This window comes from Erpetoichthys calabaricus, chromosome 7 (assembly GCF_900747795.2).
Source record: "Erpetoichthys calabaricus chromosome 7, fErpCal1.3, whole genome shotgun sequence".
Lineage (NCBI taxonomy): Eukaryota > Metazoa > Chordata > Cladistia > Polypteriformes > Polypteridae > Erpetoichthys > Erpetoichthys calabaricus.
The window spans coordinates 163,097,975-163,219,870 of record NC_041400.2 but is presented as its reverse complement, the minus strand read 5'-3'; the positions used below and the strand labels follow the sequence as shown (position 1 = coordinate 163,219,870).

Here is a 121,896-nt window from a genome sequence, read left to right as displayed (position 1 = left end):
TCCAATTATCCTTGGGCCAGCAGCACCAAACATTATTTTACCACAATATTGTTAGGATTATGTAACATTGCGAATGCTATTTTCTTAGCAATTCAACCCCTTTCCATCTCAAGGTCCCAGTGTTCCTGTTCCTGTCCCAGTGGGAAGGAACTCTGCAAGGAGCGTCAGTGTCGCATGGCTAACCACCGCTCACAAATCACATTAACACTCAAAGAGGACCGATATGAAATCGTCTATCACGCCAATTTGCCGGTATGTACAAAATAAAAAAGACATAAACACAATTGCAGAACGCTTAGTTTTGCGCTGGATTTTTGAAATTGTGGCGCTTATCTACAATATCTTACTATTTGTTAAGACATACGTAAAAGTCACCGCTGCCATCTCCCAGCTCCGTGAATGTGTGTCCATTTGCCTTGCCAGTCTGCCAGCGTTATATGTTCACTCCTTCTGTGCACTCTAAGTTTAAGTTATCCTATCGTTATCGAATGCGAGTCGGTCGGTCCGTATGTTCCTGACTGTGTGCTTAATTAATGGGGTGGCGGCCCCTCCAGGACTGGCCCTTGCCTTGCGCCAGACAGGTATGGTTCTGCAGCGGGGGAGCTCTAATTATTACAGACATGTTGTCGTGGACTTACAGCACTGGTAAACCACGTCGAACTCTACCAACTCCCATCGGGTTAAGAAAACAGACAGATCATCGAAATCACAAGTGCATTCTCATATCTCATTATCTGAACGTTGACACAATATGTGACTTCTTGGGGACCCACTTAGTTCATACTTCTGCATCTCACACACCGGCTACTCTTCGTAACCTCTTGAGATGTATACTGGAAATGAGTTTAACAAAATGATACGATGTTGTATCACAGGCAGTTCACATTTGTTGCCAAAAAGCTGTAGAAGACTATTTACTGTAGGTCTTTCAACAAATACTATTGATTTACTAAATGGCTGTGAGCTATACGCATCTGTAATAAAAATGTTCATTTTTGTTAAGTAATACTTCTCTTTTAAACATGTAAAGCACCGTATGTGTTTTTATATAATGAAATGTGATATATATATATTGCGCTGATCGGCATTTTTGGAGAGCGTTTTAAAACGCACAACGTGCTTTGTAACCAATTTAGATGTAAGACAATAAAGTAAAACTTTTTTTTGATTTACATTGAATTATTTTATAACTTAATAAAGCCCGATTTCGCTTTATTAGCAAGTCAATGGTGATGGACGCCAACTTTATCTGAAATTCTTCCACTGCTGCGTGTAACGCACCCACAGCGTTTGGAGTGTGACGCCCACCTTATTGTTTGGATCGTGATTTTTCTGATTTATTGAACAAGTCACTTGTTTCTAACCCGCTTTTCTCAGGGTGCCCATCTCCGCCTATCTTTAAACAAAACGTGTCTCTCTTTTAAGAGGGCGGAGTCTACCTTTGAGTGACGTAGGAATATTAATATCAACTCGCCTTACAAAAATGCCCAGCGAACCGCCCCTTGTGGCTCCTCCATACCAAGCGGCTGGCTCATTTAAACGCGAGTAATTACCAGGGAAACGGCGAGAGCGTGAGCACGGGAAAGAAGGAGACGCGGGGCTTTTAGATGCAGCTGTGGCACGGCCTCTTGCTCACTCTTCAGAAACCTGGAGTCCTGCAAAATCGGCGCTGCTCCCTCCATTTAACTTTCAACGACCAGCCAAAACTTCAAGCACGCCGGTTGCAAAGACGCGGAGAAGCATACAAGTCTGCTTTGCCACGGAGTTGCTAAAAACACAGTAACAGTGCAAAATCAGCTAATAAAAGCTATTGTTTAAACAGAATAGACAGGAAGGAAACAAACACAGAGACAGATAGGGGAGAATCTGTCATTATGCCATGCCTGCCGTTATGCTGCCTGTGCGCTGCTTTAGCGCTGATGCCCGTCCAGATAGGCGCCCTCAGTGAAGACAGTGACATCGACGTGCTAATTCTTTTACCCAAAGATACCTCATACTTGTTCTCCATTCCCAGGGTCAAACCAGCTATAGAATACATACTGGACAGAATCAGGGGCAACGAGAGTCTCCATTCAGGATTCACCTTCAAGGCGCGCTATGAGAACTCCAATTGCGGCAATCAAGCCCTGTTCACCCTGGTGGAGCTGTCCTTCAAGAGGAAGCCCGACGTGATCCTGGGACCTGTGTGCGAATACGCGGCCGCACCGGTCATTCGATTGGCGTCCCACTGGAATATCCCAGTCATCTCGGCAGGTGCACTGGCTTCGGGCTTTGCCAGCAAGAGCCCTGAGTACACGCATCTGACTCGAGTGTCTCCTTCTTATCGCAAGATGGGGGAGACTTTCAAGGCAATGTTCCGCTACTTCGACTGGAAGAGAGCCTTATTCATCTACGACGACGACAATATGGAAAGGAACTGCTATTTTGCTACTGAAGGGGTGTACAATGCACTGGACGAGGACGGCCGCCACACTGTCACACATAAGATCGATTCCAGGTACCACGTTGACGTGGACGAGATCATCAAGCTGATCCAGGACAGCGAGAGTGGTAAGTCTTGAAGCCGTATTGAACAAAACATTTCGGAACGCCTTATGCCGTCGTTTTTTATCGATGATGGAAGACCTCCGCACCTTGTGCTTTAATGGGGAGAATAGTTGTTCATGGGTCATCTGTCTCTGACACCAATGCGCTGCTGCTTCCACCAACTCCACAAGTGTGATAGCTCGACTACCAGGAGGTTATTATTATTATTATTATTATTATTATTATTATATCAAGCAGTTTGGTGTTATGGCAGAGCTGTTGTATTTACAAACATCAGCCTTGTTGTTTCAGTACCAGGTGAAGATTCACCGGAGGACCGGTTAAGCAATCGCTTAACAAGCCTGTACGTCCAATGTGAAAAAAAAAGTTGTTTCTGGACTACTGCAACGCATCCCAATCTTTTAAATCGCTTGGACAAAGACGGGTTCAATGCTACAGGTGTCATTTATTACGTGTCTTATCCGACACAGTATTTTGAATCTGACTTTTTCCGTGCCATTTTTCCCATTACATGTCTAGTAGTTGGAGGTGCGTAGATTTGTATTACTGCTTGGGTTAAACTTTTTTTAGTTTCAGGCCGATCGCTTATTTACGCATTTTTAAGAGTATGTGATCCCTCTTTTGTATGCATTGTACCGCATTAGGTCAATGGGTCTTTTGAGCTTCATTCAGTATTTGAGTTTCATCTTAAGGATGCCCCCATACGCAGGTGTTATTTAAGGACTTTAAAAATAAACTCACATTGTGTGATGTTTAGGACAGAGTGAATAATTGTTAAATTGGTAGATAATAATAAGACAAGGAAGATAAATGGAGTTAAAAATGAGGAATTTAATTCTAGGTGTGGGTATGCTTCTAAAAAAAAAAAACTTTTTTCTTCCGACATTTTATCATTTTCAGCATAAAAAGGCCTAATCTTTTTCATTCCGCCGTAGCTTCGCCAGTTCAGTCAATCTTTTATAATAATAATAATAATAATAATAATTCATTATATTTATATAGCGCTTTTCTCAGTACTCAAAGCGCTATCCACACTTGTGTTGTTCACATCCCGCTCTATTTCATCGAATCTTACAGAATAACCAAACAAACAAAAAGAGAAACCAACCAGTAAAATAACGCGCACACCTCAGTATAGAAGTTGAAGTAAGAATGTACTACGGACACTAGGGGGCGCATGGAAAAGAGTTGACATTATGAAGCGAGAACTTCGCGAATCAGTTTACTGGCGGCGCGGTGCTGGCGTGCGTGTGGAGCTTTCCACGAGGCATTCCACTTTCTCTTATGGTTCTGTGATACATAGTTGGATGTGACATTTTAAATTGTCTTAGCGTTCTTGGGCACATTACCGTGCTCTGTCAGCACCGGGGTCCTATTCAGGGGGCTTCTTCATTATTAACTGATGTTGCAGTGTCTCTGTAAGGCTTTAAACGCGTACGAAAAACGAATGCTTGCAGACTGAGTAGCTAGCTTTAGCAAGTGCTGCTCAGTGCAGTAGTGAATGCCAAGAAGAACAGTCTCCTAGTGCAAAAACAAAAAGTGGGTGCTCAACCTGTTGGACCTTTAATTACAGGTGTTAGTTAAATAATGACTTTTAACTGTAGCTTTTATAGGCATTTGATATATTTTAGTTTCAGCAGCGCAAAGCTATGCATCTTAGCACTGCTGCCTCACACTTCCTGAGTCCTGGGTTCAAATCCTTACTAGGTCACATTTTCTGTGGAGTTTCCCACCATGGCTGTATGGGATTTTTCTCAGGGTACTCCAGTGTTCCTCTCACATCCCAGAGGTGTGATGTTAGGGTTAACTGGAGATTCTAAACTGATCTGGTGTGATGAAGTAGTGCTCTGCACAGGTTTGGTCCCAGCCTTCTGTCATGTGCTGCCATAGTAAAATCCAGCTCCTGTGTATTGAATGTGCAATGGGTGTTAAGAGCTTTATGTAGCTGTTATTCTGTGCCCTGATGAGTGCTCATTTTACTCTCTGTTGAGAGAAGGTCTTTACTTTTGATAAGGATTTGCCTTTTTAGGACAGAACAGTTGTTTCTTTATATATTGAATATGGGGAAATGCTAAATTAAATGGGAAAGATGTGCTTTGCTCATGTTATAGTTTTCTAAATAACGTAACAATTTTCTGATGATCAGTCATTATTTCACATTGGCCAAAACTAAAAATCATTTTTTTTATGTACAGTCCATTAATTCACATACAGTAAGCTGGGTGGCATTCTACTGCTGAGTTGTACCAATTTCTGTTGTGAAGAAAAGTGCATTAGTCTTCTTCTATACAAAAAAAAAGTAATTTTTTAAATAAATGTTACTTCAGTCATGAGCAAGCATTAGTTGGACAGAAAACTCTATGGTTAGTTTGGAGTATCCCCTCAACCTACAGCAAATGTTCACTAAAATATCGGTCCATCCTTTTTGTCAACCAAATGGGTGCAGGGGCCATTCAAAGCCCTGGCCCAAAGATCAGTTATTGCAAATGCGTAATCCAGAAATATAGATAGATAGATAGATAGATAGATAGATAGATAGATAGATAGATAGATAGATAGATAGATAGATAGATAGATAGATAGATAGATAGATAGATAGATAGATAGATAGATACTTTATTAATCCCAATGGGAAATTCACATTCTTCAGCAGCAGCATACTGATACAATAAATAATATTAAATTAAAGAATGATAATAATGCAGGTTAAAAACAGACAATAACTATGTATAATGTTAAATGTTAACCTTTACCCCCCCGGATGGAATTAAAGAGTCGCATAGTTTAGGGGAGGAACGATCTCCTCAATCTGTCAGTGGAGCAGGACAGTGACAGCAGTCTGTCGCTGAAGCTGCTCCATTGTCTGGAGATGACACTGTTTAATGGATGTAGTGGATTCTCCATAATTGATAGGAGCCTGCTGAGCGCCCTTCGCTCTGCCACAGATGTCAAACTGTCCAGCTCCATGCCAACAATAGAGCTTGCCTTCCTCACCAGTTTGTCCAGACGTGAGGCGTCTTTCCTCTTAATGCTGCCTCCCCAGCACACCACTGCGTAGAAGAGGGCGCTCGCCACAACTGTCTGATAGAACACCTGCAGCATCTTATTATATCTTATTATACGTCAGACTATTCCAAATTAGTGCTTGTCTTTGGACTCTATGAGGAAATTCACGCCAGTTCCACACAGATGTTGAACTGGTGTCTGAGCAGCGTAAAATGGCAATGCCAACCTTTGTGCCAACAAGTCAGAAATAAATATTGATACATAAAATATGCCTTGGACTTCACTGCAATACTGGCAAACACTTGGGAACATCAAGCATACCTGTGACTATGAGCTACATACTTGGTGACAAAGGTGTTACATTACCTCTTTAATCTGGTGAACAGGTTTTCTTTTTTATTTATACATTTATATATATAAATACATATACTGTATATATACAGTATATATATAGGTGTGTGTCCGAGAAAATTGTTAGGGACACCTGTACGCACACTTATCCATACAATTATCTAATTAGTTAATCACATGGCAGCACCACAATGCATTAAATCATGCAGACGTAGGTCAGGAGCTTCAATTAACATGCATATCAAACACTAGAATGGGTTAAATTTGTGATCTCAGTGATTTTGAGTGTGTCACGATTGTTGGATTAGTTGGAGTATTTCTATACCTGCTTATCTGTTGGGATTTTCACACAGAACAGTTTCTAGAGTTTACACAGAATGGTGCGAAAAAACCAAAAACATTGAATGAGTGGAAGTTCTGTGGATAGAAACACCTTGTTGATGAGGGGGGTCAGAGGAGAAGGGCCAGCCTGGTTTGGGCTGACAGGAAGGCGACACTCTCAGATAACCACTCTGTACAACTGTGGTGAGCAGTAAGGCATGTCAGAATGCACAACACTTCAAACCTTGAGGCAGGTGGGCTACAACAGCAGAAGACCATGGTGGGTTCAACTCGTTTTTGCCAAGAACAGAAAGCTGAGGCTGCAGTGGGCACAGGCTCACCGAAACTGGACAGATGAAAACTGGAAAAAACATAGCCTGGTCTGATGAATCTCAGGTTCTGCTGACACACATACAGTAGGTCAATGCTTCCCAAACTCGGTCCTGGGGACCCACTGTGGCTGCAGGTTTTTGTTCCAACCAGCTTCTGTTTTTAATTGGACTCCTGGGCTAATTAAGTCAGTCAGTCATTTACCAACCCACTATATCCTAATACAGGGTCATGGGGGTCTACTGGAGCCAATCCCAACCAACAAAGGGCGCAAGGCAGGAACAAATCCCCAGGCAGGGCGCCACACACACCAGGGACAATTTAGAATCGTGAATGCACCTAACCTGCATGTCTTTGAACTGTGGGAGGAAACCAGAACACCCAGAGGAAACCCACACAGACACGGGGAGAACATGCAAACTCCACGCATGGAGGACCCGGGAAGCGAACCCAGGTCTCCTAACTGCGAGGTGGAAGCGCTACCGTGCCGCCCTGGCTAATTAAGTGATGTGTTATTTCCTAAGTTCTGTGTTTTGGGAACAATATAGAAATTAGAAAACTAAGTTTGGTAAAAAAATATATATATCTTATATATGAACATCTACGCATGGAAGTGTGTCTGTCTGTCCAACCCGAAAGTAACAGGTGGAGTCAGGTAAGGATGATACACAAACGAGGCCAGCACGTCAGCCAAACAAAACTTCAGAACGAAGACAAAGTCACTTACCCACTAACATCGGCAAAACGGTATCCCTTTTACTTTTCCTCCCGCCGCTAATGCACAAGCGATGCAAGCACGTCGGCAAAACGAAACCTCCTAGGAGAGAGATGCCCAGAGTAGTTCCTTTCAATTACCTGACATCTCTACATTTCAGTTTTTTTCTGACGATTTCAATAGTTTCTAGGACCCCGGGGCCTTTTACAGCATGGACGTACACAGCTAGTGTATATATATATTTAAATGTACCAAGAAGTTACAGTTAGGGCCTCCCTTTGCTCTTAAACCAACCTCAGGTCTTTGTGGCATGGGAATAATAAATGTTTTTTTCTTTTTAACTATTTTCATCTTGATTTTCATTCTGCTTTTCCAGGTGTTCTAATTGTATAATAAATCCATTATTTACTAATCAGTGGGTCTGACACAAAAGTATTTGCAGCCTTTGATTATTCAGTGTTGTTTGCCTGGGTGTCTGCTCTGCTTGTTTTTAATTGTCATTAATACGAAACAATGAAGGGGGAAAACTGCACAGAGAAAGGGAAAAATATAACAAAAGAGAGTTAAGCATTTAAATCTTTAGCAAAAGCAGAAATATTTTCTGAATGTAGAATAAAAGAAAAATAATACCAGCTAATTAAATGAGCTCAGTGTTATCAGGTGTTGTCACTGATTATGAATCTGGCTGGAACAAAAACCTGCAGCCACTGGGGGTCCCCAGGACCAAGTTTGGGAAGCACTGACATAGATGATAGCATCAGAATTTGGTGCCAACCTGAATTGTGTCAACAGTCCAGGGTGGTGGTGGTGTAATGGTGTAGGAAATGTTTTCTTGGCACACATTTGTCTTGTTAACTCCAATCAATTATTGTTTGAATGCCACAGCATATTTAAGCATTCTTGCTAACCATGTACGTCTCTTCATGGATACATTTTAGACATCTTCTAATGGTTATTTCCAGCATGATAATACATAATGTCACAGAGCAACAGTTGTCTCAAATTAGTTTCATGAACATGACAGTGAGTTCAGTGACCTTTCCAGTCACAGGATCTGAATCTACCAGATTACCTTTGGGATGTGGTAGAGTGGGAGATTCACAGTATGAATGTGCAGCTGTGAGATGTGCAGGAACTGCATGATGTAAGAATGCCCACATTGGCCCAGAATCTCAAAGGAAGGTTTCCAGCATCTTGTGGAATCCATGCCACAAAGACCTGAGGTTGCTTTAAGAGCAAAAGGAGGTCCTACCCAGTATTAGTATAATGGTCCTTATACAGTGCATCCAGAAAGTATTCACAGCACATCACTTTTTCCACAGAATTCTACACACAACACCCCATAATGACAACGTGAAAAAAGTTTACTTGAGGTTTTTACAAATTTATTAAAAATAAAAAAACTGAGAAATCCCATGTACATAAGTATTCACAGCCTTTGCTCAATACTTTGTCGATGCACCTTTGGCAGCAATTACAGCCTCAATCAAGCCTTTTTGAATATGATGCCACAAGCTTGGCACACCTATTCTTGGCCAGTTTTGCCCATTCCTCTTTGCAGCACCTCTCAAGCTCCATCAGGTTGGATGGGAAGCGTAGGTGCACAGCCATTTTAAGATCTCTCCAGAGATGTTCAATCAGATTCAAGTCTGTGCTCTGGCTGGGTCACTCAAGGACATTCACAGAGTTGTCCTGAAGCCACTCCTTTGATATCTTGCCTGTGTGCTTAGGGTCGTTGTCCTGCTGAAAGATGAACCGTTGCCCCAGTCTGAGGTCAAGAGCGCTCTGGAGCAGGTTTTCATCCAGGATGTCTCTGTACATTGCTGCAGTCATCTTTCCCTTTATCCTGACTAGTCTCCCAGTTCCTGCCGCTGAAAAACATCCCCACAGCATGATGCTGCCACCACCATGCTTCACTGTAGGGGTGGTATTGACCTGGTGATGAGCGGTGCCTGGTTTCCTCCAAACGTGACGCCTGGCATTCACACCAAAGAGTTCAATCTTTTCTTTCTCATGGTCTGAGAGTCCTTCAGGTGCCTTTTGGCAAACTCCAGGCGGGCTGCCATGTGCCTTTTACTAAGGAGTGGCTTCCGTCTGGCCACTCTACCATACAGGCCTGATTGCTGGATTTCTGCAGAGATGGTTGTCCTTGTGGAAGGTTCTCCTCTCTCCACAGAGGACCTCTGGAGCTCTGACAGAGTGACCATCGGGTTCTTGGTCACCTCCCTGACTAAGGCCCTTCTCTCCCGATCGCTCAGTTTAGATGGCCGGCCAGCTCTACGAAGAGTCCTGGTGGTTTCGAACTTCTTCCACTTACGGATGATGGAGGCCACTGTGCTCATTGGGACCTTCAAAGCAGCAGAAATTTTTCTGTAACCTTTCCCAGATTTGTGCCTCGAGACAATCCTGTTTCGGAGGTCTACAGACAATTCCTTTGACTTCATGCTTGGTTTGTGTTCTGACATGAACTGTCAACTGTGGGACCTTATATAGATAGGTGTGTGCCTTTCCAAATCATGTCCAATCAACTGAATTTACCACAGGTGGACTCCAATGAAGCTGCAGAAACATCTCAAGGATGATCAGGGGAAACAGGATGCACCTGAGCTCAATTTTGAGCTTCATGGCAAAGGCTGTGAATACTTATGTACATGTGCTTTCTCAATTTTTTTATTTTTAATAAATTTGCAAAAATCTCAAGTAAACTTTTTTCACGTTGTCATTATGGGGTGTAGAATTCCGATGAAAAAAATGAATTTAATCCATTTTGGAATAAGGCTGTAACATAACAAAATGTGGAAAAAGTGATGCGCTGTGAATACTTTCTGGATGCAGTGTAGATTGGTCAGTGAGTGTATATTTTTGATCCATCCATGTTTTCAGCCTAGTAATTGGGACAGGGAGTATGCAGGGCCCTGGCCCAAAAATTACTTACTGCTCACGTGTATTCCATAGATCAGACTAAGGCAGCCTGTGTCAGAAGGCAATGATAAACTTTGTACTACCAAGTCAAAACTGAAAAATTGATACATAAAATATGTCTTGGCCTGCTCTGCAATATTGACACACACTTGTAAACTTCTGCCATACCTGGGACTCCGAGTTACTCAAGTCTCCGCTAATGGTGACAAAGGTGTCGCATTTCCTTTTGTGAACTGGTGAATAGATTCTCCAGAGAGGCTGCATATTATTTTGGAAACCTGATGCTACACAAAAACAAATGAGTGACATGTCTTTGAATGGTGAACATTCATGTCAAAAGCAGAATGGACTTTTAATTCTGAACAAAGTGGATTCCTACTAAATGAAATTTGCAGCAGGTTCCTCTTTTGGGGTATCTGGTCCCAAGATAGCAGTGTGCATGAATGCAGTGGCTCTCGGCTCTGTGTTTCATGCTTGGTTGTGTTAATGTGTATATATGTGTTATATGCAAGGCGTGCTAAGATGGATGAGTATAGTCATACAGAATTGCTTAATATTGGATTATGTTGCAATATGGCCATTACAATCAGTTAACAGCGGATTCACAACATACCACAGGATATAGCGAGGCCTCCAGGAGCTCCTTGGATTGTTATTGGGTCCAAGAGGCAGCGCAGATTGTGTCAGGAGCGCAAGTAAAAGTGTGGATGCCGGAAGGGGCTTCTGGTTAGACTAAGGGAGCAGCCACATAAGCCCTCAATACTGAGTATCTTCCTGGCAACTGCTAGATCCATCGTCTACAAATTAGACAATGTGGAATTACCAATGGCAACAAACGTCTATGTCCGTGAATGTCGTGTGATGATCATTCCAGAAATCTGGCTGCACCTGTTTATCCCGGGCATCGTAGGGCAGCTGGTGGGCCGTACAATCTACTGCTTTCACAGGATCGGAATCCGCCAAGACAAAAGGTGTGGGTATTTGCGTGTGTATAAACGATGACTGGTGTACAAACAATAAGATTTTATACACACACTGTTCTCCTGATTTGGAAGCAAGTTTTATGCAGACCTTTCTATCTACCAAGGGAGCTGACTGCTGTGATCATTGCTGCTGTTTTTATCCATCCTAATGCTAATATTAGCTCAGCTCTTGCCTGTCTACATGATGTGATCAAAAACCATCAACAAGCTTATTCTGACAGTGTACACATTGTGGCTGGTTATTTTAATCAAGCATGCCTAAAGACTGTACTCCCCAAATATGTGCAATATGTACAGTGCTCCACCGGGGTAGGAACATCCCAGACCGTGTTTATTCCAACCAAAAGCATGCTTACAGAGCCCTACCTCTCCTACATCTGGGTTTCTCTGACCATCTCTCACTGCTCCTCATCCCAGCAAACACTCCCTCCTGGAGGGAAATCAAGCCAACCATAAAAACCATCAAAACCTGGCCTGAGGGAGCCCTCTCGCAGCTGCAGGCCTTTTTTGAAAGCACAGAATGGTCCATATTTGAACAATTAGACTTAGAGAAGCACACAGAAACTGTACTAGGCTATATTAAGTTCTGCACTGATATGGTTACAGTAGATAAACACATACAAGTCTACCTCAACCAAAACCCATGGATGACCAGTGAGGTTCAGTCTCTGTTGAGAAGCTGAGGATAGGGAGCGGTACAGTGCAGCAAGAGCAAATCTGAGGAGAGGAATCAACACTGCCAAGATGGCCTATAAGAGCAAGGTACAGCCCCACCTGACAGACAATAACCCACAGCAGGTACGGCAGGGAATCCAAAAAATCACCAATTACAAAAACAGTATACATGTGCCGCTCTGTGCTGACGCCTCATTGACAGAAGAACTAAATCTTTTCTTTGCCCACTTTGAGGGAAAGTGGTCTCACACTGACACTCTGCTCCCTCTAACTCCCAGTTGCGACATACTTACTTTTCAGGAACTTCAAGTGAGACAGGTGCTCAAGACGGTGAACTCGAGGAAAGTTGCTGGACCAGATGGCATACTTGACATGGTACTTAATGCTTGTGCCAACCAGTTGGCAGAAGTCCTTACTAATGTATTTAATCTGTCACTGATGCAGGCCACCATTCTTCCCTGCCTTAAATTGGCTACTATCATGCCTATCCCTAAAAAGTCAGTTGTCCATAACCTTAATGACTACAGACCATTTGCATTGGTGTCAACAGTCATGAAATGTTTTGAAAGACTTATAGCTCTGCACATTAAAGCCAACTTCCCTCCCAATTTCAGCCCTCACCATATTACTAATAGACCAAATAGATGCATAGGAGATGCTATCAGTACAACCCTCCATACAGTGATGAGCCATCTGGAACTTTCAAAAACCTATGTAAGGATTCTGTTTGTCAATTATATCTTGGTGTTTAACATAATCATCCCCAGCATACTAACCAACAAGCTGTATAACCTGAACTTTGCCCTTTCCTTCTTTGGATAAAGGATTTCCTCACTGGCTGTCCACAAACTGTTAGAATTAGCCCCCACAGCTACTCCACCCTCACACTTAGCTTGGGCTCCCCGCAGGGCTGTGTACTGAGCCCACTTCTCCATGCCCTGTATACTTATGACTGCACATCTAATTACTCCAGCAACATTATCATCAAGTTCGCTGATGACTCCACTGTGGTAGGTCTCATAACTGGTGATGATGAGTCTTCAAACAGGGATGAGGTGCAGAAGCTGTCAGTGTGGTGCTCCAGGAGCAATCTCTCACTCAATACCTGCAAAACTAAAGAGATGGTCATTGACTTAAGGAGGCACAGAGCAGAGCCAGACCATGTATACATCAATGGAGGGTGACCTCCTTTAAGTTCCTGGGAACTTACATTTCTGAGGACCTGTCCTAGACAGCAAACACTCTGGCGGTGGTCAAAAAGGCCCAGCAATGACTGCATTTCATGAGACTTCTCCGGAAAGTGGAAATGAAGGACAAGCTGCCATTGACCTTCTACCGCTCAACCATCGAGAGTCAACATGGTATGCTGGATGTACACAGCAGCAGACAGGAAAGCTCTGCGGAGGGTAATATGCATAGCAGAGGTCTCTGCTGTCCCTGGAAGATATCTCCAGTGCCCAATGCCTCCGCAGGACCAGGAAAATCATTAAAGACCCTTCCCATCCTGGCTAATTCACTGTTCACACTACTGCCCTCCAGCAGGCAGTGCAAGAACTTTAAAAGTAAAACAAAAAGATAGTTTTTATCCTTGGCCATTAGAATTTTAAATTTTAAGAACTGATAGAGCTGTTACAATTTTTTTTTACCAGTACGTATGACGTACATTAGTGAATAATAATTTCATGTCCCTTACTTATTTATGTATTGTATTTATTTGTCATAGGATGTGTGCTTTTTATATTATTTGTTCGTCGTTGTTTGATGCACTTGCACTGTTTACAGTTGTAGCTTTTACAATTTCATTGTGCTGGTACAATGACAATAAAGGCTTCCTTCCTTCCTTCCTCTTTTAAATGGTGGCAGATATACATTAATTATAGTATAGTAGAAGTTTATTTTTGCCTTTCCCTTTTTGTGTAAGAGGACATGCTTTTCCTAAATTATTTTTTCATGAAACTGATTTTGCTTTTAGCATTTCTCTGCATAATTTAAAAATACAAGATGACAGAAATAAAGTTGATTTTGTAGATGTAGTAGGGCAATAATCTGGCTCCAATTTTTAATTCTTTTTAATGTTTTTACTCTCATTGATTGGTTTTAGCATGTGGTTCTCAGGCCAGGGGCTAAGCTACGGTGTGGCCAGGGCCCCCCATTCAGAAGCAAATTCTCTCTGTAATGTAATCTTCAAGGGGGATCCTCCCACCAGGTTTTTGTAAGATCATCCCTACACTGAGCTGTGCAAAGCTTCATGTGGACCCCCTCTCCTAAGAATGGCTAATTACTTGCCCACCCAGTTGTGTCCAGGCCCACCCACTTTGCAATTTCTGGCTTCACCACTGCCTCAGACTCCAGTGATTCAAAGACAATTCCTATTTTGTTGTTGGAATGGCCTAGTTTGCTGATTTGATGCCCCACATGTCTGTCAATGCACCTCCCCTACAGCTCTATTCAAACAAGAAAGACTTTGTTTTTCATTTAAACAGAAGAGAAAAATCAAGGAACAGCCAAAGTTGTGTAAGCCATTCAAACTGTTTTGCATAGTGTGCTCTGAATCTTCGTTGGTATAATTTAAGTGAGAGTAATTCAATTAAATAAACTAAAGCTGATCAGTCAGTTAATACAATAAGAGACTTAGGAAACCAAAGAGAGGTTACTCAGTTTGGCAAAACTGGCACCAGATGATCACCTCAATATCATACACTTTATGACCAAAAGTTTGTGGACACCTGACCATCACACCTATATGAGCTTATTGGCCATCCCATGCCAAAACCATGGCCATTAATATGGACTCCTAACCTCCTCCCTCCCCAAAACCTTGCTGGCTATAATAGCCACCACTCTTCTGAGAAGGCTTTCCTCAGAATTTTGTAGTGTGTTTGTGGGAAATTGTATCCATTCGGTCAAAAGAGCATTTGTGAGGTCATCCATAAACTGCTGCCACAAAACTAGAAGAACACAATTGTCGAGAATGTTTTTGTATACCATAATATTAACAATACCCTTCAATAGAACCAAGAAGCCAAGCTCAAACCCTAAAAACAACCCCAGATCATTATTCTTCCTCCACCAAACTTTACAGTAGGCATTATGCAGTCTAGAAGGTAGCCAGACCTGCTTGGAAGGTGCCAAACCTAGATTTGTTCATTGTACTGTTAGGCACTGGAAATGATTCACCACTCCAAAGAACGTTTCTACTGCTCCAGAGTCCAATAGTGGTATGCTGATGTTTGACATTACATCTTAGGCTTGTGAGCAGCTGCTCAGCCATGGAAACACATTCCATAAAGCTCTCGATAAACAGTTCTAGTGCTGATCTTACTTCTATAGGAAATGTGGAACTCTTTTGTGAGAGATGTAACAATGGATAGGTGATTTGTATGTGATATGCGCTTCAGCACTTGAAGGCCTTTATCTGTGAGTTTGCGTGGTCAACCACTTCATGGCCAAGTTGTTGTTCCACCTAGACACTTCCACTTCACAATAATAGCACTTTCTAGCAGAGCAGAAACTTCATATACTGACTTTTTGAAAAGGTGGCATCCTATGGCAGTATCAAATTTAAAGTCACTGAGGTCTTCAGCTCGAGTCATTCAACAGCCAATGCTTGTAAATTGAGATTGCATGGCTGTGTGAGCATAAATAATGAAATGTGTCATGAAATATTTTTTGTTGCTTGTTTACTGTATTTATGTATTTATTTAATTATTTTCGTCATTTATTTAATTCAGTGGCACTGTACGTAGCATGAAATACACCTTGAAATGAAAACTGTTATTTTCACCCAGTAAAGTTGCAATGGTGGACTCTGGTGAGTACTGTGTTTTTATTGCTGAATTGTTGGTAGAATTGATGTAAAGCTTCAGCTAACTTTACAGCAGACACTTCAGATGCAGACTCGGTCATCATCAGTCATTTTCTAACCAGCTTAGTCCAGAACAGGGTCATGGGGGGTGTTGGAGACTATCCCAGTTAGCATAGAGCACAGGGTAGGAACAAACCCTGGACAAGGTGCCAGTCCCTCGCAGGCCGAACACACACATAAACACCAACCGCATAACAGGGCCAAGTTAGTATTGCTAATCCACCTAACCTCCATGTCTTTGGACAGTGGGAAGAAACTGGAAAACCTGGAGGAAATCCATGCAGACACAGGGAGAACATGCAAACCCCACGCATGGAGAACCCTTGGTGTGAACTCTGGTCTCCTTACTGCAAAGCAGATGTAAACTTTTGATGAGGAATTGAGGGCTGTTTGCAACTTGGAGCATGCACTTCACTGACAGTCCACCAATCCAACCAACTATCCCACCAAAACACAACATTCATTACAGCCACCCTATCAACTTTGATGGGAGAAAACGATGGTTTTCTGGCTTATTTCATGCTGCATGTGGTGTCACAGAAATGAAGAAATAATTTAATAGGCACTGTGGCAAGCGGCTGGGGGTGGAACCCAGCCGGGATGCCCGGAAGGATCGGAGGAGGGATTACGCCTCCTCCAGACCACGAGGGGGCAACTGCCCTGGTGGCTTTGGAGACCACGGGAACTGAGCTTGGAAGCTCAACCCTATAGGGGCCCGTGGTCACCGCCAGGGAGAGCCCTGGTCCTCAGCACTTCCGCCACACACAGAAGTGCTGGGGGGAAAACGACCAGGGACACCCGGAGTGCTTCCGGGTGCACGGCCGGTACTTCCGCCACACTGGGGAGTGCTGGCGGAGGTTAATTGGGAGGCACCTGGAGCACATCTGGGTTGTGTATAAAAGGGGAGCTCGGGAGGAGAGGAAAGGAGGCGGCCTGAAGAGAGAGAGGCATTGTGTGAGAGGCCTGAACTTTGGGGAGTTTTGGGGTTATGTGCTTCACTGTAAATAGTATTTGTAAATAAAGCGTGTGTGGTGACTTACAACGATGTCTGCCTGTCTGTGTCTGGGCCATGCTCCACAGCGCATACATAAAAGAGCAACACATGGATATTTAAAGACACATTTAATTATGTATACTCACATATAATTTTGTTATTTACTGATTGTCACATTTCACATATTCATGTATTTTCTGTGAAATCTATATCATGCATGATTTTTTACAGTTCTGCATTTATACAGATCATTAATGGCTGTTCTTTACAGTATGTTGAACATTAAATTTTAGTAAACTCTTAGCAAGCTCTGTGCTTGTCATGTCAATAGCCTACTAAAAATATTTTACATTATTCATAATCTGATAGTTTTAATTCTCACGTGGCTAAGATGGTTAAGGTGAAATGAACTAATTAGATGTTTACATTTGATTTTCATGGTTATTATGCTCCAGATCACCCAGACTCTTTTACATGAAGATGTTGATCATGACTCATAAGTACAGTAAGTGATATGTAACTAAAATATGGGCATCAAGGCTAATTTGCAGTGGAGTCCTCTCATGTGAGTAAAAGCAGAATTAGTGACCATACCAAACCATTTTGACTGAAGGCCAGATAGCGTATGGCAACACAAGTCACACATTAGTATTATAATATTATCATAATTAGAAGACTATAAGATGCAGCATAAATCGATTAAACAGTCAAGTGTTAAATATAAATGATTTTAAAATGTTTCAGTTTGATTTTAATAGGGAACCATATGTTTTAAATGTGGGGTGGAACCCAGCTGTCAAGAGATTTCCAATAGTAAAGGCACCACTAGGATTGCTGGGCAAAACCGTTGCAGATGGTATCCAGATGCTGCTAGCTGTTGGAGAGGTGCAGTAATACCCCAGGATGTTTGGGGCAGAGACAGGAGGTTAGAAAGGGAGTGCTGTCATGAAGATACAGTGGTGGGCAAACTAAATGTTAATTTGGGCCCAGAGGGGCCTCATGTTTTGTTATTGCGTTCCTTAAGATTTACTTATCAATGCTTTGGTATCACTTCAGTCTTTTTGTCTGGTGCCTCCTGACTTACCGGTATGAGAAAATCCCTACATATGATATACAGTTCAATTCATCTTGATGTCAAGTTATGCAGGATGTTGAGTGTTTTAGTTTCCCCCCTAATTTGGCCACCCACTTTTGGACCATATTTTGATCAAGAAATTACACCCTTATGATAAAGAGTAAAGCAGTAGGTGCCTACAGCAAAAATGATCAGAAGAACTTGAAGTTGTGTGTGCCACATCAACCAACCCCTGGTGTTCACCCACAAATGGCAATAAAGGTGTCAAAGTTACTCCTATTCACAAAACTTTGAAAAAAAAGGGGAATGGAAATATAGGCATGTGGAGTGCCACTTTATTCTATTTCAAGGTTGCCAATGACAAAAATGACAGTGTTTTTGATATTTTGGTCCTAACTCTCTAAGAGCCACTCCAAGAAGGTTAAAAATGACAAAGTTCAAACATAAGCATGTGGGGGTGTCATTTTAGACCTGTGTTTTTCAATCGGTGGGCTGTGGCACAGTGGTGCGCCATTACAGCTGCCCAGGTGTTCCTTTGAAGTGACAGTGTAGCGCACCTTGGTCTAAACCTGAGAGGGACAACTTCCTTAGTGTGTTGAGACCTTTCTGAGGAGAACAGAACTTAACCTGGAGAAGCTGGCATAAAAGTAGCACCACAATGTTTATATTATATTGTTACAGTCCCTGAGTGTGTGGTCAATAGCGAGTCTCACAGGGCTGGTGGATAGTGGGCATAGGAGGTGTCTCTGAGGCAGAGAGGAGTGGGTATAGGGACAAATGCAGCTGGGAGATACGCCCAAAGTGCTCACTAAGTGCCATGCTGCGAACACTGATCCCAGAGCTGCTTTTTTTACCCGCTTCTCCGGTATTCCTACACCTTCAGACAGAGTATGAGATATCACGTGTTTGTGGTTAGTACAATAGTGGTGTGTCTTGGGATGGTTTTGGTTAAAAAAAGTGTGCCACCACAGAAAAAAGGTTGGGATATACTGTTTTAGTCTATTTCCAGGTCAGCGATTACAAATATGTTATTGTTGATTTTTTTTTTTTTTTTTTACAATTGAGGGTACTTACACTTTAAACATTTTTTTAAACGTTTTATTAATTTTATTAAAATCAAATAACATTCCATACAAGCAAGTCAAGATTAACAAAACTAGGTTCGAAACAAATCAACCCCCAACCATGAAAAAGAGAGCTAGGCCAGCAGAGTAAAACTTTAATAACAGAATAAAAAAGAAGGGAGAGAATTCACTTCCTCAATTTAAGTTCTTATTCTGAAATGTTATTGATTAGATCCTGCCAAGGCTTGAAAAAGTTAGATTTTTTCCAATTTCAGATAGTATATAACATCAGTTACCAACTGACTTGAAAGAGGTGAGTTAGCATTCTTCCAGTTGAGCAAGATAAGTCTACGTGCCAGTAGTGTAGTAAAGGTAATTACAGTTTGTTTGTCCTTCTCCACTTTAAGCCCATCTGGAAGTCCACGAAACACCACTGTTAATGAATCAGGAGTGATTGTGACACCCAGGCTGTCTGATAGACATTTAAAGATTTTGGTCCAGAATGATGTTAATTTGATGCAGGCACAGAACATGTGGCCCAATGAGGCTGGAGCTCGATTGTAACGTTCACAGGTTGGATCTTGCCCTGGAAACATTTTGGACAATTTTAAGTGAGACAGATACGCTTGATATGTAATTTTAAGTTGAATAATTGTATGCTTTGCACATGTGGAGCTCAAGTAGACTTTAAACATTTAAACTGAAGAACATTTTTTGAATATTTCACTAGGGGGCTCTGCCCCCTGCTCGCTTCGCTTGCCAACCTCCCTGGTTTGGTCCTGTGGAAATACAATTTAAAGTGTTTTTTTTTTTTTCATGGGAATTGTTACATATGCATTATGTTCACTTTTCATTTTAAAACTTCAGTAAAAACAATATTTGGAATGAACTTTTCTTGAAGATCACATTGAATTTTGATTCCTTGTTTGGTCTTACAGCATGATAATGCAATGTATAACTGGCCGTTAGTGAATATCGTTTCTTTGTCTCTTATAAATAAACCGACTTTTTCAAATGTTTGTGCTTGTGATTTGTTAATTGTCATTGCAAAAGCTATTCTAACGGGAAACTGTTAACGTTTTAATATGAATGGCATATCAAGATCTCCTTTTTCCCGAACACCGTTTCGAGTTCATTCAATAAAAAGAAGACTTTCTGATAAAACAATCTACTTACAGAAGTGAGAATATCCAGAGCCAATGTAGCTAGTGGCATTGTTCTCAAGAAACTGTGGGTTTCTGGCCATTGTGGATTGCACGTTATTGTAAGAAATAAATCTCTCCAACCGATAGTTCTGGATATTGCCATTGCATCATAATATACAGTAACTGTTGCAATGCTCTTGGACTACCTTGATATGATGATGGTCATATTACTGCTTTACCTATTTTGAATTTGTCTGAATTATTGATATTTGAAGTTTGAATGTGATCAATGAGACCTTGCCTATGTTCAGTTCTAAGTTTAGCTTGATTCAACTTAATAAAGAAGAGATGATTAGCTACGACTTTTACATACGCATTAATAATGTAATGTTGCGATAGATGTTGACATGAGAGAAGTGGGTTAAATACATGGGAACGTATTGCTAATTTTGACCCGAAATATTGTGTGGGTGTTAATTGTTTTTCTGAATGCGTTTGTTATATATTGTATGACCATCCTGTTTCGCAATCTGGGAAAAGCAAAGGAAAGAGTAAAGGATCTGAATGTAGCGATGTATTTGACAGAAATGATGAATCATGCTTTGCCTTTGGATATACACGAATATCTACTCTGTCTTTGATATCTCCGTCTTTCGAAATTATTTTCGCTGACAATTCATCACATGTGGGTTTATTATAAATGTGACTGTGATCTTTCAGATTCATATAGAAATCCAAGAAAATTTCTTTGTCCGTGTTTTACTGATACATTTTGTATAAAGTGTGATACTTTTGGATATATCAATTTGTATCCATTATTGGCTGTATAATTTCTATTACGTCGGATCATTTAACTCTTTTGATTCTATGTTGCATTGCTTCTCCGTGATCATAAAGATACACCTGACCAAATTGTGTTTTTTTCGATATTAAACTTGTCGTAGCTGTAATTGTTGCAGGAACACAGATTCTCATAGCATATGGTCCATTGTTGTGTAAATCAATGTTTTGTGCATTGAATGATGCTAACGTGAAAAGATTATTGTAGACGCGTATATTTTGCCTGTAGTGTTTGTGGATTTCACTTTCACCAAACAACAAATCTTTGAATTCTTGCGGAAACGCCTCTTCATTGGGAAGCAGCACTACTTTTCCCTGATGGCAACACAAATTAGACAATCTACACGTCTCTGACTTAAACTTTAAAGACATACAATATCTACATACTTCCGACATATTACTTATGTCCATATATTCAATCTCTTTTTGCTGTTCCGTTATTTCACCTAGTAATAATTTCCATTTGTTTACGCGAATGCGATCTGTACTCTCATTTCTTTGACACTTTCAAATTTTAGTACTGTCATATTTTTGAACTTGCTCTGCGTGTGTATCATGCCAAGGTTTTTTTTTGAGCCTTTCAAATTCCACTGCTTTTAAAATCTGTAACCTGAAGTTCATGTGTATGGCGCCAACATTTTTTGAACGTCTTTATGAAGTTCTACTGTGTGTTTTACTCTTTGTCTTTTATTTCTGATCCCATTTGGACCTGCAAGGTTTTCAATTCCACTTATTCCGGGCTGATTATTACTTTCCTTGTCTAGGTCACTGTCTCATGGGAACATGCTTCCAATGGATGTCAGTATGACGTGACTTGACCGTGTCATGGGAAGTGAAAGTGTTTCTGCCTGTCTGAAGTGTCTCTCTGTCTCTCTTCAGAAGATCACGTCTCGTCGCAAGATTTTCTTTTATAATAGAGAGAAATATCTGACACAACTATTTTTGTTTATTATGTACTTCTAGCTTCTTACAAACATCCTGAGTTAAGGCGGCTTATGCTCTATCAGACTTTTGTTTCCCTTGTTTACTTGTATGTTACATTTTTCCTTTTGTCTATCCCTCTCATTAGTCATTTTTGTTAATACTTGTGCCATTTTTATTTATCTTTTGCATTCTTGTTGGATGGCTGCATTAAGGGCTTATAAATCGCACAACAGTGGAACTTTGACTTCCCAGTACAATTTATTTTACACATAAAAACTTGGGATTACACAAGTGGATGAGAAGTGTTTCTGAAAGTTCCAACAGCATGACAAAAATAATAATGAAGGAGTATTAGAAGTGGTCATGAGTATATTGTGTCATTTAATGACTGAATGGTTAATAGTGGCAGCCCATATTTAAAAATGTAACAAGTGAACCCAAAACTGTAAAAAAATGAATTACACATATGTGTTGATGGGTTTGTTTTAGTTTAGCCGTTTACTGTCTGGTTAAGCCCATTGTAAAGTACAATGAAGCAATCATTTTGCAATATAATCCATTATGATTTTATCAGAAACAAACACAGGAAAAAATCACTTCATGTTGTGTTTTGCATCTTTTGTCAGTGTGTGTGAACTAGGAAATGTTTCCGTTGCTGCTGCTGTCTTCAAAGGATTTAGGAACACATTGTAATGGCCTCCTAGGGACCTGCAGTTACCTGACAGAATTCTGCAATTGACTTAGTGACCTTTGTATGTGATTGTCACTTCTCTGCATTTCAAATGAATACATCAAGAAATGGCCATATTAAATGATCTAGCCAACCTTCTTTAACCCCAAACAAGTCAGAGTTGCTGTGTAGTGGAGACAGCCCAGCGACTTCAAGCATGTAACATGATTCAGTAGGGAATGTGGTTCTGTTTCACCGCGGGACACATTCTGCTCACACTGGGTCAGCTTAGTTTTGTCAGTCCTCCTAACTCACATATTAGGCCTTTGCTGGAGGTAAACTTGAGTACTCAAAGAAAAGCCCAAATAGGCACTGGAAGAACATGCAAACTCATAATACTGGGGCCAGGAGTTGAAAACAGTAGATAGATAGATAGATAGATAGATAGATAGATAGATAGATAGATAGATAGATAGATAGATAGATAGATAGATAGATAGATAGATAGATAGATAGATAGATAGATAGATAGATAGATAGATAGATAGAGAGCATCTGCTCTGTTTGTGAGGTCTAAAACACCTGCATGTTCCTTACTCCTTGTCGCTGCCTTCTATGCATTGTATTTCTGGATGAGCATTCATTGATTGTCAGTTTTCATGTACACAGGGCCCACTCCTATGACTAAAGATTTGATTTTATCAGAGCAAGTTGCAGACTAGTTTTACTGAGTCGTTGAGTATGTCATATTAGTTCGTAAGCTGCCCATCCAAGACCATATAATTTAATGATTTTAAATTGCTGAAACCTTATATTATGTGGGAAATTAAATCCTACCGAGTAAAATCACAGATGATAAAGCCGAGTTAGGGTAGTGTCTCCCACTTCATCCTCTAATAGTCAGTCAGTTGTTTTCTAAACCGCTTAGTCCTCAACAAGGTCGTGGGGGGTGCCGGAGCCCTTCCCCGCTTCATCTAATAGTAAATTTTAATAGAATTAACTGACATATCATTGTTAAACTAGTAACATTTCTGATATTTAGGCTTTTATAAAAATCAGAATAAACAATCTTGCATAACGTTTATGTATCACTTCACAACACAAAATACATTGGTGCCTACCATATACCGAAACAGTCAGTCTTTGGTCCAAGTGTAACACTTTAGAAAATGTATTTCTGAAATAGGGCAATATGATAAGGACTTAAATTGATATTGCAGTTATTTTGACCCAAAATACAATATTTGATATATTTCGATATGTTCTGAAAATACCTTAAAGATAGAAGATCAGTACCATATAGATATGTATATATACGGCCAGACTTATCGTCAGGAAGATTTGGGTACACACCCTGGGGCCCAACTCTTAAAGAAGCCTTAACATTTGTGATAGAAAATGCCTAATAACAGGAAAGGTCCATGTTATCACCTACAGTACAGGCCCTCACAGTTTCTTTAACATTTTTTGAAGCTCCTTGAACTACATTCTGTACATCAAAATGTGTGCTATAGAAGTAAATGTTGTTAAATAGCTTAATACAAGAGAATTTACAATAGGGTATCATGTAGCACTTGGGAATGTCCTCAATTAGGATGCGGATGGACTGTGGAAAGAAGCTCCTCCTCAGTCTGTCTGAAGAGTCCTTATGTAACGTTTCCCTGGCCACAGCACAGAGGGGAGGCCATTGGTGGGTCGTGTCCCTGATAATTTTTTTTGTCCTGGTCCAACGTCACTTGGTGTCAATGTCCTGGAGGTTGGAGAGTACAAACCCAATGCTGACCACACCGTTTTATGCAGATCCTTGTGGTGTGTATATAAACATGTGGATATGATTATTATACATATAATGTTTCATGATTTACATAATTTGTAATGAATCTAAATTATGCATTTTAATATACACGCATTTTCCTGTTTGTAACATTCTGTAGAATTTGCGCATGTATTCATTTTGGAATGCTTACCAGCATTGTAAGTAGCATATTCGATGTAATGAATATCATTCTGACTGTCTCTGACTCTTACCATTAAGTGTGAATTTGTCATCACATATAATATACAGACACACCATGACATGATACAAAGTAATTCCTTAAAACCCCTGCAAATAATCTGTTGCTGTATATTTAGAACATTAGGACAATTTTAAAGAGAACAGGCTGTTCAGTCCAACAAGCTTGTCAATCCTGTTAACCTAAAATCTCCAATATGACATCAAGCTGAGTTTTGAAAGTACCCCGAGTTACTACTATTTACCATAGTACTTGTTACTTATTCTGTGTATCCATGATTCTTGTACAGCTTGCAAGCAGAGCACTAATGTGTGTTTTGAACCAGGAGATAAATGAAAGTCTGAAGCCAAAAATAAGTCAAAACCAGGAAGTCTAATTTACTGTTTTATTCATGGCTCTCGAGAATGGTGACTTGCATTGTCTTCAAACCTAACAGTTTGTGATTTATATTCTCTTCAACATCATGTACTGTATGTATGTTAAAAAGAGTAGTGGCCCTAGCACTGCTTCCTGTGGGATACCACTTTTAAACATCACCAAATTCAGGAAAAGTTCCTCACACCATAATTCTTTGTTTCTGTTGTTTAAGTCAATTTTGAACCCATCTACACCTCATGCCTTGAATTCCCACTTCTTTTAATTTACTCCTTATCCTCACAAATTGTGGCAGGACTGGCACTCCAGCTACTGTAAAAAACCGCACACTGTTCCATTCCATTTGAACTAGGGTTCAAATGGTTCAATGAGTGCTGAGGTGTCACCCATTGCACAGCTGCACTCGGGTCCTAATTTGGGATCCTGAGGTGGTTCATCATGTAGTGGGTGCGGCAACATGCTGTATCAGAGCATTCTCCCAACCCCCCCCTCTCTCTCTCATATGGGACCTTATCAAAAGTTTTCTGAATATCATATGCACCCCTCTGATTGTATACTTTTGCTGCTTCTTAATTTAATTCCAACATTTAAGTGAAGCATGATCTCCATCCATCCATCCATCCATCCATCCATCCTTTCCTCTATTTCGTTAACCCATGATCCCCTCTGTCTAGATTCATGCTGAATGCTCACTAATACACCTTTTCTTGCCATGTGATGCTCAATTGATCTTTTCCTTAATAATTGCTTCCATTAATTTACCCCCGATATTCGTTAAGCATACTAATAGTATAGCCATAAACCACAGTCATCACAATGTTGTGAAGAAAGTGTGCAATGGTAGTAATTTTTGTAAATAGTGGCCACTCTACCAAAAAGTAAGGTGTACAATTTATCATGAAATCAATCGTAGTGATTCCTAGACAAGCAACTTGGGATTTCAGGTTTGTGTCTCTGAATTTTGCTAAGCACGACGTTTATCGCTCCATGTGGGAAAATTTATAATGGCAGGGCAGAAGCCACTACTATCAAACTTGTATGTGCATGAACATATCAGTCAAAAATAAAACTGTTTGGCCAAGACAGTTTTGATTATGGCTGTAGAAAAATTAACAATACATTTTTCAGTTGAAGCCTCATACTAATATCTCAGTCAATGGCTGTGGTGTCATATTTTGGTAATGCTTTGCTATATCAAAACTTGTAATGCCAACTTATAATCACTGAAACAACTATGAGCTCCACTCTGTTTCAGTGATCTTTGAGAGAATGTCAAGCAAGGTCCTGAGTTTAATAAAATGCTCCCAAATAAAACCCTGGCCATAAAAAAATGGCCATACTCATTAATATATACGGTACATATATGTTTTGTCTTGGTAGAGAAATATATTACTCTACTTTTCCCTTTTGTATTATTAAAATGTAGCCTTTGTCAGAATGCCTCAAATCTCACAGACTTAACACTGTTTTTAATGTACTGTACATATAACTTCTCCCCACCTTCCCTTCTACATTTTTAACCTCAGGCAGTTAGGTATAGTAAAAGACAAGCAGGAGTTAAATTACAATTTAAATAATGATTTATTGATAATATTCATAAATAATAATATGCAAAGTACAAGTGAATACTGGCAACCATACAACCTGATAAATGCTGATGTATAGTTTTAGGCGGTACACAGACTTGTAGTTACTTTTAAATGTCTCTAGTTAAGTCCTCATTTTTGGTCATCTTTCTTCAGAATAGGCTGAATGCCTGTCTCAATATGGCTGCCGAGCTGCACTTTTCATTGTGTTGTCCTTTTCAGTTCATGGTGCGTGAGATGCTCTTTCATCAGTTGGTTAGAGTAGGAGAGGGAGGAGTAAAGCAAGCAAATTTATAGATTCTCTGTCCAAACCCTACAGCAATTGGGCATCATGATACTTAAAGGCTTCTGATACAAGCCAATTCCAAATAGCCACACTTCAGACCAATGGGGCACAGAATACCTTCACACCTGCCCCCAAATCCACTTGTTGAGCTGATGTTTGCCAGCTAGACAGTCTAGCTTTCTTGTAGGGGTTGATTGAGAGAGTCCTGCAGAGAATCACTTCCCAAACTGGTTTGAGGCACTTCCCCCAACCCTGTCGTAAAATTACAAAGAGACAGCCTTAAAAGGGGGTAGGGGTATTTAACCATACAAATAAAGACATACAAAATATCTATATATTTATATGCAAAATTTCACACCACAACAGTATAAATACCAATTGCTTAAAATACATTATATCAGCGTTTCTCAAACTTTAAGTATTTGTGACCCGCATTTTCATAACAGTTTTAATCGCGCCCCCCTAACATTTTTTTGTAACCCTAATATAATTTATATTTGCGACCCGCATTTTCATAACAGTTTTAATCGCGCCCCCCTAACATTTTTTTGAAACCCTAATATAATTTATTCCTAAATTTTTGCTGCCAATACACCACTAGAAGTTTAAAATTTTCCTACAAATAGCGAAATTATGCCACATATGGCAACATTCACGCCCCTTTTTTTGTTACTTAGGGGGGCGTGCCCCACAAATTAAGAACCGCTGCATTATATGTGTACAGATATGTTATTTTTCTGTTGATTCATGTGCTGCATACAAGTCTATAGTAGTGGCCCACATACAGTATAATGCCTTATGTAAGTACAGACAAGTACAAAAAGTGCCATTTAACAAAAAAATTACAGATAGCCAGATAAGATCTACTCATGAGAAGGTACACGTGGTGAGAGTATAAGAAGAGTGTGGTATTTGATCAACATATAAAACATGGGAGGAACATTCCTTTACACCCTGCAGTGCACCATTGTAAGGCAAAGTGAGAGATGACGAAGCACATATCTCACTCCTTCTCTATGTACAGTATATGAGAAGAAGCTAATTCATTTAAATCACATATTCACTAGATCCAATTCCTAGTAGCGTAGTCAAAGCTTGCCTTCTTTCACTTACCACACATTTTCCTGCTATTATGGAATCAACTCTATCAACTAGTATCGTCTCACATTCCCTTAAAGCTGCTGCTGTTACTTCTGCTATCCAGAAGGCTGATGCTGATCCTAATGACTTCAATAGTTACTGATTTTTCAATTTTCCTCTTTTGGTTAAAATTCTAGAGTGTGCTGCTGCTCTGTAACTTTTCACAGATGAATTGAAACAACTTCGGCAAACATTTACAGCTGGAATACCATGATAAACATAGTGTCAAATCACAAATGATCACAAGTGATCTCCTTTGTACTGCTGATACTGGACTTCTTAACATTTTTATTCTCCTTGATCTAAGCACAGATTACGACACAATTTCTCACTCTCCACTATTCAAATGTCTCTTTTCTTTAGGAACTACGGGTAGTGCTCATTCATGGTTACAATCTTGTCTAACGAACAGATTCAACTTCATCATATGAAAAGTTATAGATCACATTGCCCCCTTATTATTCATGGTGTTTCTCAGAGGTTAGTATTAGGTCCTTTGCTTTTCATTTTGTATCTTCTCCTCCGGCATCCATTATGCATGACTGTGGTGCCAGCCTTTATTGATTTGTGAATGATAGCCAATTATCCATTTCTACTAAACCTTCTGAGGGACTTCTTTCATTGTGTTTGATTTGTTGTCTTTATGATATTAACACTTGGATGACACACCACCTTCTTAAGATCAACAGCAAGAAATCTCAAATTCTTCTTAAAGGGGCAAAATCCACTCTGTCAAAATCTGGTAGTGTTCACATTTGTACTGATTGCTGTCTGAACAGTTTAGGTGTGATTCTGTGTAGAGAATGCTATGAAGGCTGCCTTACTCTGAATTAAGACCTCTGAGCCCTAAAGGTGGCAAAATATAGTAAGCAGCCAAGGACCACTGGAGCATGACTGGAGACCACTTAACTGCCTGAAACTAGGCAGCAGTACATTTTCCTTGGCTTGGATAAATGGGATCATATTGCCCCTTAAAATTACAGAATAGAGAATTATTGGATATTTTACCGATTTAAGGGCTACTGGGGCACTGCAAAGCACTAAAAGGAGTTCTAGTCTGGTATCCTGAAGCAAAATATCTGGCCCTCACCAGAACTGAGTATGGTGTTTAATGGACGGAGTCATAAAGCCCCCTCTGTAAGTCTGTAATCATAAGGAGAGTTATAATGGAGGCTTACAGATTGGAGGCACAGCCAGTAGTAAGAAAGAGAGAAATGAAAAGAGGAAGAGAGTACATAGGTGTGGTACATTAAAAAAAGTAAAGTGGGCAAGTCATGCTACCATTCAGGCATGGGAAATTCCTGTGTAGTCAGGCCCAATTTGTATTTATTTGTATTTTATGCCAGCCTCCTTTAGTCTGTTTATCTGATTATAATACACATACCAATTTTAATAATAATTCTTTCCATTTATATAGTACTTTTCTCACTACTCAAAGCACTTTGTGCTCCAGGCTGGGGGTGACCTGGGACACGAGCTCATGATCTTCTTACTGTGAGGCAGCAGCACTACCATTGCGCCCCTTGATATTTGAGGCTCCTTGGAATCATTCCATATATGAAGAGATGGCAAGAGACATGAAATTACAACGTACAGTATATGCTGTTTATACTGTAGTGTGCAGTGCAGAGAACCACACAGTATTTTGTGTGCAACATAAAAATAAATTGTTTTTGTGGCTGACTCTAAATTATCATGGAGAGACGGCATCAATCATGGATGCAACAACATGGCAATGTCAAAATGTTCATTTATGAGCCAGCATTGCTGCTTTTGATTGCTGTGTGAATTGTGCTTTGTGAAAGTTCTGCCTTTGTCATCACTACTTATGTTGTCCAAATCTGCATTCAGTCATCTGACAAATTGTAATTAACAGAATAAAAACAAAAATTTAACTCAGCAGATTTGTACTCTTCAGTAATGATATGCTACAACTAATTCAGTGTAATCATTTAGGCAGCTTGAGGAAGTTTATGTTTGCCTTATCTAAGGAAAGGATTTACTTTTTTCTTGAGCATTTGTTGTTGTATGCTATGGATGTCTGGTTGACTGTAATTAAAATGTACTGTATACTATATTGCAATTGTTGATTCCCAGAATTCCTTTGTGCAAATTTTTTTTACCTCAACAGATAAGTCAAAGTACTACTTAAAAGCAGGAGGTGCTTGGACCAAAGACTGACTGTTTCGGTATATGGTAGGGACCAATGTATTTTGTGTTGTGAAGTGATACATAAAAGTTATGCAAGATTGTTTATTCTGATTTTTATAAAAGCCTAAATATCAGAAATGTTACTAGTTTAACAATGATATGTCAGTTAATTCTATTAAAATTTACTATTAGATGAAGCGGGGAAGGGCTCCGGCACCCCCCACGACCCTGTTGAGGACTAAGCGGTTTAGAAAACAACTGACTGACTATTAGAGGATGAAGTGGGAGACACTACCCTAACTCGGCTTTATCATCTGTGATTTTACTCGGTAGGATTTAATTTCCCACATAATATAAGGTTTCAGCAATTTAAAATCATTAAATTATATGGTCTTGGATGGGCAGCTTACGAATTAATATGACATACTCAACGACTCAGTAAAACTAGTCTGCAACTTGCTCTGATAAAATCAAATCTTTAGTCATAGGAGTGGGCCCTGTGTATATGAAAGCTGACAATCAATGAATGCTCATCCAGAAATACAATGCATAGAAGGCAGCGACAAGGAGTAAGGAACATGCAGGTGTTTTAGACCTCACAAACAGAGCAGATGCTCTCTATCTATCTATCTATCTATCTATCTATCTATCTATCTATCTATCTATCTATCTATCTATCTATCTATCTATCTATCTATCTATCTATCTATCTATCTATCTATCTATCTATCTATCTATCTACCATATACAGGTAAAATTCCATTACAACGAATATCTTTAAAACGAAATTTTCATTACAACGAAGTATTTTTATGGTCCCGAAAGCTTCCCCATATGACACGAGTCTACAGAAATCTTGTTACTACGAAGTACATTCAGAAGATACTTTCATTACAACGAAGTGCACAAAAGACCTTGAAATGCCTGACTGAATCATCCACAGAGCAGTTAGCTCTGTGGCCGCAGCTCAGTTGTGCACAATGATCCCCAAACAGAAACATTCTAATTTTTTTTTCTTTCTTCGAACTTTCCTCGTAGGCCCTACTGTTTTGGTTTTTTTTTGCCTTTTTTGCTTCCTGCGTTTTCAGTGATACCTTTTGCTTATTGCTCGTCAACATTTGAAAAACATCCATTGGAATTTTAACTCATTGTCACCCTTCTATAGAAACGGCAGACACGAAAAAACGATAACAGTTCATATTAGAAAAAAAAAACTTTACATTTTTGCAGCTCTCGATTGCGCCAAAAAGAAAAAAGACGTTGCCAGTGAATTCGGAATTTCGCTATCCACGCTGTCAACTTTCTTGAAAGACAGAGCAAAAAAAGTAGAAAAATCTCGGGTTGCAAACGTCGAAAAAGCTGTTTTTATGTGGTTCAGTGATTCTCATTCAAGAAACATTCCTATTAATGCGGCACTCGATCAAGAAAATGTGAGGTTTGTAAACTCTCTTGGGACCTCCCCCAACAGGACAGCAAGCCGAAGAGCATCCCGAAGTGCGATTTCCGCGTCTGTACGGGGCAATAGCAAATATGCAGCGTCTCTCCGCCAAAGTAAACAGTGTCATGCTTGGGTCGCAGATTTGCACAGAAACACAGAAGATTGTAGAGACAGGAACGTTATTCAAACACTGCAAACAAACATGTCTCTTTTTCAAAAGTTTAAACGTGCTCCTTGACAAGACGGTGATGACAAATCCGTCTCACAATTAAAGGAATGCAAACATATCTTCCTCTTCAAAAGAGTGCGCGTCAGGAGCAGGGAAAGACAGAGATAGAGAAAGGCAAACAAACAATCCGCGACTGACCGGTGCTTTTGGACTTTTAAGTCTGCGAAGTACCGCGCGGATCACGCGATAGATCAGCCGCAAGTAAGCCCAGCAGCAAGGGAGCAATGTGAAGGTAGTCTTTCAGTGTCTTTTTTTTTAACCTGCCCCCAGCTCACAACAGAAAAGATCACGAGGGGTGATGCAAGGTTAGGAGCACGTAAATTGTAAATCCAGATACTGTAACAGGATTACTTGATCACTGACCTGGCCACGACTCTGCCTGACTGCTGTGTCTGTGTATAGCAGAGTAGCAGATCACGCTACAATAAATAACTGTGCCGTTCCTGTTTCAAGCTGAATAAAGCTGGTTTTGCTAAAGTACTGAGACTAAGCCTCGTGTTTTGGGGTGCAAGACAGGGAGTTGTGGCACGACCCTGATCTTTTATGATTTGCTTCTGTGGCGCTTCATTGCAGCGCTGTGATCCTCCTATTGCCCTGCCCCAGCAACGAACAAACAATCTTCCACAGACTCTGCAATCTCGCTTCAGGACGCACTTCAGCGTGTTATTCCCGTTGGGTTGGGAGTCGGGGGTACGTCTTAAAAGAGTTCAGAAACATCACGATGTGACGAAGAAATAATGATTCGGCTCCTGATTGATAACTGTGCAGCCCACAACATGCTTCCACATTTAGATAATGTTTGCGTTGAATCCGTCCCACCCAATTGCACGGCAGCGCTTCAGCCATTGGTTTTGGGCATCATTCGCACCCTGAAAGTGTATTATGGCATAACTTGTAGGCAGGAGGAGATTAAAATTAACGTGAAAGAAGCTATTGAAATGATTGCAAATGCCTGGATACAAGTTAAAGAAAGCACTATAGTAACAAATACAGAATCTCATTACAACAAATTTTCGTTACAACGAAATATTTTTTAGGTCCCTGTGAGTTCGTTGTAACGGAATTTTACCTGTAGTACCTTTCCTATCTATCTCTTATCTATCTATCTATCTATCTATCTATCTATCTATCTATCTATCTATCTATCTATCTATCTATCTATCTATCTATCTATCTATCTATCTATCTATCTATCTATCTATCTATCTATCTATCTATCTATCTATCTATAACATAACAGATCCAGTGAATGCCCACTCAATTTTATTACAGTTAGTGATCACCCCACACAGTATCCCCCCTACATTACCACAGGCCGAGGACAAGAGTACATTTGTCTGCTATTTTCTAAGTGCGTACACAACACTGCCAGTCTCTTTCCCAGGTATACAGATTAGAAGTACAGGGGCACAGTTACTCAGAATGTCAGAGTGCTGATAGCACACTAGTGAAACAGTAACTGTAGGTCTTTATAGCTGCTGCAGTGTAATCCCAGGATTGTGGGGCTGCATTTGGCACAATGTTCCATGAAGGACACCGACACCTCTCCTCTCTTTTACATATCCTTAACATTACTCGCTGATCATCAACTATATATTTTGAAAATCTGATTATTTATAGCTTGCTTATAAAACATGTTTTATTTTTCACTGTTACATTCACAAAAACAAATGACACGTAAACTAGTTGAATGCACTTCCGTATATTACTACAGCGTGAAAGCCCTCAATGATTTTTTTTTGGTTTACTTTCCTCAAAATGCATTCATGTCATAAATGTCCTAATTGGGGCAGCTAATTATGAATATATACTGTATGCAGAACGCTAACCAGTGCTTGTTAAGAGAGATTTTTCCGATTTTCCAAATGCCACAGATTCCACTCCTTGCATATTTACTCTCGGCACTAGTGAAAGAGAAAATGCAGCCTTTTACCAGCTGAGAAGGGAATTATTTAGAGAGAAAGCTGTTCAAAAACACAGAGATAAGAAAAACATATGAGGTTTCCATGGAAACATTACTTCGATGAACATAGCTCTGGAAAATGTTTAACCAGATCATGCCTTTTTTTTATGGATTGCTTTTTTTAGAGCACCCACCTACTTTAGATGTGAGCCTTTTGCCCTGTTGTGATATTTGTATTTTAGATTTCACTGTTAGTGACATTCAAAGCAACCTTACCAAGTTAGAAAGCACCAGTTTTATTGTTTTTTTTAAGCCGTTTAATGAGATTCTTAATTCTAAGTGGAGACCTTCAACCTACCATGACTTTGCAATGCTCCAGATTGTCCTAACCACTGTAGCTACCTGTTTATTGTCACTAAAAAAGACAACTAATCCTAGGAAACACTTTCAAACGAGTGATCATCAGTGTGTGCTGGAGGATGGAAGTTGAGTACTTGTTTCTGCTACTATGCAGGTTGTCTCATCTGTTTTTCCGCCGCTTTGTTAATACTACTCAGAAAAAAAGCTGCGTATCAGTTCCATTAAATTCAGTTTAATCTCACTTAGCACTTTAATCTGAAGATACAAACTGAGTGCTTACACAGATCTACAAATATAACATGGAATCAGAAAGTACAAAACTATGCAACATTTACCTATATACAGTAGATATGCATTTCTAAATAATTAAACAGTAATTGAATCTTAAAAGGATCTATACCTTTATCTTGACTGCACTCAGAAATGCCAGGATAATTGAGGTTCTGGGACTGAAGCATATTCATGAAAGAATAATAACTCAGTAAGGTAACTTGTAAATATACAAGCAAATTAAGTCCAGTTGACTTCAGGAAACAAAAAAGTTATTGTTGTTGACAAATATTAGCAAGCAGGGGGCATGGTGGTGGATGTCATCTCTTGAAAGGCATAATGCAATATGGCCGTTAGCCTAGTACCACCGATCACTAGTGGGCACCTCAACCTGGGATGAGAGTTCTTTGATTAACTGAAAACCCCTAACAGAGCACTAATAGGTCCATGTTTTATTAATCTGTCTTAGGCTACATCTGTGTATCCTTTCGTTCAGTGGGAAGCCAAGCAAAATGACACCTTTTATTGGTTAACTAAAAAGATTACAATATGCAACTCAGGCTCCTTCTTCTGGCAAGATTAAGGTGTCATTTTGCTTGACTTCTCACTATATTCATAATGGCTAACACCGTACAACACCCTAGTACTCCCTTCATTCACATATCCATCTATGTTTTTGTGCCACTTTTTATTTTAATTTCATTCCAGCTTTTTCTTGTATAGAGTTAACTGAGTTTAACAGTCCAGTCCTCTTGTATACAATTAATGGATGGAGTGTAACAGTGAACTTTGTGTAAAAGATGCTCCAATAGAAAGCCAAATCACCTCATTTAGCTCTTATTAATCCTAAGGATTAAGCTTCTCGCCCTATCATGAAGTGTAGACCTGGCCATCCTACTCAGGAGGCTCTTTGGAAACACTTTAGAACAAGTTCTCATCCTTTTGATTGCTACCCAAAGTTCTTGACCATAGGTGAGTATGGAGATGTAGCTACCATGAAATACACTGTAAAAACTTCACAAATACAAAGAAACTTCTAAACTGCTTAAATAGCCAATATAAGAACAAAGATTTGATATGCTATTCCATGACCAAAGCATCTTATATATAAACGTCTACGTGTGGAAGTGTGTATGTCTGTCTGTCCAGCCTGGAAGTAAGAGGTGGAGTCGGGGTAAGGGCTCCGCCTCCGAGGAAACAGAAACTCGCTTAGCTGCTAATACACAAGTGAGGCCAGCACATTGGCAAAATGAAACCTCTGAAGAAAGAGTCACTTGCTTAGCCGCTAATACACAAGCGAGGCGAGCACATCAGCAAAATTAAACCTCTGAAGAAAGTCAAAGTTGCGTAGCCACTAATACACAAGTAAGGCGAGCACATCGGCAAAATGAAACCGCCGAAGAAAGACCAACTCGCTTAGCCACTAATCCACAAGCAATGCAAGCACATCGGCCAAACAAATCCTCCTAGGAGAGAGATGCCCAGAGTAGTTCCTTTCAATTACCTGACATCTCTACATTTCAATTTTTTTTCTGATGATTTCAATAGTTTCTAGGACCCTGGGCTTTTTACAGCATGTAGCTTACACAGCTAGTACTTTATAATGTTCCTTTGGGACAAGGGGGCTGACCATCAGTTGCAGCCACCATTGAAGTACAGTACTCTGATTGAGACTTTTTTAATGAAGATGAAATATTTGAGCCCTCTATAACTAAAACACATCCTGTCGATCACTCTACTCAACCAATTCTGAGGTACTGCCCAACCTTAAAACAAATTCAATGTTCCATTAGATACTTTTGACACTACCTTCTCTGGAGAAGACATTCTGGTTAGGGACTTTGTGAGAGTTTTTCTTCAACCTTTCATCCATTTCTTTAGATAAGGTCATCTTTTCTTTATCCTTGCTGCAAACAGCCTAAGCAATATTCTACCTGACCATCCTCAGTTTTCAGATGTTTCGTTAGAACCTCTTTGGGTCTTCCTAAAAGTAATTCTTCTTTCCATCCTATTTTTAAACATGGGCTGTTGCTTTGTCCACCGCTACATATGCTGTTCAAATCCAGAGACTCTGTTGCTAACGATGTACAGAATGTATTTATTTTGAATTTGATTTTTTTTCTCAATCATTGATGTCTCTCGCTGGATGCAAGAGCTGCTTTAATGAGAGACACCAAATAATTTATGGCCATAGCTCCTAGCAGCAGTTTCAGTTACCATAACTGCGATCCCCACTAACTTAATGTTGATCTCATTCCAAACAGTAACATTCACTACTTATAACACCCACACAACCCATTTGATTCTCCAGTTTGTGCAGCAGACTCCCTTGAGGTCTCAGTTAACTCACCACTAAGTGACGATTAGTTGAGAGCACCTTTTTTACCAGTAACCAGGATGAGGTCAGCCATTTTGTGTAATCACGCCTGTCTAGGTCACCTCATCATTTTCAATAAGACCGTTGACATCTTCCAGCTTAACTACAGACTTAGAAGACAATACACTTTAAAATACCAAGCTCACTCTCTCTAAAATGTCTGCATACTCTCAACAGTAATTTACAAACCATGTTTTCATCCGTGCAACTTCAAATCACATTGAGGTGATCTGCTTATCCACTGGCACAAATGCTATTATAAGTTTTTAATTTTTTACTTTGACAATTTTTTCTAATTGTTGTTGATTTTTTTATTGCTATTGTTTTTACCATCTTGCTGATGATGTCATTGCAGCCCCTTTTTGGGTTTACATTGGGAGCCTTTGTTCTTGACAAGTATGCTCGTTATTGGTCATGTGATTGACGGTGACACTGTAATTGTGGAAGACTATTTAAGATGGCACTGCATTAACAGTGACATTTACGTTCTTGGATAAATGCAGAATAAATAATTGCAAACAGTTAGTGTATTTAGGGAAAGGCCTTACAGGCATCTAGGACATGGCTCTGTTTTCAATTTATAAATTTGGATTTTCATTTCAGGTTTTTGTGCACAGTCCCTTTAACTTTGTGATTTTGACCCCTTGCCTGGTTATCTGACTGCTTGCCCTTTTGTTTTGTTTTTTTCATTTTCAGGTCCATAATTAATTTTTTTTTTGTTTTTGAGCCTTTATCTGCTCACAGCAAGCACATACTCTGTGTCATTCATTTGAAGGCCTGTGAGTTTTTCCACACTTTTCTGGGCTTTTTTCTATGCAGGAACTTAACTAGTTGAGAGAGACCAACCCTGACGAAGAATTCCAAAGTTCCACAATTCTCAATGTTGCAAGAACCAACTTCCATTTTAAAGGTCTTGCATGATCAGATCTGCTACATGTATGCCTATCCTCTAACTGCGTTTGAACCCCATTACCTTATGGATGAAAGGGCCACTTGACAACTCCATGCAGCTTTTCAATCTGTGTTGGTCAATGAATCATGAAAGATCACCTGAGTCCTGAATGCAGGAGTGGGTTCTTCCTGAGGTTTAAGTAGATTGCTGAAAATGATCTTGTGAGTCTTACTTTTGTTTTGCTCTCTGTCTGCCCCCCTCCCTTTAGACTATGTGATCATTGAAGCCCCTGTAACACTACATGACTTTTCCAGTGATTTTCATAGGCATCGTTTACATAATTTTAGCAAGCAGAGAAGAGTCACAGAGCGTTTAACTTCCCCGGAAACTCAGTTATAGTGGTCCTTTACAGTAGTGACTAGCCATAAATAAATCAAGTAGCTTTGCTTTTGTCACAAGTTATGCAGGGAAGTTTCCTATATATCTGAGAGCTGACAACCAGTGTACCAGAAGTACAATACATACAAACCTGTTGTCCAAAACCGAACAAGTGTGGTTCCCCAGGTTATACAAAGTATCGTCTTGATTTTTTCTTGCTACATAGGAAAGCACAGACAACAACAGCAGCGGCAGTTGCCACCTAGCTGTTCTCTTTAATTTTTATTTATCTTCACATGAGATGCCAGTTCTTATTCCTTTGTGCTCCGCATTGATTAGCTGCCAAAACATGTCTCCTTCATGATACCTTCACGGTTCAATAGGAAATATGAAACTCTGTAGAGACGTGTGGGAGTTATGTAATCGGTTTGTGTGATACCGGCCTTAGGCACAAAAGCCCTGCCAACAAATCAAGGTCACAGTCCTAGGAGGGGACATTTAAAATCTTGCAATGGAAATAAATTGTAAGTTACAGCTTACATACTTACTGTATAAATATCTTTTGTAATTTTTTTTTACATTTTAAACTTGGTAACTTGTATCTCACAGGCTATGTCTTAGCCTGTTTTCCTCATATTCCAATTTTTCACACCTCTAATTTAATTTAATCTAATTTTAAATTGAAGCCAGTCCCCCTAATCCTGAGTTAACTTGATAAAGACTTTGAGTCATCAGCTGCATGGATCACCAACTTTATGACGTCATTGCCTTGTTAAGACACAGATCAACAACTGCCCTTGCCATAACATCACAGGTAGTTTTTAAAATACATACACCTTCTTTTAATACTATGGGTTATTCAGGACATACTAATCATGTAGTCCTCTCCAAGTTGTAAAATCAGATATTTCTAACCACAGATTGCCAAAAACACAACAGTATCTACGTTGTCATTATATTCCAACATTAAAAAAGTCTAATTTAGTGTAAGTCACACAAATTCAGGGTGCCCAAAAGAAGTGTAACAATTTACTTCATGAGGTAGAAGTACATAAGTAAACAAGAATAGATGCGTCACATATTTGAAATATTAAAATGTGTGCTTCAATTTAAATGTTTAAAGTCTAAATGTTCTCTGTGGTAGTAGCCGTTTGTCATTTTCACCATCTGATATAGGTCCAGTAAAGCATCAAAAATCAAAAATAACATCAAATTCATAATCACTGATATTGAAATAGACTAAAACAATACCCCCGCATGCTTATGTCTGAAATTTGCCATTTTTAACCCTTTGGAAGCACCTCATAGAGGGCTAGAGCCAATGTTAAAGATTCAAATATCAAAAATATTATCTTTGTTATCAGCAATCCCAAAATAGCATAAGGTGACAGTCCACGTGCCTATATTATTGATCAGTGTTATTTCAAAAGGAGTAGCTTTGACCCTTCTTATCCCATTAGGGATGTACCCCTGGGGTCAGTTGATGCTGCATGCACAATTTCAAGTTTTTCTGATCATTTTTGCAGATGACTCTTATTGGTTTACCCTTTATCATAAGGGTGTAATTTCCTGCAAAAAATCTGGTCAGGCCTCAAAATTACATTTGTTCCAGTCTAGAGGGCCTAAAAGATTGATATGTTGAATAAATTGACGACATCAAGGTGTGTCGAACGGTATGTTATATGTGGGAGTTTTCTTGTACAGTGGAACCTTGGTTCACGACCATAATTCATTCTGAAACTCTGGTCGTAAACTGATTTGGTCGTGAACTGAAGCAATTTCCCCCATAGGATTGTATGTAAATACAATTAATCCATTCCAGACCATACGAACTGTATGTATATATATATTTTTTTTAAGTTTTTAAGCACAAATATAGTTAATTAAACCATAGAATGCACAGAATAATAGTAAACTACATGTAAAAACATTGAATAACACTCTGAGAAAACCTTGAACAACAGAGAAAACTAACACTGCAATAGTTTGTGCTATTTTTAATGCGTTTTAAGCACAGGGAAAAAAAAGAACATTTGAAAAAATCCGTAATTTAATAAACCACCAAGAAAAGTAACATTGCAACAATGCACACTACGAACCGATCGCTGTAAACAGAAGTGAAAACAAAATCAAGCCCAGTGCATTCTTTATCTGCCTTCTCTACCTTATGAGTCCAGCCCTCTCTGTCTCGGGCTGCCTGTGTGTGTGTGTGTGTGTGTGTGCGTGTGCGTGCCTGTGTGTGTGTGTTGCGCGCTCTCGCTCACTCTCTTGCTCGCTGCACAGGAAATGCACAGGGAGAGACTGAACATGTACAAACCAAAAGGGAAACTGGCTTGTTCGTATACGGAGTGTGTGGTCGTGAACTGAGGCAAAAGTTTGCCGAACGTTTTGGTTGTAAACCGATTTGTACGTGTACCGAGACGTTCGTGAACCGAGGTTCCACTGTACCTGTAAAACAGAAGGCTGCAGACAAAAATGAAACTTAAGTGGTTTCAAAGTATTCATTAATAATTCTTATGAATATAATAAGGCAGAAATAATAAGTCTTCTCTATATACTGTATATAAAATCCAATGTCTGTCTGTCTGTCTCTTTGTGTGTCTGTCCGCTTTTCACGAGAGAACTACTCAACAGATTTAGATTGGGTTTTTTTCTATAATTTGCTTGAACATTCCTGATGATTTTGTGACTTCTCTCATCATGCTAAGATGTTCACTTGTGGTTATGATTTATTTGCACGAATCTGAGAGAGACACAGCGGGCTGAGGGGAGGGGGGCCGGGCCCTCCTTATTCACGCACCAGCATCGGGGCGTATCTTACATCTGCTTAGCTAGCAAACAAGAGAACTACTTATCGGATTTAGATCAGGTTTTTTTCTAGAATTTGCTTGAACATTCTGTTTGATTTTCTGACTTCTGTCATCGCACTAACAATCATAGTTCACTCGGCTGCGCGCCAAGGGGAAGGGGAAGCGTGACGTCAGGAGTGGGTATTCAGTCTACCTCTGTGTTTTGGAGTGTAACTTGCCTCCGCTAAGCTAGCGATACCTTTTTGTTTACTGATTTTTAAAGTTTGTCCTGTTTCAGTTCTACACGGCTAGTATACTATTTGAAATATTAGTAAGCACCATCATTTAGTAACTTGTAGAATCAGATTAATATTTAAAGCAATCATATTCTGTAAGAATTTCAGTCTGCTACACTGTGATGGAGGAATTTTAGCACTGGGATAAGATAGGAACCAACCCTTAAGGGGGTGCCATTTCATCACACAAAGTTACACTAACACAAACAAGGCTGGGTGTAAATTATCACCTAAGCCAGAATTTACATCTTTGGAAAGTAAGAGGTGACAGACACAAACAGAATGCACTTAAGCATTACAGATAATACCATGCAGGTAGGTGAACCTTGTAAAATTGTGATCCTCCAATAACCCTGTGATATGTTAGAATAAGATTTAGTATTGTTCTATTAAGATTTACAGTGTTATCAGCAATAACCAAACCAACCAAAGCAAAACCAATTCATTGGTACAAACTGATCCAACCAGGCTTCCCTCTGCCCTTCTGTTAAGTTGTAGTTAGGAGGATGGTACATCTGGGGCTATAGGTAATCAGTAAGAAATGACATTTCGATATATCAATATTTAGCGATTAAAAATGATAATAACAGAAAAACTAAATAAACTAAATTCTCAAAAATATCTTGGCAGATTTGATTGAATTTTGGTGATGTTGTAAAATAAAGAAAATTAACCAACACATATTTTTTATTGATGATATTTGTATTTAATAATGCTGTAGAGGGTGGGACATTCTATTGCACTGCATCCCCTGTTTTGCCACAGCATTGACAGTGTTCTCACAGAGAAATGGAGTTTGCTGGTTTATGCAAATGAAGCCTATCTATAGATGTGAAGTGAAAGGAGCAAAAGGAGCAAAATTCAGCAAAGCATGCAGAAGACATTTTTAGCAAGTGCATGCCAAGGGCTGTGGCTGTGCCTGTGAGTATAGTCAATTTCATGTATCTGATTTAGTAAGAAAGGCATTTAATAAGTCTTACCCCCCCCCCCCCTCATTTTATTTGCAACCTTGAGAAATGCTGAAGTAGGGACTACAATTCCCATCAGCTGAACAAGATGATTTCATCACCGCTCACAAAGTTTAAATAAGAGCATTGAAAAATGTGGCCTGTCATCAAAAGTGGGATCTGCTGCCGTTTTTTTTTTTTCCTCAACTGCTTTGGGATAATAATTTCATTGTCTCATTGGATTACACATCTATCTTAGAGCAGCATTTCACAACCTTTGTGGCTTTAGGATCTAGTTTTATCTTTTTAAATTCCTTGACAACCCAGCATTTGGAGAGCAGGGAAGGGGTGTTCCCCCTTTGTGAATTGAGCACTATTAGAAGAATGTGGGGAGGTGGGGACCCCTTGGTGAAACAGAGCAACAACAGCATTTATTTATATAACACGTTTTCATACAAATGAAGTACCTCAAAGTGCTTTACAAGATAAAGAATGAAGAATCTATACTAATAAAAGGCAAAGCCCTCACTGACTGACTGACTGACTGACTGACTGACTGACTGACTCACTCACTCACTCACTCACTCACTCACTCACTCACTCACTCACTCACTCACTCACTCACTCACTCACTCATCACTAATTCTCCAACTTCCCGTGTAGGTAGAAGGCTGAAATTTGGCATGCTCATTCCTTACAGCTTACTTACAAAAGTTAGGCAGGTTTCATTTAGAAATTCTACGCATAATGGTCATAACTGGAACCTCTTTTTTGTCCATATACTTTAATGGAAGGCAGCAAGATGGCCGTAGGAGACGGAGTTGCGTGTCGCGTCATCACGCCTCCGATGTAATCACGTGAACTGACTGTGAAGGCAGTACGTAGAAAACAAGGAAGAGCGCGAAAGAGCGCTGAAGAAAACATTCATTACACAATTGAGGAGGCAGTGAAAGAATAAGAAGCGAGAGAGCGGCTCACGTGAAGTGAATGAACGGAGCCCGAGTGATCACTTGGATGAATCAAACCTGTTCAAAAAAAAAAAAAAAGCGGAGCGCCTTATATGAGCAGGCAGTCAGCTAAAGAAGGGAATCAATAAATAACTGTAATTGTAATAAACGAGCAAAAAATAGCGGAGAATCCGCGGATTACATAAAGGAAATGGATACCTGAACAGAAAAGTAAGTCTCAAATAGTCACACTAAGTACCATAGTTCACTTGCGGTATCGATGTATTTATGCAAATCCAACAGAGTGGCTGTGGGCTCAGAGCATGGGGGCGGGGCCTTCCTCACTCACTCGCCAGCCTCTGTTCCAGTTACTCCACGTCTCGCCACGTGTTGCAGTGCACCTTGCCTCTGCTTAGCTAGCGATACCTGTGTGTTCAACAGACATTATCATCTACAGATTGTTAAGGAGTAACGTTTTTGAGAGAGAGATCAGAGCTACGTGTGTTTTAGAGGGTCAGTAGCTGCTGATTGCCACAGATATCACGGGCATGTGCTTTTCTCCCCACCTGGGGAGCGCTTTCCCGTAAGAACTGAACATGATCAGATACAGTGCCAACATCTATTGTCCTGTTTCATACATAGAAGACCGCAAGACAAACACATTAGTTAGTCTTCATTGTTTGTTAATTTATTTTTATTTTTAAAGTTGTGTTTTTGTTTTTATTACCGTATATACTGTCAGGACTGGATTTTACTGTATAATTTATGGTATTTTATACTGTCTGTTGTCCAAGTCGAAAGCGGAAAACTCTCGTTATTGATCTAACAGATTATGATATGCTAATACCCACCTGAGAGAGTAACCACAGAACACACTGCCTTTTTTTGTAGGTGAGGCAATGCGCTGTATCAGCGCGTACTCCTAACCTCTCTCTCTCTTTCTCTATTATGCCTATGTGACCACATGCTAATACCCGAACTATTCCGAAGCAACCATGAATGTAATTACCCCGATCTACATGCTGTCAAATAAACGAACCACACGCCGTGGCGCAATGTTAGGGGCTTCGCCTCTAGCGCCAAGGTTCGATTCCCGTAAGCGAGTGCAGTGAGTGTGTACACCTGATGAGCCAAGAATTAGGGTGAAACACGTGTCGCGTACTCTTTGCATTATTTGACAGTAAACTATTTTCAACCATTCTATGATCTGCTTCTCACAACTGAAGGCACCATGGCTGATGTTAGCTGACTTGCTGGCCAACCATAAGCGTTACCTGATAGGTAACCACCCATACAATCAGACTGTGATTCAGACTGCTAATGCTGTGAATGTAATTACCCCGATCTACATGCTAGAGAAAACCTCAATAAAGAAGAAACAGTGTGTAAGCATACATATTAACACATGTACAATTAAACGTGTGCATTTACGGGGTGATTTCTCAGGCTTAAAAGCTCGCCTTTTATTAAAAAGGTAAATGCAAACTGTTTTCATTCTGAAGGACACAAACCACGTTGGATTTCAGCCGTTAAACGCGCAAAAATGTCGGTACACCAGATAAATAAGCGCAACATATTATCAGTTGTATTGTATGCTTACAATACATATAGAAATGTGTTAATCGTTAACTAATAGCATGGGATGGTGTTTTTCAACTCGCGCCTTGACTTAAACGATTCCATGTCTTGGTGGGTTTGCGTAGCTTATTGTCAATATCTTTACACCTGTTTTTAAGACTTATTGACTGAAACAGGCTTTCACGAAAAAAGTTAGGGCTTTGCTACAGAATACACCCTCCACAAGTTAAGGAAGTAAAAATAAAGGTATATATTTCTGTTTTATTTAAACCTTTTAAGTTCGTATGCATAGCCCCATTTGGCTGTTTTAGTTTTTTTTTTCTTTCTTCAGTAATATTTAATCTCCTTAAAGAAAAACAACATATGCATTTTACTTTTTTTGAATCTCTTTAGTAATATTTTAGTGTAAAAGGATAACCAGTATTTAAACCTTTTATGTTACTTTATAAAGTTATTTTACACAATGTTGAAAAATTATTAAGAAAGCTACATATTTTGGCAGCTGCTGCTTTAATTTTCAAGGAAATGAAAAAAGCTCTCCAAGAGAAAACCTCAATGAAGAACAAACAGTTTGCAGGAGAAACCCTCATTTATGAAGGTTTGCTGCAGATGACTATGTGTATAATACATATTTATCTATTTGACTTATGCCTTTATTCCAGCAACTTGCAACATCTGAGGTACAATTTGTTACATTACTTTGTTTTTTGCAGCACAGGCAGGTGAAGTGACTTCCTCAGGGTCATACAGTGGTGTCAGTACCAGGATTTGAACTGACAAGCTCCGGGTTTGCTGAAATATTACTGAAGAAAGAAAAAAAATGAAAACGGGCAAATGGGGCTATGCATACAAATGTCCATCCATCCATTATCCAACCCGCTATATCCTAAATACAGGAGCCAATCCCTGCCAACACAGGGCACAAGGCAGGAAACAAACCCCGGGCAAGGTGCCAGCCCACCGCAGGGCGCGCACACCCACACACATCCACACACTAGGGACAATTTAGAATCGCCAATGCACCTAACCTGCATGTCTTGGGATGTGGGAGGAAACCGGAGTACCCAGAGGAAACCCAGACAGACACGGGGAGAACATTCAAACTCCACGCAGGGAAGCGAACCTGGGTCTCCTAACTGGCACCTTTCACTGCGCCACCATACCGCCCGCATACAAACTTAAAAGGTTTAAATAAAACAGAAATATATACCTTTATTTTTACTTCCTTAACTTGTGGAGGGTGTATCCTGTAGCAAAGCCCTAACTTTTTTCATGAAAGCCCCTTTCAGTCAATAAGTCTTAAAAACAGGTATAAAGCTAAACTTGCAGCACCGCTATTCAATTATACTTGCCTAATGCCTCTCCTAAGGGGAGATATTGTGGGATCTGGGCATCCATCAAAGCACCAATCACAGGCCCGATTAGAAAGCGGGAATCTGTGATTTGTCGTCTCCCTCCCATGTAACAATCATAGCCCGTGTTACAACGCACTGTGTATGTATGTATATATATATATATATATATATATATATATATATCTATATGTAGATATGTGTATATGTAGATATGTATATATATGTATATATGTATATGTATATATATGTTTACATAACCTCTTTAACACACTACTTCTCCGCTGCGAAGCGCGGGTATTTTGCTAGTAATATATAAAAATAAAATTAGGCTATACAGTGGAACCTCGGTTCGCGAACGTCTCGGTACACGTACAAATCGGTTTACGACCAAAAAGTTCGCCAAACTTTTGCCTCGGTTCACGACCACACACTCGGTATACAAACAAGCCAGTTTCCCTTTCCGTTTGTACATGTTCAGTCTCTTCCTGTGCATTTCCTGTGCAGCGAGCAAGAGAGTGAGCAAGAGAGCGCGACACACACACACACACACACACGCACACACACGCACACACACACACACAGGCTGTGCGAGAGAGAGACAGACGCACACACACAGGCAGCGCGAGAGAGAGGGCTGGACGCATAAGGTAGGAAGGCAGTTAAAGAATGCACTGGGCTTGATTTTGTTTTCACTTCTGTTTACAGCGATTGGTTCGTAGCCTGCATTGTTGCAATGTTACTTTTCTTGGTGGTTTATTAAATTACGGATTTTTTCAAATGTTCATTTTTTTCCTGTGCTTAAAACTCATTAAAAAAGTGTTTTTAGCCAGCAGTTGGTAGTGCTATAGCGCGAACTATTGCAGTGTTAGTTTTCTCTGTTGTTCAAGGTTTTCTCAGTGTTATTCAATGTTTTTACATTTAGTTTACTATTACGCTGTGCATTCTATGGTTTAATTAACTATATTTGTGCTTAAAAACTTAAAAAATATATATATTTACATACAGTTTGTATGGTCTGGAACGGATTAATTGTATTTACATACAATCCCATGGGGGAAATTGCTTCGGTTCACGACCAAATCGGTTCACGACCAGAGTTTTGGAATGAATTATGGTCGTGAACCGAGGTTCCACTGTACTAAGTAACAAAGAATTAAGTAAGGTCTGATAGCCAGGAGGACAGAAAAAACAAAAAAAAACTCCAGAGGGCTGGAAATAATAACACAAAATCTGCAGGGGTTCCAAAGCCACGAGACCTCCCAGCCCCCAGGGGGCATTCTACCTAACAAGAATATCAAAAAGAATAATATAAGGTAGCACTGTCGATCCTTTTGGTGGACCAGGGGTGTGTCACATGTGACAATAAATCTGTAGATAAACTGACTACATTACATTTTCTTATCATTTTATAGCCTGGAGTTTATGAAAAAGCCAACAATGTTGCCCACTTGCATATCATCATTAAGTCTGCAATACCAATCAATGATCAGCGCTTTCTGAAGTTAAGCAAAAGCAAAGATGAAATAAAAAAAGAAAAAAAAAACCCTGCAAATTAACCAATGGAGCAAACTACAATTGAAGAGAATGAAGCACGATTTTTTTCTATAGCCGATGAAGATGCTGTTAGATTGTGATAAGAGGAGAACAGGGCGGTACTTTTGAATGAGTAAAAGTAATCAATCAGTAACTGTTGTATTTTTTTGTTGGTAGACATTTATTCAAACCCACTGTATACTGAGGCACTACTAATATTAGGGTTTAATACGAATGGACAGTCGAAATTCTAAACAGTTTTTGCTTTTGAATAAATCAACTTTAAATCACCTTTGTAATGGTATAGAATACTGCTTTAAAATGGAGTTCTGCAGCAATCACTTTATCACCAACACCGCCAAGGAGTGAATAAAACATGTTCAACAGTGGGCCGCTCAGTTCAACTAACAATATTAGCCCCAGGTTAAAAGAAACAAAAAAACAACAAATATTGTGCACAATAAAGAACTTAGTTACATAGTACATTCCATTAACCAACATCACTATCAGGCCTTTTGACTTTTACCTAGCTGAATGAATACTCAGTGACTCAGTACAAATAGTCTGCGACTTAATTTTGTTTTAGACATGGGGCAGGCTTGTGTCTGTGTGTGTGAAAGCTGACCACCGATGAGTGTTCACCCGGACATATAATACATAAAATGTAGCCACAAGGAATGAGGAGCACAGGTGTTTTGGGCCTGACAAACTGAGAGTGGATGAGAGTGTCTAATGTTGTGAGACCCGAAACACCCAATGAGAGCAGCCATACCACATGCACATCAGAAGAGGTCATCCACCTAAAACTAAGCATGTTTGGGTCCCACCTAGTACTTGGATGGGAGACCAAACAGTAAAAGCTTGGGTTGCTGCTAGAGGAGGTGTTGGTGAGTCCATCGTTGGTGCTTACCTTGTTGTGTGAATGTGGATCCCAGATCCCCAGTGCAGTGGCAGGGTTAGTGTGTGGTAAAAATTGTGCTGTCCTTTGGATGATAGGTAAAACTGAAGTCCTGACTCTCTGTGGTCATTATAGATCCCTGGGCATCCTTCGTAAAGAGTAGGATGTATCCCAAAGCCCTGGCTAAATTGCCCAAATCAACCAAGTCATTCTGCCCTCCTAATCATCCCTTGTCTGTAATTGTCTATCTCACCACTTCACCACCTAATAGCTCATATGTGGTGAGCATACTGGTGCCAGAATGGCTGCCGTTGCATCATCCAGGTGGATGCCACACATTAGTGGTGGTTGAAGTGGCTCCCCACTCAGTATGTAAAAGCACTCTGAGTAGTGAGAAAAGTGCTATATAGATGTAAAGAATTATTATTATTATTATTATTATTATTATTATTATTACTATTAATGACATCCAGATACATCACTGATGATGCATCCTAGTGCTTTCTTTGTATGTATCTGCACATCATACATCAATTATAAGATCTAAACTTTATTTGCCTCTTAAACTAGTGAGGCTGGTAAAGAATTACTCATTAAAATGAACAAACAACAGAAATGTGGGTGCTGAAACAATTCAGACATTATTAATTCTCTAGCTTGACACTCCTAAAAGTGTTCTTACCCACTCCTAGAATGAAAAAAAGATAAAATAACACATACAAGAATAGTTTAAAATTGTAGAATCACAAGATAATGCCCTACAGCATGGCCAAATACCTTGGGGTCCTTATCATCCCACACTGGTCGGTTAGAGAAGAGGGGATAGTTGTGCAGTAGTTGTGGGTCCAAACAAGCGAGGCCCAGCGCTCCAGCAGCGTCTTTTTTAAAGGAGTTACAACGGGCAGCATTACAGGTTTGGGGCGAGCTACAGTGCACCCTCCTGCACAACCTGTCCCTGTTATATTATGTTCTTTACTTTTACTCATCTTGCAAAACAGTGTTTTGAGAATGCATTTTAGAAGCATGAGTGTATATCTGAGTGTCTCGATTTGTTGTTTTCCAAAAGCCACTTATTGATTTTGTGGCCTTTAATTGTGACATATCATGAATAGGTATAAGCTACACTCAGCAGTACTGGAAAGCATTTTTAACAGCTTGTGCAAATCAATCTCCCTTTGTGCATATGACGCCCTAATGGTGTGAAAAATATTTGGCACAACTTTGCAATCTTACTAAAGTTAAAATCACATAATGTAACAGGGTTCAGTGTGTGAGCCTGCTAGACTGCAGCGACAGCGTCTCCCTTGCAGGTAAGAGGAACATCATAAAAACATTCCTCAGTTCAGCTTGTTAGGTCACTAATACGTCCAGTCAGCAGCGAGGCTGTAATTACCAGAACAAGAGATCAATCTAAGGTGGGAGACAAATCACTGCAAAAAACTAAGATCCTGCTCACAATAATTCCTCTCCTATGATTTTATTTTAGTATAGATATAGATAGGTAGTGTTTTAAAACTGATTTAATTTTTAGATTCTGAAATGTTTTCTTAGTTTATTCCTTTCTTATATTTGTTTGTGCAAGATGGCATATTGTATATATTGTAGGAAATAAAATATTAGAATGTCACATAGGCTTTAATGTTTTAAATGTATTGACTTTGAAATCACTTTACTGGTGACACAGTCACATTATTAAGGTAATGGCGGCTAAGAACAGGTACATGAATATAGCTTTGTACAAACGGCATTCTGAAACATTTACTCTGAATATGACTGCTCAGCTGTTTAATTCTGTCAGTTACACTGCCATCTTTTGGTAGAAAAAATAACTACAGTACAAACATTTCATAAAGTTTCTAAGGTAAGAAAATAGTATGTTATACAGTATATACTGTAAATTTACATTACACTATATATTTAAAAACTGTACATTTACAGTATATATATATATATATATATATATATATATATATATATATATATATATATATATATATATTGAATATTAATGGTTATAAGATAACATAACATTCTAAAACCTGTTAAAGCCGATTTAGGGTCATGGGGGTCCAGAATCTGTCCTGGTAAAACTGAGCACCAAGAAAGAGAGAGCCCTAGACACAGTAAGGCACTGCAATGCTTAGTTATTTATTGCTAAAATAGAATATTTTGCTACATTTTATTTTTCTTATTTTAGGAGGAAATTTGAGTATTTAAAAAAAATGTTTTCTTTGCTTTGGAATTTCATAATACATTTTTCATTACAAACCTGATGATATGAAGGCTGTTGCAAAAGTCCATAGCCTTTCATGCAAGAAATAACAATCAAGGCATAAACGTATTCCCCATTGAAAGCTCATTTATTGGTGACTTCAACACAGAGAGGGGTTAGGAGCACGCACTGTTACAGCGTGTTGCCGCACCCATCACATGATAAACCACCTCAGGATCCCAGATTAGGACTCGAGTGCAGCCATGCAACGGGTGGCACATCAGCGCCACACTAGTTCAGATGGAATGGAACGCTGTGAGGTTTTTTTATGGTGGCTGGAGTGCCAATTCTGCCACCAACCCCCAGGGTTTTCCAAGCAAATTGGAGGGTCTGCTTGTAGGGATGGATGCAGGTTTATGTCAAACCCAGGATAAAGCAATTGCAGGTTAAGGGCCTTGCTCAAAGGCCCAACAGAGTAGAGTCACTTCTGGCATTTACAGGATTTGAACTGGCAACCTTCCGATTACCAGTGCAGATCCCTAGCCTCAGAGCCAGAAATAACAAGGCAAAAACATATTCCCCATTGAAAGCTCATTTATTGGTGACTTCAACGCAGCATAGATGCTTTTTTTCCTGCCCTTGAATCATTTGTCAAAGCAAGCAGCAAAAATTACCTTTAGTTAAGCTCTCAAGTTGCTCACTCACCACATCAATCCATTCACCACTCATCTTAAAAAATGTTCCATGTAAAAGTTCTTTAATTTTTGGGAACAACCAGAAATCACAAGGCACTAAATCAGGTGAATAAAGAAGAAGGTTCGACCTACTGGATACCAGATTTTTCCCAGCTTTCAATAGTCAGCTTTGCAGTGTACGGTGGTGCAATGTTATGGTGGAAAAATGACTTGTTCATAATTGGGGGCCAAACTCCACTCCCCTCGGTTTTCTCTCCTGTACCAACTCACCATGACTTCCTGTGGGTAAGAATTTTTTTTTTATAAAAGTGATCTCCAATCAATCAGACATCTCAAATGAGCAAATGATCACCACTCCTCACCTGCCTGACATGCATTTATTCACTTTTATTGTTGTTTTCATTGATATTAAATTATTATATTTCATTTATGCTGTCTCACTAAATGTGTGGTCATTCTGCTCACTTTGTGGGTGGAGCCCCAGGAGACTTCACTGCTGCTGGCTCCTCCCTCTGGTTTTATAAGTAAACAATAAAAAAGGATTCAGTGGCAGTTCATGGAGTTTGTAGTGAGGTTTACTGTCAGCTTTGTTGGTTCTTGATTTATTTTTGGCTTCTTTGATTTCTTTTGTCTATTCTTTACTGGATTCTGCATTGGGATTTGGTTGCTTTGGATTGTTTTTTAAGGCAAATTGATTTATTGCTCTTTTGAGCATTTGGTTGTATTTTTTACTCTTTGTTAAATACATTTCTTGTATAAAGAATAACCTTTTGGTTACAGGCCAAAGTTATTTTTTTTATGGTTTCTCCCTTGTAGGGCATTCTCGTATATTTTGCAACATTTTTTAGTCATTTTGATCTTATAAGCCTGTCTAGGCTGAAGCCTGCAGGTGGCAGTTGGGTGTCACTCTTCTCAGCTGGCCAGAGAAAGTCCCGGCTTGCTGCTGTTGTGGTTACTTTTGGGGGCATCACTGCCATGTTTTTGACCTCATGTTAGTCAGCTGGGTTAGTTAAGGTTACAGACATATTTAAGTTGTGAGTTAAAACACTAGTGCATTTAAGATCTAACTGATAAAGAATAATCCATCTCGATTCTTTGACTTTTACCGGGCATTGAAGGTGCTAAGTGTCTTTAAACTACCAGTGGATAAGTATTTGTGGCATACCACTTTAGACGCTGGGCAATGGAAATAGCAGTATGCAGTACTAGATGTTATGAATGATGGTGTAGCTGCTCTTGATGTTTTGGTAGCATCCATTATCAAAGGTGTAATGTACCCTGCTGCATTGAATGGCGATAGTATCTGGTTATGCCAGGGGCATTTCAAGATGACATTGGTCTATAATTACTTCTGAAATAATCTCAACCATTGGGATTTAGAGTGAAATGTGACAAAACATTAATTAAATACATTAAGAGCTGATATAATTGAAGTGTCCGAAAGGAGTTAATGAATTCAGGCTGTTACTTTAAAATGAGCTCAACCAGAACACAGGATAGTAGTTGGGACTTTGTTAAACATTAGGAAGCTTTTCTTCACATAGAGAACCACAGACATATGGAATAAGTTATAAAGTAGTGTTATAGACAATAGGACTCTCGGGACCTGGAAGAATCGACTTGATGTTATTTTGGAAGAATTAAGTGGATAAGACTGATGAGCTTTGTTGGGCTAAATGGACTATTCTCGCTACAAATTTTCTAATGTTCTAACGTATGGTGTTTAGGTGTCACAGAAAACTCCTCTGTATCAGACTGGGGCAGAGACTGACTAAGACCAGGAAGCAAAAAAAAAAAAAATCAGAATCCAAAATGGACATGTTTGTGGCAGTGAATAGAAAGAGGGATTATTGGAGTCTCAGCTTCTGCAATGAATCTTTTAACGATTATCTCTGGTACAAACCTTGAGAGAAAGTTACATGATTGTATGGTAAGCACCATTCCCAGCTATGGTGCTTTATAATCTTATTAATTAAGATCAACTTAGTGCTTGAGATTAGAATTTTATGAATGTATTGAAAAAGGTCCTATCATTTAGGATTCTGTCTATGATGACCTAACAGAAAATGAAATGACAGACATCTGAGTGGAATGCCTACCAGCTTTGATGACTGGAGACAGTAGCGTAATTCCAAAATAAATATACGGTTGGGTATAAGACCTGGATGTGTATAAACTTTAAATCCATCCATCCATCCATTTTCCAACCCGCTGAATCCGAACACAGGGTCACGGGGGTCTGCTGGAGCTAATCCCAGCCAACACAGGACACAAGGCAGGAACCAATCCCGGACAGGGTGCCAGCCCACCGCAGTAAACTTTAAATGCAAACTACAAATATTTTTTCTTTTTTTTTTTACTTTTAAAGAGTCAGTTCATAATGGCATTGTAGCACAGCGATTTATGCCGTTGCCTTATAGTGTGTTATGGCGTTTCTTGGTTCTACTTGTGTTTATGTGCATATTAAGCTATTTGTTGTTGTGAAACCTGAACATTTAGATTGAAAGTGGATGTATTTGTATGTATGCCTGTGACAAACTGGCCTCCTGTCTTTGGGGTGAGGTTGTGGCCTTGCAGCCAGCATTACTGCACTGTGGTTTGGATCTCTTTGACTCAGGTGGCATATTCTTAAAATGAATGTATGGAAAACGTAAATACATTCTCACATTCTATTTGCTGCCATTGTACACCATTTATGTACATAATGCGGTTTCTTCTACCTGAACTCACTTCACTATTCACATCTGAGAATGTAATCTGCTTCTTAACTTGTCCTAGGTTTAATAAAATCAGGATTGCAGACCATTTCTCTCATTAAAGGACTAAAACAAGTAAAAAAAATTGAAGTTTGGTGTAACAGTTGGGTGTGTTAGGAGAGTTGGTTTGCTAGTTTGAAAACTGCAGCATTTTTAAAATCTTTAGTCAATTTCATCCAAGAGTTTGTTACATCAATATATGACATATTTTTGTAATAGTGAGTCATATTGAAAAATAACAGTGATGATATAATGTATTAGCATACATAAAATGTGTCTTTTAATGTCATTTTACAATATGGTTGTGGCTGAAGTTGCTTTCATTGAAAGAAGATTACAACTCAGGTGATGAATAGATTCATGTGTGGTTGTCAGTTGCTGGATATTGAGGATCTGGAGCTATCTAGAGTTCACATTTCTTAAACATAATTTTTTTCAAACAAATACCCAATGGAAATTTAAAATCTGTGCTGAGGTCTGAAGCTAAAATTGTTGGCTGCCTCCAAATACAGTATGATAGATAGCTAGTTAACTGCTAAAATTGTTGGCCGTATCCATACATGATAAATAGTGGATCGTTATGACACTTTGCTGAAAAATTATACTGTGAGAGAAAAATTGTATCACTATAATCTTTAGAAAATGAGGCCATGAGGTTGTTTTTAGTGTAATAGAGATATTGAGTACACGTTTCTTCACTGTTACATAAACTGTTACAGAGCCATCACTCATACATTTCTGTCTAAGTTAAGATGCTTTAATTTTCTACTGTTAAGGACATGAACCTAATGTCACCTACCCGGTTTGATTTCAAGGACCAATGGAAGTGAGCTGCTGTGACTGAGGTTTGCAGAAGATACTGCGCAGTCGCAAAGACAAGCGTGGGATGGGGCGAAGGTAGAAGCAGACCTACCCATACATTCTGGTACTATAAGGGACAATAATTACCTTATACAGAGATGAATAAATAATATCATTACAGCTGCTCTGAATAACAAATATTATTAGCAAAATGAATAAACACGTACACATCTAAGGTTGTACCTTTCTTATATGGTAACACTTGACCTACTGAACCCACCCCAACCCCTGTCCTCTACCGTGGTGCAGTTGCTTCAGCAACATATTTCACTGTTTTGCTGTCGGGAGCAGCTGTCGAAAAAGAAAAGAAAAATGTTAAAAACATACAAGTTTTAAGTAACTTGTATAAGTAAGGTAAAAGCCAAACAGTATTTAATTCATACTTGAAGTCACACAGAATGGTTCCCCATTTTAAGATAGACATGTTCATAAATTCACCAATGCTTTTCAAAAGGAGATTTTGAAATCTCAAAAACATGTACAATGCATTATATTTGAGATATCCAAACAAAAAATGGAACTGTCCAGACAAATCTCCTTGAAGAATGAGTGTGCCAGATTTCAACAAAATCAGTCTATTGTGTTCATTTACTTCTTTGGCTGACACCTTTATCTAAGGTGACCTGCAACATTTATGATACAATTGGTTACATTTCTTTTGTTTTTCTACTTGGAGCAGAGGCAGGTCAAGTGACTTGCTTATGGTCACATAGTGTCAGTAGCAGGATTTGAACCCACAACCGCACGGTTTGAAGTCCAAAGCTGTAACCACTACACCACACTGCCTGCACAGACATTGAGACATGGCTATTGCAGTAGGTGCCTTCTGCAGTGTATGTAAATGCACCTAAAAAGAACAGCTACAGCAATACGATTATTATTTAAAAACATAAAGGTGTGTGTGAAAGGAGTGCTTTCCATCTTCTTTCTTAAATTAACTTCCCTTTAATTTAAAGCAGTCTCCTAAAGTTCATGGCTTAATATTAACAAAATATTCATTTATATCCGTACAAACAAAAACAAACAAGTTGTTCTTAGAAGGAATTAATTAATATTTGAAGATTCTTTTATAATACAGAATTCAGCATTTGCAATATGTAAGGCATAAAGTGAATAATAATACCATTTACCATTCACAACTTAACAACATCCTCAAACCCACTTAATGCAATTCTGGGTCGTGGGTGGCTGGAGTCTGTCGTGACAATTTTGATTGAATGAGAATTCATGCATGGCCTTTTATACTAGATAAGTGTTTAGAAAGATGTAAGCTATGCTATTATGGCTGAAATTAATTAACAATTATCAAAAAGGAAGGCAAAGTAAAAAGAAGATAATAAATGTACTGTGTTAAATGAATAAGCAATCCCTTGCCTTCACAAGCTGAATTCTTAAGGGGTCTGAAATACCTGGTTTTGTGGTGGTCTTGCCCTCCATCCTGGGACAAATTGACAGGCTCAGAGGAACAAGGGGCCCAGAGTATAGCTGTCAAAAGATATTGATTGTCATCTCTTGCATATGTTAGGAGATGCATCAACTTTTATTTATTCAGGAGTTTTATTTATGGTAAGATAGCTGTGAAGTTGCTCAACAGTTAATTCAAGGATTTTAAGTCCTCATTTTTGTATATTTATAACGGCTTAAAGCCTCTGTGCTCAGAGCAGTCGGTGGACACAAAGGGATCTGCTTAGAATGGTACAAGAGCAAAAGAAATGCATAACCCACATAGGACACCTTTTGGTCTATCTTTAGATACTTTTGGATTAGAAAAAATGTTTCAATTGAGTATTTACATTATTCAAGATATCAAACCTATTCAGTCCGATTAATGTCTTTTGAGGAGTCCCTTTCTCAGTGTAGATACCACAGAGAATGTAAGAGTGGAGACAATGGAAGTGGAATCAATGACCATCCCAAACCAGAATGAAAGTGTTATAAGTGTGTCAGAAATAAAAATAAATGATACTTTTACTGCAGGAATATTCAATAAGGGAAAGATCAAACAATTTAAAACCATTAAGTATCAAAAGAGAATATGCTTAAGTTTGGATTCTCAAAATCAATTCTCCACAGGCAGTAAATCAGTGAACTGAACGCTGGTTCTTTCTGTTACATTTATATATGGCTGAGGAAGGGACAGGCAAAAATGGACCTGCTGACTGGATAATAAGTGCTTTGTAGAATATATTAACAGTATTGAGGTCATATGAGCTTCAGCCATGAAGAGGTCCAGACAATACCCAATTCACTTCAATTTCAGGTTGCTTCAGCTTACAAAACAAAGCCTGCTTCATAGAGTGGAGCTCACTTTGTCAAATAGATAGCATACATGATAAATTAATTAACATAACATTTCAGTATTGTTTAAAAGGTTACCAAGGTAAGCTTATAGCTTCTCAAAGAGTACTGGTTCCCAGGAGCATTAAATCATCCAATAAAACGTTCATGCTTACTTTTGTTCGACCAAGAGCCTTGCACTTGTCACAGAACAAATGCAAATTTCATGGACTGTGTTGTGGAATAACTGATCTAACTATGTCCTCAAATGAAAGTATCTGTTTACTATTAAGTGAAACTTCTGAAACCTGTAATTAATACCTAACCTTTCTAGTTTTATATTCTCAACTTTGAAAGACAAATTCACAAAGACTGTAACAGTAGCCTTGGTGGCCATCGTACTTCTGAAAAAATTATATGTCATGCTTATGCAAATAATATTTACTTGAATGTGGGGAGAAGTTTTAAAGGGACAATCCAAAGAAAGTAGTCAGACACTGAAATCAGGACCAAAGAGGTGAGCAGTTGCTGGAAGTCTTTAAGCAGGTAAGAGACCAAAAACCAAATGAAAAGCAGCTTAACAAATGAAACCATTTAAAAAGATAAACTTTATTTGCTGACGGAACTTTCTCTTTTGGAAAACAAAGCACAGATTCAAAATGATTTCCATCTCAGTTTTTTAAAGACAGTCGAGGTCAAGCACTCATGAGCTGCACATGAACAAATGAGCCCTAACGGCGGCATGTGTGATAGAAACCCAAAATATGGAATGGTGTCAGTGGTGCCATTGCTGATGGAATCGCTCAAAACTGTGACAAATAAGCGAAAAACAAAATGATATAATCACTTCATTTCTTTCAGTGATAAGTGGAAAGACAATGCATTCAAAATATCTACAAGAATACAACATTCTGTCAGTATTCAATTTGACAAATTTGCGTGGGAAGGGCCCCCTTAAACATTTCTGCAAACAGTAGCATGCTGTGCAGAGTGCCTTTCAAAACATAAAAACTTCCTGTCCACCAAGAAAATAAGAACTAGGCAAGTTTTATAAGTCATAGCAAGCCTAATTAATGGAGTATTGATTTGCCAATAATCTAAGCCATTTCTTAGTTTCATACTTTACAGAAAGCAAAAACATCAAGTAGAAGCCTTCTGCTCTATGAACCTATCTTCACCAGGTCTTACTCTACTTGGAATGGCATTGGTTCCACTTTTTTCACCATTCAGTACTGTAAAGGTTTACTCTTCCTGTCTACTCCTATCAAGCCCTGTAGTCCTTACCCCAGTCTGCTTTAGGCCTCTGATCATAACATAAGAAATTTAACAAGTGAGAGGAGAACATTCAGTCCATCAGGCTCATGTGTTTAGCTAATAGCTAAGCTGTCCCAGTAATACTGGAGTAATGCACTCTGGAAAGGTGCGCCCATAAACCCCCCGCCATAAGAATGAAGCTTGTCTATTAAGCCTCTAGATTCGTTAGCTCAGAGTATTGTTTAGCCAAATCTGGAGGAACTACAACCCTAGACTCACTCTTTTTGGAAGAGCATAGCACCCACAGCAGTTTGCCCTCTTTTATCATAAGCAGAACTCCATCAGAAGGTTTACCTGTTGACTGTCTGTGTGTCGACAGCTTTTGTGTCCTTCCCTTATGTGGCATTGTCCATATGTAGAGGGGGTCTTTGCCCTCTGGAGGCATCTGGCTACCCACACAAGCATGCAGTGTAGCTCTCCACTTTCTGTATAGCCTTTTGTTGGACCTTTTGATGCCCGTCCTACCCCTTGCAACCTTTTGCCCACCAGACAGTTCATTACAACAAGACTAAAATAACTTTCCCAAATCATTATCGTGAGGAAATTCTTGACTGCAGAGAGAATAAATTCTTGACTGCAGAAATGAAGAGTTAAAAAGAAATCTCTGGTCTGTAAAGGTCACTCTGGTCACCTTCCCTCCAGGCATATAAAACTGCAATGAGAAGAAAGACAGAGGCAGTTTGTATGAATATTGTTAATTGTTTCTATTCTGCCCGGAGGCTGACTGTGCTTTCCAGCTCTCCTAAATCCCTTGCTGTGTCTTAACTTGGCTGAAATGACTCTTGAAGTGGCAGGTCACAGTAAAGGATCTGATAGAAAAGAAAAAAGGAATAAAATTTGCAAAAATGTTAATTCCATGGGCTTTAAAGAGAGAGAGCAACTACAACTGCTACCATTTTATACTTATTAACTTATGTTGCAGCCTTATACTAAAATCTTTTAAATTGTTTTTCCCTCATCAAGCAAAACTGAATACCACACAACAGGATTTTAGACATTTTCTCAAATGTATTAAAAATAAAAAACATCACATTGACACAAGCACTCAATACTTCGTTGAAAACCCTTTGGCAGACATTGCAACCTGGAGTCTTCTTGGGTTTGATGCAACAAGCTTTGCACACTTGGATTTGAGGATGTTCTGTCTTTCTTCTCTGCGGATCCTCTCAAGATCTGTCAGGTTGGATGGAGATGGTTGGTAGACATCTATTTTCAGGTCTCTCTAGAGATGTTCATTTGTTCATACATTTACACATTCACAGAGCTGACCCAAAGCCACTCTAGTGTTTCTTAGCCTTATGACTAGGATCTCTGAACACTGATGTCCTCTACAGGAAGGTACAGGGTAGGCTGTTTTTCCTCAGAAGACTCCGATCATTCATTGTATGTAGTGAAATGCTCTCTGTGTTTTATCAGACAGTTGTTGCCAGTGTCCTGTTCTTTGCTGCTGTGTGTTGGGGAGGCAGTATGACAGATAAGAACACTAAGAAACTGGACAAGCTAGTGAAGAAGGCTGGCTCTGTGCTGGGTAGGACTGTGGACACACTGGGAATTGTGGTGGAAAGGTGCATGGGGAGGGAGGTACAGACCATCCATAGTTATTTATTTATGTTTTGTGCCTTTTTAAATATTTTTTAGCAATGTTTACTGATGTGATTGAGCACTGGACACCTAAATTTCCCTAAGGGGATGAATAAAAGTATCTATCTATCTATCTATCTATCTATCTATCTATCTATCTATCTATCTATCTATCTATCTATCTATCTATCTATCTATCTATCTATCTATCTATCTATCTATCTATCTGTCTATCTATCGGAAATTGAACATTTGGCCCAGTCTGAGATCCAGAGTACTCTTGAGCCGGTTTTCATTAAGGAAATCTCTGAACTTTGGTATTTTTAGCTTTCCCACAGCAAGGTATTGCCACCACCATGCTTCACCATTTGAATGTTAATACACAGGTGATCCAGACAAGGTGTAGAAGCTTCTCAACGATGATCAATAGAATGTGATACACCTGAGACAAATTCCAAGTGTCATAGCAAAGGGTCTCAATACCTTTGTCAATGTGATGTTTTGGTTTTTTATTTTTAATAAATTTGCAAAAATTTTGTTTAGCTTGATGAGGGAATAAACAAATTTTGTCAAGTTTGCAACATACTAAAACCTGAAAAAATGAAGGGGTCTGGATAATTTTTGAAGGCACTATACTTATAATGGTTAACATCTTTGATACAATATACGTGAAGGTTTCTGACATTATAGAATACAGCCATGCAATTCAGTATTAAAAAATGATAATGTCATTGAAACCTCTGTTTAGTTTTTCATAATTGAGAATCCATACACTCCATAAACTTACTAAGGAACACATTTGTTTTATAGCAAATGTTTTATCGGCAACCTTTAGAATTACATGTGGCATGGCATGGTTTTGCTGTGGGTATTTGCCTCACAGCTTCGGGAGTCTGGGTCTGGATTTTCATTTAGTTGTTGTCTGTGCACAAAGTTTGTTTTTTCTCCAGATGTCTTCTTTGGTTATTTTCCAAATCCATTAGTTTTCTTTCCAAACTCCAAAAATGTGTGCTATTGGGTTAATTGGAGAATTTACTTTGACCCCGTGTGAGTGAGAAGCCCTACAATGGACTGGCACTCCATCCTAAGCTGCTGTCTGCTTGAACCTGATGTTTCCAGCTTAGACTCTGAATTGAATAGGATTGGTAACAGATAGTGGAGGAATAGATGAAACAAAATTGTCTTCTCAGATTGTATGATGCCAGTTGTCACTAAAGCTTTTAATATTGAGGTAGCTTATATAAAAAGGCATCTCCTACTTTAAAAAGACAAAGTATTTAAAGTGGTCTTTATAATTTGAAACAGAATATAAAGTGAGATCATTTCTGGCATAATTAATACTTTTTTGCACATCAGTCAATGCTGCTATTTGAGAGATTTTCACCTTACTGATGAAAACTGAATTTTTCCAAATGTCTTTCAAACAATTTCCCTTTGGGGAATCTGTTACTATGTGATGTTTATTTATTTTCCTTTGATTTTGTCCACAAGTACTTATAATTTACAGTTGTTTCCATACTAGATTAAGCGGTTCGAGAGGTGCATGATGCTGAAATAAAAACCCTGAGTTAAATAAATGCTGTAGGCCAAATGCAGCGCTTAATAGGATTATCACACTTTATTTCAGTATACTTATTTTTCTGAATCCATTTGAGTCCTTTGTGCACTGCTTTTCATTGTTCACGTTCAGGTTTGATGATGTAAGTAAGGTAAGCTATTGAAAATATTCTTTAGTCTAAGAAGAGAAATCACTAAATTAGCAGTGTTTGTAAACAACAACCTACTGGGTCCATCTTATAAAATGCTTTTTTTTTCTTTATGATTTCTTTGAAATTAGAGTGACAGAAATCCCCAAAATCTGTTTAATAATCTTTAAATCCTGTATTATTCCCAGACGCAACTATACACACATCTTTTCTTGGCCTTCAATGCAAACATATTACAAAATCAATGAGTATTTTTCTGAATCTGTGCCTAGCTGGGTTATATGCCACAGTTAAAAATGAAACATTTAATTATCTACATCAATGATATATCTGTTCCAAGGCTTTGCATATTTAATAAAGAATATTCATAAATCATTTTCTTTTCGGTTTCTTAACTATTTTATTTTTTCTTTTCTAGTTGTGGTGATGTGTGCCACCAGCAACATTATCCGAGAAATTATGCTGGCTGCTCATCGGTGGAGAATGACTAATGGAGACTTTACTTTCTTTAATATTGAATTGTTCAACAGCACATCTTACGGTAAATGCTTATTTAATTTTGCTGATTTTTGAACATGGCAACAAAGGTTTTTTTCCTCATGTTAATAGAGTATGATAATGTACTTCCCTACAGTGATCTACAATGCTATCTGAGGGTGGTTCATTCCTTGTGTCTAATATTGTTATCTTAAAAACCTTTAAATTATATTTGAAAGTTAATTTTATTAGGAACAAAGCCAAGGCTTTTTGCCCAGTGACCTGGGATTAGAATAAGGTCACCATCTCTCTTTAAAAGATGACTAAAGGAGGTTGGTGTTGAGAAGGGCATCTGGCAATGAAAAATTATGGTCCAATAACTCCAAAATCTGGGGGGCAATCACCCAACCTGGGTAAACCCAGAAAATGGCCATCTAACTGGCAGAGAATGAGTGAGAAAGAAAACCTGAGGCTTGTCTGCTATACAATGAAACACTACTGTCTCTGTGTGTGTGTGTTTGTCCAGTTTCACCTAGCAGTATGATTGGTTGGTTTGACTTTGGTCCAGTTGGTCAGTTTGGTTTTGGTGGCTGAGTGGTCGGGATGGTGGCATGATATGTTTGGGGTGCAAAGTTCAATTCTTTATTGTGACAATTATTTTTTTTTTATAAAAAAAAAATGAAAATGGATAATTTCAACAGAAACAAAGCCAACCAAAGTTAGGTCACTAAATATTAATGAGGTGCAACCCGAGTTGCCTTCAAAGATGGGCATTTTTGCAAGAATACGAATGATGTTTTCACAGCTGGTAATGGGGGTCAGTCTACTATTGGTGGTGGTCAAAAAGTGGACAGAAGCCAACCAATGTGCCTCAAAAAGATAGAATCTGAGAAGCAGGCTTTATAGGAACATGACTGAGAGGGGGAGAACCAGATGAGAAGTTGAGGCACATGAAGATACAGAGGAAAGCCATAGGAGGAATGTTGAAACTTACCTTCAAAAACAGGAAGTATTCACAAGAATACAAATGATATTTTCATGGCAGGTACTAGGGGGTCATTTGCAATTGGTGGTGGTCAAAAAACAGACATGAGGTGAGCAAGGCGACTCGAAATGACAGAGTATGAGAAGCAGGGTTTACGAGAATGTGATCAAGAGAGGAATCCCCAGCTAAAAGACGTTGAGACACATGAGGGTGCCATGGAAAGGTGTTGGAGGAATGCTGAGAGTACACGTAAAGCAGGAGATTTCAAATATCAAATATTTTAAAATTTATTTAATTACCTGTTTTCGACAGGTATTGTGGGCAGCACGGTGGCACAGTGGTAGCACTGCTGCCTCGTAGTAAGGAGACATGAGTTCACTTCCCGGGTCCTCCCTGCGTGGAGGTTGCATGTTCTCCCCGTGTCTGCGTGGGTTTCCTCCGGGCGCTCCAGTTTCCTCCCACAGTCCAAAGACATGCAGGTTAGTTGGATTGGTGATCCTAAATTGTCCCTAGTGTGTGCTTGGTGTGTGGGTGTGTGTGTGCCCTGTGGTGGCACCCTGCCCAGGGTTTGTTCCGGCCTTGAGTCCTATGTTGGCTGGGATTGGCTCCAGCAGACCCCCGTGACCCTGTGTTAGGATATAGCAGGTTGAATAATGGATGGATGGATGGACAGGTATTGTGGCTGGTATATAATACGGTTGTTATGAGAACACAGGACTTCAACATGAGATGCAGGATCTGTGAGGGAGCAATGCTAACTACATCACCAATATGCCACTTATAATGATATATACACTGTCAAAGATGAGACAAATGAGTCACAAAAAGTATAATTTTTTTTGGCTGCAAAAGAGTTGAGTAAAGAGTACATATGTGTACAAATTCTAGTCCAAAACAGAACTATCATGTTGAGGTAAATATGACGGTGTTTAAAGCAGAGGATAGGGAGTGACGTCATCAGGGCCAAACCAAAAGTCATTATGCCCAGAAACGGAAATGATGTCATCAGAACCAAGTGGAATTTCTCATAATCGGTCTGCAGTGGAAAGAGATAAAGGGTCAGTACACTCCGCCAACCTCTGATCTGTTGTGGAATTACCTTCATTCAGTCCCTTTAGCTGCCTCCCATGAGCACGTGTATGACAACACTTATATCATTAAAGTTAATTATCATGTTAATGTTTGAACACCTTAAATGTTAAATTCAATTAGACAATTAATTTAACTTACTCGCAAATAATATCTTCACCCAGTTCTTGCATCTTTGTGGGTTTTTCTCTGTGAACTCTGTTTTCGTCACAGATTGCAAAGTTGTGTGTGTATTTTGTGATCACATTTTTATTATCATTTAAAAATCAAATACAAAAATAGAACAAGCAACACAATTTAAAAAGAATTAAAACAAATATATGGAACCCTCCCCAATATACCCTGCCCTGTAAGGAAATTAATCAAGTGGGTTAGGATTGCTTGTACCCAGAAAGAGAAACACCATTGCGAAGAGAGTGAAGCAATAATCTGAAAATGGAAACCGCCAACATTAAGAGCAAGGTCAGTGCAACTGGGTACTTATCCAATCATGAACCAGCTGATTTCCACCTTTCATTTCTAAGCCAAGATGATCCATTAATTCGTGTTGTAGAGAGTTCAAGTAAAAGAAAATGATTGGAGTATTTTCAATAGCTAAAACGGAAAGAGTCAGAGGATTTCCACTGAGAGGCTAACATTGCTTTTTCCTGCAATTATACCTAAAGAGAATAACCTCTGTTGGATAACAGTAAGAGGAAGAGAAGAGAGTGATCTAGCAGAAGAAATATTTGAGGCAGTAGATGATTATTATTAGAAAGAATGGAGGACTGAAAGCTGAAATTAACAGACCAGAAAGCTCAAACCACTGAGCATTCCTAGAACATGTGCGAAAATGTGCCTGGAGCCAGTGACGTACGGTGAGGTTCATGGCTGGTAAGACACTGACTTCTTTAGAGTCAGATTTACAAATACATGAACCCAAAAGAGTAGCTTATTCACTATTAAATTGGCAGTGTGTACATTGACTACTGGTTATGTTTCATATCTCAGCAGCATTCTTTACACACACACATAGGTAAGGTTCAGATTTGGCTAAGAAAGAACGTTACATTTATAGCGGCAAGAGAAAGTGGAGAGAACACATTTGCTCCTCACCCTCCATGTGTTCTAAATTTGCTGTTGCAATTCCACAATTCATACTCATTCATTACAAATGAAAGTACTGAGTGGTATACAAATAAAACGGATTTCAATTTTGACCTTATTTGAAATATTTAGTTGTTTTTAAAAGCTTTTAATTCTGATGCTTTAATCAATTTTAATACAGACTGTTCAACAAAAGGATAACAAGAAAAACAAAAGAATATTTTATTTAAGGTCAAAATTTAGTTTTTAAATATTGGATTGTTCTTAGTCTGATCCCATTTTTTATAAAACTGAAAATCGTTTATGGTGTTATTTTTATTTGTAAATGAAGTCCCTGCGCCTATCCTTCTCCACGAAAATCTCCATCACTTTCTTGTAAAAGTCCTCCTTATTTTCTTTTAGTTTTAAAAATCTTAATCATCCATTTTGGCAGTCAGTTGGAACAAAAAATAAATATAAATGGACCGCCACAGTACACTTGACTTTCTGATATCGCAGACTTATTGGTGCTTCTGCGTAGAAGAACAGCAGCAACAAGCACATGTTGGACTCACATGCGCTCCCTTCAGGATGGCACGGTACTGTCTGCTTCACCTTGTACCTTTTCACTGCGGTTTTATGTCTTAGCCAGACTGTGCAAAGTCAGGGTTTATAATAAATGTGTCTTCAAACAATTATATTGGAGACATACAGAGAGACAGCAACAGGCACAAGTCAATTGCATGCATCAACCCGGTGTGTGAGGGATAGCGCAGCCTGAGGTGGCTCGTCGCTGCCACACCTCCTGTTTCTCCGATGTATGTGAACAGGAAATGCACAAATTCAGCGATTTTGACTATAAAAATGATCAAAATTATTGGAATCATACAGAAAACAAATTTATAGCACAGACCAGTGGACACATTTATTTTATGTCATCATTATTAGTTTTTTTACTTTTCATGATGACAGGTGAGGCTCTGCCTTAAACCTGCCTCCCCTGACCACACGTCCCTACCTGGAGCCTTCATCATGCAAAGATGGCAGTTATGGTCCACAGTCAGGCCTGAACTTGTATCTGTTAGATTAATTATGTTTCCTAAACAGGCCAGGCTTGTGTGTGCATACGTATGGGTCCTACAATGGACTGGGACTCTACTCGGTGTTAACTCCTGCCTACCTGTCAATGCAAGGGGGATAGACTGTAATATTCAGGGACTATGTAATTGGAAAAGCAAAGCTGAAAGTGGATCATGAATGGATAAACAAGTTTATCATTGGGTGCTTTCTATATGCTTCTACAAGATGGAATATTAAGTAGCAAATTCTAAATAAGTGCCATTTTAAGAGAGACTGTGAAGTAGCTATGTATTAAGTCTAATGTAAAATCCACCTAGTTTCAGTTTATTTATACCATGGATATTCAAAATTATTTTTTGTCATAGTAACTAATATGTCTGTGGAATGGTAGATAGCACTGCTGCCTTGCACCTCCAGACCCCTGGTTCTGATCCAAGCCCAGGCACTGTCTGTGTGGATGTTGCATGTTCTCACTGTGTCTGCTCCAAAGTTTTGGAGATTGCCCCAGTATGAACAACTGGAGACAGCATGCTGTCCTACAAAGGAATGGTTGCAATCATGTGCTAAAAAATGGTAGGCATCTTGAGGTCCTCACTTACATAAGTTAGAAAATGAATGGATGGACACTAACCAATAAAAACCCTTTGAGTGGTCTGAAAGCTGTTTGGCATGGTGTTTTACTGCTGCCACACATGAATCATAGATGTGATTAGTTGAACATAAATATACAGTTAACATTTGGAATGATTTGAGTGATATTGTGCATTAAAAATGGCCACTTTACTTTCTGAAGCACTCTTTTTATATTGTTACACGGCCCAAGAATCTGAAAACTTCTTCATAATTTAGGAACAAACCCTCATGGAGATTTAATTCTTTGAAAACATGACAGAGAGTCTGGAGAGCTACAGGTTCTTGAACAGACTAGCCATACAAGGAAATTAAATTTATATGTCCAGCACTATGCTGGCAATATGTAACATCCTCTGTTTAGCCTGTAGACCAGAGATGTTATTTTTAATCACTCCATTAGCCATTCTACCAGTATTTATTTTGTGCAGCTTATTGCTTCTAGTGTGCAATGAATTACTCTGTGCAGACAATATATATTGATCAAAAATGTCTGTCCTACATGGACAGTTTAAGATAAGTTAATATGCTGGCTGGAATGTCATTTAGTCAGCCATGAAAGTCACAACACCATCCTGAAAGTGAAGGTTTATTTTGCATGCATAAATTTATACATGAAGAACACAGTTACAAAATAGTTAAATGTTTCGTTTATCTTTTCATATTTATTTACTTGATGCTTTAGTAAATATAGCTTTGTGTTCTTGCCTCTTGAAAATGCTGCACTTGTGTACGCTAAAAAAAATTCTTTAGGCCAAAAAGCATTACTAATGAGAATCAAAATCTTCTATTCAATAAGTTAATCTGTTCAGATTTACCTAAGACTTAGTAGTATGTTCAACATTGAACTAGAAGGAGTACTGCATATGATGTGAAAGAATAATTTTGGGTAATGTCAATGGTCATTTAACCCAACACAATTTTTTAAGTTATGATGTATGGTAAACTTGGCATTTGGTTATACTGTATTAAGCGCTGACGGGAAATTGTCTGTTCTTATCATGTGGTAGGATTTCTCCCCACACTCACAACAAAGCATTTTCACTACTTCAGCAAGCGGACATGATACTAGACATGCTTATGTTTGAAATTTGTCATTTTTAACCTTCTGGAAGTGGCTCTTACAGGACTAAGGCCACTGGTAAAATACTGAATATCAAAAATGTTATCATATTTGCGATCAGCAACCTCGAAATAGCACAAAACAACACTTCACATGCCAATATTACTGATCCCCATTTTTTCAAAGTTTTGTAAAGAGGAGCAACTTTGACCCCTCATATCCTATTAGGGAATGAACCCCTGGGTTCGGTTGATGTGGCATGAAGAACTTCAAGTCCTTCTGATCATTTTTGCTGTAGACACCTATTGTTTTATTCTTCATCATAAGGGAGTAATTTCCTACACAAAATATGATCCAACAAATGCCATAAATTTCAGGTTTTTCAGGTTTAGAGGAAGCCCAAAAAGCTTGATGTTTTGTATGACTAGTCATCAAGACAAGTCAAATGGGATAGATAGATAGATAGATAGATAGATAGATAGATAGATAGATAGATAGATAGATAGATAGATAGATAGATAGATAGATAGATAGATAGATAGATAGATAGATAGATACTTTATTAATCCCAATGGGAAATTCACATTATCATATGTAGGGGTTTTCTCATTATGGTAAGTCAGGAGATGCCAGACGAAAGTAACTGGAGTGATTTCAGAGCATTCATATGTATGTAAAAAAATCTTTGTTTCACTTCACTCTCCACCTTCTTCTGCAGCAGCAACCAGGCCACCATATTCTTAGCAAAAATCTTACCGGGATGTGTGATGTGTGCTAGCAAGGCCCTGGTTTGGGTCAACCCAAAGAAGCAATATGGAGTATTTAAGTGAGCTTACCATCTTTAAGACAAAAGTGAAAGTTAGGTGAGCGATAAAAATGTGTGAGACGATAAAAAAAACCTTAATTATAATAATGAAGAGAAGTTGTAAAATTTAAGTGTATACCAGAATATTACTACTCCTTTATAAGTGTATTTCTGAAAGTTTAAAACACCAGCCATATCTCCATTGTAGGAAAACAAAGTAGCACAATTTTACTTTACCACAGGTTTAGAACTGAGTTCTTTGTGTTCTAAATAAAAAATCTAAATCTTACACTTTAAAGCTCCTTCTGTTTTATTTACCCATTTGAAAAAGCATTGTATGTCAGGATCATCCTAAGTCTCTAATGCGTTATGCTGGGTAGCAGATTACATTTATTAGAGAGATCTCCTACTTGGAAGAAGGTCAATGCAGCCTGAATTTGTTGTTGCCCAATTTTTCAGTCACCCTTTCAAAGTATTCTTTCCACATAGTCTCAACCTTAAATATTTTGTTATTTTTGATGCTTGTGTTGTTATCCATAATCTTAGAAATTTGATATTTTTGTAGCTGTGCAAGTCATATTTTCTTCTTGGATAATAAAGTTTACCTTAACCTAAATCTATTAAAATTTTCATCTGATTTCATAATTTGATAATAGGATACATTCAGTAGCCACTATGTTATTGTTAAAAAATGCCAGTAATATTTTTATTCTTCTTTTATCCTACTAATCTAACCTGTGATGGATCTATTTGGGGTTGTTGTTTTTCTCATAATACTACTGAAACAGGCCCTGGCCACATTAATCCCTGAAACTGGATAAATTAATATACAGTATACTGAAGGCTTTGTAATCTTGTGGTTTGTTATATAATGATAATTAATTACTCATGTTTTCTTACGCTCCTTACTAAATCTCTCCTTTTAACATTAGTTGCATTATTTTTCCTGGAAGTAAATTGAGATTAATACCTGACATGAGAAAGAACATGGATTATGATTACATTAAACAAGTACCCGTTGTTTTTAAAATGTTTGCTAAGTTTTTTTTACATTTCATGTATTGTTCTAGTAAATATAAAACAATTTTTTGCTTGGAAGTTTGCCTCAGAAATCAGAAGTGGTCTGTTTGTATAAAGCCCAGTATAGTGCACCTTTAGTATACACTGTACTCTTTGAATAAAATGTTTTGTAGGTATCACGCTATGCATACACTTAAATTTAAGTTCTAAACAACACATTCATTTGAATCTTGAAGTTTGATAGATAGATAGATAGATAGATAGATAGATAGATAGATAGATAGATAGATAGATAGATAGATAGATAGATAGATAGATAGATAGATAGATAGATAGATAGATAGATAGATAGATAGATAGATAGTTTAGTTTACTTTAGTTGTACCCAAAGGAAAATTTGGCGTTTTAGAGAAGTTCAATAAATAGTATTATTATATCATGACAAAATACACACCAGAATGACTAAAATGAAAGGAAATCAAAATAAATAAAAACTTTTGACTTGGCAGTTCCAGTTCCAGTGAGGCATTATCATGGCAGAGCCAGTGCCATAGAGGGGAGGCTGGGCGGTCAGGGAAGAAGCCTCATGCAGACCAATGACACTCCGGGTGTAAGTTCACTTCTGCTGAACATTGCAGAGGAGCAGGAGTGACTGATCTCTCTATAGAAGGGCTCACAGACACTGAGGGATGGTGGTGGGACAAAGGAGCAGGGCTTCCGGGGTCCCCACGGATGCTGAGGGATGCCGGTGGTAACACAAACCAGTGAGGATTCTCTGCGCTTGCTGGAGGGTGTCTCCTTCTGTTGAGCACCCTAGGGGTGAGCAGAGCAGACATGATTGTGGAAGAATGCACAATGCACAACTAGCCTCTGATATTTTAAAAAAAATGTAATTGGTTGGATAAAACTTTTTTTTTTCTTTTTTTGAAACCTGCTTCAAATACAGTTTATTGTTATATTTAATATAGTATTAATAATTAGAAATCATACCTGCAAACAGTTCCAATTGTTGCAGAATTATTTCTACATTCCAGAATCTTGAATACATCTCCTGACTATACTTTGTAAATTTTTTTTTTTTTAATCAGATTAAAGGTTTCCAGTGTGGAAAAGTTTTGATGTTGCTTGTGTTTAATTTATTTAACATATGCATTGTGCTTTAAGTCACATTTTAAATTTGGAATATACCATTTACCTTGATTGGTAAAACATTATTCAAAACAAATTCTGGTGCTTTTACATGTTATTTTTTTGGATTTACCAGTTATTTAGTTATGTTCATGCTCATTTTTTCATTCAGTTTATGTCTGAATATTGACTTGACCAGTCCAAAAATATGTGAACTTATGTTTTCAGTAAAAGGTGTGACTTCCTGGAGCAGCAATGACTTCAAAAAAACATTTATGGAATCTGTTGGTCAATCTGCAATCCACTTGGAGGACTCTGGCCCATTCCTGCTTACAGAACTACTGTATCTCTTACATGAACTCCCACGCTGTCACAACATTTCTGTTGGATTAAGGTCTATATTTTGACTTGGACATTCCAAAACACAAAATTTCTTCTGCTTTGATTCTTTTTTGTTAGATTGACCTGTGTCAGCTTTGCTGCAAGACCCACCTTTTGATGACATTCAGTTCTTGGATGGATGCCCTGACCTTGTCTTGTAGAATTTGCTGGTACATTCCAGAATTCATAATTTCATCAATGATAGTAAGCCATCCTTGTTCTTTGGCAATAAAGCTGGCCGAAAGCAGTGAGCAGTGTTTGGTTTTCACCAAACATATGGTTTTTCTTTTAAGCCAAAAGTTTTATTTTCCACTTATCCATTCACAGAATATTCTCCCAGTCACATTCTGGCTCATTCAGAAGCCTTTAGCAAAATTTAACAGGGCAGCTATGCTCTTCTTTGAGAGTAGTAGCTTACTCCTTGCTATCTGTCCTCACACACTAATCCTCTTCAGTGTTGACCTAATAAACACTGAAATTAAACGGTGAAACATAAAACCCACAGGCAACACGTCCAAACACCAAGTAAAAAGTCCCAGTAATATTTATATTATTATAATAATGTGCACAAAGCACCTCCACAATACTCACAACAATAATCAATAATCACAATTATAATCAACAATAAGTCCTCCTCTCCACCCAGCAGCTCCGCCACACTTCCTCCCAACTCCGGCTCCATCTACTGGGTTTCCCACAGTCCTTTTTATAGTACTTGACCCAGAAGTGCTTCTGTCCTTCAGTCCATGTGATTCCATAGCACTTCTGGGTCAGATAAAAACTCTTCTTTTTCTTCAGCCCGGAAGTACTTCATTTCTTCTGTCCCGTGACTAAGGAGTACTTCCGGGCTATAAGGAAAATATAAATCCCTGTGCCTCCCTGCAGCGTCCCCTGGCGGCCCCCACGGTATCCAGCAGGGCTGTGAAGCCAAACTCCATTGTCCATGATGCCCTGCGGGAATTTGGGGCACCTCCATGTTGTAGGGAGGACTCCATCTAGCAGCCTGGGGGTGTTGGCCGGGATAAACTGCCAGCCATCCCTCACACTGGTAAGCACTATAAAATAAGATATGCTGATAGAGACAGGTGTATCTGCATCTTTACCAGTATTGTTAAGCAGTCAAGCACAGCAACAATGGTACAAATGATTATATCCCATGTGATCACAGTGAACATAGTTTTCCCATGGTCTTCCCATGACACCCCCCCCCCCTCCCCCCCTTTGTATTTATGATATTAATCATCTCCTTTTTAATTACAGGGAATGGATCCTGGAAGAGAGGGGATAAGTATGATGCAGAAGCCAAGCAGGCATATGCCTCCTTGAAGACTGTCACCTTGCTGAGATCTGTCAAACCCGAATTTGAAAACTTTTCAACAGAAGTGAGGAAGTCATTACAGAAACTGAAACTTGATGACGAAGATAACTCTGTACGTAAGTCGCGCTTGTAGGCTCTATAATGACTATTCTTGTTCTTGAATATTTCAGATAATTGGCTGTGTTATGAACAGATGAATACTTTTTTATGATAAACTTTTCTTAATTGGTTATTTTTGCAAATACAATATTTTACCATATGAATTACATTTTGATGTTGCTCTTTACACGAAAGAATGCTTCTGATGTGTATCTGCCAAGTTGTGGCCATTTGTTAGTCTTGATAGTCAGTAGCCTTTGTCCTTTATTTCCAGGAAACGGCCCAGAGGTTATGTTTAATTTCATGGGGTTAATCCATTTGTTGCAGACATGGCCTGAATGAAGCCTTACGCTACTAACTGGTGTCTCTTTTGCCTGAAATCCTGAATGGTTTGGCTTGGTAAATCATACGCTTCTGAAGCAAGTGCTCTGGGCAACTCACTATAGCCAAAATCTAGGGTATTGTCCTTTAATGGCAGTTTCTTCTGAATAGCTATCCGCATTTTGTGACAAGTCATGGCAGGAGCAATCACTGTGAAATAATGCTGCTTGACGGAACACCAATAGAGGTTAAGGGACACAATGAGTGAATTTAAATGCCTACAGTGTTGGGATACATTCTAGACAAAAAGTGCAGTCTTAAAGGACTCCCCAGTTGTCAAGTTGCTAAAAGTTGAAGGGGCTTTCTGAGCGCTTTAGTGTACTGTAACTGGTCCATAAAATTAAGCACCAAGTCATGCAGACTCCATTTACAACCATTGCTAGTTGAATGGGTCATACTGAAGAGCTCAGTGACTTTAAATGTGGCACTGTCACAGGTTTGCCACCTTTGCCACAAGTCAGTGTGTGAAATTTCTACTCTGCTAGATCTGCCCCGATCAACTGTAAGTGCTATTATTGTGAAGTGGAAGTGTCAAGGAAGAACAGTCGCTCAACCAGAAGTGGTACACTGTGCAAACTCAGAGTGGGGCTGGCGAGTGCTGAAGTGCTTAGCATGTAAAAATCAGCTATCCTCTATTGTTTCACTCAATACAGAGTTCCAAATTGCCTCTGGAAGCAACATCAACACAATAACCGTGTGTCAGGAGCTTCATAAAATGAGTTACCATAGCTAAGATCACTGTGCGCAATACCAAGCATCAGTCACAGTTGTGAAAGACTCTTTTCTGGAGTGATGAATCATGTTTCAGTATCTGACAGTCCGATGGATGAATCTGGCTTTGGCAGATACCAGGAGAACACCACCTTCAGGACTATAAAGTTTGGTGAAGGAAGCATAATGGACTGAGACTGTTTTTCAGGGTTTTTGGCTTGCCCCCCACCGGTTTCATTGAAGGGTACTGTTAATGCTACAGCATACAAAGATATTTTCAACAATTGTACACTTCCAGCTTTGTAGCAACATTTTGGGGAAGGTTCTTTTCTGTTCTAGTATGACTGTGCCCCTGTACACAAAGTAAGGTCCATACAGACAAGGAGGAACTGGAGTTGTCTGCACAAAGCCTTGACCTCAATGATACTGAACACCTTTGGAATGAATTGGAACACCAGTTGAGAGTTGGGTCTTCTCGTCCAACATCAGTACCCAACCTCACAGATGCTTTGTTGGCTGAATGGGCACAATTTCCCTCATACACATTCCAAAATCTTGAGGAAAGCCTTATCAGAAGAGTGGAGGCTGTTATAGCCGAAAAAGAGGGCCCAACTCCATATTTATGCTCAAAGTTTTGGAATGGGATGACTAACAAGCTCACATACATGAGATGGTCATGTGTCTTCAAACCTTTGACCATATAGTTTACTTTTCAAGACAGTTATTTTGTCATAATCATGGTATGCATGGGAAATTGTGCTCCGAAGTGAAACATTTTTACAAATTTGTAGCAGTGCTGTGCCTGTTCTAGCAGTGTAAAATAGACCTTAAATCTAACTAAATATGTCCACTTTCAAGAGGCAAATATGTTAATTTTAGAAAACATGCGTTCTACATTTCTGAGGTATGTTCATGACAGCTAAAGAAAAATACACTTTATCACTGATTCTTGGTATTAATTTTCTTGTGTTGAAGATATGTTTGTATTGTCATGTAAGGTCCTATGGTGACCTTGCTTTCCTCTTTGTACACTTTACTGTGTAGACCTTAATAAAATGTCCCAAATCCCATACACTCACGACTCTGTGGTCAGGTACTTCAGCATCCTCCACCAAACCCACCTTCCCTTCTACTTCTGTAAATGTAGGCAATTAGACAGTGTAAAGAAACAGGCAGAAGTTAAGTCACATATTTAATTATGTATTATTGATAAAATGTCCAAAAATATTATGTGAATACTGGCAACCATACCTTTACAGACTAAGTAGTGGTGCATATTACATCCATAGTTGGCTCTCAGCGTATCTTCAGTCTAGCTTGCTTTGCTACCACATGGCCTTTGAATGGAGTGTTGAAACAGGCCACTTGTTTGTCTCAGTTTGTCCACCGAGATAGAGTTGTCTTCATCATGGTCAGATGGAGATAGAGAAAGGTCATGTACAGATTCGTAACCGATTCAAAACCAATCATAAACAACCATACTTTAGACCAATAGAATTAATTTTGCTGTCCCTTCCTGACCAATTGTCAATGAAAGCATTCAGGTACAACTCATTTCCCAGTTGCTTTCTTTAGTCGGTTTACGGCCTTTCTGCCCTGGATGGCTTATAGGCTCTAAGTCCAAACACAGCCACCCTTATCAAGGTGGTCTGATGCTCCATCCCCCTCACCATAAATTCCTCACCCTGGGGGACTGGGGGTGTTCGTTAGGTAAACATGAAAGCACTGCTGTTCTCGTCAATGAAGTAAAACATGCCTCTTGAAATACAATCTAATATTACATTTGCTTTGTTTAGCAACCCTACCACATATTCAAGCTCAATTGTCCGTTCACATCCATCATAATGGGAAGTGGAGATGTCAGGTAAATAAGAAAGTAAAATAGCATGAGTCATGTACATGTCTGAAGCTGTTTAGCATGACATTGCGTTAATACTTCTTCACAATTTGATATAATGCTTTTGTAAAATGAATGGGTAATTATCTAAATCAAGAGAAAAACCTTACCCCGAGTAGTTGAATCACACACAAAAACTAACAGCAGCTACAGCATTCACCAAGCAAGCTGTAGGATGCTACACTTCTGGGAGTGAAACATTGTCATTAGATGAGGTGATGAGCGCAGCCGTATGTCTTTCATAATGCCTGAATCTCTTTTTTTTTTTCCAAAAGCAAGCCAGATATGCTATTTTATAAGATGTGTGCAATTGCAAGATTTGGATCAATACTTGAGAACATTCTTGGCTTGAAAATGAATGCATTCAGTAAATTTATAAGCATATGTTTTCACATTTGGACTGGTGCCCCATGGACATCTTTTTAAAACTCAAGAGCAGGCAAGGTATTATTTTAAAATTTGTAAGAAAAATGCTTCACTTTACAGTGTGACCATGGAAAAAAATAATATGACAGATGCCAAATAGATCCATTTTAGCATATTAATATGTAGATTCTTAAGTATACTACCATTTTTTTGCTAATAATGTTAAACCTGCTGCTTTCTCAAGTAACCGTGTTTCAGTTATTTTTTTTTTTTGTTTTAATATATTGTATTGTATCACTCATATGCTACAGGGCTCTGCACAGTCATGTCAGTAATTCTGCCTCACCATATAAATCCATCCTTCTTAAGACCAGCACCAGTGTGTTCTTCCTCTTTCAGAATGCATCTAATGGTTGATTTGATTTCTCCTCGTGTTTCTGCTTTCTCTCTAAAAGATTTGTTTTATTTTCTCAGCGTAATAATGGACTGTTTTTACTTGCATGGACAGCTCTTTGGATCTCATATTGAGAACTCACAGTGGCAGCTTCCAAATGCAAATTCCACACTTGAAATCAACTCCAGACCTTCTACCTGCTTAATAGTTAATGAAGTAATGTGGGATCTGCTCCCACCAGGCTATGTCAGTGTCAGCGTGTCAGTCAAATGTCCAAATTATTTTGAGCCCCTGGAAATGTGGGGGCAGAAAAATGACTGTCATTCCTAAAAAGATCATACAATATTTTTGGTAAACCCCATAAATTAAAACTGAACGTCTATACTTGAATCGCGTAATGATTGCTTTATTTCCAGTCCATTGTGGTGGCAAATACACCCAAAATTATGAAAATTGTGTCACTGTCCAAATACTTATGGACCTGACTGTAGATGGCAAATATTAGCTACTTCAATTTTATGAAGGGTCTTGTCTCTCTGTATTAAATGTATTCCTTATATATTTAAAATAATTGTATATAAAATGAAAATAATAGTATATAACACATACTGTACATTTTCATGTTCTTCTAAAATCAGCATCATTGTCATATATTTAGGTGAACATGTTTGTTGAAGGATTCCATGATGCATTGCTGCTTTATGCCTTGGCCTTGCATGAAGTCTTGAAGAATGGTTATACCAGAAAGGATGGAGACAAAATTGTGCAGCAGATGTGGAACAAAACATTTGAAGGTAAAGTAGCGCATTGTCTTACTTCTTCTGAACGTAAACAATTTTAGTAACAAAACTGGACTGGATATTCCTCTTGTGGGGATGTATAGATCCCAGTTCTAATGGAGATGTTAGGATTGGAACCACACTTTGATTCAGAGAACATTGCCTACATCTTAGGATACCTTTCTTTTGTGTTATATTAATTATACAATATATTTTCAGCTAAAAGAGGCATAAGAATGAAATACAGTGAATTCAAAACGTATTGAGACCCGCTCACTTTCTGCACATTTTATTGATTATTTATTGATTTAATTTTAAACTGACAAATTTTCCATTTTTGCAAATTAGTCTGCACTCAGTAACCCACAGTGACATGCTTTCATAAAGGTTTGAAAATTATTCAAAATTATTTTAAATTTGTTTATTAAAAACTGAAGTCTCTCATGTATGTAAGTATTCAGAACCTTAATTCAGTAATTTGTACAAACCCCTTTGGCAGCAATTACAGCTTTGAGTCTTCTTCACCATATCCCCAAAATCTTTGCACACCTATTTTGGGGCAGTTTATCTCATTCTTCCTGGCAGATCCTCTCAAGCGCTATTAGATTGGATGGTAAGCATCTGTAAAATGCCATCTTTACCTGTTCAAAGTGGATTAAGTCTGAGCTATGACTGGGCATCTAAAGGACAGTCAGAGACTTGTCTCAATGCCACCCCAGCTATATCTTGGCTGTAAGCTTTGGGTCATTGTCATGCTGTAAGGTGAAATGTCGCCCAGTAAGAGGATTTGTGCACTCTGGAGAAGGTTCTCTTGAATGACTTCTCTATATTTGGCTGCATTTATCCTTCCTTCAATTCTGACCAGTCTCCCTGTTCCTGCCAATAAGAATCACCTCCATAGCATGATGCTACCACCAGCATCATGCTTCATTATAAGGATGGTTTAAAGAAAGGCCTGGCCCTTGTCAAATATAATGCTTGAAGTTTTGCCTAAATAGTTTCATTTTTGTCTAACAGACCAGAGAATCTTTTTCCTTGTGCTCTCAGAGTCCTTTAAATGCCATCAGATGCAATTTACAGTCATATGCAATTGATGGAGAGCTGCTAAGATGCAAGGTTCTCCATCTCTGCAAAGGACTTCCAAAACTCCTTTAGAGCGACCATTGGGATCTTGGTTACCTCCCTGACCATGGCCCTTCTTGCATGGTTATTCAGTTAGCCAGGATGGCCAACAGTAGGAAGAGTCCAGGTGTTCACAAACATCTTCCATTTCACAATTATTGAGGCCACTGTGCTTCTGGGAACACTCAATGCTTTAGAAATAGTTTTATAACCTTGCCCCGATCTATGCCTAACCACAGGTTGATTGTGAAGGTCTGCAGAAAATACCTTGGACTTCATGAGTTGCCTTTTGTCCTGACATGCCGTGTGAATGTTTCCATCACAGATGGACTTCAATCACATTCTAGATACACCTCATGGAGAACTAAAGCAAACAGGATGCACCTGACCACAATTTAGAGTGCTACAGCAAAGGGATGGAATATATTTATAGAAATGAGAGATTTCAGTTTTTCATTTTTAAGACATTTGCAAATCTTTCTAAAACATTTTTCACTTTCTCATTATGAGATACTGAATATAGATTTTAGAGCAAAATCAGCAAACTTATCTACATAAAATTATATTTATAGCACAGTAACGTGTCCATTGTTGTAATCCACAACTTTTTTATTTTTAATTACAAGTTATAGATTTGGACAAAGTAGATGATTAATTCATCCATCTATCCATTTTCCTGGCACACCATTTCTAATCCGCTGTTAGAGAAAGTCAAACTAGCTCAGCAGTAATTGTGTGTAATAGTTATCAAAGCACGCTTGACACACATAGACTTGCTTGCATGCTTTAGGAATGATGGAAGAAAAGGGCATGATGATAGTTCTGTGGCCATTGTGCCACCCAGAAACACCCACTTTGCAGCTATAACAGCTTCAACTGTTCTTGGAAGGCTTCCCACAATATTTTGGAGTGTTTCTATGGGAATTTGTGGCCATTCACATTCTATAGTGCATTTATGAGGTCAGGAACTAATGTTGGACAAAAGGCCGGGCTTGGAATGTCTGTTCCAGTTCATCCCAAAGGTGTCTAATGGGAGTGAGTTCAGGGCTCTTTGCGGGCCATTCAGGTTCTTCCACACCAAACTCATCCAACCATGTCTTTATGGACTTTGCTTTGTGCACTGGGGCACAGTCATGCTAGAATAGAAAAAGGCCTTACTCAAACTGTTTCCACAAAGTTGGAAGCACAGCGTTGTCCAAAATGTCTTGGTATGCTGAAGTATTATGATTGGCCTTCACTGGAAATAAAGGGCCTAGCCCAAACCCTGAAAAATAGCCCCACACCATTGTCCCTCCTAGACCAAACTTCACAGTTGGCACAATGCAGTCAAGCAGGTAACGTTCTCATGGCATCCACCAGACTCGCCCATCTGACTGCCAAACAGAGAAGTGTGATTCGTCACTCCATAGAATACGTTTCCAGGACACCTTCCGACGCTCAGCATTGGTCTTGGTGATGTGAGGCTTGCATGCAGCTGCTCGGCCATGGAAACCCATTTCATGAACCTCTCGTCACACAGTTGTTGTGTTTACATTAATGCCAGTGGAAGTTTGGAACACTTCAGCTATGGAATCAGCAAAGCATTGGTGACTTTTATGCACCAGGCACGTTAGCAGTCGTTGACCCCGCTCTGTGACTTGATGTTTACTTCTACTTTGTGGCTGAGTTGCTGTTGTTCCTAAATGCTTCCACTTTCCAATAATACCACTCACAGTTGACCGTGGAATATATCTAGCAAGGATGAAATTTCACAAACTGTCTTATTACAAAGGTGGCAACCTATCATAGTACCACGCTTGAAGTCACTGAGCACTGTGGCAATGATTCAGATTGAAACACCTGAATTCAGTAATTAAGGTGTGTGTCCCAATACTTTTGTCCATATATATATGCTCTGGCGGACGGCTGCAGCTCTTGCCCAGCCAGGACACCTGAAGGATGGAAGGACTGGGAGAGAGACAATACCTCCCCCAGGACACAAGAGGGTAGCCCCCCTGGTTTAAATCAGGGTCCCGGAATTGGAACTTGGAAACTCAACGCTGTTGAAGCCCAGCCACCGCCAGGGGGTGTCTGGAAGATTCCAGAGCCCTGGACAGCAGCACTTCCGCCACACCAGGAAGTGCTGCCAGAAGATTGTCATGAGCACATGGAGCACACCTGAGTACAACATAAAAGGGGCCATCTCACTCCATTTGGGGAGCTGGAGACGGGTGGTGGAGGACAGAGCTTGCGAAGGGAGGAGAAGATGTGGCAGAAGAGAGAAAAGGAAGGAAGAAAAGAAAAAGAGAGAAGGGTTTGAGCCTATTTGTGGTGATTTGTGTGCTGAAGGGCAAGAACTATAAACAAAAGCATTTTGCACTGGTGTGTCTTGGTGTCTGTCGGTGGGGGATGATTTACCACAATGCATATACATATATATATTGTCACAAACTCCACACAGAGTCATAGAAAGGTTTGGGGCAGCCACCAGTATAATTGATTTCCTGGCTGCAAATGTCGTTTAAAGGAATACAGCACTGATGTGCACACAACTGAGTCCGAACAGAACTGAGGGAACAGGGAAAAGGTGCAGGCTTTTAAAGGGGAAGACAGGAAGTGAGATCATAGGGGTCGGGCTCATGAAGGTCTTCAGCCATTGGTTTGAGCCCCGACGTGACATCACAAGGGCTGGAGCCAGCAAGGTCTCCTTCCATAGGCTCGGTCCTGGAAGTGACGTCAAGAGAGCCAGGTGGAATCTCCCGTGAATGGTCTACAGGAAAGGGAGAAAAAGAGTCAGTGCACTCTGCCACATCCCGGCATGCCTCGAAACTGCCCTTACTCAAGCCCTTTAGCTGGCTCCCATGTGCACGTGTGTGACAATATATATATATATATATATATATATATACTGTATATATACAGTATATATATATATATATATATATATATATATATATATATATATATATATATATATATATATACACACATATTCTGTCATCTTCCTATTTATCTTCAACCCTCTATCTTCCAAATCCCATCTCCATTTTCCCAACTTCCTCTCCTCTTCCCTTTTCTAATGATACACAACACACAGTCATCAGAGAAAAGCATGACTCCTTTATGATATCTATAGCTTTAGTGTGCCATGGCCAATATTTACAGTGTATGTTTTTACTTAAGTAATTCAACTCTAGTCTGAAAACAATATAAATTTAACATATAAATACAATACATATTGTACATACAAACACATAATGTAAATACACTATGTGCATACACTGTGCAGAATTTTAGTAATAAAATCAAAATTTTCTTTTTGAATACAAAAATATGTAAAGAATTTAGGAATGTAGACATGGAGATGAAATTACAATTTCTCATAACAGTGCCAGCAAAAATACTAGGAGATTGATGAGATTTCCTCTTGTATTGGTTGTCCGGAATGCATCAGCTTTTTTTGTCTTGTTTTCTTTGGAATGTTCAAGTCTGGTAGCTAATTCATTATTTTCTCATTCCTTGAATGCCATTTCTTTAGGCATTGCAGGCCAGGTGTCTATAGACTCGAATGGTGATAGAAATGGAGATTTCTCTGTGATTGGCATGACGGATCCTGAAGCAGGCACTCATGAGGTAAGAATGAAGAATGGAGTTCTCAAAAATTTTTAAGTGACTACCTTGTTTAAAAATAAAATTAAGAAAGCATGTTTCTTTTAGTTATCGATTGCCCTAGAAAGAAGTGTGTGAATGGTAGAACAAGTGCTAGTACTGCTGTTATCACTCCTACTTTTCCACTGGGTTTTCTTTCTGGTACTTTGGTTGTCTCCACCATTCTAAACATGTGCATTTTAGATTAAATGGGGACAAGATTGTCTTTTTTTATGAGTGTGTGAATCTGTTGGCTCTTGCTTTACGCACAGTGCTGCTGGGACAGCAGCTTCAAGAATGAATAGATGCATTTTTCTACAAGGTATTCATTAAGTGACTAGACAAGTGTCTGCCAAAAGCAGAATGCATCAGAGGTATGGATGTTCAAGGTGTGCAGTTTGTTTTCATCTTTTTTTTAAGAGTGTTACATTTTCCTATGAAATAATTTTATCAGTCTTAGAATACAGCTTTTACTGCTGATGTAGTGAATGCAATTACATACACAGTCTCACACTCATGCATTTATCCATCCATCCATGTCCGCCCATCTTCTAATTTGCTTATTCAGCCCAAGGTTTTGCGGCATGTGCACGGGTGGAAGGAACACAGAGTAGCTCTAAGAAGTGTTGGCATGCCAGCCAGGTCACCCCTTTTAATTATAGTGGCGAACAATAAACAAAGCAGACACAGAGGGGCACATAATCTAACATAAATAGTCTTCTTGCCTTCTCAATAAGAGTTGGCTCATGAGATTATCTACACTAGTAGAGCACCATCCTCAGGTAAGGCTGGGTCCAAGTCAGACATTGACATTTGGAGGTGTTGGATTCTTATAGCCCTCCTACCTTCCTAATATTGTGTAGGTCCCCCTTGTGCCAGCAAAACAGCCCTGACCCATTGAGGCATGGATTGAAGGCATTCTATGGTATCTGACACTGAGATGTTAGCAGCAGATCCATTAAGTCCGATAAATATGAAAGGTGAGGCCTTCATGGATTGTACTTGTTTTTTCAGTACATCCCATGGATGTTCGATCGGATTGAGATCTGGAGAATTTGGATGCCATTCAATACCTTGAACTCTTTTGTTCCTCAAACCATTCCTAAGTATTTTTTTGCAGTGTAGAAGGGTGCATTATCCTGCTGAAAGAGACCACTGCCAATAGGGGAAAATTGTTGCCATGAAGGACTGCGTAGGTGGTATGTGTCAAAGTAACATTCACATGAATGCCTGGACCCAAGGTTTCCTGGCAGAACAATGTCCAGAACATCACTCTGCCACTGCCGGCTTGCCTTTTTCCCATAGTGCATCCTATTGCCATCTCTTCCCCAGGTAGATGATGCATATACACATGGCCATCCACATGTTCTAAAAGAAAAAACTGATTAATCAAACCAGGCCATGTTCTTCCATTGATCCTTGGTCCAGTTCTAATGTTCATGTGTCAATTGTAGATGCTTTCAGTGGTGAACAGGGGTCAGCATAGGCATTCTGACCAATCTGTAGCTATGCAGCCTAATATGCAGTAAGCTACAAGGCACTGTGTGTTCTGACACCTTTCTCTCATGGACAGCATTCAGTTTTTCAGCAGTATGTGCTGCAGCAGTTCTTCTATGGGATCGGGTGCAAATAGGCCAGCCTTGGCTCCCTACACACATCATTGAGTCTTGGGCACCCATGACCGTTTACTGGTTCACAAATATTCCATCCTTGGACCATTAATGATAGGTACTAACCACTGCATATTGGGAACAACATCATCTACCATTTTGGAGATGCTCTGACCCAGTTGTCTAGCTGTCACAATTTGGCCTACGTCAAAGTTGCTCAAGATCCTTATGCTTGCCCATTTTTCCTGCTTCCAACCGATTACCTTCAAGAACTGACTGTTCAGTTGCTGCCTAATATATCCCACCCCTTGACAGAGGCCATATGCAGTGTTTTAATGAGTCAATTATCTAAAATATGGCCTTCCCCTGCTTAAGAAAATTAAGGTATATGAAGAATATGGAATGAGTTTCAAATGCATGTCACTGGCTTTAAAACCTGATCATCTCCACAGTCATTCCAAGTACATCTAGTTACAGCCAACAAGATGGGGTAGGTCTAGATGTTAGAAGCGTCCAATCAGAGTCTCAGTCATTTCCACAGCTAATGTTGATGCATTTAGACACTGTCCTCACGGCAGCCTGCTGAATGGAGTGCGGCTGATCCATAGGCTGCAGCGAGGAGTCCTGATGTGTTCATGTACTGTGGGTCACCACCATTTCACATGTGTTGCTCACTTATTTTCTAACATTATATTGGGCATCAAGGCTCCAAAACAGATCATAAAGTAGTTGCAAAATTCAATTAAACACAGAATGGTTATTCTTTTGAATATGAAACTAGAAGTGATAAACTCTAGGTAAAGTGTTTTATTAAACACTATTCTGGCTTGTTTTAGTGAATAATCTTATTAATAAAGCAATTCTATCAATTTTCATGTATGGGGATCATTTTGGGGAAGAAGGAATGCTTAAACATGCCTTCCATTTAACTGTATTGTGTTATGAATAGGAGTTGTAATAATAGCAAAAACGGGTACAGGCCTCCAAAAAGTTCCAGATGAGCAGATCAGGACCTTCTCTAACCAATGCAGATAAGCTCATCCAGTCCAGCTAACTCCAAACTACCAACAGTGGGCTTTTTGGCCTGCTTAGACCCAAAAATGGAGAAAATATATTAAAACATGCTTAATTTTTCAAAAAATGTTTCACAATGGTGGAAAAGCTGAGCAAACTATGGCTTGTGAACAATAAGTGAAAACTATTTGTTTAAACAAAAAAGAAATAACATAAGGTGCTCAAAAGAGCAGAAGGAATATGCTAAAAAGGCAATCCTAAGGTGAACCAGTCCCAAAACATTATCCTGAAAGTGAAACACAAAAACAGTAGAAAAAGTAATAAAAGAACCGTCAAAAAGCAAAGAAATGGCAATATGTACAAAACTCCATTAACGTCAATTAAAATGCTGCCAGAGGTCTTTTCGTCTGGGCTTTAAATAGCCAGAAGGTGGGGTCAGGAGCAGTGATGTCATAGTGGCCCCGCCTCTTGGTGAACCACCCACAAAGCTCACGAAACATTAAGACATGTAAAGTAACAGCACATAATTACAAAGAAGAGAAACGACATATAAATATGAAACGTTATAATTTAAAAAAAACAAAAACAGTAAAACATAAAACAATGTAAATTCAGGGAGCAGTAATTAGGTGTATGTGGTATTAAAATATACTTCAGGAAGGACTTTTAAAACAGGTGAAGCCTTCGTGCCTTTCCTATTAGTGCCTTCCCCACTTATTAAGACACAATCCTAAGATGTCTTCTCAGACCAAATGTCACTGCTTCAAGTCTCAGTTACTCGGCTCATGCTTTAGTGATTGTGATATGACCCACATGCAGAAGGTAAGTAGTCTGAAGTATTTGTAAGGGCTTTTTATGACTGCATTTAAAATGGAGAGAGATACTACATTCACTTGCACTTGAAAAAAATGTTCATGTGTCAATTGTAGATGCTTTCAGTGGTGAACAGGGGTCAGTATAGGCATTCTGACCAATCTGTAGCTATGCAGCCTAATATGCAGTAAGCTACAAGGCACTGTGTGTTCTGACACCTTTCTCTCATGGACAGCATTCAGTTTTTCAGCAGTATGTGCTGCAGCAGTTCTTCTATGGGATCGGGTGCAGATAGGCCATCCTTGGCTCCCTACACACATCATTGAGTCTTGGGCACCCATGACCGTTTACTGGTTCACAAATATACAATCCTTGGACCATTAATGGTAGGTACTAACCACTGCATATTGGGAACAACATCATCTACCATTTTGGAGATGCTCTGACCCAGTTGTCTAGCTATCACAATTTGGCCTACGTCAAAGTTGCTCAAGATCCTTATGCTTGCCCATTTTTCCTGCTTCCAACCGATTACCTTCAAGAACTGACTGTTCAGTTGCTGCCTAATATATCCCACCCCTTGACAGAGGCCATATGCAGTGTTTTACTGAGTCAATTATCTAAAATATGGCCTTCCCCTGCTTAAGAAAATTAAGGTATATGAAGAATATGGAATGAGTTTCAAATGCATGTCACTGGCTTTAAAAAGCTCACAAAGCTCACAAAACATTAGGACATGTAAAGTAACAGCACATAATTACAAACAACAGAAATGATATATAAATATGAAACATTATAATTTAAAAATAACAAAAACAGTAAAACATAAAGCAATTTAAATTCAGGGAGCAGTAATTAGGTGTATGTGGTATTAAAATGTACTTCAGGAAGGACTTTTAAAACAGGTGAAGCCTTCGTGCCTTTCCTATTAGCGCCTTCCCCACTTATTAAGACACAATCCTAAGATGTCTTCTCAGACCAAATGTCACTGCTTCAAGTCTCAGTTACTCGGCTCATGCTTTAGTGATTGTGATTTGACCCACATGCAGAAGGTAAGTAGTCTGAAGTATTTGTAAGGGCTTTTTATGACTGCATTTAAAATGGAGAGAGATACTACATTCACTTGCACTTTAAAAAAATGCTACTTAAGTCGTTAGCTCATGAGTACAATAATAATAATTAGTCTCAGAATTTCAGAAATGGTTGAATTTTTGTTGATAAGCTGAATGTATAGCACAATCTCGGAAGCAGTGCTGGGGGTAATACATTAGCATGTGTTACGTAGTCTGATTACTTTTTAAAGTAACCTAACACAGTGCTTATTTTATTGAAGCAAAAATATTTGCCTTTTATTATCCCAGCAGACCTGGATGTGAGTAAAGAAGTACAGATACAGGTATGCTGGTCCTTTCCCGGGCTGAGTCACACAGCCAAGTAAAAGACAGGGAGCTGCAATCCGGTAACAGAATCCTATAGATACAGGATCTGTTTAGTTTTCATCCAGCTATATGCTGTAGATATAGTATGCTGAAACAGTGTGATCGGGTGACATAAAGTGTTCATAACACAAAATAGCAGTGGCTCAGGTTGATGATGTAAAAAGAGGATGGATGTTATTTACTTCACATCACATGATGGGCTAAATGTATTTATAAAACACAAGAAGATGATCACAGGCTTCATGTTTGTTTTTAGATTCATGGTGATTGGTGATGATGCCTAACTCTTTTTTTTTGTGCAGTTTACAACAACAACAACAACATTTATTTATATATCATGTTTTCATACAAACGTAGCATAAAAAGTGCTTTACAGGATGAAGAAATAAAAAAAAATATAAAAATAAAATTTGGCAGTACTAATTAACATAGAATAAAAGTAAGGTCCGATGGCCAGGGAGGACAGAAAAAAACAAAAAAAAACTCCAGACAGCTGGAGAAAAAAAAATCTGCAGGGGTCCCAAGGCCATGAGACCACCCAGCCCCCTACTGGGCATTCTACCTAACATAAATGATCTTAATCAGTCCTCATGGTTTTCAGGCTCCACGTGGAAGAATTAGACGATGATGGTCATGTGGACCTCTGGCCTTCAATCCATCAATGTAGGGACAGCACGGTGCTTTGATCAGATGTCAAAGTATTTTTCTAAAGGATAATTCCAGAAGCGTATTTGAGCTTGTAAACCAAGGTTTTCAAGAGACATGGTTATTCACCTTTTCATACAGGTGCATACAAATTCAGCATTTGGAAAAACAGAGTATCAGAAAAAAAACAGAAGTGGGGCATTTGAACAATGTGTAAACTCAACAGAGACAGTGAATTTGTGGGGCGACGGCATCTGTCAATACCAATTGTCAATTAAAAACTTAATATATATTATCTGAAATCTTTATATCTTTCTTGTGACTAGCCTTTTATTGAAATTCAAGAAGACTGAAAGGACTGAATTGTTTATGTTAAGAAATCTATATTAATATCACATTTTAATCAATTCTTTATAGCTATTTGCACACACTAACAACTGTTTACCTATAATTTGTAGTGGTGTATCTATGTTCTTAGTTTATACTTATTCATATCTCATATATAAATGTCTACGTGTGGAAGTGCGTGTGTCTGTCCGGCTGGGAAGTGAGAGATGGAGTTGGGATAAGGGCTCTGCCTCTGAGGAAACAGAAAACTTGCTTAGCCGCTAATAACACAAGTGAGGCGAGCACATCGGCAAAACGAAACCTCCGAAGAAAGACAAAGTCGCTTAGCTGCTAACATCAACAAAACAGTATCCCTTTTTCTTTTCCTCTCACCACTAATGCACAAGCGATGCCAGCACGTTGACAAAATGAATCCTCCTAGGAGAGAGACGCCCAGAGTAGTTCCTTTCAATTACCTGACATCTTTACATTACAATTTTTTTTCTGACAATTTCAATAGTTTCTAGGACTCTGGGCTTTTTACAGCACAGGCTTACACAGCTAGTATTTTATAAATTTACAGTATATATTCATGTGCACTTATGTGTGCATAGAATCACATTATATCAAAAATATTGCTTTAATATTAATTGAATTCACTTCAGTTATTAGGGCCTCTTGGGTAAGACTTTGGACAATAAAGTAAAATGCTACCAGTTTTCTCACCTACTGCTACAGATCCAGTTTGTTTGTAATAATGCAATGCTTCCATAGCATTTATTGCTAAGATCACTGTTCTAGTATAGGCATGAGAAAAAATGCCTGCTTTTAAGAAAACAGATAGATAGATAGATAGATAGATAGATAGATAGATAGATAGATAGATAGATAGATAGATAGATAGATAGATAGATAGATAGATAGATAGAAAGTACTTTATTTGTCCCCATTGGGAAATGTAGTGTTTTACAGAAGCGCCGTAAATAAATAAGTATTGTTACAGTTTAACAAGCAACAAGCCCCTCCTTAAATACACAGCAGAATAACTAAAAAGAAAGTAAAACTTCTGACTTGGCTAAGGATAATTTGATTAAACAGTTAATGAAGGAATGACATTACACTTTGTACTGATAATATTTTATTAGCCTGATATGTTCACTGTACATGTTACTGTATTTTGTTTTTATTTATATAATATGTTTATGTTTTTCTTCTCTCTCAATTTTAGTATTATGTATTCAGAATTTAATGGCCAGTTTCTGTGTTTTTGCAGGTACTTGCTAACTACTATGGATTAAATGAAAGTTTTGAACTTCAACCCAGAGCAAAAACTGGGCGCTTCTTTCCAAGGCTACCTCCATTGGGCAGCATATTTCCTGAAGAATCGGCCATCCCTTGTAAATCATGTAATTTGTTTCTTTTAGTACAATTTAGAACAATTATACTTACATGTTCATTTTAAAAGAGTATGTGTTATGTAAGAAAATATATACATAATATATACGTACATCCTCTTTAATAAAACCCCTGTGTGCGTCCAGGGGTCAGGGGTGTCCATGTGTGTGTGTGTCTTCTGGTGAAGTGTGCATGTGCGGGGCCGCACCGCGTATCGCACCATACCCCGCGCATGCGCACGGCACCGTGGACGCACACACACTGGAAGCTGGGCACATAGTGAATGGCCTAGCCGCGGCCACGCATGATAAGCAAATAAAGGACATCATTGCTGGGGAGAGTGCTGATTGGGTAGTTGCGGCCGTGCACATAAAATCCATTGCTGGGGAGACACCACACATACAATAATCAGCTGCACGCCAGCACAGATTAAAATACTTGTTGGGGAACTGCACAGTACTTGCTGGAAAGACGCCACAGGCACGATTATCAGCTGCACGCTACACATTACATCACTTGCTGGGGAGACTCTGCTGATTGCCCACTGTTGTGACAGAAAATTAAACGCATATTACGGACATCAAAGCCAGTATTACTGTCAGAGAAAATTACAGGCATTTTATGGAAACACAAACCAGTATTACTGCGAGAGAAAATTAAAGGCACACAATACAGTGACGCATATTAAAGCCACATACAAGCCAGTATTACTGTAAGAGAAAATATTACAGATGTACAAGCCTATATTACTGTGACTATCTACAAACAACATGCCACCCAAAAAAAAGTACATGTCAAGTAGGACAAAAGACACAGACAATCAAATCCTATATAAGCAACATCTCCTGGAAGAACGGTCAGCTCAGCAAGTAAAGATCAACAAAAGAAAGCCTGAAAGACAAAGAAAAATACGAGCAAATAGATCGATTTAAGAAAAAGAAAATGAGCGTCAGAAAAACACTAAAACAGAAAGACTCAGAAGAGCAAATAGATCTATAGAAGAACAGGAAAATGAGCGTAAAAAAATTCTCAAAGAGAAAGACAAAGACGAGCAAATAGATCTATTGAAGAAGAGGAAAGTGAGCGTCAGAAAAATACTAAAACATACAGAGCTAAGAGAGTAAGTCTTACTGCGGATGAACAAAAATCACTGCGTCAGCAACAAGCTAAAATAAAGAGAGGCAGGATAAGAGATCTTCAAACAGACACAACACATCAATCAACAGCCACAGAGGAGAGGATAAATGTAATATTAATTATACTTACTGTATTGTCATATAAGTTTCTATTTTATTTTTATTATTATTTTACTTTAGGCTTCTTGCAAAAATATTTTTGACAAAAAAAAATTAAGACAACAAACAGAATGAGGTCAAGGTCCCTTGCCATTTAATATAGACTGTTCCTACTAATGTTTATGCACTACTGTTCTAGTGCCCGTTATTGTAACGGGCTTAATGTCTAGTATATACATAAAATACTAATTTTAGCATTTAAACTATTTTCCTAAAAACAAACTTTAATCAAGAATAGACCATTCATGTTTCATACAGAGCTTTATATACAGCTCTATCCCAAGAGCAGTGGGCACAGAGTAAGGTGTGACCTTGGAATGGGGCACCACTCCACCACTGCCCACTCACCTGCACTAAGTCATTTGGGGTCACCAGTTAATTAAACTTGCATATTTTTGAACTGTGAATGGAAATCTGAACAATTATTGGAAAATGAGAATGATGCAAGTCACTCTGCCATTGTCATTATGAATATTCCTTATGAAAACTGCTAAATACATTTCAGAGTTGTGGAAGTTAAAGTCCAACTCTGCAGCACTGGGCACAAAGGACCAGCCAACCTGCAAAATAATGGTCATCCATCACAAGGCAAATTCACGATTACCAGACCAGTTTAGAGTCCCCAGTTAACATAAAATACCTGCATTTTTGGTATAAGACACAAAATTTCAGACATAGGGAAAACAAGCACATGACATGTAGATAGTGCCCAGCCTGCGATTTGAGCCCAGGGCTGTGGATCTGTGAAGTGTCAGCACTTACCACTGTGCCACCATAATCAAGAATAGTAATCCACAAAATATACAGAATGCCTGGCATGATGTAAATCTTTGCTATGTATTGTCAGTGAAAGATTACTGAATTTATATCTGATGTTTCTGGTATTAGAAAAGCATAGTGTTTTATTTTAACATTACATTTTTCTTTTGTGATGCATGCTGGTCACCACAAAGACATCACTAAGCAGTCTGCAGTTTTAGAGGCTGAAGTGATTTATACTGTATGAATCACTGGACAAACAGCAGCCATATCAATAATCTGGAATTTTAATTATAGCTAATAAATATGAGTTTTTTTGTTTTCTTGTATCCTTTTTATGAATACTCAAGAGAGCCTGTTTGGGAATTTACTTTCTCCTCTTTGCCAAATTCTGCTACAGAATGAATATTTGTTTACAGTAGGTTTATGAGTATAGACCTAAGCCTGAAAAAGTCAATGAAATAAAAAAAAGCTAAGTGTGTATAGCTAATGTGTGCTGGGAAAAAGAAGCACGTCAAAAGCTCGGCCAATAAACTGTTTATGGTAATATTTGGAATTCTTCAGATTCTTTGTAGGAAGTCGTCAGAGGGCATACATGAAACTGAATGTATTAGGAGGATATTAATAAAAAGCAGTCTTTGCAACTGTAGTGAAGATAATTACTTATGCCTGATCTGTTTTTTACAAGCAGGTGGTCTCGGAGAATCAGCTGTTACTGGCATTGTTGTAGGAGCTCTACTTGGGACTGCGTTACTTATGGCTTTCTATTTTTTCAGGTCAGTTTTTCCACAGTTTTAAATGTTTCATTTTGTAATATTCCTCAGAAGTCTTATTGATTTCTTTAAACATGAATCTAAATGCTGCTTATATGCTCACATTCCAGTTACTTAATGTGATTTTAAATGTGGATGCCATGTCATTATAACTACATTAATCTCAAGAAAACCTTTATATCCTAAAATAAAATCTCATGTGTAAATCACATGACACTCTCTACATAAACTGTGATTTTTACAAGAAAATAATGGAAGTCAGTGTGTGCAAGAAATGCAAAATCGTCAACTCTGTATAATAAAATCTTCTGGATGAATTTTGTTGAAAAGTAATGAGTTTCTAGCATTTTTTAATGCTAATAACTGTGCCTAGTTTCAGATTGGGTGATTCTAGTAATTATATTAACCAGGGTTTGACGTGAGTGGGAATGGTCAGGAATGCCATTCTGCTAATTGTAAAATTTTAATTTAAGTGTTCCCTCATTTATAATACCATCCATTTACTTTCTAACCCCCCATTTGATTACCTTGAAGAAACAACTTGAACCTTTTTTTCTTGAGGCTGAATGATCACAAATCGTCTTTTGATTGCAATATTAGAACAATCTAGATGAGAACAGGCCATTCAGCCCAACAAAGCTTGACAGGTCTATCTACTTAATTCTTACAAAAAAACATCAAGTCAAGTTTTGAAGGTCCCTAAAGTCTTACAGTATACCACGCTACTTGGTAGCTTATTCCATGTGTTATGGTTCTCTGTGTAAAGAAAAAACATAATAATGGGTGAAATTTATCATTAACAAGTTTCCAACTGTGTCCCCGTGTTCTTGATGAACTAATTTTACAGTAACAGTCTCGATCCACTGTACTAATTCCCTTCATAATTTTAAACACAATCATATCTCCTCTTAATCTTCTTTTGTTTAAAATGAAAAGGCTCAGCTCTCTTAATCTTTCTTCATAATTCATCCACTGTAGCCCTGGAATCAGCCCAGTTGCTCTTCTCTGGAGTTTTTCTAACGCTGATATGTCTTTTTTGTAACCTGGAGACCAAAACTGCACACAGCACTCCAGATGTGATCTAACCAGTGAGCTATAAAGCCTGAGCATAAAACCAGTTTAAGTCTGTTGAGAATGCTTTTCCAGGTTGAAGATGTACAATTTCATAACAATTATTATTAGTATTATTTCTGTATTGTCTGTAAATGTAAAAAAAAGACATAACCTTTTTTAAATTTGTAATATTTTTGGAGAATAGAATGACAGCTTGAAGAAACTGCAAAGGATTGTCTATCACCTTATTTGATGACAGCTGCCATAATCTCTTGCAGTGTAATTGCATGCTCAGTGTCTTTGCTGTGGAATAAATTGAGATTCATGCTTGGCTAATGCATCTCGTAGGCATGAGAAATCTTTCTGATTGATTTAGTTGAAATTTAAATATACTATTAAATCCTATGTACAGTAAGGTGTTTTCTGATGAATTAATGACCTGACACACCCATGCACCTCAGTATTTGAGTGACCCCATTGTAATTTTGGATCAGATCCTAGAAAATTACCCACCTATGTATAAATAATAACCCCACTTCTCCAAACAAAAGAGCTGATTTAATATGTTTGGCACAGTGGGTCCTGGTGAGTCGGTTACGCTAATATTGCATGTCAAATATCAGTGTGGCTGCTGACTCTCATTTCAAATTATGCATGTATCAGGCACACACCACTGCAGTTAACTGCAGTCTTTCTTGATTGACAGTCTTCATCCAAATCTGTAAATTACACAAATCATATCAAGTCAAAGTTATGATTTAACATTTGATTTGGATGAAGTTTTCTGCCAAAGTAATTAACTTATTATTTTTAATATTAATTTCAGACTTTAATTATTGTTCTTTAATATATTATGCCACCAATCCCATCATCAAGAGAGCATGAATGTTTAAGACCCAGATGCCCTTTCTGATTCCAAACTCCTTTAGTTGCCCTTTACAATAGGCAAGAACGTCAGTGAGTAGTGATAAGTGAAGTGATTTGTGCAAAATTGAATTCACAGTGAAACGTTATACTTTTGTTTTTTGATTCTGATTTGACAGTTGTGAAATTCATTCCATTATCATAAACATTTTCATCTCATTTTTCATAATTACTCTTCATGTGCAAAAGCATAGTACAGTCTGTTATGGTGCAGAGCATGGAGAGAGATGGTGGGCCTCTAGAGAGCACTTACCTGTAAGACGTGCTCTACAGCTAAAATCCACTGGCCTTGGGTATGTGGTCTCTGGATGGAACCAGGCTTGAGTTGGCTTATGAAGTTGGGGAAAGTGAGCATGGATGGTGTTACCTCTGACCCCAAATGAAAAGTATGAGGCAGAGCTGGCAGTGTGTAGGCAGAAGACAGATGGGTGCACATGGAGGCTGACTGAGAAAAGAGACAGCAGTTTCGCTACAGAATATCCTTAAGGAGAAATGTTTCATGATTTCCAACCCAAAACCTATATACAACCCCAAATCCCATTTTAGTATATTTTGCAATTGCAAAGTCACTTAAAAAACTAAATTTATGGGCATTGTCACAAAACTGTATGCAAAATGAAACTTGGCTGTTTCACTCATCACTAACAGTGACCGACCTTAGAATAAGGTCAAAAGTCACAGGTCACAGGTAACAGCCTGTTGCTTTGCATGATAAGTGATGGAGATGGTGACCAGAGAAGTGTCGCTCTTGTATGCTGATGATCTTATATTGACAACAAAAAATCAAGCGAAACTGTAGAAGATACTGAAATAGTAAACCAGTTTGGGATCAAAAGACCTCAAAGTAAATGTGGAAACGGTGGGTGCCTGGCCTTGCAGTGTGTGTGATAAAGGTGTTAGGAGAAATTTAATCCAATGTATGGGTTTTCAGAAGTAAATGTAGTGATGTGAATAGTGGTTGTCCAGCACCATGGGTGACCTTTCTATAAGGTGTGAGAGAGCGGTGCAGAATGGTGATATAGTAAGTGTAAATGGACATATCGACAATGGACATTTTTGGAAGAAGTAAAGAAACACTACATGCAGACAAAGATGTGGGCAGAGCAGTGTTAGCCAGAAGGAGAGGTGAATGGAAGAAATTCCAGGAGCTGTCCACCATTATGACTTCTAAAGGAGCCACTCTGGCATTGAAAGGAAACCTTATTAAAGCAGTGTAAGGAGAAGTATGCTCTGTGGATGTGAGACATAGACAACGAAAGAGAAAAATGAAGCAAAGCTGGAAAGAACAGAGGTGGGAATAATCAGGTGGATGTACGGAGTGTCATGGAGTGAGAGGATGATGTTGATAAATTAAAAGAAAGGTGTGGTGGTGAGGAGGTTGTTCGAGCAAATGCAGCAAAAGGCTGAAAATGACTGGTTGAAGAGCCACACCAAGACAGAAGTGGAAGGAATAAAGTGGAGGGGGATACCAAAGAAGACATGGTCAGAAACCATGTCATATGATAGGAAAAGAATGTGACTCACACCAAAGGAGGAAAATCATTTCGGCGGGACAATTGTATAACCTGTGGAACCCTGGAAAATGGTAATGGCGATAATGATGATGATGACACCACCAATAACCATCTATTTTCCAAACCAGCTAATCTATTGATTGGGTCATAGGATTTTGAAGTATTTAAAGTACATATTTAGACTTTTTTGAGAAAATCTCAGTTGGTTGTCTGCTTCTTATCAGAAATTGTATCCTGTGGTCAGTGATAGTGATAGGTTTGCTTCCTAGGCCAAGCTTAATAGTGTGCCAGCTGACTGTTTGGTAGCTAACTCGTGAGACCGGGCCCCCCGCCTTATGGTCTACACCCTAGGCAAACACCTAATTCACCTTAATGGTGGCACTGGTCCTGTCTGTGCTATCATTATGCACTGCCTTCTCTGCTACATATTTTTTTATAATGTGCAGATTTTTTTAACTTCTGATTCTTGAATTGTGATAACAGATGGTTATCCGTGAACTGAGATACTTTGTGCTGTGAGTTCACAGCAATACACATGGGTAGCAGTATTCAAAGCCTGACCCCATCACTAAGTCTATTAATTTTATTTTGCTTGATTGAAGTAACTGCTAGGAGTGATGCTGGCAACCTAAAAGAGAAGCGTGTCGGCAGAAGGGAAGTCATGACCCACATTTGACATGAGGGTAAAATTTAGCAGGAAATAATGTAACAGAGGTCATGTAATAAGCCCATTACAAAGACACAAAAATCAACTAAAAACATGTTCATTTAGTTCAATTGGCTAAGAGGTTTTTTTGATCACATTTTGCAAGAAGGGCAAAGCAAATGCTGTGTTCTAAGGAAAGTAATCATCAGGTCTTAACTTGGTCCCGTGGACAAGTTCCATGGTGTAGTAATACTTTATCAGTTTGTGAAATACTCTTGTAATATTCAGGGTTAGTTAGTGCTGTAGTGGTTTCTGGACACTACGGTCTTACTTTGGCTTGGTGGAATATTCAATATTCATCCTTGGATATGTTATTAATGGTTCCGGGTTTAAGCTGCTAGGGATTGTGGAGCAAACCCGGACTGTCACATTGGGCGGACTCTATGTGCTACCGGGGGTTTCCCTTCATTTCCAACTATGAGAAAGACAGAGTAGTTTCTGCTACTTTTTTTGGTGAGTAGTCTTTTCTAGAGCTGGGTAATTTCAGTTTTATGATGTCAGTTCTGGATGATTCTATTTTCACACTGGGGCTGAATGACGTAATGTTTCATTTCTCCAGCGTAGGAGAGCCTTTAGTGCTGAATATCACAAATGCTGCCTGTATACTATAGAGAATTACAGGTAATTTGGAATAAATGAAGTACACTTGTACTAAACATACTGGCTAGCATAAGATTATCTGCATGCACCTCAAAAATGGAAATTCAGTGCTCAAAAATGGAAATACCTTACTTGAACAGCTTATATTATAAAGGCACACTGTAAGTCATTTTTAGCTTTTTGCATTGGTTATGCATTTATAATTCAATATGTGTTTTTTTCAGTTTTTTTCTTACTGATACATATAAAAATAGTCCATGCTTTATTCTAATTTATAATTCACTAAATGTTTCATATTCATTATGAGGAAATTGGGTCATATGACAGAAAACTGTGAAGTCTTACTTTGGAGTGCTAATTCATTATCTTGTCCTAAAAGGTACAATTTTATTGTAACAACAGTTATTTATACATTTTTCTTTTTTGATTGATTGCATTCAGATTAGTGTGCTTGGCAAAGTTTCATGTGTTTGCAAAATCAATAATACAAAGTGGCCAGTATGTGATTTTATTTTAAGGGCAACAGAAATCACAAAAGTACACTTTTAAATGTGTTAAATTATTCATCAAAGTAAGTTCATGCTGATAAAGAAACATAGAAGACAAGAAGAACTATAAAGAAAAATATTATCTTGCACAGCTTGCAATTCACCCAAAAATATTTGATCCCATCAGTGTCACAGATTTCACCCATATTCAGTCGTTGTGTCCAGCAGGCCTCCTACACTGCTGTGTTTTTAACATGTGCCCATTAATTGGGTATGAAAACTGTTTTGATTACACATATGATTACATATTATATCATTGCTTAAAATTTTTTATATGATTAAAGTAAGATAAAACATTATGTAGAAAATGCATCACAATTAAGAGAGGCAGAGAGCAAGAAAGAGACACTACAATGAAGATATTTGAAATTTTAGTTGTACCGGTCCGGTGCTGCTAAGATTCACACCATCAAAGAGACGGTGATTTATTTATTTTTTTCGTGGAGATTCCAGGGTCGCACCCAACTTAGGCCTGACTCGCACACACTCACAAGCAGAGACACAAAACCAATGAATTAATAAATCTATCTATTATATAAAAAAATCTTCGGTCAAGACGTGATCATCTCAAAGAGACACTTTGAAGTCCCGCAAAACTACCTTGCATGTCACGCCCTACTTACAAACAATTTCTCAGAGACACTTTAACGTCCCGCGAGACAAGGAAGTGAGACAAAAGGACAGCTGCTGTACAGGCTTCTAAATGATCGACATGCATTGCGACATGCAGATCACGCACCATGGCACAAGCAGCTGCTGTACAGGCTTTTAAATAATCGACACGCATTGCGACATGCAGATCACGCACCACGGCACAAGCAGCTGCTGTACAGACTTTTAAATGATCGACACGCAGCGCGAAATGCAGAACACGCACCACGGCACAAGCAGCTGCTGTATATGCTTTTAAATAATCGACACGCAGCGAGAAATGCAGAACACGCAGCTTGGTAGCAGCAGCTGCAAGCCAGCAACTGATCCATCCACATCTCTTTAGCGTGCATTTAACACCCCGCTTCACAATGCGAGTGGCAGAGACGCAAAGTGGCAAGTGTGAAGCGCGCCTCCCATGGGTTGGGGGGTGTGTGAGCGAAGCGAGTAGGGGGCAAAGCCCCTAGTAATATATTAAATGAAAACCTAATACACAACAACAATAATCAGACAAACATCCCCCTTTTCCCTATGGCAATACAGTTGTAACATAACAATGAACCACAGCAGTAAACACTCACAACAACGTCCTTATACAGTCCAATACACCAAAAGCAGGTGAATTGTTATGGTGTGAAGATGAGAAGCCTGAGAACAGCTTTTGCAAAAAATGAGTGAAACAGTCCTACTGGTAGTCCTGAGCAGCAAGGGGTGAGATTTCCAGGAGTGCTCCTTTTGAAGCACACGATGATAAATCCACCACTATACACATGACAGGCAGGCATGAGACAGTCCATTGATCCTAAAGGGAAACGATCCAGGGCACAATTGACTTTTTAGACGACACGTTGGACAGGATACATAAAAACACCTATTTCCTGTTGTTCCAACAGGCCCCCCTTTTAAGTTTTCCCGCTGGCCTCTTTCATCCCCAGCAGCCCCTACTTCCGTTTTAGTCATCCTATGCGAGTAATCCCCCTTGGGCTGCTGGGAAATGGAGTTCATCCCATGGTAGCACTGCTACATAATTATCTGAAAACTTTACTTTAAATGTTAATGGTGTCAGATTAATTAATTTGTTCATTATCATATTATTTAAAGCAGAGCCGTTCAATCCATTATTGGCATATTGGCAGGCACTCTCTGAGGGGCACCATTTATGAAAGTTAATGGGTGCATACTCCAGACACTGAGAATGACCCCACTTGTTGTTGAACTCTGATGATGCTGAGTGGGCTCTGTTATCCGCTGTGTGCTACTTATGAAAGTAAAAGTGTGCACGCTGCATGTACCAAGGGCATGCACTCCTTAAAGTCTTCAGTATGTAGATAGATAGATAGATAGATAGATAGATAGATAGATAGATAGATAGATAGATAGATAGATAGATAGATAGATAGATAGATAGATAGATAGATAGATAGATAGATAGATAGATAGATAGATAGATAGATAGATAGATAGATAGATAGATACACACAAAGGGGCATTGTTTGTGGTACTGAAAGGACACTGAGGGGGACAAATTCACCCCCAAAAAGGTCATTGACGTCTAATAATACCAACAACCTGCTTTGGGCAATGAGGGGCGATGTCCATCCAACCCGCCTAGAGCTCCAAATGAGCTTCGACCACCACAGATCTAAAGGCCCTGTCACATTAGCTTAGTTTTTCAGCCATTTTCTGTCATGGCCTTCATTTTCATAATTCTAGTGAGTCAGAGGCAATAGGCAGCATGTCCCATGTGAAGGGCAGTCATGTAGTTTGACATACCCAGCAACTGACACCAACTAGTCCTAGACTTGCTTTGGGTTTGATTTTGTTTTTAGTCATATGAACAGGCTCTATGAACCTGACAGCTGACAACCAATGAATGCTCATCTGAAAGTACAATGCATATAATGTGAAGGAATAAGGAATGTGAGTGTTTTGAACCTCACAAATTGAAGAGAGGCTTATCTGTTTGATGCCTTGCACTTTACATACCAAAACAGAATGTACATAAGAATTAGGGGATGAGATTGTAGGTGAACTCAACATGCCTGTTAACTCTTCATACAGCACTGGCTTGATCAGGCAGCATGCTATTATAAGTCAGAAAAAGGAGCAAGTGCGAGTGTGCTGGGAAGTCGACAGGCTAAGTGATTTTCATTCGTATAAAATGACATGATCAGCAACTTCAGTTGGCAAGTCTGACATGCCCTACAACTAAAAGTCAAATAATCTGACTAATCTAATCATGGCAGCTTCAGGTGCAAGGCAGGAAACAATCCCAGACTTGTCGATTCCAGTCGATCACAGGAAACACTTGTGAGTACAATCACTAATCTATATGGGAACAATTAAGAGTTTAAAATCAACCTAACATGCATGCCTCAGCTTCCCCATTTTTGCCTTTTCCTGAAGTTTGCGTTGTTCCTTAGAAAAGTATGGGGACTCTGTGTTACATTTCTTATGGTTGATTGAATGGTAATGACAAACATTTTATCTACATTCGATAAAGCAACATATGTTATAGTTCTTCCTTCACTTGTGAAAGAAAAACTTTAAAAAAAGAATAACACTAGTTTCTTTCTTTCTTTGTTGTACCAGTTGTACCATTGACTCTTAATACAATGACCTCATGTTGTTTCTTAGTCTTGACATTATGCAGTTAGTGTCCCCAAGATAACCCCAGTGTCACAATGTGTTCATTTAGAAAAACGTCTGTAAAGTTTCTTTTTGTCTGTTGAATTCAGCTATCTGGCAGAATTCTTTGAAAATAAATTGCAATGCTATGAGTATTCATTCACTTTTAATGTCATACGTTTTGTGTAATAGGAGCAACAATATTACACAGGGACACAAATGGAACTTGTTAGGGGTAAATTTCACCCAAACGTTAGAATTTTTCTTCACACAAAGAACCACAGACACATAGAATAAGCTACCAAGCAGTGTGGTGACTTTAGGGACCTGAAAAACTCGACTTGATGTTTTTTTGGAAACATGAAGTAGATAGGACTTGTGAGCTTTGTTGAGCTGAATGACGTGTTCTCATCTAGATTGTTGTAATTGTCTAAAAAAGTCAAAATAAAATTTAAAGCACTGGGTCATAAATGAAAAAAAAAATCAGTAACACTTTAGTTTTAACAAAACCTTTACCATACACATTTTTGGGTCTTCATAACACTTAAAAACCAACTGCAATGTGACCTACTAACGCAATGTCACTTTGGAGTGGTCTGTTATGGCCAAACTGAGATACATTTCTCTAGATATTCCATATTTAGTATAAGAGCTGTAAATTATTCATATTAGCAAGTAGTTTTACCATTATGTCAACATGCCAGCACTGCACAGAGACGAATAACCTGTCTACTGATCTTGTATAAGTGTTATGAAGGCCAAAAGGAGCCTTTGTTAAGATCATGTTACAGAACAGTAAGTTTTGCAGCACCTAAACTAAAGTGTTACCAAGAATTCTAATATTCCAGTGCTTATAAGAATGATGCTTGTATTAGAATAGGTAAAAGCTCAAACATTTCTTGTCTCTAACTTCTTCTGAAACATGTAAAGAAAAGCTCTTTTAAAAAGTAGAAGCCATCACACAAAGCAACACTGTACAATCTTATTACTGTCTGATTGTTTAATGAAGACTTTTTTGAAGAGGCTCTAACTAAGTCAGGCCTTGTATGGTACGTGACAGAACAGAACACAGAGTATATTATTGCGAATCTGAGCAGGCTGCTGATCAGTGTGATAACCCACAGTGCAGTCTTTTGACATTTGCTAAGTGTGTGAGGTGAACACATTGAACACCCATGGTATACATTAACTACATCACCATTCCAGCAAGTAACCATGGAAAAGACAGTAGTTTCTTGGCTAGTGAATGATTAAATATTAACGAACTGCATTTGCTTATTTTGTTATCCAGCAGTGTGAATTTCTAATTGCTACTAATCTGACTAACTTCATTTTCTGAACTGAGCTTTTCATAGACTAACTGCTGGGGCAAGTTTTTTTTTTTTATTTTTATTAAAACATTCAAACTTTTTTCTATGAATAAGCCCAAAATCTAGGCCGAAAGGTTCCCCCCCTGTAAACGGCTCAAAACACAGATCCTTCATATACAGTATACCATACCTGCTCTACCAGTCTTTAGAAAGCTTGATGTGACAGCTTTGAGAACAACGAAGTATTTGTATCATAACTTTTAACTGTTTAATTTCAGAAAAAACTACAGAATTACAATTGAGAGGCGAATCCAGCGAGAAGAATGCGACATTGGGAAGCATCGCCAGCTGAGAGAAGACTCAATTAGATCTAATTTCTCAACAGCATAGAAATGACAAAGGAAATGCTTGTTATCCCACCAGGCGTCTGAAGGGATGTGACCAAAGACTTTGGAGGCTGTTGAAGAAGTCCTGTTATTTAAGAAGTTTAAAAAAAAAGTTGTTTTTTAATCTCAATTTCTTTGACATTCACACACTCAGGAAAGTTGTATTGATTATATGGTGTAACTTAATGGCATATCATCTCTGTAGAGACAATGGTATAATTTAACTGTCTAAAGCTTTTTAAAAGGTAATTTTGAGTTTTGGGTAGTAACATTTCTGTCATTGCAAGTATACATTCCATACGAATATGCGCTCTTGAGTACATAATTGTGTTATTTGAAGTACCGAGAATTAAACTCGTAGTCAGTTACAAATGCGAGGGATATATTTTTATATATAAAAATGAATTTTAGAAAGCTGAAGGCAATGTTTTCTTGTTTTGTTAGCAAGGCATCCTTTACCCAGATAATCAATAGCATGTCTTGTAAACAAGCGAATGTAATGTTTATAGATTAACATTTCTGACAAAAGAATGTAGACTTATGGGAAATCATATTTACATAAGTTTAAAGCATAGCAGGGACTAATACATGTCACATGCTCACCAACGAAGAATTCAAAGGAGGAGCATTTTCGTTTTTGTGAAAAAAAAATTGATAATGGAATGCAAAATAATTTGTTCTACCATTGTCTGAGAAATCCATGCTAAATACTGTATCTTAGTCCAAGATAAAAGTTTTATGTTTAAAGGGCATTCTTTGTCTGTGGCAAAAAATGTATACTTAATCACAATTGCTTTTCTTTTTTATTGTTTTTAACTTATTTATTTTTCCTGTATACAGAAGTAGTTAACTTTTTTATCCAAACCAATGCGATTTACGGCTAGAATTACATAAAACTGCGTTTCCTTTGGTATTCATTATGAGTATACCTAGACCATCTTTGAATATTCCTGGAAAATTAAATTATGAGTTCATTGGTACTTACTTTTATTGGGAGCATAGTATGACACTTGGTTTAGCTAGCTTCTTTTTCATTATTTTCAGAAAAAGCAGGCAGTTTTGTAGGCCTCACCTTGTCAAATTCACATTTTGCTTGCACCTTGCATCGACATTTGTTATAGTGAATTAATTTTATTTGAAGCGCTTTGAAAAGAAATTGTATCGGTAAACTGACACATGCATTTAATCTTTCTGTGTATGTGGTGAGTTTGTTGATTATTTCAGCTTCTTCTTAACTATATGCTTTGTTGGTAGAAATTTAACAGTACCATCCCCATTAACAGGATTCATATTTTTAATTTGTTTTAAATTTTCTGCTTTGTAGTTTACTTGCTGCTTCGATTTCTTCTACTATTTGCAGCTTTTCCATAAAACAATCTATCACAGATTTCACAAATTTTATGCTCCATGATCAAATTTTAAACCAATTAAAACAAAAGGTTCCTGTGGTATTTCAAAGTTACCAGCTTAAAGAAGGAATGAATTATATAAAATATTACGGTGCACCATATACATAGAAGTCTCCATGCGTTTTTGCTTCACATCACAATTCAGCTTCTTCATGACTGATTAAGAAAAAAATGACAATTATTAACACTTTGAGGTGCATAGGAAGAACAAATAAGTACACCTAACTTTATTTCTTATTTGACATAGAAATTTCAGTGTTTGAATGTGAGAAATTTGATGAAAATGCTAAGGGACTTGTGGCAAACAAATGAGAAAAAGGGAAACAAATCTCCAGTGTAATACAAATTTAGGTGAAATTGAAAATACAAGCTGTTATTAACTGCGGTGGGCTGGCGCCCTGCCCGAGGATTTGTTCCTGCCTTGTGCCCTGTGTTGGCTGGCATTGGCTCCAGCAGACCCCCGTGACCCTCTAGTTAGGGTATAGCGGGTTGGAAAATAAGTGATGACTGAGTTCTTATTAAAAGAAAATCAATAGCAGACCTACAACCTTATAACGTGATATTAATGTAATCTGCTTGATTCTGTATTAAGCATGAGATGACTTGATGTGAAATTCTGGATGGCGCTCCAGCACTAGGGTTACATTGCAAAATTGTCAGTGTTAAATGAGCTCATGCAGTATTATAAAGTCATCGTTAAAAAGTGCACATGTAAAAAAAAATAATGCACACATCCTAAGTGTACATATACAAGTAGTGTTTCCATGTATACACTTTAAGCATTAATTTAATAGTCATGATTTTGCCGAAAAGAAGCTATTAACAGTATCTGCTCTGAGGTCTTGTCCAGTGACTCAGTGATGTTGTTTGGCCAAAAATGAATGCAATTCCAAAATGATAAAGAAATTTTAAAGAGAATTGGATTGTAATAAAATGTCATCATTTGGTAGATGCTTTGGAAGTCAGAATGGCAAATGGATCTAAAGAGGGAATATTAACACTAGGACCTCAAATTTGGTTGAAAAAAGTCTCTTTAATTTAGACCACTATGGTATACCCTCACTGTATATTGGTAGACTCCTCCAAGACTTAGTGGCCTTTGTAGTGAACCCTGTTTTTGAATAGTTAATGCACTTAGAATCCAAACCGATGTCACATTACGTGACTTGTAGTCAATGGGTGCATTAGATCTGCTGACTGCAGTTGCCAGTCCTGTCGGCAAACCAATTTACATGACAGAAAAATGCTGGACAAGTGTCACATTTAATATCTAGGCATCAACCTTCCAGCATTGTCGTGCTCATCCCTTTTTATCTGAAAGACAATAACACACTGTACGAAGAGTTAAAAGGTATGGCCGACTTCACTCTTAATTTCTGCCCTTTTTTTGTTTTTTATTTTTTCCATTCTGTCATGGTACATAAAACACAAGACATCAGAAAGACAGACAGAGCTTCTCTTCTGTTTGTGAGGTCCAAAACACATACATTTCTTTTTCCTCATCACTGCATTATATGCAGTGTAATTCCATTGGTTGTCAGCTCTCATGGACACACCAAGTCCGCCCCTATAATTATGATTTTGACAGAGAGAATTGTGGATTAGTTGGAGTGAGTCGCAGGGCATGTCACATTATGAGTCTGGCCTTCACAGGAGTGCGTTGTTGACTGCCACCGACTCACTAAAATTATGCAAATGAAGGCTACGACCAAAAATCGCTGCAACAGTGCTCAGGTTGCAGCTCTTTGTGTCTGCCATTATTGTGCAGGTTCCAGTATTTGAGATGACAAAGTGATTTTCCTGCGACAAGTAAGTTCAGTAAACAGATATGAGGATGGTAGAAAATGAACTGCTATATAAGAAAAGATGATGTTCGGTTAGTCTAAAACATGCAATTCAGGGATCAATTGGAACATATCCCATTAAAGTAAAAAATAATAAAATTGAAAAGAAAGAAAGAAGATAATAAACTAAATAAAAAATGTCTTTTTTAAGAGATTGTCCAAGTAGAAACTAAAGATAATATTGCTTCTGCCTCTCCACTGAACATTTACATAAATACAATAAACACAGAGTAGAGATAGAAGAACAAAGCTTATTTTATAATAGTTAAGGTGAACAATGCAAGGAACTATTACTTGAGAATTTGCGGATATCATATCATACAGGAAAATCGTTTACCTTGTAAAGCAACCACATTAAAATATAATAATAATAATAAAAATAATAATAGTAATAAATGAAAGATCTGCTTGTAGGTGGATGATATTTGCTTTTAATTTAAATTTTTATTAATACAATGCTAGCTTTTAAGATTATTTTAGTGAAGTGATGCTTACAGCTGAAAATATATACCTTTAAATATAATTGTATAAGTTACTCAAAGAAAGAGCTCAGAATTATTTGAATACATTTTACCTTGTGATTTATTCAGTAAAAAAATATCCTTTGTCTTCTGTGTTCATTAGTTTTATATAACTACCCCTTTGTAGGTTTACTGTGAAACCTAAATACTTCAGATGAAATACTTCAGTAAGATTTTAACAATCATGTTAGCTTAAAACTACATACTGTATATGAAGTAAACATTACTTTGTGTCCTAAAATCCTGGACAGTGTTCTACAGTATACTGTATGTTTGCTTTGTGTATAGTAGACTATTTATAGTATATTATTTTCATTTACTATGCATTTTTAATTCATTTGTCAACAATTATTTTTTACTGCATCTTGTTAAAAAGCTTTGGAGGCAGCATAGAACATAAAAGCCAAAAACATTTGGAGTTTGTCTTTTCAATGTTGCATTATTATATGCCACTTTTTCAGATTATGTATAAGGTTACCAAGACAACAAAATTCAATTTTATTGATTTTTTTGGAAGTAAAGTTCATTCTTTATAATATTTCACTGTATAAATTAGAATTACACATTTCAATGGATGCATTTTTAGTAACAAAACTTAAGTCCATAAGTAAAGCATTCAGAATGTTGTAGCATAAGGGTCTTTAACTTAACTCAGTCGCTTCTTCAGCTCATGTAGTTTTAAATGCCTACATTAAAAAAAAAGAAAACTTGTTCTTATTAAACTATATTTACTGACATTTCCTGACAAAGCGGACATTGCCATCTCCAAAGCTCTGCAAAATGGAAAATAAACTATGTACGCTCTTTATTTCACTGTAGTGCAAGATACAAGGTTTTTAATGACTGGTTAGTGATTTTTTTATTAATTAATTTATGGGTGTATATATAAATATAGTACACATAACACCAGTTTTTGAAAAATTCAAATTATTAAATTCACTTTTGATAATGTCGATGTAAACTTTCAAGGCACATACTCTTTATTTCACCATGCCGTGTTATAAAGTGTAACATGTAATAATGTGATTAATGATTACCTTGTTGCTAACTTGTTGTCACCCAACAGCCTTTATGTAAGATATAAACGGCCAGTTTTTTCTTTAAAGTATTTTCTAGACACTATATAACTTTCTCTTCATGAATTACTAAAATGTAAGTTACAATGTTAATCCATATTTTAACACATATGGTGCTGTCAAATTAAAGACATTTTCATCATGACTTAAGATGTGCAATGCAGAAAATGTGCATCCGTGTAACAAGCAAAATCTGTAAACATGTTTTGTTTGCTACTGTGCTCTGTCTTTGTGATGCCATCTGCACTAGCATACAAAACGTAATTTTTTACTACATCAAAAGTGTAATTCCTTATTTGATCGTGACTCACGTTTATTGCCTTTGTAACAGTGATATACGGCATCTTGTGGATTATCAGTCTTTAAACAAATCCTAGAGGGCCCTCTTGCATGATCTTGGATATGTATCCATTCTTTTAAGATGCAGTAGACAGTTTTACCACAAATATATATATATATATATATATATATATATATATATATATATATATATATATATATATATATATATATATATATATATACATATATACTACATACTTATACACACACACACACACATACACACATTTTTTTATATATATATATATATATATATATATATACAGTATATGTGTGTGTGTGTATATATATATATATATATATCTGTGTGTATATATACAGTACATACACACACGCAGACGCATGCACACACACACACACACACACACACACACATTCACATATATATATATATATATATATATAAAATATATGTATGTATATATATATATATATATATGTATATATATATATATATATAGACATCACAGTTAAAATAAGCTGTTTTTGTACAGAATTAAACTTTCTATTTGGTCTTACAGTGTGGTTGTATTAGTGGCAAATTCATAGGGACTTATAAGCAGTTTTTTAAAACAATTTACTGGGTTGGGGGAAATTATATAGCTATAGAAAAATTGGACTGATGTAAGTAGAACTATCTGCATATAATGTGATGTTATTTATTGATACTGTTTTTGTAGAATTTTAATATTCTTTCTCTGTAGATATAAACTCTTGGTTTTCTTGTGTAATATATTTTATTGAAAAAAAGGTTTGTCATATTAAAAAATTGCCTTTTCAGAACTTCTCTCAGATAATATACATTTGTACACACTGCTTTGTAAACATTTCCTGCAAAAAAGACTGAAATGTGAGATATCACAAATATTATGGTATATTGACAATAAAAGACGGAAAAAAAAGTATGTAGTATCTCTTTGCCGTGACAAGGATTTCCTGTGTATAAGATCTGTTCTTGTCCATGTCTTTTCTTTTGAAGTATCTATAATGCAAACAGTATGTGGTATTTGACCTTAAAACCACACTGAATTAGAAGCACACCCAAATATTCTTTCAAGTTTTCCGTAACAGCACTCTGGTTTGATGCCTGAGATGTTTTCAAATCTAAAAAGAATAATAAAAGAAAGATTAAATTTCATCCAAGGTTGTGACCTCTTTAGTCTGCTTTGTTTAACTGATTACATTATCCAAGAGCTCTCTGTGGTTGTTAAGCATTCATTTATATTGGGAAATAAGTTAAAGAAGCATTGATAAAATTCCTAAACTCTCTGATTAGTCTCCATTCACTAAGATTAAAGTACAAGTATAACAATTTGTCACATTCATAGAATATTTGAGTAGATTAAGTATTTTCATATTATTAACATTGTGAATCACATACAGAAAGAAATAAATGATAATTGGAGATTGTCCACACCCAGATGGCCAAAAGAATGGTACAACTATTTTAAAAGAAAGCATTACAGGCAGGATAAACGAGGGAGAATACAAACTACAAATAAACAGATGAAAGCAACATTATCTGACCACTGTAGGGAGGCCTGAGCCTATCGGGCCGGATGGCTCCCTCGCTTTCCCACCTCTGTGACAGCCTTAAATCCTTTTTTGTCTGCCAAGTGAACAACTGCCTCAACTTTCTTTCCAACTTCATACTCGGTGATACCTTTGGCCTAAGATCATTTTAAACTCTATGTCGGACAACTTCTGGTGTCAATCTGGAACCGCTTCCAGAGTCAGGGGCAGCCATACTTTGCTGCAGGGATACCAGGTCAGAGCTCCCTGTTCATGGAAGTCTTCAAATGACAGTCTCTCGAGCAGCCTCCCAGCTGCCCATTCTTTTAATGGAACACCTTTATGGATGGGAGATTACTGGCCTCCTGCCAGTCATTAAAGGACAAACCCCTAAATAAGCAACCTGACCACCTAGTAATATCTGAAGTACTGCAACCTCTTGTGTTCCTTCTCTGGGCCGTATCTCACTGTACCTAAATAGTCTAGAATCTCTGACAGCAGATGAGTTGCCTGCAGTCTGTTGACCTGATCAAAAATTGGATGTTTCCACTAAGGGGTCAAGCTCATTTTTTTTCTTATCTATTGCCCTCCTGGGGTACCCAACACACATGCAGCCCATACTGCACATGTACCACCCTACTTCTGCTACCATCAGTCTTTCTCTTTCTCAGGTTTTCACTGGGACTTGAACCACTGAACCTGGCGTGTCCTCACCTCTGGCAGCTTCGTTAGTATGAGTATATTTCTAAAACATAAGGGAACTGGACTAACAGTTACACATTTACTGGAAAGCTTGCACATTTATAAACAAAACAAAGACTTAGTCAATTTATTTTGTTCTCATAATCTCCAGATTTAACCAGGGATTTACCATGATGCTAAGGCATCTTTCACCTAGAAGAGATCAGTGTTGAGGTGCTGCAGTCTGAATGTTTCAGCATTCTGTGTGCCATCTTCAGTCACAAATCACTGGAAGTCACTTGGTTCAATGTCTAGGCTTTAAGATAAGTGGTCCAATTGGACCAAACCCCTCTATCAGTGGGCAATTCATTTCAGCTGACTTTAGGCTTGTGCCACATAGAAATCGGATTACACTACTACCTCTACAACTGACCATGTTTAGAGATGTCCTGTTGTCTTCAAAGTGGTGTATGTGTCACACTCTCTGATGGCACACCATTCATATGCCTATTCAGACAAATCACACATACACTGTGTTCACCTTCCTTAATAACGTATACTTGAGTATGCAATTCCAAAATTTTTAAGTCAGCTCAGCTCATCTTTAAGCTAAAGGTGTTTAGAAATTTGCATATATAAATATTTATTTAGTCAATGGTTTATAAGTCTACCGGTCAGAAAGCTCAGTAGTTTGGTATAGAGTACCATTCTAATTTGCTTTCATCCTCTTCCTTATTACAATACTCATTTTTATTGTTATGCTGATGATATGCAGTTCTACATGTCCACCAAACGTGCTTCCAACCCACCCCAGTAACCTTAGTGCATGACTTGATAACATTAATACATGGATAACAAACAACTCTTGCAAAGTTAATAGCAATAAAACTGAGCTACTATTTATTGTTTCTAAATCAACACTGGTAAAGTCTTGCAACTTCAGTCTTTCCATTGCTGAATACATGGGTCAAGAGCCTTAGTGTTCTGGAAAACACTCTTTCTTTTATTGCTGACATAAATAATGTTTCCTGGATTGCTTTTTTCCATTTGCAAAACATCTGTAGACTACACCCTGCTTTGAACAGAAGTTCTTGTCAATGTCTTGGTTGCATCTCACATTTGTTCATTTAGCCTGGCATTCCCAATAAACTTCTTTATCGACTTCAACTCATCCAGAACTCTGCACCACAGATTATTACTAGTTCTAAGTTCCCAGAACATGTCACACCTCTTCTTTGGTCAACTTTGACCAACACAACAAGATCCAGAGTTTTCATAGGCTAGATAAAGATTGGCAACTAGAAAGCACTTAATCACATGGTGAAACAATACAAAATAGACACCCACACGTGATATTGATGAACATGTTACAGCATTGGCGTAGTTTGCAGTCTCTTTCTGCTGATGTCAACACCCCAAAACACCCAATATGCAGAATATAAACTTAAAAAATGAAAATAATCTGATATGCAAAAAATACCAAAACAAAATAAAGTTTAAATGCCAGTAGATCTAAACATGATGTCCCTTGATTCAATATATTGCAGTGTGTATTCAGTACCAAATATTGAAGTTTGGCTGTTGTCCCGGAGAAGGAAGGTTTAAGAAGGTAGAAAAAAACTACAAAAATGGACGAGTAGGTACACTAAATGTTTTTGTGGTAGCTGTGCAAGTGTATGTCCAATTAGACCGTATTTACTGTGATATGGAATAAAAAGAATAAACGATTTGCCAAAAACAGTACATTTGGTGAAGTTGTGGAGAATTCCTGGACACTACTAATGGTGTTAGACTTAAGCCGGATGAAGAAGGGCGGACCATGGAACAACTGACAGAGTTACAGAAGTCAAACACGGAGACTGGACCCTGTTCAAATTGATGACAGAAGGGCAATTGTCTTAATGGGAAAAAGTGCCCCCCATGTTGCCCTAGTAAAGCTTTGTGGTCCCAGTGGGACAAAATTAAAGTTAAGGTGGAGGTTTTGCATCAGAAGGAGCTGTTCACAATATTGTGCGGGTGCTAGTTGTCCCTGAATTAATTCATACTTCTATTCTAAAACAGCAAATGTCTTTCGCCAAGAAGGGTATTTCAGGGTTAGGAAAACTCTCCGAAGGCTGCAAGCGAAGTTTAAATGGGAACAGGATGTGGAGGACTGGTGTTGCTGTTGTGATTCTTGGGCAACAAGGAAAGGGCATCAAAAGCAGACAAAAGCACTAGTACAACAATACAATGTCTTTTGGCCTCTACCAGTCACTGATTATTATGGATTATCATGCAAAGTTTCCAGAAGTCTATGCACTTCCCAGGAATCTCTCAGGAGTCTGCAGCTGTTGTTTGTACACCTCTTGACCAGTATGTCACATTTTGAAGTCCATAGTTATCAAGGTAGGAATTTTGAGTCTGAAGATTTTGTGTAAACTTCTGAAAATAATGAATACACATATCATACTACTGTACCCTGAGACTGAAGGGAAGGCGGAGAGGAAGAATGCGACCCTAAAATTTTAACTGTCTCATTTTGTCCATCAGCTTCAACATACCTGGGATATTCACTACTTTTGCCGATTGCATATTGAACAGCCATTCACACGACCACAGGCTGTACATCAGCTTCTGCCATTTTTGGGAGTTTTTTTCGAAGACCTATTTAACAACTGTATGGCAAGCCACCATAAAAGGCAAGAGTGCAGTCATTCCAGGAGTATGTCCTTTAACTTGACAATCACATAGTCAAAATTACATAACAGCCCAATGTTTGGAAACACCCAAATAATGCTTCATTCACAGAAAACTCTCTCTGAGTTGGGAACTAAGTCTGGTTTTTATACACCTCATAATGTTTTGTTAATGGTACCCCAAACTCACTGGTCCTTGGGTGGGTCCTTGCAAGATCCAACAAACGATCATTACTATTGTTTACTGTTTGATGTTGGGTGTGATGTAGCACATCATTTTTCATCAAAACTAGTTGGCAGTTGACCAACCCAAGTGAAGAGGTGAACATAATCACCCCATTGTGGTCCTTACCCAAAAGCAGAATTCTAGTCTTCTATGTTTCAGAAACACAAGGAAATTGTAAATGGACAGAAAGAGTACAAGGTAAGGAGGAAAGGATTCATTTCTTAAGACATCATTCACGCTTATCTTGCCTTGTTCACATTTTCCTCCAACAGTGCCTGCCTACACAACTAGTAAATTCAGTAAATCTAGAGTTCTGTTAATGTCACATGTTTTAAATGGCTGAGATTTGTAAATTCAATCTTATTTTCTTAAATTTGTTAGGTAGATATATGCCATAAAATCGCTCTCCATATATACACTTTCCAAATACTTTTTAAGTATCAATTTAACTCACAGTGGCAATTTTGCTGTTTAGGTTATAGTCACAGTATTGTAGCAACCTTACTGTGACAGGTTCAAAAAGGAAGAAACACAGCATGACAAAGAAAGTATTGCAGAACAGTTTACACGAACAGTCAAAAAAGAAAATACATGAACGTAAAAGTAAAACAAATTACTTTAAACTTGACCTATTTACAATTATCTATGAATCTCTCATTGTTATGGCCCTGAGAGATGCTATCTGTGGACCAAAATAAAAATCCTCCCAAAAAAAAGAAGCCTTACATACGTAATCCACCTCACGTACTCCACCATCACCGCCTCATCTTCTTAATTGTTCCCCTAACCATCCAGAAATCCCTGACTCTGTTTTCAGCCCCTCCATTCAGGCTGCTGTCCCTTTTCTTCCCTTTACTGTCAATCATATCCCCAGTGTTAGTCCTCCATGCCATTCTGCACGTTTCCCGATCAATCCCTCCAGGCTTTACACCAGCCAGGGTGGTATTTTAATCATGGAAGATGCATATTAAAATGAATGTATGCAGTTTAGGCTAATTTTTATTTGTAAAAAATAAATAAATAAATAAAGCTTAGCCACAAAGCAGGGTTGGTCAATGAGCAAAGTAGGCCTAAGCAGGCCCTATACTGTCACCATGCCTGCTATTATGGTTGCTAGCTTTGTTCTCAAGCAGTTTACAGTACATACCAGAGGCAGACTGCAGCACTTAATTATACTCCTGGATAATTCAATTCATTTCACTCTGATAAAGGAGAAAGTCATATCTTGTTTAAATAGCCCATTTTATTGTTTGCCAGGGAATTAGTCTAACATTTATTTTGAAGATGAATGGGATATTTATATAACATTTCTTAGACTGTATATTTTGGAGTCAAAGATACATACATTAAATTACTTCAAAATTTCAAATCCTGACATACTATAAAAACTTACTAACACTTTAAACTGAACTCAACAATTTGCTTCTTAGTTTTTAGTCAGCCTTTGCCTTACAAATGTGTGAGGAGATCAATTATGGTCCAAATGCAAAGGAGCCTAATACTCTACTCCAACCTATCAATTCCCACTTTTTCATAACCTGCATTCATTAATTGTTAATTAAAGTTACTAAAATATATAAAGCAGCATACCTCACATAGGATAAACTGCAAAATGTGCCAGAAAACCTCCTGAGGCTTTCATCCACCCCTTCTCTCTTATATCCTCCATACTTTAAAGGTCGCGTATTGTTTACATAAAGTCATTTTACAAAACAATCCACATCCTGAACAAGTGCAGTGGAAACTATAAATACAATTATCAAATTATAAGCATTCCCTTGAATGGCCTTTCCAGCCAAACATCAGTCCAAAAATCTGAGGATGTCCAATGTTTATTGATTTCATCTCCATACCTGTTTCCTCTGCAAGGGGAAAAACTGCCAAACTTCTTTTTGATGAATTCCGAAGTTTACATCATGACATTCCTAGGCAACACTTTTTCCTTCATATTTCAATGTTATTTGCCTATGTTGTAAATCACTTATTGAATGTTTGCCAGTTCTTCAACTCTTTTAAAGCTAAAGCCTGATATCTCGTATATTTGCCTGGATAATTGTTTATATCAAACTTTTATTTTCTCTCATGTAATTTACTGCAAGTAATGTATAAAAAAAAACCTTTCCCTAAAAATAAGTGTGCATTTTCAGTCAATAGTTATTAGTGGTTTTAGAAAGTATTCAGACCCTTTCATTTTCAGCACAATTTCTTATATTGTAGATTTAATTTTAAACAGATAAACCTATCATTTTTGCCCCTCAATCTACACTCAATAACCCCTAAAGACAAACTGAATAAATGTTTTCAGAAAGGTTTGCAGATTTATTAAAAATTGAAATCTCTCATTCAAATAAATATTCAGATCCTTTTCAACTGGCACCCCAAAAGTGTGGTCAGATTCCTGTTTGCTTAATTATTCTTGAGATGTTTCTGGAACTTCATTGAGATGAACCTGTGGCAAATGAAATTGACAGGACAACATTGAGAAAGGCACACCTGTGTATATAAGGTCCTAAAATTTACCGTGCATGTCAGGGCAAAAACCAAGCCATGATGTTCAAGGAACTTTCTGTATACATACATGATCAAATTGTGGTGAGACATACAGTAGATCAGTGGGACAAGAGTATAAAGCCATTTCCGAAGTGTAATGAGACGGTACTTTTAATATGTAACCGTAAGACACCAAAGGGATCACGACCATCTATGTTCATTTGTTTCAACTTTTCCCACTCAACCGGATTACAATTACCAACCTGGATTACCATTGATTTAGATTTATATTCTTGTTCTATTTGTGTGATTTCATCTTATTTGGGTACGTCTTCATCCAGGGAGAGCTCTGAATCACATTACTATCAAATCCTCCTGTAACTGCTGGAACTCAGTAGGACAATACTTTTCATAATATTCAAGAAGCTGTTCAATTGATCCTCATGACTTGCATCTATGAAATCGGACAGTTTGTGAACTGTATCATGAGAGTTTACTGTTTTGTGCTTTGTTTTGTTGGATTTAATTGTTTTAGTTCTAATTACGTAAGTATATCTATGCCGTTGGTGAATTTGGGTGGGCTTTTGTGTGCGTGCTATTTGTTTAGTAATTGTTTTTTGACCTCTTCATGTGGTTAACATGTTCTCATATAATTTCATTTGAAGCATTTATTACTTGTCTCTGTGTGTGAGTGTGTGCATGCCAGGTCAAGGCTGAGTGTGTTTTTGGGATCCCTGAAATAAAACAAACAAATCACTGTTTACAGAGATGGGTCTAACTGCAGCCTGCAATATCTATGACATCGTTCAGGTAATGACCACGTCAGTCACAAAATGCCCTTTGAGTGAGATAATAATAATAATAATACATTTTATTTATATAGCGCCTTTCCCATGCTCAAGGCACTTACAGAATAAATAAAGAACGGCAGAATATACAGTATATAGCATTGTACAAACCAGATAAATAAACAAAGAAGATTAAGACAGTAAATTCTGAAAAAAAAACAAAAAAAAACAGACAACATAATTGATGGTCTCGCACACACATACAGGTTACATGAGCATCTTGACAGAGAAGTAAACTGAGAGAAAGGTGATAAAGTCAAGTAGAGCTAAAAGCCTTCCTGAACAGATGAGTTTTGAGTTGTTTTTTAAAAGAATTCATGGAGTCAGCTGACCTGATTAATTTTGGTAGGTCATTCCAGAGTCTGGGCGCTATACAGCTGAAGGCCCTGTCACCCATGGAGTGTAGATTAGTGACGGGCACAACAAGATTACCAGAATCAGAGGACCTTAGTGGGCGGGCAGGCACATAGTGATGGAGAAGGTCACTGATGTAGTTTGGCGCGAGGTTATTTAAAGCTTTGTAGGTTATTAGTAGGATTTTATATTCGATTCTGTAGGACACAGGGAGCCAGTGAAGGCGGAGCAGGATGGGTGTGATGTGCTCGCTGCTGCTGGCTCGAGTAAGGACTCTTGCAGCTGAGTTTTGAATAAGCTGGAGCTGTGATATAAGATTAGAAGGGGCACCTGCCAGTAGGGAATTACAATAATCGATGCGGGATGTGATAAAAGCATGGACAAGTTTCTCAGCATTAGAGAAGGAGAGGAAGGAGCGAACACGGGATATGTTACGGAGGTGAAAGTAAGAAAGTTTCTTAATGTGATTTATGTGGGCGGAATAAGTGAGGGAGGAGTCAAAAATGACACCAAGATTTTTTACAGTAGAGGCAGGTCTGATGAGATCACTGCCAAGATGGACTGGGAAGGATAACCCTCCCACAACCCATATCTTATCGTTTAATCGTTTAACGGGGCCCTAATCTCAACCATAGTGTAAAGTGATGGCCGTTTCATGACTGACGTTGAGGGTGTTTATCGGCATCACGTAACTACTACAGGTTTAACTACACTGTGACCCAGCTAAACTGTTAAGGTTTTCCCTTGGCATTTTTGAGATTTTTTTTCTTTCCACGTTTTTCCATTTGAAAGCTTCTTCACACTTTTTCAGTCATGATTGCCTGTGCTGAATGATTTAAATCTGCTAATCTGGGTATACTTTTGGAGATATAATCCAATGGTACATGCAAAGGTCAAAATTGGAAGAACAAAAATGCAGACTTAAAAAAACAGAAACAAAACCCTAAATTGAAGTTAAATGTCAGAGCCAACATTTCTATGACCAGCTGATTTAAAAACAGATAAATCATAAGAAGTGAGTTATGAAAACTCCTGCCCAGGGCTGATTTTTAATCCCGTTGCAATGATGATGTCACAGATTGTGCACTTCTGACTCAATTACTTAGCAATGTTGTGGCAACTGTGAAAAACGAAATAGCATCGAAAAATGAAGTCAAAAATATTTTAACAAAATTATACACATTTTAAATTAACAAACCTTTATCACCTTTGCTTTCAGGAAGCTTCATAACTAAGAATGAAAAAAAAAAGAAAAACATGACATCGATATAGAAAAAAGTTCATAAAGAACTCATTCATAATACCAAGAATCCAAAGCTAAAGTAGAGAGAGTCTAGCATTTTCATTTCTACTGTTTTACTGAGTTATGGAAGTCAACTAGTGTTTGTATATCTGTCTTTCTCTGCATAATTCTGTTTAACAACATAACATAACACTCTCAAGCCCACTTAATCTAATTCAGGGTTGTGGGGGGTGGAGGCTCTCATGCCAAAACTGGGCATAAGGTCCACAGTCTGTCACATTCACACTGGGTAAGATTAGAATCCCTATCTAAACTAGCATGCATGTCTTTGAGGATGTTGGAGAATAAACTTTTTTCAATTTAGTAAGTAAGTTAGTTTAGTAAGTAAAAAACGCAGTGACACGTAAAATACATGTAGGTTTTACAGATTACAAAAAATACAGATTAATTACACATTGTCACACACGTGCGTTTAGGAGACAGCTAAAGGGCCTGGGGAACTGTAATACTACACCAGACCTGGGGGTGGCAGAGTGTGCTGACTGTCTCTCTCAGTTTCTTGCAGACCATTCCCAGGAAATCTCACCAGGTTCCGGTGCCTCTGATGACGACGCTTCCGGCTCCGGCACCACTGATGACGTCACTTCTGCTTCCAGACTAGATGACATCATTTCCTTCCCCAGCCCTTAAAACTGCCATCTTACCTCCAAATATTCACTTCTGTTTTGGACTCTGTCTTGTGAACATCTCTGAACAAATATTACAAAACTTTTGCAGCTAGGAAATAATATACGGGAGGCTGCCCCAAACCTTTATGATGTCTGAAGTCACATTTCTATCACAACATAAAGACAAAAATGTGTTAAAACACACAAACTACAAATTACAATCTGCCTAACATAAATGGAGCCCAGCAATATCTGCCCATTAGTTAATTGTTGATCATCTGAGGAGAGAAAAACAAAAACTCCAGTCAGCAGCATCAGTGGAAAAATAAACATCTAGGGGGTCCACACCACAATCACTTGTAAGAGAGGAAGTCAAAGCAAAGTCAGACACAGTCAGAGTCCTGGAGACCTCTGCCAACTAGCCACCTGCTCCCTCCAAATCAATAGTTTTGGATATGTAAGTTGAGGCAGAATTATTATTGTTATATTTCAGATGCCTTTATCCACTAAAACATTTGAGAGATGCAATTCAGAAAAGCGCTATATAAATGTAATGAATTATTATTATTATTAATTGTTTACATTGTTTGTTTGTTTTTGTAATTCATGAGGAGGTGAAGTGAATTGTTCATGGTCATACAGTATCAGTAGTAGGATATGAACCCACCATCTCAGATTTTAAAGTCCAAAGCCTTAATCACTATTCCAAACACACATTAAGTGTCTTGAAGGTGACAGCAAAGTCAAATACTTTTCTGCAACAACTTTCGAGATAAAAACGGGACTGCAAAGTCCAATACTTTACTGTAACACCGTCAATCCTTGTTCATGTTTACCAAAATTTGGACCATAATCCCTGCACTGTGACCTTTTCTACACTTGTCAGAGTTTTGCCACATAGTTGTGTTCAATAATACATTTTATCAAAATGTTTAATTTTTTATTGATAGAAACTTACATTTAAGCTAAGTTTAAGTTATGATTAGTGTTGACTGGTGAAATGCAGCAATGCATATTTTGCAGAGAATATGCCTCATTCACTGGTAACCTTGTTTGCCAAATATTTACCTGGAAATTCATCATGCAACTGCCTTAGGCAAACATTTCATTCTAAGTGCTCCATGATGGTTTTCAAGGCCAGTGTAATATCAGAGTTGTAGAAGCCAAGCACCCAACTTTCACACATGCCTACTGTAAGAATGTTGTCAGCATGACCATCATGGGGTTTTAAGCACAGGAGGAAAAAACATAATGCTGTTTCAGCTTGTAAGATGCTCGGAAAACTGTTCACCGAGCTTAACAATGGTGTGAAATACTTTGCTCCATCTCTAACTGTACTAGTTTCTTGAACTGGTCGTCATTTCAACCCCTAGGGCTCTTTGATTGCCGTACTGTATGTGGGTTGTCAGGGAACTTAAAATGGTAAAAATTAGTCCTGAAGCCAAAAAGGTTGAGAAACATTGACACATTTTCATCCCACATATGAGGGACGTTCAAAACGTTTGCACACTTTTTTTATCTCTGTTTATTAAGAATTTGAAAAACAAATTACGTCACATTTCTACATAGACACCTTCCTTTGCAAAGCAATTTTCCCAGCGTCATACCAACTTTTTAATGCCATCAGCAAAAAATATTTTTGGTTGAGCTCATAACCACTGATGCACCACTATTTTCACATCAGGGTTCTTTCGTCATTCCTCATGGTCGTGGATGTAGCTGGACATCTGGAGCACTCTGCATCCGTAACACTAGTATGGCCATTTTCAAACATTTCAATCCACTCATAGACAACTCTATAACTTTACCCCCATATTGAGCACACATGCAGAGATGAATTTGTGCTCCCAGCACACCTCCTGCCCACAAAAAGCAGAATGCTGTTCCTCTTTGGTGCAAGCTATAAGTTTCGCAGCTATCTTCACCACAGGGTGCCAACTCTTATACTAAACTGCAAGGGCAGCCGGCTTGTCAGACAGAACTAGTCACATGACACTCTCAAACAGCACCAATTACTACTCCTCCCTCCTTCGCCATTTCAAACAAAAATATAAAAGTGTAGAAACTTTTTGAACAACCCTCGTACATTAAAAAAAATAATCAAAAAACTTGCAGTATTAATGAGGACTTCCCCTGGATACATTTTGATCTGCTGGCAGTGCAGCATTGCATGGCTAATTATGCATGCAAGTTAGTCATATGCAGAGAAAAATCGCAAAATGGGCCTTAAACGAGCCCATAAGAAAACACATAACATACCGTGAAATAATAAAAACAAAATGCATTACTATTTACAAGGTGTTTCTTTCTCCTTGATGGAAGAAGAAAATGCAAAGAATCTACGCAGATACATTCAGGCAGAAAAAACATTCTTGCTGTGCTGCTTTGTTGCAATGTGTGATTTAAACTCTTTGAGCGCAATGAACTATATTTTATTTACTTATTTCTAGTTTGTGGCTGTTTGTTGCAGTTTTCGTGTGGTATTTATTCATTCTTTTGTTGTTTGAAGCACAGTGGCACAGTGCTTGGCACTGCTGCCTCACAGCTTAAATCATGTATTTGGCCACAATAATTGGTCAAGCACAGTTGGCAGAATTTTCCCTATCCCTCAGGAACACTTAAAATACCATTACACCATTATAATTCACTCAAAACTAGTTCAGTTCCTCCTTCCCCATTGACTTCAACGCATTTTTCCAAGTTCGGTGAAGCTGGCGAACGTTTCTATGATTTCGTCAAACTCTTGGCAGGGGTTTGCTCATCAGTTGTTTTGATCAAAAATAGTCATGCTCTCTAAAATCCATCACTGACAAAGATCCATACTCAATACTTAAGCAGAGAGACTAAATCTGTTTTTTTTTGAGATAGTAAATTAGCACATACTATATTAAAACAGGATCAGGTGTTTTTAGAAAAACCAACAAAATTACCTGTTTTTCATTGCAAAATACAGATTACAATGACTATTTAATTGTAGGATGTAGCAAAAAAAAAGAATAAATATAAAGACTTAGAGGCCTCAGATTTAACAACGGTGTATTGACGGATTAACTTTATAATGGAAGTTGTTTGAGGAATCTGGCTCTGACATTTACTAATCCTTTACAGATGGATGTCCTGAGTTTGAACTTTAAATATATTGTTTTGTTGCTCTTTTTGTCATTTTTCATGATTATGATTTATTTATTATAATTATTCCTTAATGTTATTTACTTTAATGTTCATAATGTCAATATTTTTATCAGTTTCATGGCTGTTGCCATGATGTTTTTGACAGTCGATGTGACTCTGTGTTGCATAAGACATCATTGCACATGGCCTATTTAAGATGGTAGTGCACATTTTCATGCATCCAAGCTTTTCGATAAATCAAATATTTTGACAAAGAAAGGTATGGTTATGAAAACCATGAAACTTATGATTAGTGACAGCAAAAACAGGTCTCTAATTAAGAAAATGGTTAAAATGAAAACCTGCAGCCACTGGGGCCCTCCAGGAGTTGGGGCTCCCTGCTTTAATGCATAACAATTTTTTCACTCATTAGAAATCCAAATAGTTTTTTTAAATGAAAAAAGAAGGATTCATTGAATACTTAAAACAAATATTACATTATTATTATTTCCCAGTT

General features: G+C 38.3%; 1 protein-coding gene across 4 annotated transcripts; it reads left to right on the top strand.

Moving 5' to 3' along the window:
• The first annotated feature begins 1,494 nt into the window (after nucleotides 1-1,494).
• npr3 (natriuretic peptide receptor 3) lies at nucleotides 1,495-106,593 on the top strand. 4 transcript variants are annotated; one of them, XM_028805643.2, is made up of 8 exons: nucleotides 1,495-2,550; nucleotides 61,991-62,113; nucleotides 72,556-72,725; nucleotides 77,120-77,255; nucleotides 81,880-81,974; nucleotides 89,111-89,234; nucleotides 91,978-92,062; nucleotides 102,272-106,593. In XM_028805643.2, exons 1-8 carry the CDS (start codon nucleotides 1,875-1,877, stop codon nucleotides 102,381-102,383), a joined length of 1,521 nt encoding a protein of 506 aa, XP_028661476.1. In that variant the 5' UTR covers nucleotides 1,495-1,874; the 3' UTR covers nucleotides 102,384-106,593. The 4 variants fall into 4 exon arrangements, with proteins under 4 accessions (XP_028661476.1, XP_028661475.1, XP_028661474.1 ...); XM_028805642.2 differs by having other exon boundaries at nucleotides 91,975-92,062; XM_028805641.2 differs by having other exon boundaries at nucleotides 89,111-89,243.
• The last annotated feature ends 15,303 nt before the right edge of the window (nucleotides 106,594-121,896 follow it).

Bases quoted from the DNA above. Each gene is read 5' to 3' on its own strand.
- npr3 (XM_028805639.2), top strand. From the start codon at position 1,875: ATGCCATGCCTGCCGTTATGCTGCCTGTGCGCTGCTTTAGCGCTGATG. The intron at 62,114-72,555 runs GTAAATGCTTAT...TTTTAATTACAG, and splicing joins GTTCAACAGCACATCTTACG to GGAATGGATCCTGGAAGAGA. The intron at 81,975-89,110 runs GTAAGAATGAAG...GTGTTTTTGCAG, and splicing joins CTGAAGCAGGCACTCATGAG to GTACTTGCTAACTACTATGG.